General features: G+C 37.3%; 3 protein-coding genes across 28 annotated transcripts in view; 1 reads left to right on the top strand and 2 right to left on the bottom strand.

Annotated features, from left to right (window-relative positions):
- FGL1 (fibrinogen like 1) overlaps positions 1 to 7,104 on the bottom strand; it is a 29,614-nt gene extending 22,510 nt beyond the window's left edge. The window contains exon 1 of the mRNA XM_002923789.4: positions 6,976 to 7,104. The gene's annotated coding sequence lies outside the window, so the exon portion shown is untranslated. The remainder of the gene's footprint in view (positions 1 to 6,975) is intronic.
- A 24,138-nt stretch (positions 7,105 to 31,242) lies between these two features.
- On the top strand, positions 31,243 to 114,457 carry PCM1 (pericentriolar material 1). Of its 26 annotated transcripts, none has more exons than XM_034647730.1 (45): positions 31,243 to 31,593; positions 33,207 to 33,273; positions 36,557 to 36,716; positions 43,088 to 43,174; positions 43,986 to 44,104; positions 45,762 to 46,007; positions 46,997 to 47,266; positions 48,194 to 48,364; positions 48,549 to 48,665; positions 50,146 to 50,334; positions 55,046 to 55,223; positions 55,380 to 55,469; positions 57,978 to 58,087; positions 59,661 to 59,877; positions 62,394 to 62,595; positions 63,538 to 63,711; positions 64,241 to 64,398; positions 64,519 to 64,754; positions 66,072 to 66,226; positions 66,373 to 66,502; positions 67,509 to 67,649; positions 68,137 to 68,327; positions 69,947 to 70,150; positions 71,496 to 71,715; positions 71,819 to 71,964; positions 72,472 to 72,662; positions 74,740 to 74,911; positions 77,975 to 78,333; positions 85,467 to 85,631; positions 87,906 to 87,962; positions 90,469 to 90,641; positions 90,996 to 91,127; positions 95,397 to 95,517; positions 97,088 to 97,246; positions 97,491 to 97,624; positions 99,965 to 100,099; positions 102,999 to 103,196; positions 104,823 to 104,885; positions 105,125 to 105,260; positions 105,558 to 105,718; positions 108,407 to 108,482; positions 109,024 to 109,280; positions 110,948 to 111,040; positions 111,132 to 111,249; positions 114,280 to 114,457. In XM_034647730.1, exons 5-45 carry the CDS (start codon positions 44,009 to 44,011, stop codon positions 114,402 to 114,404), a joined length of 6,666 nt encoding a protein of 2,221 aa, XP_034503621.1. In that variant the 5' UTR covers positions 31,243 to 31,593; positions 33,207 to 33,273; positions 36,557 to 36,716; positions 43,088 to 43,174; positions 43,986 to 44,008; the 3' UTR covers positions 114,405 to 114,457. The 26 variants fall into 26 exon arrangements, with proteins under 26 accessions (XP_034503621.1, XP_034503619.1, XP_034503620.1 ...); XM_034647728.1 differs by lacking the exon at positions 36,557 to 36,716 and adding an exon at positions 43,691 to 43,734 and having other exon boundaries at positions 33,204 to 33,273; XM_034647729.1 differs by having other exon boundaries at positions 33,204 to 33,273.
- Positions 114,458 to 118,811: 4,354 nt separating this feature from the next.
- The window catches only part of ASAH1 (N-acylsphingosine amidohydrolase 1), a 36,375-nt gene continuing 11,007 nt past the window's right edge, over positions 118,812 to 144,179 (bottom strand). Inside the window, exons 2-14 of the mRNA XM_002923787.4 lie at positions 143,330 to 143,376; positions 136,034 to 136,124; positions 135,538 to 135,624; positions 132,944 to 133,022; positions 128,398 to 128,472; positions 127,525 to 127,570; positions 126,821 to 126,965; positions 126,230 to 126,284; positions 126,028 to 126,109; positions 121,770 to 121,901; positions 121,540 to 121,663; positions 121,044 to 121,100; positions 118,812 to 120,202 (exon numbers count right to left, since the gene is read on the bottom strand). Coding sequence (XP_002923833.1) covers positions 120,113 to 120,202; positions 121,044 to 121,100; positions 121,540 to 121,663; positions 121,770 to 121,901; positions 126,028 to 126,109; positions 126,230 to 126,284; positions 126,821 to 126,965; positions 127,525 to 127,570; positions 128,398 to 128,472; positions 132,944 to 133,022; positions 135,538 to 135,624; positions 136,034 to 136,124; positions 143,330 to 143,376 — 1,110 coding nt within the window. The 3' untranslated portion in view covers positions 118,812 to 120,112. The remainder of the gene's footprint in view (positions 120,203 to 121,043; positions 121,101 to 121,539; positions 121,664 to 121,769; positions 121,902 to 126,027; positions 126,110 to 126,229; positions 126,285 to 126,820; positions 126,966 to 127,524; positions 127,571 to 128,397; positions 128,473 to 132,943; positions 133,023 to 135,537; positions 135,625 to 136,033; positions 136,125 to 143,329; positions 143,377 to 144,179) is intronic.

Raw genomic sequence — 144,179 nt, 5'->3', positions numbered from 1 at the left:
AAATTATACGTTTATGTATTACTAATATATATTATACGCTATAGATTTATTGATAAAATTATTAATTAATAAATATTATAAATAAAATAGTAATAGTATAATTAATAGTAAAATAATTCATTGGAAACAAGACTGATCTTTCCTAGGAAAAGCTGAGATGGTGAGTGGTGCTCTCTAAAGATCATCAAAAAGGAAAAGCTCTCTATGCAAGACTTGAGCTTGTCTTAGTTGTTTATAAAATATATGTAGTATTTCCATACTTGAATCATAAATACTTCAAGGGCAGTGTTTTCTGCCACATTGCCCATCTTCTGAATTACCTTTTTGCAAAATAGACGCGGTAATTGTCCTTAGGCTTTAATACTATTGCTAATTCTCTCACTTAACATATTTTCAGTACTATGTAAAATTGTGATAAAATTACGATTTAATTATGTTCAGTTAGCCAAAATATAGTACACCATAACAAAAAAAATTTTTTTAAATAAATAAATAAAGATAAGTGGAGAAAATGGCTGTGTGCATCCTGGAAGAGTATTCTCACCAGAATACAGCCATACTGTTACCCTGATCTTGACTTTCCACCCCGACAACTGCGAGAAAAAAATTTCTACTGTTCGTTAAAAAAAAAATTATGATTTAAAAATTCTAATTTTAGGGTTGCCCGGCTGGCTCATTCAGAAGAGTATGTGGCTCTTGACTTCAGAGTCATGAGTTTGAGCTCCACATTGGGTGTAGAGATTACTTGTATAAATAAATATATTTTTAAATCTCTTTTTAAAAAGAAAAATAAATAAAACTTCATACTGTAAAAAACAGATATAATTGAAAATAGGGATATGAACAGTTATTTGTACACCAATGTCTATAGCAGCATTATTCACAACAGACATAAGGTGTGTGAACAACACTCCAAATGTCCGTGCACAGATGAATGGATGATCAGAAAGAGATATATACACACAATAAAATATTAATCTTGAAGACCTTATGTCAAGTGAAACAAGCCAGACACAAAAGGACAAATGTTGTATGTTTCCCCTCATACAAAGTAACTAGAGTAATTAAATGCCTAGAGATGTATTATGTGTATTACTTTGAAGTGTATGAAATTGCTATTTTTGTAGATCAAAAACATTCAAATGTACATCATTTCTTACGGTTCAACCTAATATATTAAGAAAGGGACAGCTAGGGGGCGCCTGGGTGGCACAGCGGTTAAGCGTCTGCCTTCGGCTCAGGGCGTGATCCCGGCGAGCCCCACATAGGGCTTCTCCGCTGGGAGCCTGCTTCTTCCTCTCCCACTCCCCCTGCTTGTGTTCCCTCTCTCGCTGCCTGTCTCTATCTCTGTCAAATAAATGAATAAAATCTTTAAAAAAAAAAAAAAGAAAGAAAGAAAGGGACAGCTAGGCACTAAAGAAATTGAAAAATACATGCAAATATAATGAAATATTATATGTATGTTTATGGTCTACCCACCACCACTGCCATCTACAATGTAAGTGCCATGAAATGAAGGACTCAATCCTTTTTATTTCTGCTATATCCCAGTGCTTGGTAGAAAGGTATTGTATCAGTTTCACAGGGCTGCTGTAACAAATTGCCACAGGGCAGATGGCTTAATGCAACAGAAGTTGATTCTGTCACATTTCTGGGGGATATGAGTGTGAAATTAAGAAGTCCTATGGCCATGCTTCCTCTGAAAGCCTCTAGGAAAAAATACTTCTTTGCCTCTTCTAGCATCTGGTGGCTGCCAGAAATCGTTGACATCCCTTAGTGTGTGGCAGCAACACTCTACTCTCTGCTTGCACATTCACATGGCTGTCTTCCCTCTGTGTATCCCTGTGTCTAAATTTCCATCTTTGTACAAGGACACCAGCTCATTGGATTGGGGCTCATCCTAATTCAATACAACCTTATCTTAACTTGATTCCATTGACAAAGACCTTATTTCCAAATAGGGTTACATTCACAGGTAATGAGAGTTAGGATCAAATTTACCACTTACGGGGCACAATTCAACTTGGTTCAGGTACTCGACAAAATATTTGGTGAATTGATGCAAAGAAAATTTATGAATTGAAGTTAGAATTTTAGAGCTTCCCAGCATCCATTATTGTAATTTTAGTTATTTATTAGAGACAAAATTCTTTTTTTTTTAAAGATTTTATGTATTTATTTGAGCACGAGAGAGCACAAAAAGGGAGAGCAGCAGAGGGAGAAGGAGAAACAGACTCCCTGCTGAGCAGGGACCCCAATGGGGGGCTCGACCCCAGGACCCTGAGATCATGACCTGAGCCCACGGCAGACGCTTAACCAACTGAGCTACCCAGGTGCCTAAGACCAAATTCTTTTTGTCTGCTGAATTTATTAGATGTCCCTATCAGATTCCCTCCATCATCTCCCCTCCTTCAGCAATGACTGAGAACATTTAATAAACTATGGCTTTTGTAAAGTTTGTATTGATTTGCAAATATGGCATTGTGGTGTGCGCTAGCTTATATTGGTTTTAAAGAGATATTTGAATTTATAAAATCCCAAGAGAAAATAAATAACTGAAAACTTAAAACCTAACATATTTAAAATTAGGCTATCTTAATGGGCTAAAGCTGTTATCAGACCTATTTCATAATAAATTATTAGTTTGACTCAAAGTTTTCAGTTGGTAATAAATATATTTCCCAAGTAGAATTTCAATAGCTCTCCTGCTATTTTTTAAAATCTCATTTGTACCTTTATGTTTATTTATTATGTAATTTTTAAATTTGTCATAAAGTTCAAGTCATAAAAAGTAAAAAATTACCCCTCCACATGATTGAAATTTCTTAACATGTAATCAATAGCAGAGTCATAAACATGTAAATTTTTTAGTGCTACAGGAAATAAGAAGCAAGAATAATTGTTTATAATAAGCAAGCAAAAGAAAATGAAGATGGAGAATAAAAATATTTTTTAAAAACACATAAAGAGATTTTGGAAGTAGAAAGCACTATTCCATGAGGCTATTACACATGGTCAAACTATAATAAAGGAAGTGAGATCATCCACACATCATCAACACTCCAGGAAACAAGGCTCAGAGAGGGTAAATTATTTAGCTAAAGGAAGAAAATTAACTTTCTCTAAGTATATTCACATTAACCTGGGAAATGAGTGTAACAATATGATGTAATACCATTTATTTGTGACTCTGATTCAAATTGTTCTTCTGACTGAAAAGAAACCAATATATTTTACTGGGTTATTGATTGGGATTTTTCCTTTTCTTTCCAGTAGTAAAAATAACGTCTCATTTTTCCTATGTAATAGTAATCAGATTTTCATTGTTTTTATCCACTTCCAGCTATCAGATAAAATATTCAGGAGTCCAGAATTCCAAGTCATGAAATTTTTGTGCCTTCCAGACTTTGCTTTTATGCTGTCTGTTGAAATTAGTATATTTTCTTTGGTTCATCAAGTTCCTTTCTGTATTTGTGGGGTCAAGTACTTTATTTCAGAAATGAATAAATTTTCTTAAAAACTTAGAGAGCTTTAAAACAAATTATGGTCTTACATCTATGTCTGATTCTGGCTTTTGTGTAAGAGACAGTGTATGTTGAAAGAGCCCTGGGAGATGCTGGGAGATTATATAACACGTATACATACTGCTATACATGAGGCTTGGTAGAAAATAAAGGTCCAATAAAATGTTTTGGCAGGCTATGTCTCTTGGTGTCCTGAAATTTCCATCTCATCACGATTAAAATAATCAAATCTGATATTTCCCAGAGAAAGGAGGCACCCTCTAGTCTGGCAGCTAATTCAATAATAAGGCATTTCCAAATGTCATTATAAATATATATTTTAAAGTCATTATATTAATTTGATAATCTTTAGAATAATTCCTGAGAATATCTCAAGTCATCTAAAATTCCTCAGTGCCCAATTGTAATCATTTTTTTAAAAGATTTATTTATGTGTTTGAGAGAGAGAGAGGGAGAGTGCACATACGAGTGAGGCCGGTTGGAGGGGGTGGGGGAGAATAGAGGAAAAGGAAGAGGGAAAGAGAGAATCTTAAGCAGACTCCAGGCTGAGCCCAGAGCCTGACACAGGCTTCCATCCTAGGACCCTGAGATCATCACCTGAGCTGAAATCATAGCCTAAATCCCCCAGGCAACCCCCCACCCATTGTAATTGTAATTCTAAACATGTTCTACAATGTTGAAGAAATGGTTTTTTTGTTTGTTTGGGTTTTTTTTAATGATTTTTTATTATATTATGTTAGTCACCATACAGTACATCCCTGGATTCCGATGTAAAGTTCGATGATTCATTAGTTGCGTATAACACCCAGTGCACCATGCAATACGTGCCCTCCTTACTACCCATCACCAGTCTATCCCATTCCCCCACCCCCTCCCCTCTGAAGCTCTCAGTTTGTTTCTCAGAGTCCATAGTCTCTCATGCTTCATTCCCCCTTCTGATTACCCCCCCTTTCTTTATCCCTTTCTTCCCCTACCGATCCTCCTAGTTCTTATGTTCCATAGATGAGAGAAATCATATGATAATTGTCTTTCTCTGCTTGACTTATTTCACTTAGCATTATCTCCTCCAGTGCCGTCCATGTTGCAGCAAATGTTGAGAATTCGTTCTTTCTGATAGCTGAGTAATATTCCATTGTATATATGGACCACAGCTTCTTAATCCAGTCATCTGTTGAAGGGCATCTCGGCTCCTTCCATGATTTGGCTATTGTGGACAATGCAGCTATGAACATTGGGGTGCATATGGCCCTTCTCTTTACTACGTCTGTATCTTTGGGGTAAACACCCAGTAGTGCAATGGCTGGGTCATAGGGTAGTTCAATTTTTAACTTTTTAAGGGACCTCCACACTGTTTTCCAGAGTGGCTGTACCAACTTGCATTCCCACCAACAATGTAGGAGGGATCCCCTTTCTCCACATCCTCTCCAACAATTGTTGTTTCTTGCCTTGTCTATCTTTGCCATTCTAACTGGCGTAAGGTGGTATCTCAGTGTGGTTTTGATTTGAATTTCCCTGATGGCTAATGATTTTGAACATTTTTTCATGTGTCTGTTAGCCATTTGTATGTCTTCATTGGAAAAGTGTCTGTTCATATCTTCTGCCCATTTTATGATTTGTTTATTTGTTTCTCGTGTATTGAGTTTGAGAAGTTCTTTGTAGATCTTGGATACCAGTCCTTTATCTGTGGTGTCCTTTGCAAATATATTCTCCCATTCCGTGGGCTGTCTCTTAGTTTTTTTGACTGTTTCCTTGGCTGTGCAGAAGCTCTTTATCCTGATAAAGTCCCATAAGTTCATTTTATCTTTTATTTCTCTTGCCTTTGGAGATGTGTCGTGAAAAAGGTTGCTCTGGCCGATGTCATAGAAGTTGTTGCCTATGTTCTCCTCTAGAATTTTGATGGATTCCTGTCTCACATTGAGGTCTTTCATCCATTTGGAGTTTATTTTTGTGTATGGTGTGAGAGAGTGGTCAAGTTTCATTCTTTTGCATGTAGCTGTCCAATTTTCCCAGCACCATTTATTGAAGAGACTCTCCTTTTTCCACCGGAAGTTTCTTCCTGCTTCATCAAAGATTAGTTGCCCAAAGAGCCGAGGGTCCATTTCTGGGTTCTCTATTCTGTTCCATTGGTCTATATGTCTGTTTTTGTGCCAGTACCATGCTGTCTTTGTGATCACAGCTTTGTAGTACAGCTCGAAATCCGGCATTGTGATGCCCCCAGCTTTGTTTTTCCTTTTCAACAGTTCCTTGGCGATTCAGGGCCTTTTCTGTTTCCATACAAATTTAAGGACTATTTGTTCCAGTTCTTTGAAAAATGTCCTCAGTACTTTGATCGGGATAGCATTGAAAGTGTAGATTGCTCTGGGTAGCATGGACATTTTAACTATGTTAATTGAAGAAATGTTTAGGTATTGGCTATTTCAAATACTTTTAGAGTCTGGTCTCCATCATTCATCATTGTAAACCATTATTATTTTGCAAATCTGGCTTCTGATAAAGTCGTATCAGATTATTTAATTCCTCACTATGCAGTTGTACTTCTTTTATAATGTTTTTGTTTCAGGCTGTAGGCTGTTTCAAAACTTTCAATTTTTGTAAAATTAAAATAGTTTTCAAATGGCTATTCTTTGACATACTGTGTTATTTGATATCAATTATTCTAAGTCTTTAAAGTCCAATTTCTTCCCCCACTAAAACCTTTTTAAAGTTAGTTGATAGTGAATTAAATTTAAAGGCAGAAATATTAAGTTTTAAACTGAAATGTTGTATAGCTGATACATAACTTTTAAAAGCAATTACAAAACAAAAATACATATTAATGTAAAAAGTTTTTTAAATGGTGTCTTAAGCAAGCTATCATGAAAGGATACAAGATAAAAGAAATAAGAAAGAGCTATTAAAAGAAACATATTTAGTAAGTTAGCGTTCACGAATGGAAACTACACCCTTATTGTAAGACCGTTACTTGAAAAGTTACCCATTAACACAGACTTAGAGCTCCTTTTAGGCATTTTCTTTCAATTTTTTTCCTTTTTCTGAAAATGGAATATAACAGTATCTTTGTTATTTATTTTAAGCATTTACTCTCAGTGAAAGCCTTAAAAAGCTAAAGAAGTTTGATTCCCAAAAGATAGAAATAAAGAAAAGCATTTCTGAAGATTTTACTTCTGAAATGGAAATTTTAACATTGTCCATTTTATTTTCTATCTTGTATATTAAAACTGCAAATCCTATTATCTACATCAAATTCCCATCCATCATTCAAAATGTGCTAGGAGTGGAAAGGAGATATAATTCTAAGTTTACTTTCTAAGTTGCAGAGGTGGTCTTTTCTCTAATTAACCTGACTTCTCCTAAGGGCCCATGGCTGTTTCCTGAGTTATGCTTAATACCATACCTATGAAATCAACTAGCATTATTACAATTATGTCAAAAGTAGAGAGATGTTAAATACCTTGCCTGAAGTAAAAAATGAGTCAGAGACACAGCTCAGACGGGGTCCTGCCGCAGGGCTTCCCAGGATTCTCTAACTGCATTCAGAATTTGTAATTGCTTGTCTGTTATTTGATTAGAAATAGGGACAATGTTGATTCTGGCTTTACTTCAGAAACAAATAAATGAGGAAATCAGTTTAACTGGAAGAAAAGCTAAAAACAGAGATTCAGTGACAAATCAGAGTACTCAGATTTTTTTTCTCCTATTTGTATGAATTTTTATGAAAGATCTAATAATTTATATTCATGAAAACACACCTCTGATTTTTTAAACCCTTATTTTTGTGCTCATCTGGAGAATTTTTGTGCTTGAACTTTGGTAATGCTTAATACTTGAAGATTAAATAAAACCAAATTTCAGTTAAAGGTTTGCTTTATAGTACTAATGATAATAAAGTTTTACCTATAAAAATGTAGGTTAAAATGTCATTTCAATTACAATATGGAGAGAAGCCTAATTTTTCTTAGTTACAAAAAATGTGACAAACTAATAATTGCCAAGATGAAATGGTCAGTTTAGCTGATCTTTAAGGAAAACAAAAATTCCCTGAGGTGCAAAATTACAAAATTTATCTGTACACATCACTTATACCCTGAACGGGTTGTTCCTTTTGTTTTAAACTCTAGAGGTTTTTCGAATGTGTAACACTCGACTTGTTAGCTCCACTGGTTGAGTAATAGTTTCAGACTGGAAATCCAGGTTCATCCTTTCTTATGATGTAACTGAAGCTTTTGTTTGCTATTCATTCTGTGATCCCTATTTATTAACTCAGATTCCAGTAAAATACGGAAGTTGTGTTTTCTTTCTGTTGTTTGTTGTTTTCTGCACTCAAGTGTTGCCAGTGTTTGACCTTTCCATGAAACATTTTCCTGCCATTCACTCATTCACATTTTAAGTTGATGAAGAAAAAGCTAATCCTGATGATTTACTGGAAAGAAAAACAATTAGGTTGAAGTTGGGGGGAACGCAGAAAACGTGATTCCCAAATATGCCACTTTGACATGTGGATTATTTTGAGCTGAAGATATCAAGGCTCAACAAACTCAAGAAGAGCTGTTTACCTTCCCTTTAACTGCTTAAAAGGATTTAATTAGAGGGTCTCCAGGAGGGAGCTAATACCAAAGAGAACTTTTTGTCAGAAAGATATATCTTGGTGCCCCTGGGTGGCTCAGTTGGTTAAGCATCTGCCTTGTCTCAGGTCATGATCCCAGGCTCCCTGCTCAGCAGGGTGTCTGCTTCTTCCTCTCCCTCTGCTCCCCTACCCTGCTTGTATTGCTCTCTCTCTCTTTCAAATAAATAAATAAATAAATAAAATATTTTAAGAGAAAAGAAAAGACATATCTGCATTGCACAGCAAACATTTGTTTGTCAAACATTTGCTCTACTCAACTTCCTGTGACTTCTGGTCTTCCCCTTTGATGCCCCAAACCATTACCCACTTCTCCTTGGCTCATCATGGCATACAAGCTTCAACTGCCTGACTGCTTTTGGGGTCTCTGTCTTTAGGTCTCATACACACAAAATTTGTTTCTCTCCTGTTAATCTGTCTTCTGTTAATTTAATTATTAGACTAATCAAAGAACATAGAGGGGTTGAAGGGAAAAGTCTTCCTCCCTGACAAAATGATTTACATACATGGGAGTGGAAATTATACATTCATAGTTGTAGAGACTTGTAGAGACTTCAAGCTGCTGGCATTAAAAATCAAAAACAAAAGTATGAGATTATTTGGCTGATTTGATAATTACCTCGGTGGTAAAATGAAATATTTTGAAATACAAACCTATTTTTTTCTTCCTTGTATCCCTTTTGCCTTCTCCCCTGTGCTCACTTCCTCAGAGAAGGGACAGTAATAGCCATAACAATGGCTCTCGCATGTGGCACACTTATGTGCCAGACATGGTAAATATAGAAACTCATTCAGCCACAACAGCCCTATGAGCAGATATTGTTACCATCTCCATTTTACAAATGAGAAAACCAAGGCACAAAGGTTTGAGTAACTTGCCCAAGGTCACACAAGTAGCACGAGGTGGAGCCAGGATTCAAAGATAGGTGGAGAATCTGTGCTCTTCACCATTAAAAATGGATAATGCTGTCTATTGAGGAATTGACCAGACTCATTGCCAAAGAAAAATCTGGAAAGAGCTAATCAGACAGTAAGGACAGAATCTAGGGTCAATGTTCTCTGAAAGCATGACAGACACTGAGCTTCCCAGGAGAAATATTATTCCTTTAGTCCACAGACATATTGATAGAACGTGGGGGAAGAATTGTCTACAGGAAAAGTCAAATTTGTGAACTTGCCCAACTGTACCAAACCTATAAAATGAGAATGGGACCTGAGATCACTGGCTGAAAAAAAGTGTGAGAAAATGCTGTAAGAGGAGCAGGTTGGATTCAGTGTTGGAGGAGATGGACCAGAAACAGAAGAGTTGACATGCATACTCTAAGGCACAGTTTTGTTGTTGTTGTTGTTGTTGTTGTTGTTGTTGTTTAACACAGCTTCACTGAACAGAATAGTGAGATAATTAAGGCTGACATCTCACATTAGCCTGTCTAGAAGTTGGATTTTATGCACTTACCCTAAGTGTGATTCGTTTCCTGGGAACTAACTTACATTCAACAGTTTCTCAAGGGACATATAAAACAGAAAAACTAACACATTAATTTAGAAAAAGAGAATTGTTTTGTTAGATGATCTGTTTAGTAATTTGCACAGAAGTTTCCTCATGGGTGGGCAAAATCAGCCTGGAGAGCAAGTAAAAAACAGCTTGGGTGCACAAAGAACATGAATAAAGGCTATTGGATAATCTTAGGGGCTTTTTTTGTTTGTTTGTTTTTCAAAGTAATTAGATATACTTTCTTTAACTGGCCTGAGAATATTTCCAATGGACAACAGGTACAGTTGCACCAAGATCAGGTCGCTCTGGCTCCTGGACAGGATTAGATGAGCACTGACAAGTTCTCTCCTTCTAATCTGGGAAGACCTTATTCAGAGAACTCTCTCAATTCATACATCAGTTATACCACAATTGTCTTCCAAACACTCTGAACCCTGGATTGTGTCTGCTGGATCGGACACCTGCCCATTATCTATACCTGACCCAGTCCCAGTGGGAAGGTTTAATTCCAGCTCTCCCCATCTTCAGTCCACTCAAGGCTGAAGCAGCAAACATGTCTGTTCTCAGCCCCATTGTGAGCTAGACTCAGAAAACTGATCTTACATCCGTTTGTGTATGCTACCAGCATACATTTCTGATGGTTATATTTTCCAACCTTACTCCCAACTCAGGGAGATGTACCTTTTATAGAACTTTCAAAATCTTGTGCTCTCAATACAATGATCACATCTTAAACTCAAAGCATGCCTTTTACTGAAATATTTAGAGTGGAGCATATTATAAGTATCAAGCAAAGAGGTCATCAAGAACTGTCTTCATTCAGGCAACTAACAGAGCCTCCTCTGGGGAAGGTAATAAAACTTCTTAAAATATTGGTTTAGATATCATCTCAGACAGAGTCCTCAAAGAACACAAAACTTGTTCTCACATAGCATAGGTCTGAGAAATTTCTATAAAAAAGCATTTTAAATTTAGTAAAGCTAAACCAATGTTATAGTGAATCACCCTATTTCTACTGTCTATATAAGTAGTGAAAACTTAAAATTAATGGATGCTAAGTAAATAGCTCCAGAATTAATTAATCCATGTCATGTCAGTATGAATGGTATAGTCAAACAAGTGGAAACAATTTACTAAAAACTGAGAGAACTGCATGGATATTCATGCTCTGTCACGGCTCTCTCAACCTCAATTTTCTCATTTATAAAATAAAGAAAGCTATTAGATCAAATAATCCCTAAAATCCACTCCCATTTTTAAATTCTTCTCTCTCTCTCTTTTAAGATTTGGTTTATTTATTTGAAAGAATGTGTGGGAGCAAGCAGGGGCGGGGTGGGGGCAGCAGAGAGGTTGGAGGGGGAGCAGAGGGACTAGCAGACTCTCGCACAGAGCTCAGAGTCCACTGCAAGGCACGATCCCACAACCCTGAGATCATGACTGAGCCAAAATCAAGAGTCGGAAGCTTAACTGCAACACCCAGTTGCCTCTAAATTCTTCTCTTTTGCTTGTTTGTTATTATCTACATGGAACCGCCCTAGAACATAATGAGGATTAAAGTTTTATATCAAAGTTAGGGGAGTTCCTGGAAAACTAGGCAATATTGATAAATACATGTAATGGATGAGTCAACTATGTTGGAGCTGAGACTTGGATACAGAGTCCAATAAGTTAAGAACCCCTTCACAGCTCCTCTGGTGCTCTAAGCAAGCAGTGACAAAGCTACTGTAAGCTACTGTAAGCTTTGGTGTCCAGTTTGATATAAGCTTTGATTATCAAGTTGGAAAACTCGTATTAGTATTCTTTTTTATCCAGTAAAACTTTATTCTAAGTTGAGTTATAATTGATACACAACATTATATAAGGGAAAACCCATATTATTATGTAAAAAAAATTGTTGCTCTCTTCCTGGCCAGCTCCTAATGTTCTGGGATCATGGTGGTGTCTTTTGAAATGCTGCTGTTGCCGCCAGGTAGATTTTGAAATGGAGGTGGTGGTTGTGGGAAAAGGCTACTTTCTCCTTCTTCTTCCCTAATCTACCCTAGACCTGGTCAGAAGCCCCTTTCTGAAAGCCCAGCACAAGCTTTTAATAGGCTGTGATGTTGGCAAAACTGTTCTGAAAGTTGGAGATAATGGAAGGAAATTATAATGCAGAGAAGGAAAATGTAAACAGGGATAGTAACTATGACTGTTCTCTTCTCCACAGAGGTCCCCCATGAGCCTTCTCCCATCTCATCCACGGACCCAAACTACTCCCATATTGAAGGGGCTATGTAACCTCCCACGTGCAGAAGTATCCTTGACCATGTCCTATCCTTAATTCTTCTCCTTCTTCATAAGAAGGGGGAAAAATTCTGTCTTCCCACCCAATCAAGTCGTAAGCACTGGTGATATAGCTATGCCCACATTAAAGAAAACCATTTATGGGAGTATGCAGAGAAATTTTGCTTTTTACATCAATGAATTTTCCCTTTTAGAATATAATATGGGCTGTACTTTGTATAATAAGAGCTCATTAAGGTGTCACCCACCAAGAAAAAGAAAAGTTTTCTCCCAAAGATCAATATGGATCTGCCTGTACCTAAACGGAAAATTGTTACCAAAACCTTGTTAAATGTGATGGACTGACCACACACTTTTATCTGTGTTCTCTCCCCAAATCCTTTTAAAATGATAGCAAAGAAATAAAAAGGCATAAATCTACAATGTCTATTCAAACAGTAATGATACATGAGAAGATAAGAGATTACAACTTATATGAAGAAGTTTTACAGGAACCACAAAATTCAAGGGTAATTGTAAAGGCTGAAAATGGGGAGAGGGCAGCAGAATTGATGAAATAATATACAAAGTATAGTTGGACCCAATAGCCTTTTCTCACCCCATATAACCCTTTATTAATTTACCACTTACCATTTGCCCATCTTTTATTCCTACAAGAATCTGATTTGGAAAGTCATTTCATTTGTGGATATCAGGAATATTGGGCAGGAGCCATAAACAGAGAAGTTAAGCCTTAATGAGCTAAAATATGGATAGAAATAGTGTGCCCAGGGACTCCTGGGTGGCTGTCATTAAGTGTCTGCCTCAGGTCATGATCCTAGCGTTCTGGGATGGAGCCCCGCATTGGGCTCCCTGCTCAGCAGGAAGCCTGCTTCTCCCTCTCCCACTCCCCCTGCTTGTGTTCCCTCTCTTGCTGCCTCTCTCTCTGTCAAATAAATAAATAAAATCTTAAAAAAAAAAAAAAAAGAAATAGTGTGCCTAACCACCTTTTTCAAGCCAGGTTGCTGTCAGACAGCTTTATATTTCTTGACAGGAGACAAGAATTCTTGGGAGAAATGGAATGGCCACATAGAAAAAAAAAATTAATGATACTAAAATATAGTGGTTCCTTCTCCAGATGTGCCAGCTCTCCCATTAAAATACATTAAAACTCAGCCATCCACAAACTCCACCCATGAACATAAAGCTAGCTTTTGGTAAGCTTTTTTGGCACATCACATAGAGACAACCAAGGATCACCAGACACTGGAAGAATTACTCGAATATGAAAAACAGACACTAAGAACAAGGGTAGGGGGAAGAAGGAACCAAGGAACGGAATATTGAGGGTCTATTATGAGCCAGGCAGTATTCTAGATGCTGGAGAAACTGCAATGAACAAGACAGACAAGTCTCTGCCCTCATTGAGCTTACATACTAGGGGAGATGGGGAAGTAAACATTTAACAAAATAAATAGATTATACAATATGTTAGAAAGTGATGTCTATTATATTCTGTGAAGAAAAATAACTCAGGGGAGAGGACTAAGAAGTGGGTGGGGGAAGGAGATGCAAATTTAAATAGAGTGGGTCAGGGAAGCCTCCACTGAGATGGCTTGAAAGTAAGGCATGGGGATACCTGGAACAGGAGAGGAAGGAAACAGTCCAGGCAGAGACCAGCTAGTACAAAGGGTATGAGGGGGGACTGAGCAATAGGGGTACTATTGCTATAAGGGGAAGTGGGGGTAAAGAACAGGTTTTGTTTTGTTGAGATGGGAGAGGCGCCAAAGAAATTAAATAGTTGAAATTAAAAACCAAAACCAAAACCCAAAATTTAACTGAATGGACTTGAATATATACTTAAGAACACCTTCCAGATAGTAGAATAAAAAGACAAGGATATGAAAAATAGGAGAGCATCAATAAGAAAATTAGAGGTTTGATTTAGGGAGTCAAGCATGCAAACCCAACAGAATTTTCAAAAAGGACACAGGAAACAATGGAGAGCAAATTTTCAGAGAAACAATAGAAAAATAATTCCCAGAAATGAAGGAGATGAAGTTGAAAGAGCCTATTTAGTGTTCAGCACGATGAATTAAAAAAAAAGACAAAAAGCGCCCACTCCTTGGGCACATCATGATGGAATTTTGAACAGTGATCTAGTGAAAAGTTACAAAAAGCTTCCAGAAGGAAGGAAATCACATAAAAAGAACCAAGACTCAGAATAGCACCATGCTTTTCCACAGAAAGAATGCCTTAAGAATTCTGAGGGAATTTATATTTTCTGAATCAGGACCCCACACGCACACGGCCAAGCTAGCAATCAAGTGTGAAGATAGAATAAAGACAATTGAGACAAGAAAGAAGTAAAACAAACAAAAAAACTGCCTTTACATAGCCTTTCTGAGAAAGACTCTGACAATGTGATCTAGAAAAATAAGGGCAAAAATCAATCAAGAGCAGGACAAGGAAAAACAACCAAGAAAAAAGTGGGGGAGGCTTTGTAATGTGTCAGCGTGGCTGGGCTAAACTACATTTCCCAGAACTCCCTTTCCTTTGTTTCCCTAGGGGCGGCCACACTTGAGATTCTCGTGGTAGATTTGAAGGGCAGAAACAAAGGCAGCTGTCTTTGTGGTTCTCCTGTGCTGTTACCTACCTGCTGGCTCATCCTGTTGGCAAAATATTTCGGTCAGGCCTGTAACTGCTCTGCCTTCCCCTGGATCTTCCTCCAGCTCATGACAAAGTGTTCAGCTCCTATGGGACACACACATTACCCAGGTCAGAGGCAGTAAGAACTGATATAAGTTTCAGTCCATTCTCCTGGGCTGCAGCTCTTGCTGCCCTTACAGCCAGTCATCTGTCCTTCCCACTTACCTGTTCTGCATACTTGAAGCTCCAGCAACATATGCAAAAAAACAGGCTTTTAGAGACTGCTTCACCAGCCCCCACAATTGCATAAGGTCATCCCTGATATATTCTAGAGGCTCTGCTTTTCTGATTGAACTCCAGCTGTTACAGGATCCCAGATAGGAAACCCAAATCCCTGAGAAGGAATTTTCCAAATGCAGTTGTTTCCTGGTGAACTCTGTCCCAGAATCCTGTGTTCTTTTGCTCAAATCTGGACTGCTCGCTCCTTAAGCCTGCTACACAAAGCATGTAAAAAGTAATATTGGTAGACATTTGACAGATCCCCAGAAATGTGTACCTTCAGATTGCACAGTAGCCCTCCTTGCATACTAGTTAAGATAAAATGAAAAGCTTATTCATGACTCTTCTTTTCAGAGGTATCTTGTCTACCTGAAATTTTTTTCCTCTGGTATCTAATCAAGTTTAAATTTGTTCCCTAACACAGAAAAGTGCAAAAGACTTTTTCTTATTCAATTTTTTTCCCCTGCAAAGAATCAAAAGAGCTCTGGCTAAGGAATGTTTGTTCTTCTTTCATTGTGTATGCAAGAACTTCAGAATTGCATATATTACATGCCTCGGAAAAATAACATCTTTCTTATTAAAGAAGAATCTCCCCATAAGATCACGTCATTAAAAAAACTGCAACCAAATAAATGTTAATTTCTAATAGAAACCAGATTTTTTACACTTAATACATGAAGAAGAAATTCAACTATATTGTGGAAAATATGTAAGAGAAAAAAGAAAACAGGAGTTCATGTTAAGTAAAGTCACATTTTAAAATATGCCTTTACACGTAGGAGAGATGGACAGTAACACAAGATGTCTTTTTTCATTCTGCTCCACAGTGTGACTTCTCTGCTTTCTTTAATAAATTGGCTGTAAATCTCTTTCACTCATCCACATAAATCCAGCCTCGATGTGTGCTTTTTTTACCCACCAAGTTTTAAATTCTTAAATATTATCTCCTCTTAAAACATTCTCCAGTTAATAGGAAAACATGATAATTCATACTTTCATGACCACATCAAAAAGTGGAATTTCCAGGGTTTTTAACTGTTCTGACAAAATTTCTGGACACTAGCAGAGAACTTAAAAATATACATTTGACCAAAATGTATGAAATTTGTCCTTATTTTTTATTCACTTTTTATTGTTTTTTTCTTAGAAAAAATAAGACCACCTAAAAACAGTGCCCTGAGATATTGCCTCTTGCTTTCACTTCAAAATAACTGTACATCTGCTGAGGAAAAAGAAAAGTTCATTGTGTACAAAAACACACACATTCTGATTCGTTTTTTGGTTAGCCCACACATGGCTCATTACAATGAATTTATTTTTCTGCATGTACATTTGAGACCAGAGCTGGCATATTAAACTTTTAAAATTTTACATTTAAAATATACTTGCATTACTTTACCAATAACTAAGACTACATCAAAAACAAAGGATGGGGACCTGACTCACATGTGCATGACCCAAGAGTATACACTAAAGTGATCCTCTGATTTTGAAGTGCTTTTTTCCTGCTTCCCTTTTAGAGATATTGAGGGAAAATTCTAGAACTTTTAGAGTAGACCCCTTGTCCCTACCTCGAACAATGAAAGGTTATGAAATGTTAAGGGTCAATCTCAGAGTAATTCACTTACGTTGCTTTTTGTTTTGTTTTGTTTTGTGTTTGCTTGCAAGCTAAAGAAATAAACTTTATCCAGCCATCTTGAGCAAAAAAAAAAAAAAATTTTTTTTTATTTATTAGAGGGATGCTGAGGTAAGTAACAGAATCAATAACAGGCTGCTGCCAGCAAGCTGAGGGAAGGCAGTATAAGGACAGCTCTAAAAACCTTAGCAAGAGGAATTCTTCAATTTACTCTGTAGCAGGCAGCTCTTAAAATGTTTTAGTTTCACTGGAAATTTAGACGCTGTGTCTTTCTATACAAAGTCCACATCCCTAGGAGAAAGAATCCAATTAGCCCAGTCACCTATATTCCAGTGTCCACGTAGACATATAGCACCCACACCTCTGGGCTATACCTCTGCTCTCTTACCCACAGATGATGGATTTGGGGGTAAAGATTCTTGTCAAACATGACTGTTGCAATGACTTTCATAAGTAAGGAAGACTCCCAGGATGCACCATTCTTCTACTACCCAATCAGGGAATCTAAAGAATAAAGAAAGGAGGATCCACCCAGTTTAGTAGAAGATTGTCTCGTCCAATGACGATGCCTGACAAGCCTAATATCTCATGTCCCTTGACTATTTTCACCAGTGAATTAACCACATTATATGTGCCCTTTTGTTATTATTGAGAGTATATATATGTATGTGTGCACATATGTATATGTATATATGTGTGTATGTATATTCTTGTCCTCTATTTGCCTATTACAATAATTTCTATGTACCCTCTAGGAAAGACACAGGACTCTCCTGGGAACCTGTCCTTCCCCAGCCCCATCCACCTAGACTACATTCTCTCCTATGTGTTTACTTGCCTTACACTGTACATCACTATATTGTGTACTGGAGTTTCTCTCCACGTAAGAGGGATCGGGGACTTGTTTTCTTATTTCTATACCCATAGCACCCAGCATGTACATACCATACAACAGAAGCTCAGGAACATTTATTATTCATGGAACAATAAAATTCCATATCTGTAGTGGCATATACTATAAATATTCAGACTTGATAATTTGATCAAACTTGGTAACTTACATGCAGTGCTTACTATAGGGCCTAATACAAAGAAGACATGCAAAAAATGTTAGTTTCCCTCTCTCTTGAAACAAGATCAGGACTGTGATTTTATTGATAGAGATTGGGGCAGCAGTAGATACACACAGACAATTAATAGTTTTATAAAGATATTGGTAATTTAGATGGGAAGGAAGAAAGTGATTTTTAATAATCTATAATTACTTGTGAGGTAGAGAAGCAGTGAGTATAGATAGAAACAATACCCTGCTCCTAAAATCATTTCCTAACATTGCCAAATTCATTCATACTTTTAGCAGAACAAGAATTTCCCATTCCAATAAAGAAAGGCAACAGAAACCTCTGCTTTAATCTATCATGAAAGAGCCTGTAGCAGCACAACATTGAAACGTTAGATAAGATTTTAAAAAATAATTGGATTGATTAGAGGGATACTGAAATTCCATCTGAATGAAAGCATCAGGGAGTTACTAAGGCAGCCGGGACTTGAGGGGTCAGATTGTGTAGAGAAGAAAGCTATCCCTACTTGAAACACAACAAATGTAAATTACTCTTCCTGCCTCTTTTTTTTGGGGGGGGGGCCTTACCCCCAGCTGGATGGATCATTATGTGTGGGCTGCCCAAGGAAGAGGAGGGACCTTGGCAGGAGGTGGCTATCCACAGCCAAGGGGATCCCTAAAGGGCCTGACTGTTCACCACACACACCAAGTAACAGGGCACAAATTCTCGCATGAAGGGCAGATCTGAAGATGGTGTTTCACCATTTCCACTACATCTGTGGATGCAATTGCAAGAATTATTCATTGGCTTTGGGGAGGAAAACAGATTCCAGATAACTTAAAGAGCTCCCATTGCTGAACATTTTTGGTGACACAGTGAGAAAGACTATTGGTTGCCTTTTTAAAAAGTCGTGATAAAATATACACAGCATAAAATTTACCATTATAACCATTTTTTTCCCATTTTAACCATTTTTAAGTGTATAGGTCAGTGGCATTACTACATTTAAATGGTGGTAATGACCACCATCCATTTCTAAAATTTTTTCACCTTCCCAAACTGAAAATCTGTCCGCATTAAATATTAACTCCCTTTCCCCTCACCCACAGATGCTGGCAAGCACATTTGACTCTGTCTCTATGAATTTGACTACACTAGCCACATGGCACAAGAGCAATCATTCAGTATATGTCACCTTGTGCTTAATTTTACTTCACACAACGTCTTCCAGGTTCATCGATGTTGTTGCATGTGTGAGAATTTCCTTCCTTTTAAGGATGAATAATATCCCATTATAAGTAGAGACTGCGTTTGGTCTATTCATCCATCTATGGACATTTGAGTTGTTTGCACCTTTTAGCTATTGTTAGTAATGCCTATGAACATTGGTGTACAAATATGTCAGTTGCCCTTTAATTCCTTTTAGTGACTACTAAAAATAAAAGAGAACAAGAGGCCAAAATATGAATATGAACTTCAATCAGTGAGATCCAGCATCAGATTTTGAGTATTTGATCATAAAGGCTAAGTAAAAATTAAAAACTGTTTTGCAAAGCAGGTAATTGTCTTAAAAAGATTTGTCCAGCTTTTAAAAGAATTCAGGTCCACAAGAAAATATCTGAACAATCTCATATTCCCTACACCCCAGCCAGACTGGATATATGCCATTTCCCAAACACAAGCTGTACTTTCTGCTTCTGTGCCTTTGCCCATGGTGCTCATTCAGCCTGCAGAAAGCTTTTCTCAGAAGGTCTGTGATAGTCTACTTTGATCTGCAGGTCCAAACACAGCAAAATGTGAATAATTATTTTCCTGTTCTAAGGTAATTTTATTTAGTATCATTTTATTCCACTACTAAAACCTAGTTCAATTTTTCCCCATATTTCTCAGTTTGTCCTTTAAATATTATATTATACATATTACAGCCAAGGATTCTTGTGCATTCTAGATTATAAGGTTCTTACGGTTATTCACTTACCAATGACCTGTCCTATGTCGTCTGGGATCAGTAAGCAGCCCCAGCTAAGAGCCCTGTCTTGTTACCTGATGAGATTTGCAGTTGACATTTTCTTTTCTTTTATCTCCTGGCTTCTATTCCTCCTTTCCAATAGCAGTTCTATTTCTAGCTGAGGCTTCTCCATAACTTTTGGAGAAAATAATTCAGCACGTCCAAAGCAGGAGCCAAAATGGCTAGATCTTTTCTCACCCCATCAGGGACACTGGTGGGCAGTAGGATGAGGAAGTTCAGTGCTTTCTCCAGAGAACTTGCACCTTTAAGGAGAGACCCAAGGAAGGCCATTCATCCCAGAAAGAGCAGAGGCACCAGCATGGTGGCCAGACGCTTCAGGTTATGACGCAATTTCTCTGCTCCTTGCTTTCTGTTACTTGGCTTTCCATAGCTCCTTTAGTTCCTGTTCATTCTGAAGCCTGATGTCCCAGATATCTTTTGATTCTGCGAGTCCCGCATTCTCCAGTAAATTCCAATAAATTCACTTTTGCCTAAATTAGCCAGCCAGAAACCAGTAAAGAACTCTGATACATTACTACCTCCTCACTCCTATTCATATCTCAACTTCCTGTCCTGCCCTGGCTGATATCTATTTTCATTAAATGTGGATATATATAGATTTTGATATAAGCATATATGTAGATGTCACTTTAGATATAGATGAAGGATTAGACACAGATGTAATGTATCCACCCATCCCGCAAAATGAAGGGTCAGATTCAGAAACAATGGGAGTGAAGGAGAGTGACACATGTTGACAGCTTCTACTGTTTCCACAGATCTCTCCTGAGAAGGTCCTTATGCTAGACTACTCATCCAATGGTATAGCACGACTGGTATGGACAAAGAGAAGCAAAATGCACAACTTCAATTTGGGCAATGATAAAGTAGGATTTGGCTGAAAAAGCCCAAGACCTGGAATTAGAAAGTCTGAGATAATGTTCTAACTCACAATCTATTGAAATTGGGGTTCCCCAGAAGCAAAGAATGACACAAAGATTTGAATGCAAGTAGTTTATTTGAGTGGTGATTCCAGGAAGCATAAGTGAGGGAGTAGTGAAGGGAGTTGGAACAGGGAGAAGGGCCAATAAAGGGTGCCTCGTGAATGAGCTATAGCCTTAGATAACTGGGCCTCTGAGAAACCCACGTCAGAAATTCCCCCTCCAGGGGCGTCTGGGTGGCACAGCGGTTAAGCGTCTGCCTTCAGCTCAGGGCGTGATCCCGGCGTTGTGGGATCGAGCCCCACATCAGGCTCCTCTGCTATGAGCCTGCTTCTTCCTCTCCCACTCCCCCTGCTTGTGTTCCCTCTCTCGGCTGGCTGTCTCTATCTCTGTCAAATAAATAAATAAAATCTTAAAAAAAAAAAAAAAAGAAATTCCCCCTCCTGTGACCAGAGCCCTGGGGTACATATCTTCCAATGCCAGCCTCTCGTTGCTGGGGAGTTGCTTCTGTACTTATTAACTCCTCTTGTTTTAGTCTATTCCTTCCACCTGGGCTCTGAATCCCAGCCCCTCCTTTCTTCTCAAGAACTGCATTTCTTTAATTACCTTCCCCTGGGGTGCCTGGGTGGATTAGTCGTTAAGCGTTAAGCGTCTGCCTTCGGCTCAGGGCGTGATCCAGGAGTTCTGGGATCAAGCCCCAGGTCAGGCTCTTCCTCTGGGAGCCTGCTTCTTCCTCTCCCACTACCCCTGCTTGTGCTCCCTCTCTCACTGGCTGTCTCTCTCTCTGTGTCAAATAAATAAATAAAATCTTAAAAAATAAAATAAAATAATTACCTTCCCCTTTCTCATTTTTAATGTCCCCCCTCCTTCCAGTCTTGCCCCCTTTATGCCCAATAAACTTAATTCTTTTAAACCCTAGAAAACGAAAACTTCCCTTATTCCTGCCTCTACCCACCCTCCATTTTCTCTCTTTCCCTTTCCATGAGGCTTTGTAAAGAGGGCGAGCTACACTCACGGACTCCAGGGTCTCATTTCCTATTAGCTTTTCAGCCAAAGCCAGTGACTCCTGACCCCTTCCTTGGACTGCAACTGCTCATAACAAGGTTGCATGTTTCCTCATAGTAGTTTCTCGCTGATTCTCAGACTGCTCCTTCTTCTTCAAAATTTATCCTTTCATATGCTTTCATAAAACACCTCTCTTAGTTCTCTGGGTGTCCCCCCAGGTTTTCCATCTTTCCTTTGTGGACTATTCTTGCTCTGCTAGTCCACTGAATGTTAGTGTTTACCAATTCCCAAATACTTAACTCCAGCTCTTACATGTCTTTGCAACTCCAGAAAGTGTTTGTCCAATAGCCCACTAGCTTCCACCTGAAGTCATTATGGTGTCTTCCTCTTCTCTCCCCCTCTTCCCTTGGAGAGAACATAAGGAGTTGGTAAAAGCACTATTTATCCATTTACCCAGTTTCAAAGCTTGGCATTATCAGACATCATTCATCTCTCTCATCCCTCATTTCCTTCTTCATAAGTCCTATGGATTCTACCTTCTAAATGCCAAACTCTCTTCAGCAGCCCCATTGCCATTGACACCTAATTTATGTCCTCAAACCCTTAGTGGAACACACTGGTAACTTCTAGTTGATCAATCTATTTCCTGTTTCTTTCCATGCAGACCATCTCCTACACAGTATTAAAAAAATGGTTATCTTTATAAAAACAAACGTGACAACATTCTTCTACTTGAAAAGGCTTGGTGGTGTTCCATAATCAACAAGATAAAATCCAATTTCTTTCCTGCAGTCAACTAGCCTCAGAGTGGATTTTCAGAGGCAGTCATGTAGTCCCTGTGTTTAAAGCCAATCGACTATGGTATGAATGTTTTGAAATCTATGCTAAAATGGAAGTGCAGAATGAGATTCTGAAAACATGGAGGCCCAAGTCAATATTAGCACAAAACCTTCTTTGTAAATGTAATAAGTATAAACATTTATAAATCACTTACTGTGAGCCAGGTACTATCTGAGCTGTGTATTAATTCATTTACTACTCATAACAGCCCTTTGAGATATGTATTATTTTTATTTCCATTTTGTCAACAAGGTAACTGAGACATAAAGAAGGTGACCACTTGCTCAAGGTCACATAGAACAAGATATGACCTGAAGTAGTCTGGCCCTAGAAACATCCTCTTATCCACTTGTTAGAGTGTTTCACTAGCTTTACAAAAGGCAGTGGGGTTGCCCAGCCTTAGAACATGATTACAGCCTGTGCAGGGATTTTGCTAATCAGAGACAAAGAGTGGAAACCCAAGCCAGCAGTGGCTGAGGACAACCTAAACCTGGACTATAACATTGTAAGGAGAATCCTTGTCTCTACATCTTCCCAGTGCCCTACAACTCCTTCATCCAGTACACACACATACACACACACACACACACACACACACAGTCCATGAGAAGCTTCTGAGAGACCAGAAACAGAATCACTACAGCAGAGGACAATGATGGCCCCAGATCATGTGGGAACGTTTTTAAAAATGACAAGACGAGGGCAGTATAACAAAGAACAAGGACAACAACAACAAAAAAACAGGACCTATCTGTAAAAGTGGATAGGGTCTCTGTACCTCTCTCCACTATGGGATTGGACTAAAGATTGGCTCCTAAAAACTAACTTAGCCATCCCCCCCTCCATTCTTATTTATTTATTTATTTATTTATTTATTTATTTATTTATTTATTTATGAGAGAGAATGAGCACGAGTAAGGGGGGCAGGAGGGGCAGAGGGAAAGGGAGAAACAGATTCCCTGCTGAGCAGGAAGCCCACCATGCAACTGATCCTAGGACCCTGAGATCATGACCTGTGCCTAAGGCAGACGCCTAATCAACTGAGTCACCCAGGCGCCCCTTCCGCCACCCATTCTTGATGATTGGGGGTGGAGGTGTCAGGGGAATGGAGATGTTTCTTCCTACAATTTCTGCTATTCAGGAGAGTGAAGAGTCTTATGCAATTGATTTCAGCTTTCAGAGAAGACATAACTCTCTTAGAGCTCCATGCTGAGGAAATGGGTCATATTAATCAGTGTAGCAGAGGAAGAGCATTATTTTAATAGTGGGTCGAGCTGGGATACTCGAGAGGCAACATCAAGAGAACAAAACTGTTCTGTTAATGAAGAATTAATGAAGAATTATTTAGAGTTTCCATGGGTAACGTAAAAGGAAAAGGGTGAAAGGGGAGGAGTGAATGAGAAGAGAATGGGAGTAAGAGGTGAAGAAAGAATGTATCCAAATGACAGGGAGTTGGGTAAAAGGCAGCCAGAGAGAAGTGCCATGTTGTGGCCAAAGATCTTTGAAAAACAGGGGTGTCCAAATAGCTGCAGCGTAAAATTCCTCTTCCTCCTCCCCCATCTTACACCGTTAACTGCGAATTTTCAGTGGAAAGCAGTATACCACACGGAGGTGCCTTTTTTCCATGGTATTTTGAGAAAATAAAGGGAAAAGGTTATGTTCTGCCTTGGGAATGATGTGGGATGGCGAAAATGAACAGCCAGAAGAAGCTAGACTTGAGAGAAATCAAGAATTCAGCAGAAGCAGGAAATAATAGGAAAACATTCGCTCGAAGCATTCTAAAAGATGTCAGCATATGAAATTAAGTTTCCTGCTCTGTATGTGATGGAGATATGGTTACCCCAACAGCATTGAGGACTTGGGAACACTCAGATAGCTGACATTTGAACTATGTAAGTAAAGTGGGTATGTTTCTTATGCCACAAACTTACACGTGGAAGATGAATGTAACTCTTGTTTTTCTGATTGGATTTCAAGACTATATTTGACAGGCTTGGAGAGACGTAATTTCACTCTTGATACATTATGTCAGCTGGTTAGAGTCTCTCTCCTCCCAGGGCGCCATGTGACTTCCTGGGCTTTTGGTGGGTGAGCTTTGCAGAGTGCCACTGCAACCACTTATCCCCACTGCAGCCATGGAACCTTCTAGGCTCTCCTCAGTCATCGACCCCCAGAGTGCACCTTCCTCCTCTTCCTTTTCAGAGATGCAGGGAAAAGTATAAAATTCTTTAAATTTCCCATCACTTCTTCCTCTTTCCACCCACGCAAATTGTGAAGGGTGAGAACTGCTCTGAATGATTTTAATCTTTTATGTCTGAAAGTTGTATCCTTTGTTTCTGGTATTAGTGGCTGTGACAATCCTTCGTGGAGGAACACACAGCTGCAACAAGCCAGAAAAGGTCGGGGGGCGCAGTAGAATATCTTAGAAAAGAGTATAAACTAAAACCTGCAAATGTTGTTTGGTTACATTTGCTTTATATCCTCCCTTTCTTAGTAGTTCAAGCTATTGTTTGTAAAATAACCCTCCAGCAACGTAATGAAACTGCATTTTCTTACATTGCTAATTTCTCCTTTGGTCTTTCATTAATTATCTAAAAACTATCCATGTTGAGGTCTCTACGTCAGGTGGCAACAAACTATGGCCCATGGATTAAATTGGGCCCACTGCCTGTTTTAGTATTTTTAAATAGTTGAAAAAACCCAGAAGATGATTAATATTTTGTGCCATGAGAAAATCATAAACAATTTAAATTTCAGTATCCAAAAATAATATTTTATTGCAACACAGCCATGCTCATCCATTACATATTGCCTAGCTGCTTTCACTCGACAATCATACAACTCAGTAGTTGGGACAGAGACTGTGTAGCCCACAGTACTTGAAATATTTAATATCTGGCCTTGTGCAGAAAACGTTTGTCAATCCCTGCCCTACACCATTCTGTTGGACCTATTGTCAGGGTTTTACATTTTTCCTTTTCTAGATTGGATTGTCCATCCTGCCACCCAACAGCCCCCAGTTTTTAGCCCTGGAAATTATTTAGTGCTTTGGTGGTGAAGAAAGAGCATTCTAACCTCTTTCCTGGTTAATCTGAGTTCACACACATTTTGCCATTTTTTTCCCCTTACCTTAGAATCTCTCTTACAAAAGGAAAAATGCAGTGTGGGAAGCCTTTTTTTTTTTTTATGGTAAAAGAGCAAAAATTATAACATATACAACTGCTGCTTCCCTATAGAACACAATGGATTTAACATAGATCACTGTACCCCAGTGGATTTAATATAGATCACATTGGTTATTTCTTCACTAGCCCATGCTTATTTGCAAGCATATACCAAATCTAGTTGTCACCTGCAGATCTCCTTATTTATGAGAAAAGACATTTTCTGGCTCACAGTTCATCTTTTATAAAGTCATTCCAGATTACTCCCTTATAATCACGACAATTGTTGCGTTTTCATTTCACATAATTTCATTTTTAATAGCAGGTTTTTAAAGTAAAAGCTAAGAATTAATTTTTATACTTTTCATGTTTTTAAGATTTATTTACTTATTTATTTGAGAGAGAGACAGAAAGCAGGGAATGGAGGGAAGGACACAGGGAGAGGGAGAGAGAGAATCTCAAGCAGACTCCCCATTTAGCGCAGAGCCTGACAGGGGGCTTGACCCCAGGACCCTGAGATCATGACCTGAGCTGAAACCAAGAGTCAGATGCTTAACTGACTGAGCCCACCCAGGTGCCCCTAATTTTCATACTGTTTAAATATTTTTCATATGAATTAGAAAACAACATCTACATATCAGCCTATATTTTCATATTTTGGGAGCCCTCCCACCTAATTGCCTGATTTCTCTACTTAATAAACTACATCTGTGTATATTTAATACTTTCAATATCATATAATATAGGAGTGACGGGAAGCTAGGAAATAAAGTATAGATTATTCTCTTTGTAGTTTTTTTTTTTTAATCCCTTTATTTAAGCCCCTCTAACTCAGTATGTCCTGGGAAGCAAGCATTCTACACAGGACTATGCTATTGCAGCTCTGATCTGGTTTACGATGAATAGAGAGAGTGGGGTGAAAATATATAGACCCCCCCAAGAATATATGCAGAAGAATATATAAGAAGCAGTGCATTGCCGTTATAGGAACTGAGCCATGTTAAGACTGCTGAAACGCAAATAGGGTTAGAATTGTCAGAACCACAGGGTACATTTATTGAATGAGTGATTTTTGATAGAAAAGGACATAAACTGGTTGTGGAGGAAAGGGCAGTTCGGAGTGGTATAAACATTAGTTTTATATGTCTAGGGAGCAGCAACTAGGTATTTGGAATCTAGTAAGAATTCTGAACTAGGCAGTAATGAGAGATGTCAAGGTAATTAGATATGGGGAAAATGGAGTAAGGTAAGAAGAGCCTTGAAACGTTACTTATGTATGTAGGTTTGATATAATTAGTTGATAAAATTACATATAGTAATTTATTTAATTATTCAAAAGTTTAGGTTTTTGAGCAAAAGAGGTACATAAGAAAAATCCTCAGTAACATGAGTTTCTCAATGCAAAGATTAGATCAGTGTTTCTCAGGAGTGATTTTGCCCTCACCCCCGACCCTACCCTCCTTGGGTGGGCAGTATTTGACAATGTCAGAAGACACTTTTGGGGAAGTGTCACAACTGGGGAAGCAGGGTGCTACAGGCATCTAATGGGAGGAGGTCAAGCATGCAGATAAATATGTTGTAACACACAGGACAGCCCCCTACAACAAAGAATCATCCAACCCAAAATGTCAGTCATCCCACGACTGAGAAACTCTGGGCTAGATGAAGTGAGAGAAGTAAAGCACTTAAATTTAACCAAAAAATGTAAGAACTAGTTCAGAGTACTTCAACTGATCCCTTGTTTATATAATCAATTCCTTACTCCATCAAGTTACTCACAAAGCTAATATGAAGAATAAAGATAATATCATTTATATTCAACTTTAGAAATATTCCAAAGTTAATTTTACATTCTGCTCTTAAGACTTTGTGTTTCCACCCATCAACATGGATGAATCTCAGAAACAACGCTGAATGAAAAAGCAAGTCGAGCAAGAACATATGATGCCATTTACATAAAGCTTGAAAAGAAGTGAAATCAAACAATACATTATTTTTGGTTATATACACATAATTGTAGGAGGAAAATCAAAGAATGTCAGCACCAAGGTCATACAGGATAGTATTTACGTTTGTAAGGGGGAATGAGCTTGGAAAAAAGCACGAGGCATTCTTAAGTAGATTGATTATATTCTAGGTTTTAGCTTAGGTGGTGGGTTATCGGGTGTTTCTTTTATTATTGTGCTTTATAATTTATACAAATGTCATATTTTCTCTTGGGTATATAAAAATCACATATAAAAACAATCATAAAATTCAGTTATAATAGTACAGTGGGCACTAAAGATTTTTCCTTTAAGTTCTATCACCACCTGCAGGTTAAAACTAGGTACTGCAAAAAACTTATTTCAGAGACCAAATTCCTGACTATCCAAATATGGAAAATGAATTCTGCGAGGCATTTGTGATATAAAGAACTACAAACAGCAGGGTTTCTGCTCTCACTCTACTTAAATACTGTGAAAAAAGAATACAGAACACATTACAGAGATTAATAATATAGCACAAAATGTTCTACTGTACACCCCCCACCCCCATCAGTGTCATATTAAATATACACACAGCATGACAACCAATCAGAATCCAACTCCTTGACTTGACTACCTTAGGCCAGGCCTTAATTACTTCAGGCCAGTTAGCACCTGTTCTCCTCGTCTCCTGCTCTCCCTAGTTCATTCTAAACATTGCTACTAGATTAAAGTCTTAAAATAACTACTTCATTATATCATTTCTTCTTCTGAAGACTCAGTGTAATTTTACACCATCCACAGAAAAGCCCAATCTCTTCAGATCAACATTTAAGATTTTCTACAGTTTGTACAAAACACAGAAACCTGTTCATCAGTCCTGCTTTCTTCTCTTGCCTCCCCGTTCCCCATCCATATGAATCCTCTACTCCACCCAGTCTGGTTTCTGTGTTATCCATCACTAATTCTGGATGTACTATGTGTTTGAAGTGTGCTTCCTTCCATTTAGGCCTCCTCTCCCATGTTTAATATACATATTAAGTTGTTCTTAAATGTGGGAAATTGAGAGGTAGTTTCAACGTGTATCTCTGAGAGACCACTTGTTCCCCATCTACATTTCCACCAGATTGTTGCCCCTAATTTCATCCTACACAGAAACTGGAGCCATCATTATTTCTGAGGCAATATATCAATATTTTTTCTCTGAATTTCTAAAGCACTTACTGTCTGTATCATTTATTTGCCATATTCATACACTACTGATACTAAGTTGATTTGTTTGCTTAAGGTTTATTTTCTGAATTAGATGTTAAGGTTTTAGAGAGCTGGAATAATTTTATAGCTTTTCAGGTTTTTGCTTTCCCTTGTTCTCTGCAAAGATCAGTAATGCTCATATTTGAGTTTGAGGATCTTTTTATTTTTTATTTTATTTTTTTAAAGATTTTATTTATTTATTTGACAGAGAGAGAGACAGCCAGGAAGAGAGGGAACACAAGCAGGGGGAGTGGGAGAGGAAGAAGCAGGCTCCCAGCGGAAGAGCCCGACGTGGGGCTTGATCCCAGAACTCCAGGAGCCACCCAGGAGCCCCCGAGGATCCCTTTTTAATGTAAAAATTTCTCAGACTCTTCCTCCCACTAAACAGACATAATAGTATTGACATTTTTTAGAGGCCATAAATTTAAAAAGCATAATGATCATAATGATTTAAGTAATGTTTTGAATCGTTTGAATTGTTTTAATGACAATAGCCTCTACGTATTTAAAAATAATGTATATATAAACAAAATGATGATTATGGTGATGATAATAAAGATGGCTAATATTTTGGGGGCCCTCCCATATGCTAGTAATTTTTTCCACTCATTCTCTTATTTAATCAAAAAATTCCTCCAATGAGTTCAGTAGACCTCACCTTCACCCGGGCTCTACCACTTGGAGCTATCAGAATTTTGGTGATTTATTTAACCTTTCATTTCTAACATAGAACAAATGTGGGATCAATCTCTTCAGGATAGTCAGGAGAATTAAGAAAATCACAACAGATAAAATACTTAACTTGTGCCTTCTACAAAATAAATACTACTTGAAAAAAAAATTCCCTGCAAGGTAGGCAATATTATTATTCCCTCCCCTTCATTTTATAGATGGGGCAATTGCGACTCAGAACGGTTAAGAAACTTGTTCAGGGTCTTAGCACTATCAAGTGGTGGAATTAGAATGGGGCCTAGGGCACTCTGTGCTTTGGATTCCCACAGCACCTTTTCTTACAAACAGAATTTATTTACATCACATCCTATATCTCCATCGTTCACTAAAATATTAGCCCTGCAAGGGCAAGGACTATGTTTTTGTTACCTATGTTTAATTACCAACGTTAGACACACAGAATGTACTCAAAAATATATGACAGTGTCAAAGATCATTGCAATGAGACTGAATCTGAATATAGTTTCAGGAAGTTTTATTTACCTGAATTATGTATTGAGAGACGATTCTTTTACTTGGTTTTTTGAACAATATCTGTTGGTGATTGAGAACAATTTGTTGTTGCAACCTAAATGCCCATTATTCATTGTACTGTTTGCTTAAAACAAACTCATTTCACAAACTGTCTAAAAATAAAAATAGAATGCCCTTGCACTCAAGTAAAATTGAAGGTGTTTTAACTTTTCAGAGAGGCACAATAAAGGCCTTAAAAGTCATTATCGCGGGTTTTTGTTTTCTTTTCCCAGTGTGTTAGAAGTGTTGAAAAGGAAATAGCAGGCCCCAAATGGAGTCATGTGTGCTAAACCCCACCTCAGCCAACTAAGGCTTAATACCTAACCTAACTGCAGTTTCAAGTAATATAACCTTTAACTAGTCACCCTGGAATTACTTGGTCATCAGTATGTCGGTAATCCATCTGGCAGGGCTTTCCTTTCCACTTGGGAAGGCAACCTTGCCAGAAACAACGCATTCTTTGCTAATAATTTCCTTTTTCCACCCCCTTTCTGTCTTTAAAAACATTTCCCTTTCTACGGCTCCAAGGATCTCCTTTCTATGTGCTTGACGGAATGCTGCTCAATTCATGAATTGTCGAATAAAGCCAATGAGATCTGAGAGTTCACTCCGTTGAAAAAAAAAAATTTTTTTTTTTTTAACCAAGAGAGAACCTGTCAATTTACCATCCTTGACAGAGCTACTGCTGAGATGGGAGCATAAATCAAAACAGAATTCAGGGACTAGTTTCAAGAGAAAATTTCCCCGTACTAAATTTTGATTAAAATCATCTGGTTCTTCCAAAGAAAAAGGACATTAATCCAAGGTGGTGTTCATTATTAACATTTGCCTCCTTTCACTGACTACCTATACGGTTAATTGGTTTAGCCAATTAACTTCCCATGATTAATCTTCACCGAGTAAAATCAGCACTAGATCGCAAAGGCCCTTCTGGTTTCCATCGTTTCGTAACCCGTATGTGGGTGAGCAAAAACCAGAAGAGCGACTTAGGTTTTTCTTCCCTCCCTCCGACAGGGTCTGGAGCCGACAGCCATACAGTAACCCAGATCGAGTCTCCTGTTTTTCCAACTAAGGAGGCGGCTCAATCTACTTCCGCACAGGCCCGGAGCCACCAGCTCTCGGAGCAGCGCGGGGATGTTCACAGCATGCCGGGATGGGTGTTAACCCTCTCGTGACCGACGAGCGGCGCTGATAAACCAGGGTCGAAGCGGCATTCTGGGATATGTAGTCTCCGGTTGTTCGTTTGTCTAAGCACCGCCAGGCTAAAGGGCCCGAGGTGACACCACAGACTCCGGCGGTCACATGACTCCAGCCTAGAGCGTTGATCGCACTGCGGCTCCCGCCCCGGCGAGTTCTCGCCCCCGCGCGGCCGTTGCCGAGGAGACGGCGCAGTCTCACGGCGCGTTGCCCCCTCTGCAGTCCCCCCGCCCCTCTTCTCCCACCACAATGAGATCCTAAGATGGCGGTGGCCGCGGCGGTTGGCGCCGAGTAGCTAAGGCAGAGAAGGCGGCCATTGGGCCCTAGGCAGCCAAAGAACTTGTGGGAGTTCCCTGCTGCGGTCTCTAAGGGAGGACCGCTGCCGGTGGCGGGTCGTAGGGCCTGACCGTTACTCCACCCTTGGCAGGAGCGGCTGCTTCGTTTACAGGTAATGCTGCGCGTCCCCAGCCCTTGGCAACCAAGGGCAGCGCGGCGCAGGGGCGGGAGAACAACGGCTCTGGGACACTTGACCCTGTCGGGCCTGGCCTCAGGCCCACGCCTCTCTGTGGGCTTCTGGTCTTCTTGCTGCCAGCTTCAGGTCCCCTAAGCAGACAGTCCGCCCCTTAACTCGGGCCGAACGACGCGATCTCCGGGTCAGCATCTAGGGACGCGTTAGCGTCTGCAGAACCCCCTTGTTGCCTCCCCTGCCCTCATTTTCTGGCCCCGAGAAGGAGGCCGCCCTGCGTATCGGTTGCTCCAGGGGAATGCCCTTTGCAAGTGGAGGAAGCGGAGCGGGGCTGTGGTTTGGTTGCCAGGGACAGGGCTCTAGTTCTCCATAGCAGGGGGCTTCAGTAGCCTTCGTGTATGTGACTGCGCCCGCTCCCACCCCACTCCCAAATTCCATTCTGTGGGGCTCTCGATGTCCAGAATTTTGGGTGGAGAAGGCCAGGTGAGGAGCGACGCGACTTTTGCGTTGCGCTGCGAGCAGCGGATTTTTGCTCTCTGGGGTATTCTTAGAGCAGAAAGACGGCGAGAGGCGTTCCTGACTTTGGCGAAGAGGTGGCGTATACTTGCGAGAGGAATGATAATTTAACAGCTCTTCCCTTCCCCCTCCCATTGCGCCCCTTCTCCATGTCCTACTGTAGGTCCAGTAAGAAAGGGCCTAAGATGGGGAAAACTAAATGCCAAGGGGGATTCGGGGAAACATTGCTTGCTTTGCAGAAACTGGTGTTTGGGGATTGGACAGTAGGCCCTGATAGGGAGGCGGGTCATCCAAACTTTTCATCCTGCGGCCCACTCTTCAAGAGCTCGCCTTGTCCGTTTTGTTTTGTTGTGTTTTCTTTTTCTTTTTTTTCTTCTCTTTTGACCGGTTTGAGGTTTGTGTCCTGTGCCCTGTGAGTAACGGATCGTATTTTGGCGTTGGAAGAAGCGGGCTTTCTGGGCACCCCTATCACCCCTGCCCCATAACTGCTTTCCAGACTCCGCCTTCTGGTATTCTCTGGTTACTGGAGTGGGTGTTGTAGAGCTTCGGGTGCACCTCCTCTTTTCTTTGCCTCTTACCTTCTTGGTGAGAGTCCTGGAAACCATTACAATACTGAGTTTTTGAACTAAAGGTAAACCTTGTGTGTATATGGTGACAAGTTTATTTTCTTTTAAGTAGCTAGCTTTCGAGTAAAGAAACCTTTTTTTTTTTTAATCATTGGATATACAAAGTTCTTATATAGTTTGAGTGGCAGAAAGTTAATGACAATATGAGGAGTAAACGTTGGCATGGATATTTACATGATAATTAGGGTTAATGATTTTTATTACCTACGAAAGTAACTGTCTTAATGGATCACGTTGTTTGGTAGAATCTTACAAGTTTGGGGGATTTAAACATTTAAGTGTGTCACATTGTTTTCTAAAAGGATTAAAGTAACCAGTCTAAAATATTGATAAATTGGATGTTTCCTTTTCTGTTCATTTTTCTAAATATTTATGTATATATAGTATTTGTTATTCTGTAGTCCATAGTGTAAAGAATTCATTAAAGTGATTTTTTTTTTAAATCACAAGCAGGCAACAGCTTTGAAGTGTGAAGCAGGGAAGGAGCCATTTCTGAGCTGTAAAACTAGTTTTTAAACAGGTAATTTGTCATCATTATATATGTTATGTTCTTTGTGGGGGAGGGTTGTTTGTTTTTTTGTCTTTTGGTTTTTTAGAAGATATTATTTATTTATTTGACAGAGAGAGAGAGGGAGTACAAGCAGGGGGAGTGGCAGGCAAAGGGAGAGAGAGAAGCAGTCTCTCCAATGAGCAGGGAGCCCAATGTGGGGGCCCAGTCCCAGGACCCTGGCATCATGACCTGAGCCGAAGGGAGACGCTTAAGGGACTGAGCCACCCACGCACCCCCATGTTATTTTTCTTTATATCACAGTTGGAAGACTTTATAATGGAGACTGCTATCAGCATACTAATGCATGGTTGAGGGCCCACTCTATTTAGTAAACAGACCATCTGGGTTTGCTGCCCTGTGTGCCTTGCTTTTTGGCATGCCACTTTGGTCTGCTTTCATCCTTTTGCTAGAAAAGAGGCACGTCATTCCTAATTATTAAATACTAGAATAATTTAAGCAATGCCTTTTGAAATGTCTTTGTCTTCACAGAATTTTATAGCCCATTTGAGTTTGAATTTGTCCTATAACAGCTATTAGATTGCCTCTCTTTGCAAATCGGTTTAATCTTAAGTCATTTTCTACAACTTTTCTATTAGTTGACTTTTCAAAATTTTTATTCACAAATTCCTTTACTTTTTGAACTTGCTACATATACTGTTGACTGAAGTTGTGCTTTTTTTCTTTTAGGTGTCTAAAATTAAACATTAGTTTTTATGCACAGTGCATTGTCAAATGCTGGTTGTATACAGTTACTCTCTGACCAGCAAAAAAAGTCAATGAAAATTGATTGAGGGAAAGTTAAGTAATTATTTGCTAAGGACATTTTAGAAATTAAATGACTAAAGGATGATGATCAGAAGAAATTTTTGCTGAAAAGTGTTTTAGAAATAATTTCTTTTTTAAGAAAAGTGCCAGAGTCTGAATTTAATTACACTGTTAAAATTTTAAGACAACCTTGCATTTTCAAAATATAATCTGGTATATCCTTGCTTACCATGAAAGCAGATAAGTCCTAAGTTCCCTTATGAACTAAGCCAACTATCGTGAGAAAATACAGATTGGCAGTTGATTTATATCTTTATTATACTTTTAAGTATTTTCTTTAATCGGAAGACTAATAGGACAAGAAAAATTGAACTCAGGGTAGGTCAAATGTGAGTGTGTATTAGATTCTTAACACTAGAGTGATATAGCAGGCACTCAGTAAAATAAAAAGAATTATAAAACCAGTTACAATTTTCTTTCTAACACGTTAGGGAGGATGGGTGAGATGGAATAAAAATATAGGGCAATTATGTTAACTCACCTTAGAAGACCTTGATTTTCTCATTAGAGTATTTGGCCATTGGTAAAGGAGACAAGTGTATTTGACACTTGGGAAAAATAGAAAGTGTTTGTAATAATCTCACTAGGGAATTCATTTAGAAGCCAGCAGAGTGCATAGCAATACATTCGTCTTACAAATTTAATTGAGTGCCTACAGTGAGTGACTTAATGACTGTAAAGTACTAGAGATATGGCAGTGAGCAAAACAGACAAGGTGCTTTATCTCATGGAGCAAACCTACATTTTGAAAGTGTGTTTGTATGTGTACAGTATAGTATAGTATACCTTAATAGTGAACATAGCCAATGACATTTTATAACTATTTCTCTGCTCTTTGACAGTATGTGAGTAGAAGCAAGGAGAGCAGGTTGTGGGGGTCTTCCAGAGTTGAATTGATAGAATGGGCAAATAGGTGAGGAAGTTAAGATGCTTGCAAGGCATTTTTGGAACGACTTACCTGGGTTTGTGTTTGGGGTTGAGTAAAGAAGCGAGGGATTAATGGATTCCTGGAAAGAAGAATGGCCAAGGGACTTTGCAGCAGGGTCCAGAGCAGTGCAAGAATGACCAAGTGAATGTAGTAGAAAGCAAGGACTTACAATCAGAAGGGATTTCAGAACTTCAGAATCTTGGACAAATTAACAGTCTTGAGTGAAAACGGTTACCAAGAAAAGTGCAAGACTGTCTTGGAGCGGACAGTAGGAAGTGGTGCCACGGTAGGGAGAGTGATATTTTTGATGACTGATTTGTTCAAAAGGGAAAGGTTAAGCATTAGTTAAATGAGATGGTCTGTAAATGTGATCCTTTCCTCATGAACCTGGGGGATGAGGAAGAGTAGTACCCCTTTTAGAAAGGATTGATAAGGAAATAGTTTGGTTTTTTTTTTAAAGATTTTATTTATTTATTTGGCAAAGAGAGACAGCCAGTGAAAGAGGGAACACAAGCAGGGGGAGTGGGAGAGGAAGAAGCAGGCTCCCAGCCGAAGAGCCTGATGTGGGGCTCGATCCCAGAACGCTGGGATCACGCCCTGAGCCGAAGGCAGACGCTTAATACCTGCGCCACCCAGGCGCCCCAGGAAATAGTGCTTTTAGAGGGATTTGGGATTTTATTGAAACCGAGGAAGTAGGAGGAATATTGGGAAACAGATGGAGGATGTAGGAAGTTTGTTTGTAATGGTCCAGTGGAAGGGGATGATAGGAAGAGCTGATAACAGTGAGTATGGGACTGGCAGCAAAGACTGAGATTCCAAGTTAGCGTGGTAGCAGGGCCTACAGATATATTTGGACGTTATATGTAACCCATGACAAGGAAGCAATAGGTTTTGAATATAAACTGTAGCGGGGGAGAGGTCTTAGCAAGCAGAATTTAACTGACCTCAGTGTTCTCACTTCTTTGAGCAAGGGCTTATTTTTGTTGATATGAAATGCTCTACACAGAATAACTATATTGTAAGGTAGACCTAATGCAATAGTTGGTACATAGTGAGGTCGAATAAAATTTTTGTTGACTGAAATAGTGTTATGTTTTGTTGCAGTTTTTTTTATCCCCTTCCCCTCAATGTCTTAATAGTTTCTATTTTTTTAATTTGAAGAGGGTAATTACGGAGATATCTTAAGGTCCAAAAATTTATTGAAATTTTTAGAAAGTCTGGGGGCGCATGAGTAGCGCAGTCGTTAAGCGTCTGCCTTCGGCTCAGGGCGTGATCCCGGCGTTCTGGGATCGAGCCCAACGTCGGGCTCCTCCGCTGGGAGCCTGCTTCTTCCTCTCCCACTCCCCGAGCTTGTGTTCCCTCTCTCGCTGGCTGTCTCTCGGTCACATAAATAAATAAAATCTTTAAAAAAAAAAAAAAGAAAAAAAAATTTTTAGAAAGTCTGAAATTGAAAGTGCTATGGAAAAGATCCTGTGTGGTTTTTTATTTTTTTATTTTTAGGTACTTGACCATCTTAAGTACAGAGAAGAAATCGAGAAGTTCCTCAAATGAAATTGACTAAACAACTCATAAAAACAAATACTCATTTTCTTCTCAGTTTCTATTAAAAGTGCTTAGTACATTTGGACACTGTATGAAGACTTTCAAAACAGTGTACCAGGTATTTTTATAATTAGTAAAGGAAATACCCTAATTAATGCAACCTTTAGAAAACTTGCACATATATATATAAAGTACCACCTTTGATTATTTTGTGACTCTTAGTAAATATTTAGAAAAAAACTATATTTCCTACATTATTTTATTAGGATGAGTATTTCTAAAACCTTCATTTATAGTTGTCTAGGTAGTATTTCCGGCGATGGTTAGGAGTAATTTAATACCATTTCAGAGATAATATCTGAATTTAAATATTTTAGAAAAATAGTACTTTTTCTTGATTAGTTTTTTCTTAGTTATTTCAGAGATTAACCTTGGTGAGTCATAGGTTATTTCTGTGGCAGTTAATACCGTAATTGTGTGTGTGTGTGTGTGTGTGTGTGTAAATACTTTTCTATGGTAAAATCCTGTGACAGGGTTTTCTTCAAAAAGATCAGTCACTGAAAGTTTATAAATTGCCATAGTATTTTTGCATTTTGTATCTTTGTGAGATAAGGGAGCCAGATAGGGCTGTCAAAAACAGCTAAATGAAACTTTTAATTAGTTTCAACTTAGTTTAGTAGGTCATAGCATGGGTAAAAGTGCTTGTTTAAAGTAGAAGAATTTTACTTTTATCCCTGTTCTTCCCAAACCATCATCCATAATTTGTGCTGATTGTTTCCCAGTGGCTTCAGCTTTTCCATTTTATTGTCTTTCTATTAAGCCTGCCTGGCAAAATCCCCCACCTTGGATGGATTCAGTAGAGTATTCGACCAGGGCTGATGAGCACTGCTGGGAAAAAAATTCACATTGTAGATTCGTGATATCTGTGAACGTTCCCTGCTCTCACCTGGGTCCTTAGTGCTGTCTACAGTCATTCTCCTTTACTCTTCTCACGTCTCTCAGACACTACTGTCTCACCCTCACATTTAAGGATCAGTCCTTTCTACTTCACAACACTTACAGACTCCCTCAGCTTCTTACCCACAGATCTGCTAACTAGCCTCTATCTACTTCCATCCTTCCCTCCTTTCCCTTTGTTCAACGAAAGAGATGTTCTTTTGTCTAAAGCTAGTCACTTTTCTTACCACCCTGGGTCCCAGTTGCTACCGCTTTTTCAGAGACCACACACTATTCCTTTCTTTTCTGCGTCTTCAAGATCTTCTCTACTACCTCTTGGCCAACAAATTTTAAACATGCTTTTAACAAAACTTTTCACATGCCCGTCTCTGCCTGCTTCCCTTCATAGACTATTCCTTGAAAAAATTACCTAATGACTTCTTTTATTTTTGCCTCTCCCCATCAATAAATGGCATTCCAGTTATGGGATTGACCCTCCCCACCCTGCTGTAATTGCTCGTACTAAGGTTATCAGTAACTTCCTTGTTGCTAAATCCTAGTGGACACTTCTTAGTACTTTTTTAATGTGGTAAAGTAACATTTGGCATTCTTACTGATATCCTCCTTTATACGCTTTTGCCTTTTCCAGCACACTCCCCTGGTTTCCCTTCTGTCTTTTTCTGCTTTTTTCAGTGTTCTTTTCCTGTCTCTTAAATATCCGTGTTGGTCCAGTCTCCGTCTTACTCTCTTCCTCCTCTCGCTGTGCCTTCTGTGCCACTTCAAGTACTTCCCTGAGCAGATGACTAGCAAATCTCTCTCCAGCCTAGATTGCACGGCAAACCCGGCATTGCTAAAACTGAATTCATCATCTTTTCTCAACAAAAATCTGTTCCTTCTCCAGGTATCATACACCCAGTTGTTCAAGCTCAAAACCTAGGACTTACCCTTGAACAGCTTTCTCACTGCCTCATCTTCCATGTTGTAATAGTCACCAAGTCTATTGGAAGCCTACTTGAATTGGTCTTCTTCTCTATATACCTAGTATTTTATTATTAGAACTCTTTCCATATAATAGTTTAAAATAATAATAATAATAATAAAAACTATATGAATAATAACAATGTGTCTACAGAATAAAATTTAGAAGGCAGGCACCTGTTTCTAAAGGTGACTTGGAGGTGGAGGAGGAAAATACTTGCCTGTGTTTTCTACATTTTATAGGGGGAGATTTTTACCTTCTTAGATAAATCAGCTATTAACTATGTTGAGAATTGATCTACATGCAATTATTTCTTTAGCTTCATAGTAATAGTTGTATAGGAATGTGCCTTTTAAACACATTTGGTATCATTATTAAGTTATTAAATATTCTATTCTCATATGAGTGTTTATCTCATCACAATGTAACTATAGACAAAGTTGTTTATTCTGTAAATTCAATAGACTTTATATAGTAAGTGGTCTTTAAAAAGATTTTTTAAAATTGGACCTATTTTTCCCAAACTAATTTTAGTATTTAGTTTAAAATTGTTTTAAAGGGGCGCCTGGGTAGCACAGTCGTTAAGCATCTGCCTTCGGCTCAGGGCGTGATCCCGGCGTTCCGTGATCGAGTCCCACATCAGGCTCCTCTGCTGGGAGCCTGTTTCTCCCTCTCCCACTCCCCCTGCTGTGTTCCCTCTCTCGCTGGCTGTCTCTTTGTCGCATAAATAAATAAAATCTTTTTTAAAAAAATAAATAAATAAATAAAATTGTTTAAAAAACTTACCTTAATAGTGTTCAAAGTTATGTAGCCTATAAATAGGTTCTTAGAAGAAGCTCTTCATTTTAGAGGGAATTCATCATAATATAAAGATAAAATGTAAAACATTATCTCTCCAAATATATTTTTAATTTATCTTAAAGTAAATTTTATTACTCTACTAATAGAAAGCATAGCATACACTATTTTAGGAAAAAATTGCTATGTAAGAGTTTTTACTTGAATACCTTCATAACTTTTCCATTCTAATTTATGTTTTACAGTTAGCTTCTAGAACTTTTGAAGATGGTATTGCCTCTACTGCATATGTAGTTTTTGGAGCGCCTGTTCTTTAATATTATAAATTATATTGGTACTTCTAGGAAATAGGTGCAAAATGATTCGTCTAAATGTCATTTCAGCTCATTGGACATACCTCTCTGTGGGTATCAGTTATTTTGTAAAGTTCTTAAATATATTTCTAGTGTAAAAAACAATGCAAGGTATTGCTAAAAATATATGAGAAGATGGGAAAAATGATCACATTCGTACCCCCACAACCAACAGTTGCTTTCATGCAAGCACTTTAGTATATATTCTTAGTTGTTGTTGTTTTTTTTAAAGATGTTATTTATTTATTTGACAGAGAGAGACAGTGAAAGAGGGAACACAAGCAAGGGGAGTGTGAGAGGGAGAAGCAGGCTCCCACCGAGCTGGGAGCGCGATGTAGGCTCGGTCTGGGGTCATGACCTGAGCCCTGAGTAGACGCTTAACAGCTGAGCTGCCCAGGCACCCCTCCTAGTTTTTTTTAATCTGTGTGCATGTTTTCATATTGCTTTTTTTCCTCTTTTATATTCGATATTATAAACACAGACAATATCATCGTTCAGCCTTCATAATTATATATGTTTTGAAGGGTACTCTNTTTTAAAGATGTTATTTATTTATTTGACAGAGAGAGACAGTGAAAGAGGGAACACAAGCAAGGGGAGTGTGAGAGGGAGAAGCAGGCTCCCACCGAGCTGGGAGCGCGATGTAGGCTCGGTCTGGGGTCATGACCTGAGCCCTGAGTAGACGCTTAACAGCTGAGCTGCCCAGGCACCCCTCCTAGTTTTTTTTAATCTGTGTGCATGTTTTCATATTGCTTTTTTTCCTCTTTTATATTCGATATTATAAACACAGACAATATCATCGTTCAGCCTTCATAATTATATATGTTTTGAAGGGTACTCTTTCCTAATAGCATCCAGCCTATGGTTTAACATTTAGTTTGTTTTCAATTTATCACAGTTGTAACATAATAAACTATTTCCTGCATTGTAGTTCCCCATTCCCTCGTTTCTTGTATTAGCTCTGGAGAGAGAGAATTACTGGGTCAAAACTCAATTTCAGGGGCGCCTGGGTGGCACAGCGGTTAAGCGGCTGCCTTCGGCTCAGGGCGTGATCCCGGCGTTCTGGGATCGAGCCCCACATCAGGCTCCTCCGCTGTGAGCCTTGCTTCTTCCTCTCCCACTCCCCCTGCTGTGTTCCCTCTCTCGCTGGCTGTCTATCTCTGTCAAATAAATAAATAAAATCTTTAAAAAAAAAAAAACCTCAATTTCAGTTCTTGATATGGTATTGCCAGAGTGCTTTCCAGAAAGGTTATGCCAGTTTATGCTTTCACCATAGTGACTGAGAGTTCCAGTTTCCCTTTGCTGTCATCAGAATTAGGAAAGATGTGTAATATAGGAAATTTAATAGTCCCTCATTTTAATTTGCTGCTGAACTTTATTGTTAACATTTTTATCATTTTATGTTTATGGACTTCCTTTTAAATTACCTGTTTATACTTACTTTTCTTGGGTTTTTAATGTTTTATTTTTCTTGTTTTTCCCCATAAATTCTTTATATAGTAAATATATTGACTGTATACTTCATATTTCTTTCAGATTTTCCTCCTGATTTGTCATTTACTATTTATTCTCCATAAACTTGGGATTTACTTTCATGTGAATAAAATCTGTTAAACTTTTTCCCTTTTATTTCTGCTTTCCATATTTGTAAGATCTCGATTTTTAAAGCCTACCCTGTTTTCCTGCTTGTCTGTCTGTTGTTTGATTTTTTTTTTTAATCTTCCTGATCTGTTTTTAATCTAGTTACTATCTTGGTGTTATGGTACAAGGCAGTCTTTTTCAATTGGGAGAGAATTAAGCTCTAAGGCATCTATTGTTTACTGTGAATTAATTCCCCTTCTATGTCTGAAATGGTACTGGGTATGTACCATCCTTGGGAGAATTGAAAATATTGTTACTCAGAACATTTTGCTGAGTTCTGTATTTGAGATGAAGGATTCTAGTTGAGAAATGCTGTTAAATCTCTAAATAATCTTTTTCAAAATTATTAACAAATTGTCCCTTCAAGTGAATAATCCTACATCATCATACATCATAGTATTTTTGTGAGGATTAAATGATAGAATGCCTGCAAAATATTTGGCATGGTGCCTGGCATATAGTAAACAAAATAGAGGTCAGCTGTGATTAATTTTCCTCATTACATTTTTCTTTTGGGTATATTTCAGGATTTTGTGGGGGGTGATATTTAATCATGTAGGTACTCAATATGACTGAATATCTCTTGGGACTAGTTTTCTTACTCTCCTAACCTCTATTGCTACTTCTGCTTTTATTTTTCAGATATTTAAATTTTTTATAAATATTTTACTTATTTATTAGAGGGAGAGCACAAGCTTGGGGGGGAGTGGGAGAGAGAGAAGCAGACTCCCCTGCTGAGCAGGGAGCCTGGCATGGGGCTTGATCCCAAGATCAACTGACCGAGCCACTCAGGTGCCCCAGATATTTAAGATATTTAAGTTTTTTATACTGACTTGTTTTGTCAGGTTCTAAGAAGAATCCCGTTGGGAATTCATTAAGTCTATATTTAGAAAAAAAAATGGTATGTTTAAAATTTGTCTTCCCATGAGGGAAGATAGTTTGTTTTTCTACTTAGAAAATTTTCTCTTACATTGTTTTATAGTTTACTGGTGCTTCTTTACTTAGGGCAAAATCTACATTATTCCTAGATGTTTTCTTTTTTTGTCACTATTATAAGTGGCATCATTTTTCTCTAGTATATTTTCTGTGTGGTTGTTGGTGATACTTTGAAGTTCTTTGTTTTTTAATGCATATTTTTAAGAATACCACCTTTTGTATTCTCAGTGTTAATATTTCTGTTTCATGTGTTTCCATTTTGTAGAATTTTAAAAACAGTGCTAAATAACTGATGTGTGACATTCTTGTTTTGGTCTTTATTTTAATAGGGATGTTCTTTATTTCTTATTTTAATATTGTTGGCTGTTGGTTTAAAGAATATACTTCTTTCAGCTCCTTGGAAAATTATTAAAGTAATATGTGCTCATTGATAAAAAATAACAAATAGTATAACAGTACATGTAACTGTAAGGAAGTATCAGTGCATTTGTACCTTTTAAGATTTTCTCAAATTTAGTGTTGAATTTTATCACCGTTTTTTGAGATGATAAAATTTAACTCCTCCGTAATCTATTAATATATTATTCTAATAGATATTCTAGCATTAAAACATCTCTGCGATAATTCCTACTTTGTCATGGATGATAATGCTTTTAATTTTTTGCTCTAGTGAATGGGATAAGTTGGGATTTTACAGTCAAAGTAACTTGGATATGTATTCCTTTTTGACATTTTTAGCTGAGTGACCTTGGAGAAATTAATTTCTTTTAATGTTAGTGTTATTTGTAAAATCAGACCTATTATAACCCTACTGTCTAATGGCTTTCTCTGCCCCTTGAATTCTAGATAAAGTTATCTGCCCATCTCTTTCGCTCAGTCCTTCTCCAACTTGCGCAGTTCCACACCCAGTGGAAAGCCAGAGTCCTCCACAAGGTTATGTAGAAATCTCATTTTCTGCTGATCATCTCTGCTTCTGAACATCTGCATCTACCATTGCTCTTTCTTTTCTCGTCTCTTTGACCCAGGTATGAAATTCAGTACCTTCCTGGATATTCACAAAATCCTCATTTTTTTTTTTTTTTTTAGTGGGGAAAATTTGCAACTTTGGTAGACTAGTCAAGATTTAGGGAAAACTGAGGTAGCAGCAATATAATTTAAAGTAAAGCAATAGGCATCATGCTTCTTAAATGTTTTAAGCCGCTGTATTGGCTCTTATTGCCCATTCACCCACCTAGGCCTGCTTCTCTCTCTGTCTTCTTTTTCTCTTGCTTACCACTATATTCCTGCTGAAACCAAACTTTTCTCCATGCAGAGCATTTCTACCCTCTTTGAAACTTTGACACAAAACAAATTCCCAGGTCTTTGGGAATATTAGTTTTTTTTTCCTAAGAGTAGTTTTGGTTCTAGACATTAATAACTTTTTTCCTGCCTCATTGCTCTGCCTTTTAGGACTGTGTTCAATTAATTAAATAAAATAGCCTGAAAGCATGCAGGTCAGTACACATTTTGGATATTTTGAAATTTTCCTTCCCCTTCCCATCACTCCAGCTACTTAACTCATGTTAATTGTAATATGTGTATGGCAGCTAAATTTGTCTATGATGTGTGGTTGACACTACCTCTTTTTATTTCATAAAATCAACTTTTCTGAGATTCTTTTATGTCACTAAGCTTCATGGAATGATTTAAAAATTAGGAGTTTGTTTTTATGTGTTAAAAATGTTAGTTTTCATTTGTTTTGCAGAAAAATTAATTGGTAAAACCAGGATGGCCACAGGAGGAGGTCCTTTTGAAGAAGGCGTGAATGATGAGGATTTACCAAACTGGAGCAATGAGGGTGTTGATGACCGACTAAACAATATGGTATGATAACTTATTATTGATGGTGTATCATTAACTACTAATGATAAAATGAAACTTTCCCCTGACTTAGCCAAATCAAATTCGCTGAGACTCTTTGTAAACACATTTTTTTCTTGCTGGGCAAGACATTAAATGACCCTGGCTATTTGTTACATTATTTGAAGACAGTTTTGTTTGCAGGTAACAGATATCAACCTGAATTAGCTTAAGCCAAAAAGATTTATTACAAGTGTATAAAGATGTTTTTTGGAAAACAAGTTAAACGCATTAAAACACTATAGCTGGGTTTTAGGAGGGGACTAGAAAAAGGAACTAGAAAATTGTCAAGAATTGCTTTTTCACTGCTCTGACTCTTTGCTTCTGAGTGCCTTTGCTTAACACAACTTTCTTTTCACAGACCAGCTTTCTCTCTCCTCTGGTTCATGTGGTAATACGTGGCTGACCCTTTATTCTAAAGCTTTCAGTTTTTGCCTCAGTTATATATTGGGTAGTTATCTTTTAGTTCTGATTTGAAATTTTAAAATATGATTATCCCAGTTTGGATTAGATATGCATCTCTTTTCCAATCATCTGTGGCCAGGAAGGGGTAGAGTACGGATTGAGGTGGAGGGAGTTGTGTTATAAATGAGGAGAATATCCCAAAAGGTTTTACTGTAGTAAAACTAAATGATTCTTGGGGCGCCTGGGTGGCTCAGTCATTGTGACTGCCTTCAGCTCAAGCCATTATCCCAGGGTCCTGGGATCAAGCCTCGCATCGGGCTTCCTGGGAGCCTGCTTCTTCCTCTCCCATCCCCCTGCTTGTGTTTCCTCTCTCGCTGGCTGTCTCTCTCCCTCTCTCTCTGTCAAATAAATAAATAAAATCTTTAAAAAAAAAACAAAACAGCTAAACGATTCTTCCAATATGATTAAGGTAGGACTTTATAGAACTTTTTGTTGAATGACTTTGGTTATGTGGGTATAACTAAGTAAATGAAAATATTTTCACATTAAAACATGAATCATTTTTGTCATTTCATGTCAGGTCTTATCATGTAGTACATCATTGCCTGTGAAAAGTAAGAATAGTTATGTTTATTGCTTACTATATCCTAGGCACTGTGCTAGATGTTTTATGAATGTTATTTTTAATCATATTTTAAAGGTGACACTATTTTAGAGATTAGGAAACTGAGACTATGGGAAGTTAAGTAAATTGCCTGGGTCACACAGTGAACATTTCTTCAGATAACAATAATTACTTTAGAATCTAGGTTGATTCCGGATTTGTCTTATACACACTGATTTTAAAGGAGGCCAGTAAAGGTATCTATAATTTATTTTACTAACCAATTTATAAATGGTAGGGAACCATTTTTAAAAATGCTTTTGAAAATATTCAGACTGACTCTAGGGTTGGAGTTTGGCATTTATGTTTGTTTAAAGATCTATGATGGCAAGTAGTCTATTTTCTGAAGGACTGTCTGTGAAATTTAGGCTAGATATAATGGCATGGGGGAACACATTAGTAGAAGTAAATTATTTTCTCTAAGGCTATTTGTTTATGTGAAAAATGTTTTGTTATTTTTAACTTTAAGGCTGACTAAAAATTTTTAAGCATATCAAATTACTTTCCTGGTTTGATAGAGGCAGATTAACTTTTGCCTTTACTTTTTTAAAGGATTGGGGTGGCCAACAGAAGAAAGCAAATAAATCATCAGAAAAGAATAAGAAAAAGTTTGGTGTGGAAAGTGATAAAAGGGTAACTAATGATATTTCTCCGGAGTCATCACCAGGAGTTGGAAGGCGAAGAACAAAGACTCCACATTCATTTCCACACAGTAGATATGTGACTCAGATGTCTGTTCCAGAGCAGGCAGAATTAGAGAAACTTAAACAGCGGATAAACTTCAGTGATTTAGATCAGGTTTGTGAATTATTTTAAAAATCAAGTTATAACTATGGGAAATATTTAGAATGGGTTAAATAATTTGTCTTAAGAATAAAAAGTGAGCTCTTTATTTCCTTTTTCTTAGTTCCTGTGTATATGGAAAGAATTTAGTGGTGGTGGTATTACGTTCTTTGGAGGGCAGCAAAGACTTTATTTCTAAACTTGCCAAGGACAGGTGTTTTGTGACTTTATTACTAATACTCTATGACTCATGTAAATTATTTCATCATGAAACTAAATTTTACATGTTCATAACTGAATAAGATTGCTATTAAGCAAAAGGGAAGATCCAGTTTAGAATATTTATCATTGGCTAAGTGGGGATGTTCTGGATTACCTCAAGTTTAAAATAAAACTGTGGTTGGTATTTTAATCACTGAAGTAAAATTTGGAACTAAAAGTAATGAACTCTTAACAAATGTTTTATTGTCACATCAGTACTTTAGAGAGATAAATAGTTTACCAAATATGCATAAAGGTATGTTCAAGTCTGGTGTGATGATGGTGGTGATCGCATGTCATTTAGTCATCTGTTTATAATTACTGAAAGTTTACTATATACCAGGCACTGAGCTGAGCACTTTTCAGGCAGTGTTTCATCTAGACCCATCCTAATGCTGATGTTTATATTAATTAAGATCTACTCATTGGGTCCAAAGCCCATACAGAATTCGGTGAAGAAGTATGATTAGCAATGTGAGTTATAAATAGGGTTTGTAGTCCTAGTACTTCATTTATACTGATCTTGCTCATATTCATCAGTTGAATTATGTCTGACAAAATGAGGAATAAGGAGGCATTGATCAAATTTTGATATTTTAGTAAAAGACTTTTGTAGATTTGAATCTTATGGACAGAGCTGTTTATGTATACTTAATATGGTAAAACTGATCAAGAACATTGGAATTTTTTTAAATTATTGTAAAATTAATGTTTGTGGGATTTGGTTTCTTTTTCATATGTAGAGAAGCATCGGAAGTGATTCTCAAGGTAGAGCAACAGCTGCTAACAACAAACGTCAGCTTAGTGAAAACCGAAAGCCCTTCAACTTTTTGCCTATGCAGATTAATACTAACAAAGGCAAAGATGCTGCTATAAGTCCTCCAAAGAGAGAAATGATTGGATCAGCACAATGTAAAGAGTTGTTTGCGTCTGCTTTAAGTAATGACCTTTTGCAAAACTGTCAAGTCTCTGAAGAAGATGGAAGAGGAGAGCCTGCAATGGAGAGCAGCCAGGTGAAAAATGTTTCTTTTGCTCTTTGCTTTCATGAGCTTCAAAGTAGAAATATTGAGATTAAGAAAGTTTTATTGGGTTATGCACATAGGACTTTTAGCTAAGTACTTCTGGACTCTCCTTATTAATCTCTCAGATTTATTCAATATAGTGTAAATTTCTTTTTACCCAAAATGATTGTAGAAATGGAATATTGTAAATTAAGGCTTCTGTTTACCTGCCAAAGGCTGTGTGCCAATTTTTTAGTAAAGAGGAGTTTGAAACAATGGGATTAGTAGATTGTAAGAATTTTTTTAAATGGTTATATAATTCTTTTGAAAAGTACTTTCAAAAGTATATTACTTTTACTTAGAAGGAAATAATATATAAACATTAGAAAAACTTTACAGAAATAATAGTTTAAAAGCATGCAGTTTTGTTAAGTTAAATTTTTCAGGTAATGTAAATTAAAACTAATTTTGAATTTTTTTTGTTTTTTTCTTAAATTAAAAAAAAATTTTTTTTAAGATTTTATTTATTTATTTGACAGAAACAGCGAGAGAGGGAACACAAGCAGGGGGAGTGGGAGAGGGAGAGGCAGGCTCCCACCAAGCAGGGAGGCCGATGCGGGGCTCGATCCCAGGACCCTGGGATCATGACCTGAGCCGAAGGCAGACGCTTAATGGCCGAGCCACCAGGCACCCCTAATTTTGAATTTTTAAATTCACAGTAATTGGAGTTGTTAGTATTGCCAGTTATGTTTTGGTTAAATTCTAAATTTGATTCAGAACTTTTGCATGTGTGAATTCAGATGATAAACCTAGGTAACTCTTTGGTTACTATATTTGAAATAAAAAATATGTAGAAGTGTTGCTGTGGAATGCATTATGCTCACTCTTACATACTGTTTATTTTCATGCTTTTTTTTTCCCCAAATGTTTTTCATGCAGATTGTAAGCAGGCTTGTTCAGATTCGTGATTACATTACTAAAGCTAGTTCCATGCGGGAAGATCTTGTAGAGAAAAATGAAAGATCTGCTAATGTTGAGCGCCTTACACATCTAATAGATCACCTTAAAGAACAAGAAAAGTCATATATGAAATTTCTCCAAAAAATCCTTGTAAGTTTTGGACTTTTTAAATAATGTGTTGAGTTATTTTTCTGGTATATTAGTGTACATATGCTGATGACATTCTGATTCCACCCCAGAGGAGTTATATATTTTCAAAAAATCGTGCCATCCATTATAACATTTTATTGCCCTTTTTAATAGTTGTATGATTTATACCACTAAAATATTTCAGGCTAGAGAAAATGAGGAGGAGGATGTTCGGACTATAGATTCAGCTGTGGGATCTGGTTCTGTAGCTGAGAGCACATCGCTAAACATAGATGTGCAGTCTGAGGCTTCAGATACCACGGTAAGCGGCTTTTTGGTAATTAAAGTGCTGGAAATGAAGATTTAAGCTTTCCTCCCATTTTTCAAGATGATATTTTTTATAGGCATTCCTTAATGAAAAGTATATTTCAGGGAAGAAACCCTCAAATTGTTAATGCTGTATATATTGTTTTAAAACATGGAAGTATAAAAGTTTTACTTACATTAAACACTTTCCATGGTTGATTTAAAAATCTGATTTGTGATATGCTTGCAGAAACACAGTTTTTCTATTGGTTTCATTAAGCACAGCTTTACTCATTTCAAGAAACATTGGGAAAGTTAAAATTTATCATGAGTATAAGAGCTAGAAGTACAAAATATCATTACTAAGTATATTGTCTCGGAAAAATCTCCCAAGATTTTGCTCTTGAGGACTCATTTGAAGGCTACTAGGATTTTTTTATACTTCGGGCTAGCTTTGAACTATAGCAAAACCAGACGACTAAAGCATGGAAACGGAATTGGAACCAGGGTATCATTTACATTATGATTTATTCATGGTGAGAAAAATAAAATTTCTAACTCTGCAAAATGAAATTTATCAAAATACTGTCTTTTGGAAAAATAATCAGAAATTTACAGAATTTTGAGGAAAGCTTTGTAAAATAAACTTAGTTCGTAGGAGGTAGTGTTCTTCAAAACTAGTATGCTTTTAAGCATTTTTAACAGGTGCACTTATAACCATGCATTAGTAAACTTGAAAACCTGTTACCAGTAAAGCTTTTCTTATGAAATATAACCATGTATGTCCATCTTTTGTTTCTGAGATATGTTCCAAAATACCACTCAGCATGAGAAATTTGAGGGTTTGTTTCCATTTAGTGTTGACCTGCATAGTTTCTTACCTGCCTCCTTTCTGTTCCCTGCCCTTTCTAGAAATTTGAAGAGGAAATTTGAATTTTTCTCCTACATTATTTTCACCAGGAGATAGATATTCAGAGGGCTTGATGCAAACAACTGTTGAAAATAGATTCTGTTGTGGGGAAATTGTTTTTCTGATTACAGTGGTGCTGGGAATAATTTTTTTCCTCACATTTCATTCTTGCAGAAATGGAGGAGTTGGGGAATGTGGGTAAAGGAATTCTGTTGGGGAGGGGCAGGAAATGGTACAGTTAATTATTTTTATTTATATACTAGCGTATATAGTGTTCACTGTGATGAGAATATTTTTTATAACATAAAATGACAAAGTTGATATTAATAACAGCAGAATAAATGTTAAAATATGCTCCAGTTGTTATATAGTTTGGAAATTGCCTATGATATGATACTTGATTATAGTAAGCATTAGTCTAGTCTACAGAGATTTAAAAGTCTTAAGTTTATTGCCACTTGGGGGAGGGTGGATTGATTTTGAAAGAGATGGATTGGTAAATTTTTTGTATTTATTCACGAGGCTGGCTTGTATGTTAAACAGGAGTTTGTATTAAGAAATTAATATGCTACACTATTTAATAAAGGAGGCATCTTTTAGTCTGAGAATTCGGCCGTGCATTGAGGACAAACTAGGGAATTCAGCTTCACAAGAACAGGTTTCAGACATTGACGTTACCACAAGTCCAAAAGGGAAAGGTGACAGAGCTCCTCAGAATGACAGGGAACTGAGGCCTAATAGGAAATGTAGCCGAAAACGTGGATTTCCCTCAAAGGTATATTTCACAATATTAATTTGGGAAGTCTCTATATGAGCACCTCTTTTGTTCACATTTCCTCTTCCTTATTTGCCTTTCTGTTGTTACTATTACTCTTAAATATATATGCTATTAACACGGATAATTATACTGTAATTTGCCTTAGTAAAATGGTCTCCCTTAGTGTTTTTATTTATTCTTCTCTGTTTTCTTATACTCCTTTCCATGGATTATATGTGGCAGCAGTATTTAATTTGCATTAACAAAGGACTTAATCCATTTTCTTTTTTTTGCTGTTGAGAACTCAAAATAGAACTTTCTTAAACCTTAACCATTAGTTGCCTTTTGTTTCTTGATATTTGTATTCATGGATGAACATGGTACTTTTAAATTTTGTCTTAATTCTTGCAGTCATTCATTAAAGAAAAAGAAAATGTAGTAAGCTATTAGCTTTCCTGTCTAAGAATGCAGTATTTTTTATAGTGCTTTTTTTTTTCATTTTGTGGTTTATATTTTATTGGAAACCCCTTCCATTTTTTTTTTAAATACTTAAGCAAAAAAAATGTTGCTTGGTAATGTTTCTGCTGGTTTTTTTCCTCCAGTGTTTACTCTAAATTTTCCACGATTTGCATAAAGCACTCAGGAAAGGTTTAAAGACAACTCTTAGTGTATTTACACTTAAAACAAGTTTCAATAAAAGCATTTATAAGAAAGTGCTCATATCCATTTGGAAGAGTCAAATACTATTTTAATAAATGTAGATTAGGGGCGCCTGGGTGGCTCAGTCCTTAAGCGCCTTTGGCTCAGGGCGTGACCCCAGCGTTCTTGGATGGAGCCCCGCATCAGGCTCCCCCTCTGGGAGCCTGCTTCTTCCTCTCCCACTCCCCCTTCTTGTGTTCTCTCTCTCGCTGGCTGTCTCTCTCTCTGTCAAATAAGTAAATCTTTTTAAAAAATAAATAAATATAGATTAGACTAATTTCTTCTGTTTTATTAGTAGCTTATATTAACTAGGATTGTTTTTATTTTGTTATGCACTTTTTTTTTTGTGGCTGTTTAAAAATGACAAAACCTCTAAGTATTTTGGCAGTGTTTTTTTTTTTCCTGGCTCCCATAAGAATTTGAGGATGCAGTTTGAAATCAGCTAAGATGATCTTACTATGACGTATTAAAGCAAAAGGTGCCCAATACAACAGAAGAGTAAATTAACTAGCTGATTATTTTGAAACTAGTAGCATTGGAGAAGAGAAAGTGTGAGACATGATAAATATTCTTTGGAACTTATGGTTCTCTTTAAGTCTTCTGAACAGTGAGTGACAAACAGAAAAATCTGCCAGTTTTTTTTCCTAAGGTGATATATTTACTTTTAGAAACCATTTTTCTGTTTCTCAGTTTCCTTGAATAATAGCCTTATAAATGAATATTGCTCTCTATTGAACTTTCTTCTTGGAGTTTATTCCAGTTGATTCTTTTTAATCTTTTGATTCTTAGGGCCATCCTAGGGGTAGTTCTATCAGTACTCTAGTCATAATATTATTTGATTAGAAAAAACTCCTCATTCTCACCAACTGACTTTATTTTTCCTCTGCTGTGCAGAATTGCGTTCTCCCCACCTCACCTTCATTCCCTACTTATCATCCTTTCAAAATGTCATATTCTGTTAGGAGAGTAGGAAAAAAGTTGAGATTCAGAGCTTAAGCAGCCTTGTGAGTTGCAGCTTGAAAGGAAGTGGTTGATATTCTCCAGCTACATACAAGGACAGAATCCATTTTATGGAATATTTTATAGACATGATGACACTTTGCATGCTTGTTTAAAAAGAAGCCTTCCACCCGTGCCCTCATTATTTTCCCATACTCCTCTTTCCTGCACATTCACTTGCAGCTTTTAGAGACTTCATTAAGCTTTTTAAAATATCACCTACTCTTTTTTTTGCTGTTATTTTCATCATTTCTAGTTATTTCATGCAGGCTAACTTTGTCACCCAGACCAGACTCTGTTTCCTTAGACATGGTATCTTAGACTTTTGTATTTAAAACTATGTAAGCACATAATTTTGGGGCAGGCAGTATGGTGTGGTAAATACCAGCCTTGATCTTAGGAACCTGACTTGCCCTGTGATATTGGATAAATCACAGCTTTATCTTGTCTGGGCTTATATTATAGTTCCTCACCTTTCACATGAAAAAAAAAAATGGAGTACATATTATCTAAAGTACTTTTCAGCTACAAAAATAAATTTGGATCCATGAAAAATTATTGGAGGAACCTTATATGACTAGAAGAAAGGAAGACAGTTTTCTGAAATTGGACTGTTAACCTCTGTGCAGTTTTGGAGTTCATGTCTAAGTTATTTTTTCTATCTGTAAACTAAAAATGTACTTGTTGGTGGAGGTGATTCAAAAAGTTTAGGTGAAAATAGTGTTTGAAAGGTGAATATATTCTTCACTTCCCTTTCGGATTCCTATTCCATGCGCCATCCACATGGCATGTTATAATCCCTAGGTATTTTTATTTCCATTTTCTCATTTTCCCTTTCTTTATATTTGACTTTAGTCCCTTCCTGCCTCCCTCAGCTCAGATTTTCTGAGTATTAGTTTGAAATGTTAATTATATGGATACAGAAGTTACTAAGCAGTAATAAACTCTACTAATTGCAAAATTGTTGGGAATTCATTTTTGGATTAGTGAAAAATCTGAAGATAATTGTGTTTAATAAATAGTTCAGAATTCTTTATAATTTGAGTATCAGAGTTTTGGAAATAAATGTGACTAACAAGGGGCATCTGGGTGGCTCATTTGGTTAAGCTCCTCCCTGCCTTCTGCTCAGGTCACGATCCCTGGGGTCCTGGGATCAGTGCCCCCAACCCCCCCCCACCCCCGCTCTCTATTGCGCTCTCTTTCTCTCAAATAAGTGAATAAAATCTAAAAGAAAATGTGACTAACAAAGATTAAAGTTCCTTTTAAAAATTTGCTTCTTAAATGGTAAAAACCCAGAATGTTATTTAGTAAACCCTTTAAAATTAGGTAGCTTTAAGGTTACCTTGAAGTCTGAACTACATATTTTTGAGAGATGGGAGTATTATAAATTGACATAAGCCAGAACTAAGAAGATGAATTTTGACAGGAATGAATGTAAATGTTAGCAACTTAACTCCGCTTATATAGGCCAGGAGAGAACTAAGTACACAGTAGTTAATTTGAAAAGGGCTTTAGTTTTTTGGAAATTAAAGACAACAGAGAATCTTTAGTAAGTACTAATTTGACCAAGATCATTGCTTTTCTTCCATGTTCATGAAGTCTAGTCAGTCAAAACAGGATAGAGGCAGCATTGACTGAGTTCTCTGATTTGTACATCAAATATTCCTACCATAGTCTTTCTACTTCCTTATTTGATCTTTCTTCTTTCCAGTATTTAATTTAGAGCCATATACTTACTCACTTGGGAAGGTAAAGAGAAGGCATTTTTGCAAAGTATGGATAAGGGATGTCACGCAGTAGGGACTCCCTCTGGAACCATCTGTGTTTCCATAATTCCTGCAGGATCACATGTACATAGAGAAGGTAGATCAGTACATTTTTACTTTGAAATGAAATTATTAAACTTCTTTATTCTCCTCAATAACTTTTGTAGTTGGGATTATTCAGTTAAAATATACATAACCCCAACCAAAATTCGGTAGCAGTGCAAGTTTAAAATTGACTAAATGTTCCTAAGTTAATAGAAATTTTCTATGTAAATATTAGGTAAAACCTTTAAACTTTTAAAATATAAGATTTTTTAAAAGGCAGATCCATGATGAAAAATTCCAATATGGTATATATACATTTTATATGTAATTTGGCTTATACTTTATTTTTTCCGAGTTGTATTTAAATTGGTCTCTGCTTGATTGACTTTTATTTTTTCTTGTTGGGGTAAATTTCACTGATTTTAAGATTAATATTTAACATTTTATAATTTTTTTAAAGTGGCATCTGTTTAATCTTGTTCCTCTACTTTTAGGCAAAATAGTAGCTTTTGGAGATAATTTCAAAGTAATGTTCTAAGACTCAGCTAAATAAGCATAATTTAAAAGAAAACATAATAGTGATATCTTTGATACAAAATATAAGGTTTTCTGTTTTATGCTTACAAAATGAGATGCAAGTAAACGAAAGCCGTTTACATCAAATTATCAAATAAAAGTGTTTTTACAATTTTTGTCCTTGGTTAGAAAATAGCGGGTTTGTTTTTTTTTATTAGTGTTTTCTTTTTTAACATCATTTCTAGAAGTGGGGCAGAAATTTTTTTAGTCCTCTTCAAGGATATTTTTAGGACATTAACCTGGTATGATCTGTTTTTCCTTTTCTGTAAGGTCTGGATCCCTTGTGTAGTGTGTGTGTGTGTGTGTGTGTGTGTGTGTGTGTGTGTGTGTGTAGCTCTTTTTGACCTTCTGACCTTCTTTTTTGTATGCCCCCTTTTTTTTTCCTTTGTTAATTCCTCTTCATGCTAAACCATTGCTTATGATCTTTTACTGAAATTACCTAACTACCTAACTCAACATGGCAGGCTATCTCTGTGTCATCATTTTATTCCTGCTCTTTTTTTCTTCAAGTCTACTGAAACTGTATTTACCATTATATATTTAATACTAATTTATCATCTGTGTCTGTACTGTGCCATTGGTAGTTGAAACAGGAACATGAATTTTAGTAATCAGATATAAGTATTGTTGGTCTTATTTTCTAGGCTGGAGATCCTCAGCCGGAGCCTATGGAAGAGATAGAAAATTTGAAGAAACAACATGACTTACTAAAAAGGATGTTACAGCAGCAGGAGCAACTGAGAGCTCTGCAGGGACGACAGGCTGCTCTTCTTGCTCTGCAGCACAAAGCAGAGCAAGCTATTGCTGTGATGGATGATTCTGGTATGCCCCAGTGTAGCATGTTGTTATTATAAGTAAGGCTCAATTAATAATGGTATTGCAAGGTGGATGCTGGTTATTATAGATCTTAATTGTTGACTAGTTTAGAAACCTACATATGAGGCTTACCCTGTCCTGTGCTTTTCTCTGGTTATGCAGAAAAGGTTGCAGGGACAACTCCTGGCCATCATACTGTACCGGGCAGCCAGCCAGCTCGCTCTCCTTTTCATCAGAGAGTACCCTTAAGAGGTAAAAGAGACAGGCTGTAGTTCTGTTTTTGTACCTCACACTGATAGGGCTCTTCATGTTTTTTCCCCCACTTTTTGTACTTTATTCACCTGGGATTGCCATACTTCTCTTGCCTACCAAGGAAGGTCAAAACCTGAAGGGAGACAGTGCATAAATTCCTAGAGCTTCTTTAGCTTCTAATGTTGGTAGTAGCTCCATTCTTTCAGTTAGGTGCCCAGTTGTATACACTAGTTCCTTTGAACCGTATTTGTATTCTATATATAGTCTTCCTGAGACTCAGAAACGTTTCTTTCGTTTTTCCTTCTTCCTTCATAGCCATGTATCATTTAGGTGGAAATTGTATTGAATTCTTCAGTATTGAGTCTAATTTTGTAGTTTTTTTCATCATTTTCAAACCTGTTTAATTTCTCATTGAGCTGAAAACAACTTGTTACCTATTAGAACTCAGTAAAACTAGGTATATTTTCTAGTCTGTCATCCTAGTCTAATAATAATTTATTTCCTGTGGGCTCTCTATTTTAGGTCCTCACTGAGGTTACCTTGTTATTACTCAATTTATGCTGCTGTCCACACCTAGCCCAGTGGCTTAGCCCTCTGATCACTGTTATACATAATTTAATTTTGCATTTTCATATGGAACTGTGTGACTTCCAAGTAACTTACTCTTTTGTAATAATTACATAATTGTATATTTTTATATATAATATATATAGTAATAATTAAATTTTCAGCCCATTTTTCCCTTGTAAAGTCCAGAATTCATTAGCTTTTACATTTATATTTAGGAAATAGATAATTCAGAATAAAACAAAATATATAAACAGTGACATACTAGTTAATGGCTAATGACTTTTCAGTATTTTTAATATTTTTCAAGTTCTGGATTTCAGAGATTTGCCTGTGGTGGTGATGTTATTTCGGAAACTTATGTTTACATCATCTCATTTGATTATCAGAGAATTGTAGGTCAGTTGCCAGAGCTTTTTCTCTTATTCTCATTTGGGAGAGAAGGAGCTCTAACACAGAGTTTGTGACTTGCCTGTACTTACATGACATATTAGTAAAATCAGATTTCTTGAATTCTAGGTCAGAGATCTTTTTCTGAATATATGAACTTTTTTCTTCTTTAAAATATACTATAATGAGGCAGACACTGAGTAGAATGAATAAGAGTTTAAGATTAAATTTATTTTTTATATTATTTCAAAAAGAATTTCAGGTTAGTAATTTTAAAACATATTCTCTTGTATTTATGAGTTTCTGATGAAAAACCAGAAGGATAGTATTTAATCTTCTGGTATGTAAACGAGGCAAAATAATAGTTGTGGGGAAAGTTGTTCTTTACTGAACTAGCAGTGTGTGTTAGTAATCTGTAATTTCTTTCTTTTTAAAATAGAGTTTGCACTGATACTTGGGATTCTAAATAGCCCTGAAATTCTGATTTCTCTTTGAAAAAGCTAGTATTTTGCTTTAAAGCAGAAACAATTTATAGCCAGTGTCTCTTTTAGAGCTGGGAAGGATAAGCACAAAGCGGTTGGGTAGTAGAGCAGGAGCCCCTTATCAAAATTTCATCAGAATAGTGCCTCAGGGGGGCGCCTGGGTGGCAGCGTTGTTAAGTGTCTGCCCACTGCCAAGGCTCAGGGTGTGATCCTGGCGTTATGGGATCGAGCCCCACATCAGGTTCCTCCACTATGAGCCTGCTTCTTCCTCTCCCACTCCCCCTGCTTGTGTTCCCTCTCTCGCTGTCTCTATCTCTGTCAAATAAATAAATAAATCTTTAAAATAAATAGATAAGATTAAAAAAAAAAGAATAGTGCCTCAGGAATACTGTCATAAGAATATAAAAACCACGGTCTTACAGTGTGCGTTGTATCACAAGCAACTACTTTAGTAGCTGGACTGTTGGATTTAGCCCACTGTGTAAAATAAAGTTTCATGGAACATATCCATGCCAGTTTGTTTATGTATCATTTGTGGTTGCTTTTTCCCTGCAATGGCAGAGCTGGATAGTTGAGACAACTGTATTTCCACAAAGCCTAACATATGTACTGTCTGAATCTTTATGAAAAATTTGTCAGCCCCTGTATTAGAGCATTGATTCTTTTGGGGGAAGGTGTGGGGATTGAGACCTGTCAGTATCAGCTGTGCTTTTTCAGATTAACCACTTTCCCTGCCACTCCCCCAACCCAACCTGATAGGCCTGTCCTCTCTTTCACTGAGTCATTATTCTTCATTGGAATGTAGCAATATCCCTCCTTGAATGATGGGACAGAAAAAGATGAACTGCTATACTAGAGTTTTCTGTGTCCCTGTTTTCAGGTTAGATGGAAATTTCTATTAAAATGATTGTTTAGGAGATAAATCTGAGGGTTAACTAGTTTTAAATTATGTTAGGTAGGATTTTTTAAAATTCTCCCCCCTCCCCCGAATTTATTTTTAGCTTCTCAGAAATTGAAAAGGCATATTAATTTGTTTGCTTTAATGAATAGTTGTTAATTTTCTTTCCAGTTGTAACAGAAACTACAGGTAGCCTATCTGGAGTTAGTATTACCTCTGAACTAAATGAAGAATTGAATGATTTAATTCAGCGTTTTCATAATCAGCTTCGTGATTCTCAGGTAATTTAAATTTTTTAGTATAGTTGAGTTTAAAATCATATTAATTAAACCAGTGGTTCCCAAACTTCACTATTGCATAAACATCAGCTGGCATTTTCTTTAAAAAAAAAATATAGTTTTCTGATCAGTGGGATCCCCTCACTCCCAAAGTATGTATGGTTCATATAGTTGAGGTGGGCTTTCCCACTGTGTGATTCCACTGCTGGTATTCTGGGGACTATACTTGGAGAAACACTAAATTAGAGGAAAATCTATGTTGAATGCAGTGATAGGTGAAACTTTCTTCTTGTATGCTACTAGATAATACGTTCTTTTTTTCTCTCAAAGATTCTTTATGGTCATAACTTTTAAAGCTTAAGTTATATTTGAATCTATGTCCTTAAATATTTTACTAACAATTTTGGAGAAAGTTCCTAAGTTTAATTTCAGAGTTAATAAGTGTTACAATTTGATGACCTTTGTAAATAATGATTTAAATGCAAATTTCAATCTATGGGCCTTGAGTAAGAAAGGGTGAATTTTTACCTCTTCACTGGAAATGAGTATGAAGATTCAATGTCCCCTGTCTGTTGACCAGGTAAAAATAAATGAAAATGGTCTACCACTTTGTAGAATTATTTAGCAATATCTAGCACATTTTTTTGGTGACCCTGCAAATGCCCCATCTTAGAGAAATTCTTCACATGGTCACAAGGAGATATATATACAAGAATGTTCATGGCAGGTTTTGTTAATAGCAAAAATCTAGAAACAATCTAAATGTCCATAAACAGGAAAATGGATTAATAAACTATGATATACACATAGAGTGAAATCTTACATCCAGTTACAGTAAATGAGCCAGAGTTAATAAATGAAAAACATGAGTTTAAGAAGGATACCACTTGGCTGATGTTTAAAAATGCATGAAGGATGTATATCTTGTGTAGGTACAATAAAATATAAACATATATGATGATGGTAGACACCTAATTCCAGATTGTGTTTATCTCTGGAGGGAGTAATGAGATTGGGGGTTGGTATGTATAGCGCTTTAGTTATATCTGTAATGTTATATTTCTCTTTAAAAAAAAAAAGAATTGATGCTAATGTGGCAAAATGTTGAAATTTAAGCTCAGTGATGTTTATTCATTTTATGATTTCATAAGCCTTAGTGGATTTTTGAATTTTTTTTAATGGAGGATCATAGGAAAGAAGTGGTTAGGAAAAACTGACAGATTAAGAAGTTAAAGTTTATGATGGTGATTCTAAAAAGATGGCAAGAGAGAGAATGAGATTTTTGAAACTTTATATAAGGTATGATATTTCTAGCACTTAATTTGGATCCAGATGGTAATTCAGTCCAGTGAATTCAAGACCACTGCATAGTAATGTGTGTCCATAAAACCATATAGATGTTATAGTGGCACATCAGAAAATAATATGTAATTTGGAAATTGGAGAGGCATATGCTTACCCACCAGCACACTCTAGGCAAATATTTATCACTTTTTATAAAGAGTATTTATGTGTTTTAAAATGAGAATGAAACCTTTCATTGCCTTGGTGCTCTTCTTTTTTTATTTTAAATAAGCCTCCAACTGTTCCAGACAATAGAAGACAAGCAGAAAGTCTTTCATTAACTAGGGAGGTTTCCCAGAGCAGGAATCCATCAGTTTCAGAACACTTACCTGATGAGAAAGTACAACTTTTTAGCAAAATGAGAGTATTACAGGAAAAGAAACAAAAAATGGACAAACTCCTTGGAGAACTTCATACACTTCGAGATCAACATCTGAACAATTCATCATGTAAGTAAAGCTGGCTCGGCAATATTAGGTAGAGGACACATGAGTATATGTGCTGGCATGCAGTAGTTAATTTAGTAAATATCTGGTGAATGAATGAACTCATAGTTCCTCAAGAAAATTACAATATTTGAGGGGAGATAGGACTTGCATGGGAAAGTTCTTAAGCAGCAAGGCAATATATGATGATAACCAAATAGATGGTATAGATCTGTTCTATAATTCACTAAAAGGAAAAAATAAACTTGGGCCTTGAAAAATTGGTAGGATTTTAATTCAGGGTAAAGAAAAAGAGAAGGTAAACTATTAGATACTTGAACATATATTACTGGATTTTTTAGCATATTCAAATTTTCCCTTAAAGGAAAGCTAATCCAAATTGGTACTTTGATCTAAAAACTATCAAACCGATTTAGAAAGTATTTATTAAAAAAAAAAAAAGACATGAAAAACATATAGTACATATGGTTTAGTGCAGAAAATTTACAACTTAACACAGTTTATAACTTGTAGACCATGTAAACTGCAAAAAGTTTATAACTTTTGTGACACCTGGGTGGCTTATTTGGTTGGGTGTCTGCCTTTGGCTCAGTTGTGATCCCGGGGTCCTGGGATTGAGTCCCAAGTTGGGCTCCTTGCTCAGTGGGGAGCCTGCTTCTCCCTCTGCATCCTGCTCCCCATGCTTGTGCTCTCTCTCTGACAAATAAAAAATTTTTAAAAAGTTTATAACTTTTTTGAAATATATAAATAGTCATCTTAGGAGGAATAGGAAAAGCATGGTCATACTAGTTACACTTTAGGAGCCACCTTTTCTGCTGCACATATGTTTTACTTCTGTCTAACTGAGATCCAGTTACTAGTCCTCATTTGCTGTCTTCACACCTTCTCAAGCCTCGTCCTTGCCTCTTACCCAAACAGTTAGTAATAGGAGCTCTAGCATGGGAAACTTATCAGTAGGGTCAACCCTAGCTAGTCATAATTCTTCAACATTCCAAGTGCTGTCTTATTAAAGAAAAGACAAGGAATAGAAAAAACATCTCTGGAGTCCCGGTTCCTTATTCTTACCCATCTTCTGTTTCTCTGCTGTCCGCCCCCCAAAAAACACCTTAATATCTTTTCCTGAAACATCCTCCTTTCTTTTCCCAGACCTCTGCTAGTCTCTCCTCCTCTAGAGTATAATCTAATCCCAATGCTTTTTATTTTTTTTAAAGATTTTATTTACTTATTAGAGAGCAAAAGTACAAGCAAGGGGAAGGGGCAGATGGAGAGGGAGAAGCAGGCTCCCCACTGAGCAGGGAGTCCAATGCAGGGCTTGATCCCAGGACGCTGGTATCATGACCTGAGCTGAAGGCAAATGCTTAACCGACTGAGCCACCCAGGTGCCCCCCACCCCCAGCCCAATGCTTATCTTCTACAGATGGACACAGCTAAGAAAAACTTAAAATTTGAAAGTTGTACTGAAGGCCTGGTGGTCAGTTTTATATGCATGATAAAGTAGCACTCTGCCTACTGATGACTCTGGGAAACAGTGGGGAACAGTCGGAAAGCAGCAGCAAACGGTAGAACAGTCAAGGAATGGAGCAAAGACACCACTGGAAACCAGTTGTAGCAATTCATAATGTGAGCAACGTATAATGGTTGTCCCTGTGAGAAAGAGATAAATGATAGTAGTTTTAAAGCGATGGAGGGAGAGAAGTGCAAAGATTCTTAATCTTCATTCATTGCCCTTGAAGGCATAAGGTATCTTTGTCTGATCTGTGTGGACAGAAAAGTAATTAATGTGTAGTTCAAGAACTATAGAAGATAAGCCATCATCTAATCAGAAGATTTTGTTGAGTTGTATTTCATGGTATGAATGTACTATAGTCACTTTAAGTTTATCTTTTGGAACAAGGAAGATCCATCTTGGAGACCAGATAAAGTTACTCTGAGCTGTGGATTTGGAATATTCTTTGGGGCCTAATCCCCTAGGGTTGTAAAGATTTGTAGATGGTGTACTGAACATCATACACATTTGCCCTGTTTTTGTTTTTTAAAGATTTTATTTATTTGACAGAACACAAGCAGGGGGTGCAGCAGAGGGAGAGGGACAAGCAGACTCCCCACTGAGCAGGGAGCCCAATGTGGGGCTTGATCCCAGGACCCTGGGATCATGACCTGAGCCAAAGGTAGCCACTTAACCGACTGAGCCACCCAGGTGCCCCACATTTGCCCTATTTAACTTAACCTATAATCAGGTTTATCAGAAGGGTATACTGGTTACTTGTTAAGGTAGAATATAATAGTTTTTGTCAATTTCCACCTTGTCTTTATTTTTTCCTTTCTGTTTTAAGTCTGTTTGGTTGAATAAGTGGCCTGGCTATTAATATCCTTAAGTTTCTGAAATTTAAAGCTGCAGAATTTAAGATGTTAATGACTTCTACTTTTTATTTTTATATGTAAGCAAACTAAGTGTTTGATGCTGTATTTGTTTATTTATGGTAACTGGCTTTTTTTTTTTTTTTTTTTTTTTTTTGTAGTCGTGCCTTCTTCAGCCTCTCCACAAAGAAGTGTGGATCAGAGAAGTACAACTTCAGGTCCCTCTGCTCCTGTAGGCTTAGCACCAGTTGTCAATGGAGAATCCAATAGCTTCACGTCATCTGTTCCTTATCCTGCTGCTTCTCTAATTTCTCAGAATGAGAGTGAAAATGAGGGACATCTAAATCCAACTGAGAAACTCCAGTAAAATATTTTTACAAACATTGTTTACATAGAATAGAATTGAATAATGGGGATAAATTACGGTTTTTTTCTTTGATTGTTGAAAATTCTGGAAAAACTGAACTTACGTAATATAATATTCTTAAACGAAGAGGTGGTAGAAGTGTGTGTGTGTGTGTGAGTGTGTGTGTGAGTGTGAGTGAGTGAGATCTCTGCATTTTTTTGAGTTGTCCAGGAGAAATGTGACATTGTAATACAGGTAATTTTTGTGAGCTAATGCATTCCCATTTTCCAGCTAAACGATTAGAAATAGCTGGGATTGCATTAAGAGATTTTTATATTCAAATGATTCTAAATTCATAGCCCAGGCCCTAGAATCATAAAGCCCTGAGATTGTATCTCACAAGGCTGTGTGACCATGGACAAATAACTTGTCCTCGCTAAGCTTCTGTTTCTTCATCTACAAAATAGGAATAATAATATATCTGTTCATAAAGGTATTTTACAGATTAAAAAACATTGGCATAGTTTCTGGCACTAAATAGAAACTCAACAAACTTAATATTTTGGGTAAACATATTGTACACTTTATAGATCTCTATGTGTTACAGATCAGGAACCTTCTGTAAATGCCTAATAGTGTCTGCATTCCTGATTTGCCTGAGAGGTAGTATTTAAGTTGAATATTCAGTACTTCACTATTTATTAAGAAACCAAGTCTGCTTCAAGTGAACACTTGAAACATTTTTGTTAAAAATGCTTTTGTCTCTAATAGGACATAAGAAAATTGAGTGATGAGATATTGAGTGAGCTATTCTCAAATTAAATTCATTACTTTATAGTCACACCTGGGGATATCTGACTAGACCTGAATTTTGTCTGTGCTGGCTGCTTTCATATGGAAATACTGCATGCTTTATTTTGCTAAAATGGGTATTGTATATACATTTTGTTGTTTTTCAGGAAGTTAAATGAAGTTCGAAAGAGATTGAATGAACTAAGAGAATTAGTTCATTATTATGAACAAACATCAGATATGATGACAGATGCTGTAAATGAAAACACAAAAGATGAAGAAACTGAAGAGTCAGACTACGATTCTGAACATGAAAACTCTGAACCGGTTACTAACATTCGGTAAGAACTTGAAGTTTATTTCTCTAACATGTACCTTCCAACTGAATGCTTCTAATATGGAACAGAAAAACCTCAGTAGAGTGCTACTTGCTTTTTACTTAAGCTTTTCTCCTGTAAATCTGCTTAAGTCTCCTATTTTGGCCAGTGTAATCTTACTTGCCCTGTAAAGAAAAACAAATACAGAAGCAGTGAGTACAGTACTTTAGTAAATTTGCTGTTTGTTAGAGCAAATGCAAGTAAATCATAAGAAGTATCTAACTTAACATTTTCCTATCTCCTTATTTTTAGGTATAACTTTGATTTTTGGGGTGTTTTCTTCTTAAATTTCCAAATGGCAGAAGTTTTTGAAAAGCAAAAGCCAGTTATTCAGAGTATGAATTTAAATGGAGAAATAGCCAGTGATGTTCATAGTTCGGAATTATTTTATCAGCAGTTCTAAAACTTTGATTTTTCTTTCTCTTTCTTTCTTTCTTTCTTTCTTTTTTTTTTTTTTACTTTAAATAACCTCAGGCTGTTTTCTTTCTTTTAGAAATCCACAAGTAGCTGCCACTTGGAACGAAGTAAATAGTAATTCTAATGCACAGTGTGTTTCTAATAATAGAGAGGGGAGATCAGTTAATTCTAACTGTGAAAATAACAACAGATCTGCTGCCAACATAAGGCCACTGAACATGCCTCCTTCTTTAGGTAGGATTGACTGTTGATGGATAATTTTGCCATATTGTTTTTTTGAAGTGGATTTTCTTTCATTCATACTCTTCTTAAATTTATTAGATTGTTGGTTTCATTGATACATGCTTTCAACAGATTGTCACTATAATAGAGAAGGAGAACAGGGGATTCATGGCACGCAAGGTGAAGATGATGAAGAAGAAGAGGAAGAAGCCGAAGATGAGGGAGTCAGTGGAGCTTCCTTAACTAGTCATAGGAGCAGTCTGGTTGATGAGGCTCCAGAAGATGCTGAATTTGAACAGAAGATCAATAGACTTATGGCTGCAAAACAGAAACTAAGACAGTTGCAAGATCTTGTTGCTATGGTACAGGTAAATACTGCTTGATTTTTTTCAAAAGACTCTGTGTTAAAACATAATTCTTGAGTCACTTTTAGCATTGGAGTTGATATTCAGTTGTTCAGGTACCTTCTCACTGCCTTCTGAAACATCAGGCAGATTTGTATTTTTTTTCTTGTACTTTAATTTTTCCACTTTTTATTGTGTGAGAAGACCTCATAATGCAGCTTCTCTGTTCTTGAATCCCAACCCAGTTTCTTTTCAATCTTCTTGTCCATACTAGGAATGAATTAGGCTAATTTTTAGATGAATAAGAATACCAAATAACACCATCTACAAACTTAAAATTGCCTGGCCAGTTTTATAATTGAGTCAGCTACAACTCTTTAAGGTTTTATTAGAATGATATTTCCAAAGGTTAAAGTTTCAGTTGAGGTCTTCAGGGAAAGCATGAGTAAATATAAAATTATATAGAGTTAAATGTTTTTTAAAAAACGCAGTAGTTCACCCCAACAACGTCCCCCGCCCCCCCCCTCACTAAGTACATTCATTTTAACAGAAGATGTGGACCTACCCTTAGGAAGCTAAGAACTTTAGTTGTTTTTTCAGAAGTCATGATAGATGTGAGATATTTTCATTTGTTTTTGTATTATGAGCCATTGGCACTGGTTTGGCAAACTAAAGACCAAAGTGAGAGAATAGAAAATTGTAAGCAAGTGACAGTGGACGGGACATTGATTATTTGAAATTGTTAGTGTAAAAGTTACGTTTTAAAGGGCACTTGGGTGGCTTGGTCGGTTAAGCACCTGACTCTTGGTTTTGGCTCAGGTTGTGATCTCAGGGTTGGGCTGCGCTCAGTACAGTTTGCCTGAGATTCTCTCCATCTCCCTTCTCCCCTCCGCCTACTCGTGTTTTCTTTCTCTCTTCCTTTCAAATAAATAAGTAAAGAAAGAAAGAAAGAAAATCTTTTTAAAAAATTACATTCTAAGAAAAATTATCTAGTATCAGGAGTTCCCATCTCTGATGGTGTGTTTCTGATCTTTTTTGTATATCTCTACAAAGCTATTCTTTGATAGCTCAGTATCTGGTCAAGATAAGAAAAGACAACTTATCATTAGTCATTAGTGGGTCATTGGCAGCTCAGATTATAAATGTACTTTTTTGTTGTTTTAGTACTTCATTTGCTGCCATTGGTAGAGGATGAGCTTCAGTGTTCTCTAAAAATCATGTACTTAATCTACTGCTTTAATTTTTATGTTATGTAAATTTTACAGGATAATGGTATTTAAAGTATGAATTGGATGATGTCTTTAGAGCACAAGATTATTTTAATTTAATGATGCTTTTTAGGATGATGATGCAGCAGATCATGCAGTTATCTCTACCAATACTTCGAATTTGGATGATTTCTACCCAGCAGAAGAAGACAACAAACAAAATGCAAATAACACTAGAGGAAATGCCAATAAAACACAGAAAGATGCCGGAATAAATGAGAAGGCAAGGTATGTTAAGCTCATGGGTTTCATTTAATAGAAATTCAGTGCTTATAGAGAAGGTACTTCCTGGACTAGGTTCTATATTAGGTCATGCTTAATGCTGTCATCAGATTTAACTGGAGTCTGCAAATGTAATGTCAATTTAATTATAGAGAGAAATTTTATGAGGCTAAACTACAGCAGCAACAGAGAGAACTCAAACAATTGCAGGAAGAAAGAAAGAAACTGATTGAGATTCAAGAGAAAATTCAAGCATTGCAGAAGGCATGTCCTGACTTACAGGTAAGTAGGAACTTTCTTCTTTCCATTTGTATAAAAAAATGTTTAAAACCTAATGTCATTGGAAAAACAAAACAAAACAAAACTAATGTCATTGGAAAGTACTCTTGCCTTTTCTAGTACTGAGGTGACACAATTATACCAATATTATGATTAATAAAATGGATGAACTAGTGAAAGGGGTTAGGTATGTACTTTTACACTACGAAAAATAGCACATAGGATTTGACTGTGATTACTTCTATCTTTTCACTTGTTGGGCTAGCTACTTTAGATACAGAACATGAGTATTTATAACTATTATATTAAAATATTCTGCTTTCAGCTTTGCATTTAAGGGAATAGCATTTCCATCTTTTATTGGCCCATAATTACATAATAAAGCCCTTAAACCATCATGAATTATCTAAGGAAATTAATTAAAATATTTACAGTTTGCTTATTAAACTTGGAGTCTAAACAGAATGAGTAGTCTTTGACCATGTCAGGTAATCAGGAGTAGGAGTAAAGCTAATACAGGAAGTGAACACCAGTTCTTTATGAGATTTTTCTTAAAATGTTTTGGGTAGCTTTATTCCCCAGTCAGGTTTTGTTTTCAAAGAAAGGGAAACCCATCAAATGCTGTTTCTCTGTAATGGTTTTTTTCGTTTTTTTTCCCCTAGACTCTTAACCTTTTCTACTTTATCTAATCCTTTTCCCTTCTCCCTAGTCTAGTGTCTGGAGGAATATACATGAGAGTTGGGTTGAGTATATGAAATTTTCCACAGTAGCATTTTATCCCTCTTTTCTCTTGTTCCTGAGGCTTGGCTGCTACTCATCCACTTTACCCTGTGTTTTCATCTTTGTTTTCTTATATCAGGCTTTCTTTAGATCATGATGGCAATTGAGGTCTGATATAACAAATTAAATATGGTACTAGAGCCCCAAAGAAATGGTAAAATAACTGCTTTTATGAAATTAACATAATCGCTTTAATTCCTCATAATGGCTTTTACTAATCCTTTTTTAGCTGTCAGCCACTAGTGCGGGTAATTGTCCCACAAAAAAATATATCCCAGCTGTTACTTCAACCCCAGCTGTTAATGGAAATGAAACCAGTACAAGCAAATCTGGTTTTGAGCCTGAAGATTCTTCAGTAGTAGATAACGAGGTATTGTATATTGTACCTGTCTTTCCCGAGTCTTATGTCACATCTTAAAGAAGGAAAACTGAATATCTGTGAAACATGTTTTTAAATGCAGCCTGTTTTGTGTCTTTTAGTTGGGAAGAAGTTGGGATCTTTTCAAAATAATTTCAAAATTATGCAAATATTTGGCAGAATTGTATTTAAGGGATAGTTGCAGTGGACAGTAATCATTTCCGTTAGACCTGTTCTTTTGCCTTTTATTTATATGTGATTTGTAGAAAACATTATAATTTTCTCTAAATAGAAGATGAAGTATATTTAGCCACTACTTGCTTTCATTAAGAATTAATGCCTAATTTTTTCTTACTCATCACGAAAATACTATTTTAACCATGGGATATCTTAGTGTAAAAAGGATTGAGTAAGAATAGAAGTCTTTGTATTTTAATCATTAAGGCTAAAACAAATCCAAATATTTATACTAACTTGACTCTGTCTTTTAAAATAATAGCTGTGGTCAGAAATGCGAAGACATGAGATGTTAAGGGAAGAGCTACGACAGAGAAGAAAGCAGCTTGAAGCGCTCATGGCTGAACATCAGAGGAGGCAAGGTCTGGCTGAAACTACATCTCCTGTGGCTGTGTCACTGAGAAGTGATGGGTCTGAGAACCTGTGTACGCCTCAACAGAGTAGAACAGAAAAGTAAGAGAGGTGTTTAAATCTTCTAACATCACCTAAGGCATGTAGGGTGGGCAGCTTCATTTCCCCTCTCAGCTCAAATCTGCTGTTTCATTGAGGCTACTGTTTAAGCATCACCTTCGTGACTCAGTTTAACTAAATCCAGCTATTTTTTATTCTAACTTCGCAAGGCACTGGATCAAATGGTGATACAGATTTTCTTGAGTGTATAATCCTTATTTTCTTAGTTAAGTTTTAAGCTTATTAAAGTGAAACGCTCATTACTTTGTAGAACTTACCTATCAGGCCAGAAATAAGCATATTTTTACCTAAATGAGGAGTCTCCCATTTGTATATTTCCTAAGGATTAGGAAATTTAGTTTTGGGGTGCCTTGGGTGGCTCAGTCGGTTAAGCATCTGACTCTTAATACCAGCTCAGGTCATGATCTCTCCCTCTACCCTCCTCACCCCTCATATCCTCTTTGCATGCTTGCACTCTCTCTCTCTCTCTCAAAAATAAAAAAAATAAAAAAGTAATGCTTTTAAAAAAATTTAGTTTTTAGGATTTACATTTGGAATTTCCATATTTAGATTATTTCTAAAAAATTGGCCATCTGTAAGGTCCATTAATTACTTATCTATATGGGAGTATTCAGAGCCAGCATTTTGAAATTCAAATTCATTGTGACCTTACCTTTTGATAGCCTCAGATAGCATTTCTGGAATGTTACACAAAACTTCTCTTCCTCATAGAAGAACTTGTTCTGTTTTGAAGGCCCAAATGCACTTTTTTTTTTTTTTTTAAAGATTTTATTTATTTATTTGACAGAGATAGAGACCGCCAGCGAGAGAGGGAACACAAGCAGGTGGAGTGGGAGAGGAAGAAGCAGGCTCATCGGAGGAGCCTGACGTGGGGCTCGATCCCATAACGCCGGGATCACGCCCTGAGCCGAAGGCAGACGCTTAACTGCTGTGCCACCCAGGCGCCCCAGCCAAATGCACTTTCTTTATCAAATTATATCTATAGTATTTTTTTCTGTTCTGAGTACCACACATCTGAGCTTTAGAAAAGTTCTTTGGATAGTTTTGATGAGCATCTAGGTTTGGGAACCATGGCTCTAGAATTGTGCTTTCTGGTGTGGCAGCTGTTACATTACCTATATGTACGTACTTATTTAAATTAAAATTAAATAAAATTAATAACTCATTTTCTCAGTCACACCAGCCATATTTTAAGTGCTCATTAGCCATGTGTACCTAGTGGTTACTGTATTGAATACATTCGTATAGATCATTATTACTATTGCAGAAAGTTCTTTTGGGCAGCTCTGATCTAGAAAACTGTTGCTCAGGGATGAGTTAAAAATTGAGGGGGTTTAGTTTAGGAAAAAACTCTAAGGGATACAAGTACTATTTTAATTTATTTGAAGAATTGTTTTGTGGAAGGCAGAGTAAACATTCCAAAAATCAGTGGAGAGAGTACTACCCATCTTGGTACTATAATTCAGTGAAATTTTATAAACAGGTAAACATGTTTCATATGCATACATATGTACATGGTACAATGTCTGGCACATAATAGATGATAAAGTATTTAGCTGACCTCCAAAATGATCTCTTATTTTTTGTCTCTTAATCTCTAGAACAATGGCAACTTGGGGAGGTTCTACCCAGTGTGCCCTGGATGAAGAAGGAGATGAAGATGGTTACCTTTCTGAAGGAGTTGTTCGGACAGATGAGGAGGAGGAAGAAGAAGAGCAAGATGCCAGTTCCGATGATAACTTTTCTGTGTATCCTCCTAACAGTGCGAATCATAACTCTTACAACGTAAAAGAAACTAAGAATAGGTTCGTTTCACTGTTTTAACTTTTTGTTTGATTTCTGAAGTCTCAGGCCTTTGTGACACTAAGCACTTTCCTGATTCTCCGAACCAACTGGGTATCATAATTCAGTTGTGACATTAACTACTTGGAATTAGGGCACATGCCATGAGTTAATCGCTCAGTTTCACAAGATTGCCCTCACTTGCCATTGAAAGTCCCAAGTCTCCATGTGCTCACACTTCTGTCTGACTTTGCTAAAAATTTGGGGGTTCCCACAAGCCCTCCTCAGGTTTCATAATTTGCTGGAACAACTCACAAATTCTGCCTATTATAAAGGATGCAACTCACCAGTGGCCAAATGGAAGAGATGCATAGGGCAAGGACTGGGTGGAGGAAGGGGTGCAGAGCTTTCATGTTCTCTCTGGGTGTGCCACCCTCCTAGCACTTCAGTGTGTTCACCAACTCAGAAGCTCTCCTAACCAGCTTGGTAAGGAGTTTTTGTGGAAGTTTCATTCCCTAGGCACAACTGATTAAATCATTGGCCATTGACATTAAATTCACTCTAGCCCCTCCCCCTCTTGAAGTTGGAGGTGGGGCTGGAAGTTCCAGCCCTATAAACGCCTGGTTGATTTTTCTAGTGACCAGTCCCCCTCATGAAGCTCTTTAGGTCCTGCCAAGTTATTAGCATAAACTTAGCTGTGGTTGAAAGGAGTCCATTATGAATAACAAAAGACACTTCTGCCTCTCAGAGATGACAAGAGTTTGGGGAGCTCTATGCTGGGAACTTGGGACAAAGACCAAATATATTTTGTATCGTATCATAAGAGTTTTGTCAAGGTAGATCCCAAATAGACTGGATCAAGAGTCCTAAGCTTTGATCTCGGCTCCTGTTTTGGGGAGTTAAGCAGAACTGAAAATCATAGATACTGAAAAAGACCTAGCAACAAAATATTCATTATATTGTTATTTCTAACAGTGAAATATGTTTCATGAATAAAAGATGGTAAAGTAGTTTCACTTGATGATAGAATGTCATGTGGCTAAGTTTAAAGCATGAAGAATGGAAAAATGCTCACGATATAATAAAATATTTTCATTTTGTAGAATACAGAATTACATGGGTACTTTTGTGTAAGACATAAGCAAAAAAAAAAAAAGAAAAGAAAAGAAAATTTAAGAATGATAATTGCCCAAGGCTAGAAATCTGGAATTCCCTTCCCTTCCACTTCCCCCTCATTTCCATACTTTTAAAGTCCTTTGAACTTAAACTTTGATCTTAAGAAAATATTGGTGTATGAACCATGGTATCAGGATTTACTGCCAGATTTTAAAAACCAGATGATGACCTAATGTTTTAAACCTGTGTTAGGTGGAAGAACAATCGTCCTTTTTCAGCAGATGGCAATTATCGTCCTTTAGCCAAGACAAGACAGCAGAATATCAGCATGCAGCGTCAGGAAAACCTTCGTTGGGTGTCAGAACTCTCTTACGTAGAGGAGAAAGAGCAGTGGCAAGAACAAATTAATCAGCTAAAGAAACAACTTGATTTCAGTGTGAATATTTGTCAGACTTTGATGCAAGACCAGCAGGTAAAGTTTACTATGAAAGTAAATTTTTTATACCTTGTTTTTGAAGCAGTGCACATTTTTCTCAAGTCATCAGTAACTATTATGACAATTTGTCTTTCTGTAGACGCTGTCTTGTCTGCTACAAACTCTTCTCACGGGTCCTTACAGTGTTATGCCTAGCAATGTTGCATCCCCTCAGGTCCACCTTATAATGCACCAGTTGAACCAGTGCTATACTCAGCTAACATGGCAACAGAATAATGTGCAAAGGTAATCTGTTTCTTAGAAGCAGTAAAACTGTATAGTAAATGCTAAAACTAAGCATGTTTTTAATAGTTATCTTCTGGGAGAAAAGGGCATGAGCAAAATTGAATATTGAAACATTCTCTATACCCAAGAATTTTATAAACAGTGATTTGCCTGATGTTCCCTATTAATGCTATAGACTTTAGTTTTTTAAAATTTTCAGTGTTCAGCTTCACACTTAGGTGAACTGTATGGTATGTAAATTATATCTCAATAAAGCTTTTAACAACAAAAGTTTCTTATAGTTATGCTTCCTATCTAGTCAAAGTAGAAAGTGCAGTTCTTGTTCCAAAGGCCAAGTTATTGAAGTAAGCCTGCAGGACAAGCAGATGTTTGTTGTAGTAAATATCAAAACAGTTCATCTCTTCTGCATGCTCTTGAATCACTTTTTACATGTATTTTTTCTGAAAGTATTGTAAACGAAGTTAATATAACTGATTTGTAGGTTACTGATTTCTTAAATATTTATAGGTTGAAACAAATGCTAAATGAACTTATGCGCCAACAAAATCAGCACCCAGAAAAACCTGGAAGCAAGGAAAGAGGCAGCAGCACATCACACCCTTCTTCTCCCAGTTTATTTTGTCCTTTCAGCTTTCCATCACAGCCTATAAATCTGTTTAACCTACCCGGGTTTACTAATTTTTCATCATTTGCACCAGGTAAGTGACTGAAAACTTAAGAGGAAAATAAATAAATGCAAAGTGCTTGAGAATACTGTCAGTTGCATGGAGTTTTATCAGTCTCTTCCAGAATGGTAGATCTATGCAAAGAAAGTACGAACTCTTCTATATTGATTCTTTATGGTGAAAACTTAAGTTTGAAATGGTTGCTAATGAAATTAAGTCAACTACTTACGAATGATTGCTTAGTCTTATACCTTTGAATTATTCAGCAACTATTTATTAAGGAAAAGGGGAATTAACTTATCCCATGGCTGCTGCACACCAGGCACTGTGTAAAACATGAGGAGAGTAAAGATGAATAAAACAATGCTCTTCTTGTCTTGGTAGGGAGATACGTTACTAGACTAAACCTTAGCTTAGGCTTAGATTTAATGTTATTTAGCTTTGGCTTTTATTCAGGCTTTTTTTCTACACCCATTATGTCTCAGTTACCATATAAATGGGATTCAAATGAGTAAAACATGCGTAAAGTAATTTAGAGTCTAATGGGGAAGCTAAGCATGTCAGTAGGTGCTTAGTGCAGTGCCCTGGGTGCGGGAACAGTGGTACAAATGAGGTGAGTGGCCTTTCCTTAGGGCAAGAGATTGTCAGGAAGTCCTCCCCCCGTCCCCCCTCCCGCCAGAAAGCATATTATTTAAAGAATGAACAGAATTTATTTCCAGTGATATTAGAGGAGAAAGGACTTTCTAATCAATCAGTGGGACCGCTTAGAGTTACAGAGCAATGAAACAGTATATCATGTAGGGAATGTAGAGGTCATTAAGTATGGCTAGTGTTCAGGGCCTTAGCAGGGGAAGAGTAATTGATGTGGCCGGAGAGCAGCAGAGACCTTTTGTGCAGTGCAAAGAAGCTTAGACTTTCTTTTGCCTCCCAGAAGGACCATTGAAGGTTTTTGAGGGGGATAACGTGAGAGTTCTATTTTAGGAATATCACACTAGTAATAGTGTTGCAGAGATTCGAGAGAGGAGCTGAGAGTATTGCTGGTGAATAGGAAACCAAAGGCTGTTGTAGTTACATCAGAGAAAGAACGATAGCTTGATCTAAGGCATTGGCAAGAGGGGTACAGAAGTAGGAGTAATTCAAAAGACTTTCTAGAGGTAGAATAAATTAGGTGATCAGTTAGATGAGGTGAGTCATGAAGGAGATGGAGTTGAAGGTGTTTGCCAGGGAATACAGGAGAAGAAGGGTTGGGAGGGCTGGAGGGCTTTGTGAATGTAAATCAATAAAAATAGCAGTGTATTTTCTTAGCAGGATTATAAAAACAATGGCATTAACAAATTTAACAAGTGTTTTAGTTTTTGAGCACTGATGAATATTGGCAGCAAACATTTTTTGAGTAGATTTCTAGATAACAGATAATATTAAAAATTGCACATGCAGTTCCTTTACCCTAATATGCTCCATGCCTGTGCCAGCCCTGGGTGAAGACTGTTCATTCTTCACAAATTAATTCTGTGAAGCCTTTTCTCACCGCCCACCCCACCCCCTGCCACCCAAGTTGTTAGTAGCCCCTTGCAAATACATCTGATACGGTACTGTATGGTAAGAACTTAGTTATATTCTATTTTCCCAGTTAAAGTTGAGTGGAGAGAATATAAGCTTTGGAGTTGTGCAGACCTGAGTTTGAACTGAGATCTGACCTGCTCTTCCATTTACTAGCTGTTTAATCTTTGAGCCAGTTTTCTCCCCGGTAGAATTAATATAATACCTATGTCATAGTGTTGTTTTGAGCTTTGAACGAAATAACAGATAAATAAATAATCCTCATCCCTTCAGAGCTAAAAGTTAGAAGTAATAGTACTTGACATTCATCAAATCACTGGGTACCGGACTCTCGTAGGCATTTACCTGTTTTTCCTTTAATCATCAATGCCAAAAATCCAGTGGGATGAACGGTAAACAGTGATTGAACAAATGAATGATAGTTTATTTTAACAGTTACTTGTTTTGGTGTATTTGAGTGGCACATTTAATTAAAACGGTCTTTTAATTTCATATTAAGGCCTTTAGGTACTTCTTTATTGTTGTCTTACCCCTTGCTTTTATTTATTAGGTATGAATTTCAGCCCTTTATTTCCTTCTAATTTTGGAGATTTTTCTCAGAATATTTCTACACCCACTGAACAACAGCAACCATTAGCCCAGAATTCTTCAGGGAAAACAGAATATATGGCTTTTCCAAAACCTTTTGAAAGCAGTTCTTCTATTGGAGCAGAAAAACAAAGGTACTTGATTGTGAACGTAATCCATTATTTTCTTAAATGTCACATTTGTGATTATATCTAATTATACGTTACTTGAAAATACAATTAGGAAGGGTGCTTGTTATTGTTTGGCTTGTTAGCATTGCAAATATTAAACTGATATCTTACCAGGTGTCTCTCAGGCATACACCTGCCACTAATCCTGATACAAGAAGTGTTCAGTGTTTTGATCAGAGTGGAAGGATAAGACCTGACCCGTATAGTGTAGCGTCTTTTGCCTTGATTTGATACCTGTGCTTAAGTTCACTTTAGGGCTGGAAACTAATATTAACTACTAGGTGAGAGTTTTAAAGTGATGGCTCCTTGAGTCACAGTTCCTGATTAGAGTAAGTTCTTAAAGCCTATCTAAATGTAATGTTGAGCACTATTAGATTATTGATAGATGCTGTCAGTCATAGTCAGGATTTCTTTCTCTGTTTCTCAATGTTAACATATTTTTTTCCTCAGTGTTACTATCTTTTAATATGGTAGTCTTCCCAAATGAAATTTTCGACTCAAATAGTGTAAAAGACTAGTTGGATTGAGTCAGGTCAATCATTCTGTATTTTTATAGCTACGTAAATAATGTTTGTAATGATTGTTGTAATCCAGAAAATGATTTTGATAGCCAGCTGGTAAAACTATAGTCTTTTTATTGTTATTTACTTTAGAAAAAATTTTTGGACGAATGAAAAATTAGAGGTCACTTCAGCGTAGTACTTCTGTAAGAACTACTCCTTAATTTTGTCTTTTGTAGCCATTTACAAATATAAAATTCATATTACTTTTCTCTTTAGTTTTGTGATTGGGCATGTCTTGAAGCACTTAAATAATCATCTTGGCACTATTTAATTATTAAATCATGGATTTTTTTTTTTTCTTTTTTACTTGATTAAACAAAATCTCTTAGAATTCAACTTTGTATTTGACTCTAGGAATCCTGTGGTTGACCTCCTGGACTTGTTCTTTGATCTACTAACCATTTCTTCCAATTAAACATCCTATTGCTCTTTAAAAGTACTCCATTGTCAGAGCCAAATGGTGTTTAAGGCACAGTTGCCATTCAGAAATGATGGTTGAATGAATTTCCATCATAAGCAATAAATATTTGTTCAAAGCTTTAGTGAACAATAGCTTTGCTGTTGGAAGCTCCCTACTTCACTATTATCCATATTTTATATATAATTAATAGTAAAAAAGGGTTGATCTGGATACATAATATTATTTGAGACATTTGACCTACTTCAGATTAGACCTCATCTCCTCCCCAAAATGTCAACTGTTATAGGTATGTTCCCTGAATTAAATAGCTGGAGATAACAGAAGGTCAGAGGAAACATTGTAGTCTTGAGCTGGGGTCAGAAAACTTTTCCTATTGGAAAGGGCTTGATGATAAAAATTGCAGACCATATAGTGCCTGTCATAACCATTTATTTCTGCCATTTTTGCACAAAAGCAGCCATAAACAATATGTGAACAAGCAGCTGTGTTCCAATAACACTTTATCTATGGGTACTGAATGTGACTTTCATATAATTTATGTCACAAACTATTTTTCTTCCTTTGATTTTTTTTCAACCATGTAAGAATATAAGAATATTTTACTTTTTTATAGGAATCATTTTAGGGGCGCCTGGGTGATTCAGTCAGTTGAGTGTCTGACTTTTGATTTCGGCTTGGGTCATGATCTCGTGGTGGTGGGATCAAACGAGCCTTGAATCGGGCTCTGTGCTGAGTCTGCTTGAGATTCTTTCTCTCCCCCTCCCTCTGCCCCTCCCCCCTTTTCTAAAATAAATAAATAAATAAAGTCTCCTCTCTGCCCCCCCAAGAAAGAATTCATTTTAGCTCTCAGGCCATACAGAAATAGATAGCAGGCTGAATTTGGCCTGCAGACTATAGGTTTGCTAATCTTGTCTTAATTTGAACCCTGTAGGTCAGTGTCTCCTAAGTCATGTTCTTTGGAACACTATTATTCATGTCAAATTCTGTGATAAAAATTTTGGACATCTTGCTCACTATATTCCCTTCTAAGACATTTGTATAGCATATTGGCATGTTTAAAGTTTTGAGGAATCTTGCAGACATGTTTAACTTTGTCTGTTGTTTCCCAAACTTAGATGATCAATAAATACCTGTTAACATATTAAGAGATGTCGATGTTTAGCAGATAAAATTTGGAAAATGACACCGGACCAACAGAACTAAACTATACTTAATGTGTGAAGGAATAAATTACGAGTTACAGGGACAAATTGTTTCACCAAATTTTCACCAAATTCCAATTCTATTTGAACAGCTTTAAGTGACAGATCTGTGTATATCCCTAAACCCTCTACTACGTATAATTCTTTCTCAGCTACTCCTACAAGTGTTTTGTTTTTTCCCTTTATGTTCCATCCTTTTTTTAAATTTTTCTTTCCCACTCTTTTTCATCATGAGTGCTAGATCTTTTGTTTGCAACTTTTGCCAGTGAAAATGGTTTGCTGAGAAGGGTCTGATATTAAAGTTTAAAGAGGCTCCTGGATGGCTTAGTTGGGTAAGCATCCGACTCTTTATTTTGGCTCACGTCGTCATCTCAGGGTTGTTAGATCAAGCCCCATTTCGGGCTCCACGCTGGGAGTGAAACCTGCTTAAGATTCTCTGGGGTGCCTGTGTGGCTCAGTCAGTTAAGCATCAGACTTCAGTTCAGGTCGTGATCTCAGGGCCCTGAGATTAAGAACTGTGTCAGGCTCCACGCTCAGTGTGGAGCCTGCTTGTCGCTCTTTCCCTTCCCCCGTTTGTACTCTCTTTCTCTCAAATAAATAAAATCCTAAAAAAAAATATTCTCTCTGTCCCTCTCCTCCTCTCTGTTTCTCTCAAGAAGTTTGAAGTAATTAAGTACATTAGCCCATATAATACTTACATATTTAATGTATATTTCTGTGAAAATGCTTTTATAGCTTCTTGATGTTTTTATTTGCCTAAATCTATTAACTATATCTGCAGTTTCCCGGTAAACGTAGAACTCTGTCATCATGTCTATAAAAATTTATTTTCCTTAATAAGGAATCAAAAACAGCCCGAAGAGGAGGTAGAAAACAGTAGGACACCGTGGTTATATGACCAAGAAGGTGATGTAGAAAAGCCATTTATCAAGACTGGATTTCCAGTGTCTGTAGAGAAAACTACAAATAATAATCACAAAAATCAATTAGATACCAGCCGGAGAAGACGCCAGTTTGATGAAGAGTCATTAGAAAGCTTTAGCAGTATGCCTGATCCACTGGATCCAACAACAGTAACCAAAGCATTCAAGACAAGGAAAGCATCTGCACAGGCCAGCCTGGCATCTAAAGATAAAACTCCCAAATCAAAGAGTAAGAAAAGGCATTCTACTCAGCTGAAAAGCAGAGTTAAAAATATTGGTAAGTGTTAAAATTTGTTGAATATTGATCAGTGTAAATGTTGGTAACTTTATTCTGGCATGTTGACATAACTTCATTTCATTGTGACTAAATGGATAAGCACTCTTCTAGACCTAGTTGAGTAAAGTTATTTTTAGTCACCTTTATAATTTTTTAATATAAAACTTATCAAATAGGGTTTAATGTTGTAGATATTTTAAGACATATTTATTCTTTTCTGTGGTTCTTTAAACTTCTTATATTTCCTGTGTATGTGGTTACTGTGAGGTTAGAAGATGTTTTCCAAATCTTACAGGTTACTAAAAATTGCCAAAGTGTGCAATTTTTACTGTTACTCTTTTTTAATATTGTATCTTCTATCAAGTCCCACCACGCTGGTCTGTTTGTCATGTCCTGTTGCCTTCCCCAGCTACTCTCATCTTCCTTCCTGCCTCATCCTGCCTCCAAATCTTTCATGGTGACTACAGTTTGGAATGCCTTCCAATATGCTCTCAATTCACCTACATTTAAGACAAATAAATATTCTATTTTCTAAGAAATCATGGCTATTCCTACTGCATAAAATAGCACTGGTCTAACTCAGTGCCTTTCAGACTTCAATGGGCATATTTTCATATTAAAACATCTGGAATTTGCACAATGAAAAACAATGTGTATTCATTCGGTTGGTGTAAGGTGGGACCCAAGGATGCATTTTTAATAAGCTCCCAGATGATGCTGATGCTGCTTGTCCATGGTTCACGCTTTGGATAGCAAGGGTTTAGTTGACTAATTTGCTTTTGCTACATATTAGCTTGACTCAGCATATATTAGATTCTGCTATCAAGTCTTTGATTTTGTGTGTGTGTGTCTTAAAGTAGGGCTCTCACTGACAGATGGCTTGAATGCCTGTCGAACAAATGTGTATGTTTCTGGCAGGTATTTTTTACTTATAAATAGAAGAGAGCACACAGATCAGAATGTCAATCTTTGCCTTGAAGCAAAAAAGCTGAATTTTATATACAGAATCATAATTCTTCAGAATAAAGGGGTTTCAAAAATAAATAGACCAATTATTTCTAGGTTTAGGTAGATATGGCTTATTAGTTGGCTTACGGGTCTCCTAAGACCCTGCTACTTAAAGTGAAGTTCACAAACCAAGATTGACAAGACACAGAAACTTAGATATATAGACCTTTGGGTTCCTAACCAGACAGAATCAATCTGCCTTTAAACAAGATTCCCAAGGAGAAACATTAAAGTTTAAAAAGCATTGCCCTAGCACACTCAAATTAACTGGCTGAATGAGAAAATGCTAGAAAATAAGTATTAGTGTTTCTTCATTTATTCATATGACAAAAAGCATTTCAGTGGGGGCAAGGCAATAGAGAATAAGAAGTTCGATGAGCTACCCAAGGGGCCACTCTCTATACATGGCCATGGTTCATTATCTACTTAAATGTTCTCTGGTGGCACCAAGAGAAATCTTGGAGGAAGCAGAGTAGTTGGTTTTTCTTTCATTTGAATCACTGACTAATTTGCTACATAAAATCAGCTCCTCCCAAACCTATATAACTGATGAAATATTTCCAAAGATGATAACGTGTGCTGAGAAAACTATCATCCCTGTTCAAATTTGCTTGTTTCACCATCAAATCAGATTCTTCAGATAGGAAGAGCTGTAGGAACCAAGGACATGAAGGATATATGAAGAATTGAAATGAAATAAAGCGGCAGGTATTCTTCCTCACATCCACAGCTTTCATCAGATTTTTAAGTGTTTCAAAAATGGCTAAGATGAATGCAGCAGATGTTTACAAGTGAATTTTTTACCACAGGGTTTCCTAAGACCTTCTTTTCCTTGCATATATTGGGAGCTTCCGAGAGAGAGTTAGCTATATGTGGTGATTTTTCAAACTTTTCTGGTTATAAGTCTTAAATACTTTGTTCTTCAGCACCAAGTACAATCTCCTTGAACCCAGAGCAACCTCTCAAAGCCACAGCCAAAAAGCATCCCTTACAAACTTGAAGGAGCATCTTTTAACTTTAATATTCCAGCTTCTAGTTAATAAAACTATTTTTACCTAGCACTAGACTTGGTAAATTCTTCAAAATTCAAAGAACATCTGTGGTTTTTTTTTTAGATGGCATGCAGTTAACACTATAAAAAGAACTTTGATAGGATATCCAATGACAAAATTCAATAAAACATGGGTTGATATTTTCCCTTATTAACCAAAGTTAATTTTCTTAAGGACTAAGAGCAAACTTGCTTTAAAAGTGGTTTCATCTATGATATTCAAAGACTGCGGTGTAGTTACAGGCCCAAATTTCTCTGAATGAATCAACCAATTCACCAATGTAGGTGAATTGAGAGAATATTGGAAGGCATTCCAAACTGTAGTCACCATGAAAGAAAGTTTGGAGGCAGGATGAGGCAGGAAGGAAGATGAGAGTAGCTGGGGAAGGCAATAGGATATGACAAATAGACCAGCGTGGTGGGACTTCAGTTGCTGTTTGAGAGAGGCAGCACAGCCAATCATGCTGTCCCAGACTTACTAGACTGAACTGTTTGTATATGTTTTTGCACTTGTGGAGTTTTCAGAAGTGGCATTGCTCAATCTTCATTTAACATTGTTTCTATTGGTGGTAATGTATGTTTAATCTTTAGAAGGTCTTTATATGTAAAAGTACGTATCACTGCATGTGAAGTAAGTTTTTATAAATTATGTGATAGTGATAATCATCTTTTAAACTTCCATTCCAATTCAGACTTCCTGAGTTGAGTATGTTTCCTTGCCTTTCTGTGTGCTTCAGGTATCAGACTGTAATTCGGCTATACTCTACCAGGTCCACTTCCTTTTTGATATTATTAGAGAGCAGTGGGATCATATAATCTAGATTTTCCTCCTCCTCTTGGAAAATGGAATAGAACTGTTAATGTACCGTAACCACCCCTAAGTCTTTTCATTTCTTTTCTCTATCCTTTCCTCTTGTTTACGAATGAAGATTGAGATGAAATGGATGTCAAGCATTAGGAGGGGCAAGACCGGACAGATGTGGCCCGGAAAGAAGCAATCTTTGTTAGATTCAGAGAGATTATTATTTATATAGGCAGAGAAATAAGAACGTAGCTGGAAGTCCCAGCTCCCTGTGTTCTTGGTTCCATAGGCCACAAGGGGAACACTGAAACAAAGAAGCCAGGTGACAGTTATAGCAGGAGTGGTGGGACCCCAGTTGTTGAGGAGCCAATGCTGTGCTGCAGCTACAAACCACTTTACAGTCTGGAGGTGTGTCCTTAGAGTGTGAGAAGGAAAGGTCTCCTATTTTATCAGAACCCAGGAGGAGATAAGAACCTCTTCATGACAGCTTTACAGGAGGAGGGGGAGGCGAGTGAAAAATGGCCACGTAGCAGTTCCTCACAAGCCTCCCATGTTCTTGTGTTCTGTGCTCCAGGAGGATCATCAGGCTTTCTGTCAAGACTTAGACTCAGCTGCAGTTCAGTCCTTACGTTTGTGGCCTGTATGGATATGTGCAAGGTCTCCAGGGTGCCACCAGAGGACATGGCTGAGCCATGTCCCTAAAGTGGAGACACAACTAGAAGTACTATTTTTTCTAAATATCTCGTCAGTTGTGCTGAGAAAAACAGATTGTGCGCAAGGCAAAGAGTGATGTGTGGGATGGGTCACGCCCTTAGGCTAATGACCATCATGTAATGGTGGTGGTGTTACACTAGCTGGCCTAGCCAGTGTAACTCGGAGGTATCGTTAACCTTCATTAATTCTCTATTTTGTCTGTTACTTTTGGCAGTTGTATGCCCTTATTGCTGGACCTCTTTATGTGAAAGTCAAAAATAACCCAAGAGGGCTCTTTTTCCAGTAAGTTTTGTGCAGAATGGATCAGAGTGGCTAGACTTTAGTCTGAGAGACCAACAAAGAAATCAAGAACCCAAGTATAAGATGATAACTTGAATGACGGCCTTAAAAATAAAAAGGAAAGATTAACTCCAGATTGGATATTACAGAGAATAAATCAGTAGTATATAGGGAACTTACGTGTTATTAGCAGAGCAGCAGCTGTGGTCTGGAGAATGTAAGTAGCAAGGCTTTAGGTTCTGTTGGCTCTTTTAGTGAATGTCAGGGGCAAAGATCAGAACTCCACAGCTCTTGGAGAAGACTTGGTTGGAGGACCAACATCCATGCACGTCCTATTCGTGACACCTCCCTTCCTTCCAAGAATAGCACTCTTTGTCACTTCAGGGTAATAATGGGAAAGGGTGTCGCTGAACAAGTAGGCGGCGTCCTCCCTCCCTTGCATCTGGGAGAGCATTTGCCTTTGCAGCTGAGGAGACTGAATAGAGAAGCTTCTTCTTACTGTCTCAATGGGAGACTGACGACTTGTTAGCAAAAACATTGCTTCACCATTGGAGTGAGACTTCCGAGTACTGTCAGCATGCCAGGGAAGCTACCCAGCAGTTGGGTCCAGCCTTAAGGGTAGATATGAGTCCTGACTAGCCCAGTGAATGTAAAAATGCATGTAAAAGGGACCAGCAGCCAGACAGAAGACAGAAGCAGAACACTAGAACAGGTAAAATCGAATAAAAGCTATCATTGAAGGAAATACAAAATCATAAAAAACAGATTGAACTGTAACAAATTCTGTAGAACTAGAAAAAATGATTTTCACATTTAACGTTTCGACTCTTCAAAAAAGAGGATGACTGGTATTAAGTCCCAAATTACCAGCCTAGAAAACTGAGGGAAAGGATTATGCCATTGTACAGAGCAGAAAGTACTAAGCTAAAATCAAGAGGAAAATGATTAGAGGCTTAATGACAAATCTTGCAGATATGATATATAGGGAGTACTAAAGGAAGAAAAAACAGGAGGAAAGGCACTAATTAAATAGATAATAGTAAAGGGGAATCTTTAATGAAGAAAAGACTGGAAACTGCGGATCAAAACAGCTAACTGTTGTCCAGCCAGCCAGGAGGCAAGGGGGGAAAGTATACACATACCCCTATGTATATTCTGATAAAATTCCTTAATTACAAGGAAAAAGTAAAATCTAGTAAGCTTCCAGACTGCAAGAACAAGTTAATACAATGAGAAAGAACCAAACTGACATCAGACAACACAAGAAGTAGAAGAAAGTGAAATAATGTCCGTACACAGACAAAAAAAAGTGCTGCAACTCAAGAATCCTATATTCAAACTAGAGCCTTCACTTGTCAAGGTGAAAAGATCTTGGTGCATCTTATCTGAGGAAAACAACGGAAACAACATATGAATCAGATTAGGCACCTTTATAGGGAAAGGTAAAAAGGAGAGGTAACAATTCAGTAAAGAAAACAATAGATCAATCTCAGTTATTAATATAAATTCAAAAGTCAAATATTAGCCAATTTAATCTGCCAGTATATCAAAAAGAATATCAGACTGTTGTCAATAGGGTTTATTACAGAAATGTCACCATTGTTCATTATCAGGAAATCTGTCAACATAATTTTCATGTCAACAAATTGAAGGACAGAGGTCATATAATCATAGTGGTAGATGAGATAAAATTTGATAAAATCCTAATAAAATGTACAAGTAAAATGCACCCAAGAAGGCAGTTATTTAATATTCCATATAATGAAAGCTCTTAGCTAATGCCAGTCATGAACACCATTGTAAGTAAAAATACTCCAAATATAATCTATATCAAAAATAGAAATTAAACAGGGCTTCCCTCTCTACCACCATCATTATCTAGCATTGTTTAGAAAACATTATGACAAATTAAATAATTGGCATAAATATTGAAAAAGGAGGGAAACAAATTTTATTTTTTCTGAGAGAGCCTAGCAAACACTGGAAAATAGCTACTAAAGTTAATGTAAATTAGTAAAGCAGCTGATTATAAAATAAGTATGCAAATATTTTTCTCTATCATAGTAACACTCAGTAGAATGGAAGTCTTCCCATAGTAGTATCCAAAGCTACTGGGGGCGAAATCATTAGGAATAAATTTAACAAGGAAAGTACTAGATGTATAAAAAATTGTAACTATTTTTGAAGAACACAAAACAAGATTGGACAAATGTAAAAAACATAACCATGTTTTAGAAGAGATTGTATAAAATTATTAAATACCAGTTCTCGAATTAATAAGTGCTTTTAATGTGATTCCATTTTGAATCCCTGTGGACTGTTTTTGAAATTGGAAAAAAAAAATCTCAAAGCTTATGTGGAAGGACAAATGTCTAAGAATAGCCAAGAAAAGGGGCGCCTGGGTGGCTCAGTTGTTAAGCTTCTGCCTTCGGCTCAGGGCATGATCCCAGAGTCCTCCTCTGGGAGCCTGCTTCTTCCTCTCCCACTCCCCCTGCTTGTGTTCCCTCTGTCGCTGGCTCTCTCTCTGTCAAATGAATAAATAAAATCTTAAAAAAAAAAAAAAAAAAAGAATAGCCAAGAAAAGAAACTACTTACATAGGACTTACCAGATGTTTAAGCATTCTGTGAAACTTCTATGGCTAAAAGAATGAAGATGGCATTGGAATAAACAGAATGCCCAGAAATAAACCTCATAAATAATGGAGATTTAATATATTGACCAAGGTTGCATTTTATTTCATTGGGAATAGGGTAGGTATAACCAAGTATCCAAGTGAAACAAAATAAAGTTGAATTCCTAACTTGTGCCATCTAGCAAGGAAAATTTAGTAGAATATATGGATAACCTATGAGTGGATAAGACCTTTACTAGATATTACACACAAGTTATAAGAAGGCAGACATATCTGACTAATGCCCATTACTCTTCTCTCTTGTTATAGACATTTTATGTAGATTGGATGTGATTCTTTCTTGTATTTCCTAATATTGAAAAATGGTTAACTTGGAGACTAGTAGAGAATTTGGGTCACATAAGGCCTACAGTATAGTTTGAGTTGGGATGTACTCATGAAGGTGGTGTCAAAGGACGATGAAATGTTAGAATATATTACTGTTACCCCATGCTTCCAAAGGTTATCACAAGACATTGTATTTACTGTTTTCTATTTATACAGTATTCTAAATTGAGTTACCTGTACTATTTCACTATGGAAATCAATTTCCCTTTCACTTTGAGTTAGTTGCAACTGGTAACAGTTGTCACTTTTTTTACTCAAGGGTATGAAAGTGCCAGTATGTCTAGCACATGTGAACCTTGCAAAAGTAAGAACAGACATTTAGCCCAGACTGAAGAGCCTGTTCAAGCAAAAGTATTCAGCAGAAAGAATCATGAGCAGCTGGAAAAAATAATAAAATATAGTAGGTCTACAGAAATATCTTCAGGTATGTCCTTTTTTGGTTTGCTTTAATCTAAGGACTTCTTCATCTTAGATTTGAAAAACAATTGGTCTGTCACACTTTTCTGTCATGTGCAAGGTTTTATATAAGTAGAGATTACAGTATACATTCCTTGATATCAAGAAACGTAAACTGGAAATATTTTTTAATATTGTGATAGTAGCTTTTGACATTTTTTGATGAAATTTTAAACAAAAAAGTTTAGTTGACATTATTGGCAGCTGACTTGAAATTCTGCAATTCTTCTCTGAATAAGAATTTGATGTAAAATCATATCATTCCCTGCTTAAAATCTCTGGCTTTACCATGCTTACAGGGGAGAGTCCAAGTGCCTTAATGTAACATCTGGCCAGCAGAGATTTGGCTCCTTGCATCTCTAAACTCTTTCTCCCCACCCTCTGCCCTTGAAGTTGCCTCTTTCCTTGGCACTGGACTGAAGTTTTCGCATAGCTATCCTGCTGTTTTTCACCTCAGCAGGTCTTTTCTGCCCCCAGTCCTTTTTGCTCTTTGTAAGCCTTTTTCTCTACTGGAGTCTTAAATAAAATGTTAATTCTGCAACTCTGAAATTGCATCAAATTAAAGCTTAGATAATTTTTCCTTTCTCCTTTTTCGTTTCTGTTGTAGCCTGTGTAAATCTCTTCTGTTGCCCATATCACATTATCTAGTATTTACTTGTTTAAGTGTCTTTGTCACCTTTTTGAGTCCCTTGGCAGCAAATAATACCTTTTCATATTTGTGCCTTAAACGTTCCCATGGTATTGCACACATGGTAGGCACTTACTAAGTGTTGAATGAATGAATGAATGAAGGGAGTTGTATGTGTTTGCCACTGTTTGAAGTACTGGTACTTTCTTGTTTTATAAAGAACAAGTACATCTCAAAGAAACATGGAGAGGGAGGCAGTAAATAAAGACCCTCAATTCTTGGGTGTCAGTAAGATCCTTGGTGAAAAGTCAGAGTAGCAGCTACCATTTGTATTATGCTCTACTATTTACAGATTAAACCAATTACTGATCTCATTTGAGCCTCATAATGCTATGAATTGGTTTTATTTCCATCTTGCAGATGAGGAAACATGGTCAGAGAGTATCCCTGTTTTTTTCCCAGCATCATAAAGAGCTAGTAACAGAAACTGATACAGTTTTTCTGGAAAGCTTGAGAAGTCATGGCCGTATCTCAGTAATTGTACTTATCTATGCTAAGGAAACAAAAATGAAAAAAAATATTGGGACTTAGTGTCATCTGAGCTATGATTCCAAATATGTTTAAACAAAAAATCAGAATGAATAAAGGCTAAAAGAAAATGCATCAAAATGTTAATAGTGTTTTTATCATCTTTAAACTCTTCTATATTTTCTGAACCTTTCATAATGAGTATTTATTGCTTTTATAATCAGAAAAGAAACATCACATTTGTTTGTATTTTGAACTGACTTCCTCGAGGTCATACTGCTAAGAAATGGCAGAGTGGAAGTTTTAATCCTGGCCTTCTCTTAAGTCTAGGATCCTTTTGACAAAACTATCAATTTTCTTGACGCGAGCCCAGCATTTTACCAAAATTTTATAATTTTATCTCCTTTCACTGTCTTTATCAAAGAGTGAGATCTTCAAAGAGTAAACAGTTGATGGAGATTGGGGAAGGACACTAAACTGAAAGGCTTATTAATTAATTGGATTATCAAGTTACCTAATAATGGATAGTTGGTCATAGGACTTCAGATCTTATTACTGTTACTTAGAAAAATACAATGATTGAATTTTGGTGCACTAAAAAATGTTTGAATTGTGTAAATATACCGTGTATATTTACATATTCACTTTCTAAAAAGACTTATTTTTAGTTTTAATCGTTACTCAAATTCTTTATAGCATAGACTAGTAGTTTTTGTTATATGATTACTAGAGTGTAGCATGTATGGCTGCTAGTATTGAATTTTACAGTCTTCTCCTCCCTCAAGAGTTGTGGGAGCATCACCTTGACACGTATATTTCTAAGGGTGAATGGCGGAAATTTATTATGATAGTCGTCATCAGTCACGTTAAGCTTCTGCATAAGTTTATAGCAAATCTTTTGATATTTTCCCTAATAAGATTATTTTTAAATTATAAACCATACCTTGTGATAACATTTCAGTTCAGGCAAACAATTTTAAAGAAATTTGCTTTTTTTTTTTTTAATTCACTTATTCATATTATGGACCCTGTCTTTACTATTCATACACATTTTATGTTCATCCTTATGTCTGCCCTTTCCTACAGCACATGCTAGGAGAATACTACAGCAGTCTAACAGAAATGCATGCAATGAAGCGCCAGGTAACAATCTGCTTAGTTTTGGTGTCCACTTTTTGTTAATTTTTTCCATTAGTCTTAAATATCCTTAGTTTTATTGCTCTGATTTTTTTTTTTTAGATGTAGCTTAGTGTATATATGTCATTTGGCTTGTAAAAGTGAAAGAGAATTCATATTCATAAAATTCTGAAGGCTTTCATTTGTAATTCTTGGGTGGTAAAATTAGCTGCTTTTCTTGTTTTAATTTTTAGTTATTGTATGTAACATAACCAGCACATTCATAAGGATAATAAAAAATCTTTTTATAATTGATTGTTTTATTTGAAGTTATTCATTTTGTAATTCTTAAATGCTTAAAAGCATTAATATTTTTGAAACAAAAATAGTTATTTTTTCCTAGCTTTGATTTACAGTGTTAAGTATTGTGTGTAACTTCTGTTGTCCTTGCTTATTTTTCATTACTAGTCAACATCTGCCAAAAAAGATAAGCCAATGAACCATTAAATAAAATCAGTGACATGCAAAGACCATGATAAATAAAAATACATGGAAAATTACAAAGATTCCAAAATACTGTTTTTGTCTTTACACTGTGTATTTTCTTTAAACATGGTTCTGTGCGATTTAAAATTATAAATATTTTTTAATGCCTCCTGTACTATAAAGAAGTGAAAAGTAGAAGCTTGTTATGAATCTCTAGGAGAATCTAAAGAAAAAAATAAGGATGTGGCGCAGACAAAGTTTGAATTATATCTGTGACGCTTCCTAAAGAAAAGAACTCTGAAAAATAGAGAGGATAAAAATAAGATAAATTCAGAGAAACCTGACTGAGATCAAAGATTTTTCTAGTCTACCCTAATGCATTTTAGTTCAGGGGGAGAAACTGGCGAAAACTTTCCATCTATCTATTGCAGGGCTCGGTGGGTGGGCAGTAAAGCATGTGTTCAGCATCATTCATTATTCAGGAATAATTTAATTTTTAATGATACATAATTTAGAGTGATAATTTAATCACATATAGAGGTATGACAGATGTCATTAAATATCCTTTGTTCTTTGAAATAATAAACATTTTCTAATTTAACTGGTCAAACTATAGTATATAAATTGGAAGTTTATCTGGGTTTTTCCTTTAAGTAGAGATTTCCGACAGAGATAGTTTTGGTTCCTGCTTATAATATCACATTTGAACATTTTAAAACTAGTAAGAGAACTTTAGTATTTTATTTAATACTCATAAATGGGGCAAGATAGGGAAATTGCATATTTAATATTATAACTTACTTGTAGAAATTATGGCCTTAAGGTGTTAATATACAAGATGTAAGTTAGTAGGAAGTTTTTTCATTAGGCCTCATATCCTTTGCATATTCTTACCCTCTCTTACAAAAAGTGAGTTAAATCTTTATGATCTTTGTATAATTATTTAAAAGCGCAGTATATTAAAAACTCAACATTTTAAATTCTCTTTTTTAGAATCTTGTCACAGGTATTTGTGGAACCTGAATATTGAACTATCCATGGTTCTACTATTGCTCTGAAAAGGGTACAGAGTTTGATAGCTAGAAGAACTACTTAGAGAATTTTTTTAAGATGTTATTTATTTTAGGGAGTAAGAGTGTGCACACACGTGTGAGAGCCGGGGGTGGGATGGGGTGGGGATTTGGGGGAGAGGGAGAGAATTTCAAGCAGACTCCACTCTGAGCGTGGAGCCCTATGTGGGGCTCAGTCTCATATCCCCGAGATCATGACCTGAGCCTAAATCAGGAGTCAGATGCTTAACTGATTGAGCCACCCAGGTGTCCCCAGAGATTTTTTTAAATAGAGAACTCAAAATGGGAACAGTTTCTAATTTGCACCCTTAAAAATAAAGGTATGACTGTATTCCTTTAAGAGTAATAACTTTGTGTTATCAACAAATACATATAGCAGAATTATTGAATGATGCCTAGATTCTGTAAAACTGAAAACGTGCATTGGGTCATGCCTGGTCCAACTTATACTGAGTGTGTCAGTAAGACCTAGCAAAATGGACCTATCTTGTTTTACATTCAAAAATTCAATTTTCCATCAATACAGCATGATAGCTGAGATTTGAGAATTAGTAGACCTAACTAGATAGACCTTAAAATATAGCTTTTATTGCCAGCATTCAGTTTATTCTAAACATTAAATGAATTTCCTTTTCTGTAACAAAGTTCATATTTTTTATTTCTTTCAAGTGCTGAAGGATTTCTGCTGATTATTCCTGTGAAATTTGTAAAATTTTCCAGATAATTTTTTTGAGAAATAAGTATGGTCTGAGTAATGCTAGGTATTTCTCTAATATATAGTATATATCTTGATATTTTTGAGATTATTTTTATCTTGGTAATTTTTAAGATTCTTTTTCTACTTTAAAAGTCCTAAAATAGAATTAAGTCTGTTTTGATTTTTAAGTAATTTAAACCTGAGTAATGATACAAGCTAATAGAAATTGTCAGGAATGTATTTTATCATTGTTAACTTCCTGATCTTTATTATCTTCCAGAAACTGGGAGTGATTTTTCCATGTTTGAAGCTTTGCGGGATACTATTTATTCTGAAGTAGCTACATTAATTTCTCAAAATGAATCTCGTCCACATTTTCTTATTGAACTCTTCCATGAACTTCAGCTACTTAATACAGACTACTTGAGACAAAGGGCTTTATATGCATTGCAGGTATCTGGTACCTAACATTCTTTTTCCTACCCTGTCTGGTACCTTTTTTCTTCGTGATTGTATCTGGTTGCTTTCTTAGACTGAAGTACATCTTGTTCCATGTGTGTTATGATCTGTTTTTCATGTGCTTTTTTGCCATTTTATTTAAAACTCCTGGTATAGCTTCAGTAGCCTTTAGATAAAGTCTTTCTCTGAGCAGTTTTTTAGTGTTTTATCTTTAATGTTATTTCTTCCTCAAAATTAACCTATGAGGTGAGGAGCATTCATTTGCTTTTCTGTCTGCTTTTGCGTTTAAATTGGTGATAAAAAAAAATAAATGTTTTACATAAGTAACTATCTTATTTCCTTATTTAGGACATAGTATCCAGACATATTTCTGAGAACCATGAAAAAGAAGGAGAAAATGTAAAGTCAGTAAATTCTGGTACTTGGATAGCATCAAACTCAGAACTTACCCCCAGTGAAAGCCTTGCTACCACTGATGATGTAAGCTGATAATGATTAGTGAACGTAGATAAAACTTCAGTATGCAGTAAACAGAAGTTAAATAAGTACTTGTAAATTGTGAATATACCTGATGCTTGGTTTTGAGCTTTCTTAAAAAGCTAAGTGTAACACATTTTGAGGTGAGGTATAAAACTCAATTAAAATATGTCAGCAAACACTGGAAATTATGTATAAATGATAGATTTTAAGGTGTAAAACTGTATTTATATTTCTAGTGCGCATCATAGGAATTGACTCACAACAGACATTTAGTAAAATTTGTTGTGTTTATTCAAGACATTTGGTAAACCAGACTGCAGTCAGATCACAGAGCCCTAAAATAAATAAATACAAGATAAATCAGGTCTTTGGGTTAGAAGAGAAGCCTGGACAAAAAGAAAGTCATCCAGGAAAAAAAATGTAACTTAATGTATTCACGTTTATGAAGAAAATTTTGAATAAAGTAAAGGAACTTAGGGAGTAGAAAAGAGTGGTGCGGAAAACGGTGCATTTTCAGTAATCTGTGTTTTCCAGATAGTCCCCACGTAGCACATAAACCAGTGAGTGACTGGATGGCAAACTGCTAGGATAGTGAGGAGGTAATGTGCTAGGTATTTGGAATTCACTTACTTAAAGGTTTGGACCCTGATTCTATTATAAAAGGTATTATGGGGTCCTCGGATAGCAAATACATCTCTTTTCTCTGCCAACTCTAGTACGTGGATTTTCACGGATAAGAGTGCCATAACTGATTAGCATGTATCTGCTTTGTGTAGAGAGCTGGAAGCGGTGTTGCTGTGTTTCTGCCCATGGCTGATATAGTAGCATTGTAACTTTTTTTTGAAAAGATAGTATTTCCTCAAAAGATTTCTTGGTGTTTTTTTTTCCCCCACATATAGTAATTTCCTTATAACTGTTGAGGACTTTTCCTGAATTCTTGCTCTTTAACTTATGCTCATTTTTAAAACAGTACTTCCCCAAGTCATCTTTTCTGCTTAAAACCTTAGGCTCCAGCTCTTCTATCACAAACTAAAAAGGATATGGTTTTAATTCACTTTACAATGTCAAATATAAATTAATGTAAGTAATTGTTTCTTGGGATTGTTATTATAAATTGAAAATTGCATACTCCATTTTGTGGAAAATGGAGAGAGTGGTCCAGCTTTATAGATAAAGTAGGGGATATGCAGTTACATTAAAGTTTATTAGGCACTGAAATAACTTGCTGAGAGCATGAATGGTTTCTCTGCCTCCTGTAACTGCATTGCCTCCGTTTTTATCCAGATTTCATATAGGTGGCATTACTTCGTTAATTTAAAATATTTGAGCACATTGGCTTTTACCATCAATAGCAAATTGAAAATTGGAAATTGAGCTACAATATATGATAAAGTTAACCTGACAAGATTTTAAAGATTTTTCTTTACAACTGCTGCAGACTTAAATAAAATTTAAAGATACCGACCTGCTTAATAAGTAGTTGTCTTAGTTGGGGTGGGTACAACAAAATACTGTAGACTGGATGGTTAAACAACAGCCTTTTATTTCTCACAGTTCTGGAGGCGGGGAAGTCCAAGATCATGGTGCCGGCAGATTTGGTACTTGGTTAAGGCCCTCTTCCTGGTTTGCAGATGGCCACCTTCTCCATGTGTCCTCACATGGCTCTGGTGTCTCTTTTTTTAAAAGGGCACTAATGCCACCATGGGGGCTCCACCATCATTACCTCATCTAAAACCTTGACTACCTCCCAAAGGCCCCACCTCCTTATACATTGGGAGTTAAGGCTTCAACACATGAATTTCAGGGGGGAACACAGAGATTCAATCCATAACCATATAGACTTGGCACAAATAACTCTACTTAGTATTATTTTTAAATAACTAAATCAGTTCTTTAAATTTTCAGCCAAAACTTAAATTCATCATTAATGTTAACATCCTCCCTCTATTAATGCTATTTAATCATCATCAGCACAACATGTAGTGTTCCCACCCACAGATCTAGAGCAGTCCTGTCCAGTAGAACTTGCTACAGTGATGGAAATGTTTATATGTGCATTGTCTAATATGGTAGCCATTAGCCACATGGGGCTGTCAAGCACTTGAAATGTGGCTGATGGGACCAAGGACCTAAATTATAAGTTTTAGTATAAATAGGCTAGCAGTTTCCATATTGGACAGATACAGACTAGCATTCTCCATGTTTCTAGGCCAAGGTCTTTTTTTTTTTTTAAGATTTTATTTATTTATTTGAGAGACAGCAAGAAAGATCACAGAGGGAGAAGGAGGGGGAGAAGCAGAGTCCCCACTCAGCATAGAGTCCTATGCAGGGCTCAATCCCAGGACCCTGAGATCATGACCTAGAGCCGAAGGCAGGCACTTAACCAGCTGGGCCACCCAGGCGTCTCTAGGCCAGGGTCTTTTGAGCTCCATTTATGGAGCTTGCATTGGCACATTTCAGAGTAAGAGCCTTCGTGGCCAGGAAGGAAGTAAAAGTTGTCATCTGGGAATTACAAGTCAAAGGGGGGATGAAGAATTGAAGTTTAGGAAGAGGAAGAAACACTTTTTATCTTCTATTCCACATGCCATAAAATGACAAAAGCACATCTACCTTCCAGTTTTAATTGAAGGAGCAACGAAATGGTTCCATTTTCTAAAACATGTTCTGTAATGCCTGAATTTCTTTTAATCAGAGACAGAACTTTCGTTTCATAATTGGAAGAGAAAAATTTTAAAGATTTAGCTAGGAGAAAGAACACAATTGTGAAATGAGTTTTAGAATGTGAAACTCCCCTTAATCACAGTATACACAAAAATTATTTTGAAATTAAAGTCCTAAAAAGGCTAAAACTATAAAACTTCTAAAAGAAAATCTTCATGATTTAACATAAGCAAAGATTTCTTAGGGTACGAGAAGCTTTAGAACTATAAAAGAGAAGATTGATAAGTTAGACTTGATTAAAAATAAAATCTTTCTGCTTTTCAAAAGACACCGTTGGGAGAACATAATCTTAGTACACATATCTGACAATGACTATATAAATGACAAATCCAGACTACATAAAGAACTTGACAATTCGCTTATTTATAAGACCAACAACTCGGTAAGACAGGGGCAAGAGATTTGAACAGGCGCTACATGAAAGAAAATCTGTTAACTGGCCAATGTGCAAATTAAAACCATATGAGAAATTTCCTCACGTGCACTAGAAAAGACTGAAATTAAAAAGATGGACAGTAAGAAGTGTTGGTGTGAATGTAGAGTGATCGGAACTTTCACACTCCTTATGGAATTATAAAAACTTTGGAAAGCAGTTTGGCCGTTTCTTTAAAAAAGTTAAACATAAACTTGGCATGTGACCAAGGAATTTTTCTTCTAGGTATTCATCCAAGAGAAATGAAAACATATGTCCACAAAAACACTTGTATTCTAATGTTCATAGCGTCTTTAGTCATGATAGCCTCAAACTGGAACATCAGCAGATAAATGGATAAACAAAATATGGTATATCCTTACAATGGAATACTGTTCAGCCATTCAGAAATAATGAACTTCTGAAACACATGACAACATGGATTAATTTCAGAAACCTGTTGAGCAAAAGAAAAGAAGCCAGACACCGAAGAGAATATACTGAATGGTTCCATTTATATATCAATTCTAGAGCCAGCAAAACTGATTTGTGGTGATAGAAATCTTATGAGTGGGGTGTAGTGGAGACCGACTGCAGAGGGATACAAAGGAACTTTATGGGCTGATGGAAATGGTCTTTATCTTCAGGGAAGGTGGTTACATGGGTATATATATATATTTTTAGAACTCATCAGACTGTACACTTAATGGATACACTGTTGTATATAAATTATATTTCAATAAAGTTCATTTAAAAAATACGAATGATGCTGTCATGTTTTTCTTCTGATAAAACCAGATATAGTAAGGTCCTGGGCATTGTTAGGTTTTAGAGATAGGTTAACTTACCTGAGGGTGTAGAAATAATTTAAAATGTCTGCTTTCCCAAGTTAGAATTTTAATGAGTAGCTGCTTCTGTGTATTTTCATTTTTTAATGACATATGTTCTGTAAGATTACTTAATATTTTAATGTTCTCTGTGACTGTTCAACCTTTAATAACTTTGGTTATATCCCAGTTTTAAGTATATAATTTTATGCAAATACTTAGCTTCTATGGTAAATTTTTAGTATTTGTCAGAAAATTTTTAAGAGAAATATTAGTGATTTTTATTTGTTTTTTTAAACCATAACTTAGGAAACTTTTGAGAAGAACTTTGAGAGAGAAACACATAAAATCAGTGAGCAAAATGATGCTGATAATGCTAGTGTCATGTCTGTATCTTCAAATCTTGAGCCTTTTGCAACAGATGATCTAGGTAAGCAGAATTTTTTATAATCTTAGAGCATGACTTTAATACAGTCTTTGAATTACATTGATTAAGAAACAAAAGTCCAAAAAAGGCAAGATGTGGTGGAAAGACTGTGGACTTAAAAGTCTCTCAGTGTCTAAGCCAGGAATCTCCTGTTAACTCTTTAGCCTTTGGCAGATCATCTCGTCATTCGGACTGCATGTTCTAAGGAAACGGGAGTCTTACCTACCTTGCTCTGTGTTCTTTGAAAAATACATAGAATTTTTGGGGCTCCTGGGTGGCACAGCGGTTAAGTGTCTGCCTTCAGCTCAGGGCGTGATCCCGGCATTCTGGGATCCAGCCCCACATCAGGCTCCTCTGCTATGAGCCTGCTTCTTCCTCTCCCACTCCCCCTGCTTGTGTTCCCTCTCTCGCTGGCTGTCTCTATCTCTGTCAAATAAATAAATAAAATCTTAAAAAAAAAAAAAAAAAGAATTTTCTACATGTATAATAGAGCTGAAGAAATGTTAATTTCCTTCCGGTAAGGGAAAGATGATCCTTTAAGGTTTTCTACTTAGTGGGAAAAATTCAGAGGTGTCAGGGCCTCATCCAATCACATTTTCAGTAACAATATTCACTTCATAATTTGCAATAACTGAAATTTCTTAGCATAATAATCTAGTGAGAAACCCAGGTAACTCTGAGTGTGCATAACGCATTGCACTTTTTTTTTCATCAGTAAAACAAGCTTGGAGGGTTGTATAACTCAAAGGGAAGAAGAAAACCCAGAGTCCCAGACTTGGAAAGGAGACTAGGGAAAAGAAAAATGTACCAATTCGTTTTCCTGGCTGTAGCCTATCAAGAGATTGAATCATTCAGACCTCCAGAGCATTTAGTTGGTAAAATCTAAGTCCTATTATTCTAGTGTTTGTTCTTATGATGAGAACAAGATTTAGATAATTCCAAATGGCTCCCTACAAAGAAAAGGGCCAAGCCTTGCCCTGTTATTAGGTACACACCTTTTACCAAAGCAGTAAGTCTTCCTTTTGCCTTATCCTATTAACGGACCCTAAGCCTAGCTCCCTTCTGAGTAAATACCTGTCAAGTCTGAACTGATCTCATCCCATTTTAGAGAAAAATTTCCCTTTCCCCTTTAGTTTATTCTCCCTTTCTGAGTTACTAAATGGCTTTGAGTCCTATCTGTTTTGTTTCATTTACTGATTTTTTTTCCTCAAAATCCTTCACTAGCTTTGTCTGAAGTGGACAAAGGAAAACTGGGAAATCTCTTGGGCCTTTTCCTTACTTTATTTACTTCTGTTCAGTTGGATCCTTTTCATCAGAATTTGGGACATCCTGGGATTTATTTTCTTTGTACTGTTCACGTGAAGCAACATGATGACTAGTGAAATCAATATGGACTTCAGAGTCTAAGAGAGTAATACATGCGAAGTCACCAAACTAGTAGTGTCTGGAGCTTGTTAAAGCTACTTTTCCTTACCTACAGTTAGACATTATTTTTTTTTATTAATACGTTGTGAGGAATACATGATAAAGTTTGCTTTTATATTTTCTCAAAATGTTTCTGTTTCATATGTAGGTAACACTGTGATTCACTTAGATCAGGCATTAGCCAGAATGCGGGAATACGAGCGTATGAAGACTGAGGCCGAAAGTAGCACAAATATGAGATGCACCTGCAGGATTCTTGAGGCTGAGGATGGTGCCGCTGCCCCAAGTACGGTTGCTAACTTAGAAGGTGTGTTCTTGGCAGAGTACAAGTACAGAAACTACAGTTTTCTATGTAAAGAAAATGTATATGCCCACCTGATAATAGTTTTAGTACCACTTTCTTTTAGTTATTAAGGTGCTAAAACTACATAAATGCTCCTTTGTATTAGAGTAAAATCATCAGATTTTAATATTTAGAGTTCCGAATAAATGCGTATATATAACGTCACAGGCTTTATTTTGCTAATGAATCATTTTCTTTTTAAAAAAAGAAGCTCCTGTTGAAAATCATGGTTCACAGCAACCTGTAAGCGAAGTTTCTACTGTCCCATGTCCTAGAATTGATACTCAGCAGCTGGACCGGCAAATTAAAGCCATTATGAAAGAAGTCATTCCTTTTTTAAAGGTAAGCAATAATTTTTTAAAACAAATACTTTCCCCATGTTTTGTTGTTTAATTCTTACAAAAGACTTCATTGTAGTAAATTCAGAAAATAACAGGTAAACAAAAGAGAGCTAAAAACACATCAGTTTCGTCAGTTATTCTGTAAATTTATCTCCCGTTATTTGTTAAATATGTACTCGCCTCCTGGAAAAGAGTATTTCTATTCCTATAAGTTGTAAGAACATGCATATGTTCATGTAGATAGATGCATAGATTTATTTGAGAGTTTGAAACCATTCCTTCAGGTGAGTTGACTTAAACTATGCAAGCAGTTATTTGCTTTCATCTTAGGTATAGATAAGTGTTGCCTCTTTTGTTTTACATTTTAGTTTTATCATGAGTGATCCATTAAATATTTGTAAGCATGTCTTTTTTTGATAAAATTAGGTATATGGCCAGCCATATTTACTTAATATGTTGAGTTACTTTCTAAGGTTTAAAAAATCTGAATGCTTTAGCTTTATGCTTAGGGCATGCAATCATCTACAGTTAGGAAATTTTACTGCTTTTACCATTTTGTGTCTGATTTAATTGGTAACCCCTCGTAAATATTCACTTAACTAAATTTAGCGTTTCAAAAAGTTTTTGAGGCTAACAAAATGAGTAGAACTAATGATCTGATTTTAACTATTTTGTTATGTCTCATTTTGCTTCAAATCTTGACTTTCTTGGTAGGATTATAGAACTTCTTTGTTAACGTCAGCATTATATCCAGTCACCTAAGCTAGACTTCTTGACTCTCATACCCTCTATCACCAGTGAGTCAAAAATTGATTTTTCCACTTAAGAGCAGTCACTTTTCCTTCCTTCTCTCCAATAACATAACCTTAATTTAGATCCCCATGTTTTGCCTAGACAGCCTGTCATAATAGGCGTGAAATGAACGTTTACTAAGCAGACTCCCTAGGCTTCAAGAGATTTCACTACTGGACCTGGTTTACTTCTCCAGCTTCATCTCTCCCCACTCTCCATCTGGTCCCCTCACTCACTCACTTCAAATTACTCTACATTTCCTGTTCCTACCATTGCATTTTCATATATCAGCCCTTTGTGCAAGTTGTCATTATTGAAAATATAAAATTCCTTCACTCTTTTCTGCTTGGCAGAAATATCCATTCTTCAGAGATAATTGTTGTTTCTAATATGCTACCATAGCTCCTTACAGAATCTAGTGTGTGCTGCTTTTATTATGTCTGTATATTCAACAAGTAATGAGTGTCTCCCATCAGCTGGCCACTGTCCTAGGTGATAAATAAGACGCAGCCCTTGGAGTTAAGTATCATCTGTTGGACAGTGCATAGCATGTAGTGATTGATTATTCATATATCTGACTTTCTCCTCTGGTATTTGATCCCTTGAAGACAAGGGACTGTTGTCCTTTTTTTTTTTTTTTTTTTTTTTAACTGCCTGCCCTGTTACAAGATTTTTTTTAAAATGACCTTAATTCCTTCAGTTTAAGGAACCTTAGAAATCATCTAGTTTAGCCACCTCATTTTAAACATTTCTATAGAAAAAAACAAAACCAGAACATGAACTTACCCGAGTAAAGGTTGGAAGACCTGCCCAAATGAGTTTAGTGGCAGAAGAGAGATGAGAACCTTGAGGTACTTGATGCAGATGTTTTATGGACTCACCTCCAAAAATGCACCGTGATTTGGATTATTAGGTAGCTTGCACATGCTTCTAAAGGAAGATGAAGGAGAAGAGGAGACTTGCCCAAAAAGGCTTGTTAGGAAAGTTAGTGGTTCTCAACTGGGGGTAATTTTGACCCTAAAAGCATTTTGTAATATGTATAGACAGTTTTAGTTCTCAGGACTTAGGAGAGTAGAGGGTGCTATTGGCCTCTAGTGGGTAGAGGCCAGAGTGCTGCTGAGCCTCTGCACTGCACACAGTGTCCGGAATGCCCAGCGAGGCTGCAAAAGCAGAGTTAGAAGATACATGGAGAAGTGGGGAGCAGGTGATTGTAAGAGTGTGGTTGAAATGCACTGAACTGTAGATGGGAAGACCGGCAATATGGAGACTAGGGCATGAGTAGTTCTCCTTCAGATACAGGAAGGAAGTAATGAAAAGTATTGAATCAGCCTGTTTCTTTTACTGGCTGTTCCCTGCTGTAGTGGGTCAAAATGTACAAACCCCTTAACACATGTAGTGCAGGAGTTTGGCTCTTCTTACGAATAGATACTTCTAAATGTATATCTGAACATTGAGAAGCATCTATGCAAGAAAAAAAAAGTCTCATGTGAATTAATATTTTTTAAACAATAGGTAAGTTTATATCCTAACCAGCTAGCATTTTTCTCAGGAACACATGGATGAAGTATGCTCCTCTCAACTTCTAACTTCAGTAAGACGTATGGTTTTGACTCTCACCCAGCAAAATGATGAGAGCAAAGAATTTGTAAAGTTCTTTCATAAACAACTGGGAAGTATATTACAGGTAAGAGTTTATACTCTGTGACTTACCAATATACCCTCTAGTTGGATTTTTTTTTTTTTTGCCATTTTCTGGCAATATGCAATTTATTCAAGCAAATGTCCATTCTCGTATCCATTGGGGATGACATTTCAATACCTTTTTAGGTTATTCCTTTACCTGGTTTTAAAAAAAAATTGTATTATGGGACACGTGGGTAGCTCAGTTGGTTAAGTCTCTGCCTTCAGCTCAGGTCATGACCTCAGGGTCCTGGGATCAAGCCCCACATCAGGCTCCCTGCTCAGTGAGGAGCCTGCTTCTCCCTCTCACTCTCCTGCACACACACACACACACACACGCACATACACACACAGTCTCTCTCCCTCTTTCTCCCTCTCTCTCAAATAAATAAAATCTTTAAAAAAAATTGTATTAGGGCCTGTGTCTTCCTTTGACTCAATCATCTGTAAGGCCTACCCAAACTATAATAAAATTTTGTTTTGATTTTTCTGCTACCCAGTGAGAACATTTCAAGGTTGTTGTTTAGGAAGTATTCTGTGATATTTTCTAAAATAATTTTTTTCCAGTGTGGGAAATTTTAGAAAATAGAAACCATGTGTTGATTGTAGAGACTTCCTAGGCTATAATAGTAACTTAATGTTAAGGTTGTGATTCTCAACTGGGGGCAGTTTTTCAATGCCCGCAGACATTTGTCACACAGGCAGAAAGTGGCTGGTACTAATGTCTTGTGGAATATTAATATTGCTAAGGTTGCGAATCCCTTTGTTAAGTAAGGCTACCTTAATATAATAAACATCTTTACAGTTCAATACACTGATATGTTTTCCCATTGAGATAGTTCAGTGATGTGTATTATTACTCCAAACTAGGAAATATGTTTTTCTTTTCATCTTTATTACAAAAATTTCCCATAAAACTGTTCCTTTCTTCCTATTCCTGTTTAAATTGGTTTTAGAGAAAATATTATCACTTTGTCTATTAATAACTTTTTTTTTTTTAAAATTTTATTTATTTATTCGACAGAGACAGCCAGCGAGAGAGGGAACGCAAGCGGGGGGAGTGGGAGAGGAAGAAGCAGGCTCATAGCGGAGGAGCCTGATGTGGGGCTCGATCCCATAACGCCGGGATCACGCCCTGAGCCAAAGGCAGACGCTTAACCGCTGTGCCACCCAGGCGCCCCTATTAATAACTTTTTTAAAACCTGAGGTTTGATACAAATTACCATCACTGTAATTTTCCATTTTGTTTTTATTAAGGCAAAAGTATAAATTCAATAATAGGTTTTAAGTCATGCTGGCTCTATTTAATCTAATTGCTAACACATAATCTATAAGGAATATAAGACATTTCTGTTGTTAGCAGTTTAAAAATGTTTAGGATAATTTTAAGTAGTTAGTTTGTTCCTACAGAAAGAAAGAACTCCATTCTAGAGTCAGGCTCAAAGAGAAATCGTTTATAATTAAATATTTTTGCTTATCAAGATCCATGCAGTCCTTCCTCAGTTTTGTCTGCTGTTACATAATTGAGATGGATGCCAAAGTATTAATTTGGAAATAAGATTTTCTTCTAAGAAAATCTGGCTGCTTTTCTTTTATCCCATTCCTGATTTTTTTTTTCCACAAAGGGACCTAGAGAAGAATAAAGATTAGTTTATAGTAAGTCTTGCTCAGACTACTGAAAATTTTTCATGAGGTAGAGTTTAAAATACTGTCTTCTACTTTTTTCTCTAAGAAACCTATTCAGTGAATTTTTTTTTTCACGAGGCAGCCACATTTATACTTCTTCCACAATTATGCTAGATAAGGTGTTTTTTGGAGGGAGGAGACATAGAACGTAGTTGTTTGCCTGTCTTCTAAATGGCATAGTCCGTATTTTTAGGAAGAAAAAGAAATGCAGTTTTATAAAAAATGTCTAGAATATAGCTGACTTACTCATTTGATAATGCTGTATTTCAACTTGAATAGAACTTAAGTTTGCTTTTATTTTATTTTTTTTTAAAGATTTTATTTATTTACTTGACAGAGATAGAGACAGCCAGCGAGAGAGGGAACACAAGCAGGGGGAGTGGGAGAGGAAGAAGCAGGCTCACAGCACAGGAGCCTGATGTGGGGCTCGATCCCATAACGCGGGGATCACGCCCTGAGCTGAAGGCAGACGCTTAACCGCTGTGCCACCCAGGCGCCCCTTAAGTTTGCTTTTAAACTTGATTCTGAAGAAAAAGTTTAAATTAGAATGACTGCCTGGACTACATAAAATGGGGGGGAACTTGAAAAGTACTCTGATGTTAACATTAAGAAACAGAGAACTTCGTATTTTCCTCTCTGGGCAATTCAGCTTCTCACTGTGGTAATATGTATCCCCTGGCTTACTCAGGTGTGGCCTTGTGGCCACCAGTTCTACTAATTAGGGACTAAATCTATGGATGATCCCATGTTCTGTTATTTTCTTTTTGTATACACTTTAGAGGAGACTAGCATGGTTCCTACTTAAGTTAATATCACTAGAGAGTATTACTGTCTTGGGCACCTGGTTGGCCCACTCTTGGTTTCCGCTCAGGTCATGGTCTCAGGGTCCTAAGATCAAGCCTCATGTAGGGCTCCATGCACGGTGGGGAGTCTGCTTGAGATTCTCTCCTTCTCCCTCTGCCCCTCCCCCGGCTCGTGCATTCTTGTTCTCTCTCTCTCTCTCTCTCTCTCTCAAAATAAATAAATAAATCTTTTTTAAAAAGAATAGGACTCTCTTCATAGTAATCTTAGCCATTAGTATTAGCTTTTCTCATACTATAAAAAGTAATAAAATTGTTTTTCCCTAGGTGAGTAATTTAAACTTAATCCTCTGTATTGCTCTACTCACAATTGAAGTTTACTATAATCTTAAAATTACTTGGTTTATCATTGAATAGGATTCACTGGCAAAATTTGCTGGCAGAAAACTGAAAGACTGTGGAGAAGATCTTCTTGTAGAGATATCTGAAGTGTTGTTTAATGAATTGGCTTTCTTTAAGCTCATGCAAGATTTGGATAATAATAGTATAACTGTTAAACAGAGGTGCAAAAGGAAAATAGAAGCAGCTGGAGTGATACAGTCTTATGCCAAAGAGGTAAATGACATTCGTTTTGATTTTACGAATAGTTACAATTAGCACAAAAATATAGTTCTTGATCATTATTAACTAAAACCATACTTGATCTCCACCAACATATTTTCTAAGTAATAGCAGTTAATCAGATTACCTAAATCAGTACATATGCTAGCCACATACTGAGTCTCAGATGTGACAGCAGGGGCTAAAAGATCAGTAATGCAGACAGGAATTGGTGACAGGAATTCTCAGCTGTCTTACATTATTGTCACTCAAGTCTCCAGAGAAGAGAGAAGGACTGGGATCTGGTCCTTGACCAGCTGTCTGCAGTAGCTATTCCAACCCCAGGAGATCTCAGACCTACCAGATGTATCTATCACCCCAGCCAACACGCATGCTCGTTTACAAGTTAGGACTTCGGTTGCACATCTCTGTAGCTTCTTACACCTTATTAAATTAGTTTGATCACATTTGAAATGGATGGGATTTTTCCCAACTTGAGGCATATCAGAAGGTTTCTCCCTTAGACCTCTCCCTCCTTTTGACTGTCTAATCATGAGAAGGAAAGCGTGTCAAGACCCAAAACAGTAAGAGGTAACCCTTCTCCCTGAAATCTAAAGTAGAAAAAGTCAAGCCATCCATTTCACAATTTTCTTAATATTTTTCACTCTAGACATAGATAAGTTTCAGATCATTTCAGCCACTGCTAAGAGCTTGAAGAAAATTAAACAGTGTAAAACCATAATAAATGATTGGAAAGACTACTTTAAGATAGGCAGTCTCTTGAAGCTGTTTGAGTGGGTGAAGTATGAACTAAGTCAAGAAAGAGAAGAAGGAGTTTATAATGAAGATGAAAGGGAAGAACATTCCAGGCAGAGAGAACTGTAAGTTCAAAGACTCTGAGGGAGGATTGAGCAGTTTGGAGAGCCAGGGTAGCAGGAACACTTCACATGAGGTGAGAGTGTAGGAGATGAGGTCACCTTGATAGGTAAGGCCTAACTATGGGGCCTTAGCAATGGTGGTAAGGACCTTCCATTTGATTTTATTCTAAGCATGATGGAAACCCATGGGAAATTTTGAAATAGAGGAGGGACATAATCTCATGTACAATTAAAAAGATTTGTCTAGATAGGAATTGTAGGAGAGAAGAGATAGAAGCAGAGACCAGTTGTAAGGCTGTTGCAGGAGCACAGGTAGGAAATGATGTGACTTAGCTCCAAGTGCTCACCAGCGGATCCATTTTGACGGTTGAGTCAGTGAGGCATTCTTATGGTTTAGATGTGGATAATACAAGTAGAGCACAGGTTGCTTCCTGGTGTCTGACTTGTGCCTGGGGTACATGAAGGGCCATTTACTGAGATTGGGAAGACTTAAGGAGGCTGGGGTTTGGGGAGGGAGTCAAACATTTTTGTTCTGGAATTAGTGAATTTGAGATGCTCATTATTCAGGGAGATGTCTGGTAGGCAGTGCTGATTTTTGTTTGGCTTATTTAAAAGATTTCAGTGAACGAGTTGAATTTACATTTCTAAGAAAGCATTCAGCTCTTTGGATTGTGGTCAAAAACTGTAGCATTTGTTAAAGTTACTGAGTATCTAAGTATAATTCTGAAAGGTCACCCCTAAATTTTGTTTAATTTGCTTATAGGCCAAAAGGATTCTTGAAGGAGATCATGGCTCACCTGCTGGACAAATTGATGATGAAGACAAAGTAAGCGGCTAATTAATTTGTGCCTAAAAACAATGCTTTTGAGACAAAAGATTAAATAACTTTAATAACTTTAATGTTTGAGAGAAAACTTGATCATCAAATGTCCTTTCTTCTGACAAAACTTTATTTTCTCTTAAAAACAACTTTTTGTATTTTTTATTAGATCATGACGAATTTTTTTGATAGGCCTACTATATACCTTTTAAAACGTATTTTAAGGAATTTATATTTGTGGCTAGGACAAGGATGAAACTGAAACAGTTAAGCAGGCTCAGACATCTGAGATGTATGATGGTGACGGTCCCAAAAATGTGAGATCAGATGTTTCTGATCAAGAGGAAGATGAAGAAAGTGAAGAATGTCCGGTGTCTATTAGTAAGTGTAAAGGCTCCTTACTGGGTTTATACGTTAGCTCTTTATAGGTCACTTATCCAAACAGTTGGGTGGAGTTTAATGAATGTACAGTTAGGTGTCCAGCAACTCTGAACGGTCTGGTGTGGCCCTGACCAGATGCCCTGTCCTTCTGCACCACAGTGTTTTACTGCTTACTGTTGGGAGGATTTCAGATAGCGTATATAAAGGACTCGGGCAATGCAGGAATGCAGTACATGGTAGCTACTAGTAAGATTTAGTGCTGAAAATTTACTAAAAACTGTGTATTAATCAACTTAGACTTGTCCAAAGCTGAAACGCAGGCTTTGACTAATTATGGAAGTGGAGAAGATGAGAATGAGGATGAAGAAATAGAAGAATTTGAAGAAGGACCTGTGGATGTCCAGACTTCACTTCAGGCTAACACCGAAGCTGCAGAAGAAACTGAACACGATGATCAGGTAGTCCAGTCCGGACTCACTGGACACCTTCCCCAGTCTTAACTGCTGACGGCAGATCCTTTTTAAGGATGTTAGAATTTACAGCCTCCCTCTTCTTGTTTTCATGAATGAATAAATCTTTTTAACATCCTCATTGAAATCTCAGTCAAACACTAGTTTATTTTTATATTTAGCAATGCTTATATTTAAAGCACTTTAATCTTTTTTTCTTTTTTCTTTTTTCTTTTTTTTTTTTTTTTGCTGGGGGGGTGGCAGTAACGAGTGTTAAAAACTGTGATTTTACCTAGAAGATCTGAGTTTTTCATGTATCTTCATGTATTTCCTAGTCATACATAGAAACAGTATATAACAAAATCATTCCCTTTCCTGCCTCCACCTCATCCTGTCCCACGGGCAGCACTCTGTATGGTTTCTTTGGCTATTTAGCTCTGTATTTCTGAATAGTATGTGTATATATTTATTTATTCACGTATGTATTAGACATTCTCTGTTAACTTCCTGTTATAGTAGGTGAAGACTTTTAGATCACTTATGAGTCCTCATTTAATTATGTTAATCCTGTCCTCCTCGTTCAGTTGTGTCTTTTGCTTAAATCCACATTTAACCATAGATGTAACCAACTACATAAATATTACCGACTGGACTAAGCAAATACTGTTTATTGCTTAGTCTTATACATTTTTTTATTTGAAATTAATAATTGTCTCCATTTTTTATTTGCCTGATTTTCTTTGACCACATCCCCAAGTCTTTGTTCTGCCCAGCAGCAGCTGCATAAACTTCTCAGTGGACTTTTCTGCGTGTCCCAGTTTGTCATTTTGTCCTTCGCACTCTGTCCTGGCTTTGGCTCTTCGTCAGACCTGCTCACTAGCTAGCAGCCTAGGAATCCCCTTTGTCATTCTTTTTTCCATCTGTTTTGGAATCCAGTCTTGTCCTTCTTTTGCCTCATTTTGGTAGAGCAAAATCCTAGTACCTCTCTGAGAAAGAGTGCATAAAACATAAATATTTTGAGACTTTATAGGTCTAAGAAAATCTTAAATTCTTCCATGTTGAAACATCATTTCAGTGCCTCCTTTGTCTTCCAGTTTTCAGTTCTGATTCTTTGTGTTCTTTTTTCTTTCCCACACTACAGTTCTCTCCCTTGGAGTTCTGAAGTTTTACAGTGATACACATTGTTGTGCATCTTTTGTCATTTACTATACTGGGTACCCGGTGGGTCTTTAAGCAATCAATAGCCATGTGCTTTATTTTGGTGAATTTTCTTTTTTTGTATTGCTTCCCTGCCATTTTTTCTTTTCATTCCTCTTGGAATTAATATTATCAGACATTATTAGCCCTCATGGGTTGATTTTCTAATTTACACTCCTCCTTTTATCGTCTCCTTGCTTTTTGTTTTACTTTCTGAGAGATTTCTTTGACTTTAGTACTTATATGAATGTCATAGTTTTAATTTCTAAATACTTTTATTTTCTGATTACTTTTTTATAGCATGCCGTTAGTTCAAAGCAGCACTGCCTTCTCTTACCCACCTGGAGGCTTTCTGCAAACGTCTGTGGTACCTTCAGTGTTTATACTAAAAAATGATACACCAGAAAGCTGGTTGGGGTTGTTCTGGGCTTCACTGTAGCGCATTTGGGTAGATAGCTTTTTGACCGAAAATCCCAAATGTTAATACCTATTGGTCTTTTCTCTGGGGTGGTTTGTTTCTCCAAAGCAGGGTCTTCCGTTCTCCTCTTGCCTGGGAGGAGCTGTATATATCTCCTTGGCTGCCTGTGTTCAGGAGCTAGATGTGGAAATGTGTTAAGGGTCCCATTACTATACAGACTTGTGCTGAAGCCTTCTGTTTTCAGCATGACATTTTATCCTGTCCTCATTTGTGCTTTTTTTTTTTTTTAAGATTTTATTTATTTATTCGACGGAGAGAGACAGCCAGCGAGAGAGGGAACACAAGCAGGGGGAGTGGGAGAGGAAGAAGCAGGCTCTCAGAGGAGGAGCCTGATGCGGGGCTCGATCCTAGAACGCTGGGATCACGCCCTGAGCCAAAGGCAGACGCTTAACGACTGCACCACCCAGGTGCCCTTCATTTGTGCTTACTGCACCCCACCCTTACCCCTGGCAGCCCCCGTGTCTGAGGCTCACTAGTTCAATTTATCCAAAATATTATCTCCCACTTTCTGTTAAAATTGGGGGAGGGAACCTTGATGTTTGCATTTTCTTTTAATAGCTTCAGAGAACCACCAGCACCACCCTCTTTTCATCCACCCCTGTATTCCTCTTCTAAGCTTGAGGTGAATCTGATTTTGTTCTCTCCTGCTGAAGGCACTTGGCTTTATCTTTCTCCCCTCCTGATCAGTTGTTCTTCCATACATTTAACATCTACATATAAATGCGTATCTTTTAGTTTCATTCAAGATAGAGTCTGATTTGAGAAAAAATTTTTTTAAATAGTGGAATCCATAATACCCTAGTTCTCTATTATTTTGAGGTTAGGAAGAAAATGAAATATTTTACTTAGCCATCTTAAAGTTGCAATTACTGCCTCCTTCTTAGAACACTTTCAGAAGATATTTTTAAATTCCCTTGTATGAAGGTCTCAGGTTGGACAGACACCATACGCTCCTAACCATCTCCTATATAATGGCCATATATTTTGGGCCTTGCTATTAAGACATCACTTTTTCCTTCTAGGTACCACAACATGACTTTGAAAAATCAGGAGAAAGCAAAAATGTCCCATCAGAACAAGAACCCACTACTAGTAAAGGCAAGAAATCTAAAGTGTTCAATTTTAAGGTTATTTAAAGTGCCCTTTATGTGCTTAAAAGCTAAAAAAAAAAAAAAAAAAAAAAATTTAAATTCTTAGCTAATGTAAGTTTGAAGGTATTTTGGACCTGATGTATGTCTTTTTTCTTGCCCTAAATCCTTTGTAGAAAACACCAGGGCTTTGTTTCTGCAAACAGCTGCTCAAGAAAAGTTGTCAAATAATTAAACACACAGAAAAAATCTTCAAAGAAAACATCTTTAGATACAAACATGGGGGATTTTTTCAAATACCCATTTCTGGGTATTGCTCATGAATATCATTAGAAATTGAGTGGATTTCAGGAATCCAATTTTTAAAACATCCCCAGATGAATTTGATCAACTAATTTTAGGAATCATTGATAAGGAAAATTTGTAGTTGTCTCTTCTTTTAAGTCTTAAATGTCTTGATTACTCATTCATACATACTGTCTATTTGGTATAATAGTGAAATTTAAGAACTGTTGCATTACACTAATGTTAAGACTTTCTTTTGATGACAGATGACCAAGATAGCATTCCTGTGAAACCCTGTTACCTCAATATCTTGGAAAACGAGCAACCTTTAAATAGTGCTGTCCAAAAGGACGCGCTTACGACCATTGATTCATCTAAACAGCCAAACCCTTTGCCTTTACCTTTAACTGAAATCGAAACCTTGGTGCCTACAGTCAAAGAAGTTAAATCTGCTCAGGAAACTCCTGAGAGCTCTCTGGCTGGGAGTCCTGATACTGAATCTCCGGTGTTAGTGAATGACTATGTATGTATCACCTGCGTTTCATTTCTGTGTGTATTTCTTCCTTTTCAGGGTAACATTTTCAGTCTGTAAACACAGACTGTGTTTAGGTTTGTTTGTGTTTAGGTTTAGAAACTGCCAAAAGATATTTCTTACTCGAACTTAGTTTAAACGTGAACAGAAGGGTGGTAGTGAATTAAGATGATCATATATCAAAACCTAAAAGCTGTTTACTTTTTTCATAAGTCTGTGACCCAAATTTTGAGTTTTAAGTGGCAGCCTTGAGAGAGTTCAAGTTCAGATCTGAATAGATGATATATGAATTACCGTTAATCTCTTAGAGTACCCATGCTTGATATCTCAATAGTTTTAGAACATTTCATAAATCTTTGATAAACCTAAAAGTTTACAGTTTGACAGCAGTAGACTCCTTCCGGTAAATGACAGAAATATATGGTAACAAATCTGTACTTAGGATATAGGTAGGTAAGTTGGGTTTTTACTCTGTATGTTTTTGTTTCCATTTAATTTTATAGCATGTAGGTTATTTTTTGGATCTTGGATTGTGTTTTATATACTTTCTCTTATCGGCAAAAATTGAGGAATTTTTAACAATGTACTTTTAGTTCTAAGAAATGTGTTTTGTTTGGGTTTTTTTGTTTTTTTTTAATTAACATCAGTTTTCTTCCTAAAGATACAGTTACAATTACAATTTCCTAATTTCTCAGAAAGGAAGCCTATAATATTTCAAAAAACATTACTAGAAAGAGTAACTTAACTGTTTTGATGGCTTCACCAACAGCGAAATTAGCATTTACGACTCTGAAAGTTACCTGTTAGACTTATTCTTACTATAATTTAATGAGTACATAGAGTTGTTCTAGAAGGCAGTCATTTGAAATTAACTTAAAGTTTGATTATAGAGGGACTTGAATTTGAAATTTAGGCAGGTCTTACTGAAGGTCTGCGCAAGGAAATCAAATGGCCAAAGTCATGGTTTTTGAAGATGAATCTGATGACCGATGACTGTTGTCAAGGATGCTACCTTAGGAGGCCTCCCTTACCTTAGGAACCAAGTACAAGCTTAATGAAAGAGAGATGGGTGAGAAATGTTGAAAGAAGAGGAAAAATCTAAGGTTTCCGCTTGGGTAATTGGTAAAATGATACTATTAAAAATCAGAAAGGAGACCTAGGAGAATAAAAGAATTCAAGTTTCAGAGAAACACTGAAGTGATCACAGAAGTGAGTTATTAGATTCATACCTCATCTTTCTCAGCTTCCACAGAGTTGACACTGAAAGTCTGCATGTAAATGTTTACTTGTATTCTGCTGCATACACTCTGATGTGTTCTGTAAACATCAAGAAACCAGAGTTGTTTTTCTAATTGTTTTAGCCCTCAGTGTAATTGCTGTTTCTTCCTTTAACTTGTATAACCTGGCTGGTGGTTTTTTCAAATGGGGATAGAAACGCTCGACAGGATGGCCCACAGCTGCAAGTACATGGTCCTTTCTGTGCCCTCCAGCTTTGCTTTATTCATAGAGCTGAAAACACAGAAAAAACCAAATAGGATAGAATTACTGTTGTTTACTGGTACATAAGCATCCATTTTATCTGTTGGCATGGATGACTTTAAAGGCTTAGATCCAGAGATAGAGTGGATTGCCTTCATTAAATATAATTTATCTTACAGGAAGCAGAATCTGGTAACATAAGTCAAAAATCTGATGAAGAAGACTTTGTGAAAGTTGAAGATTTACCACTTAAACTGACAATATATTCAGAGGTATTTTGCTCTCTTTAATTAAACTTGTCTTTATATGACAAATACTACTGGGATGAAAACTGATTTTTAATATTTTTTTTTCATTCCAAAGGCAGATCTAAGGAAGAAAATGGTAGAAGAAGAACAGAAAAACCATTTATCTGGTGAAATACTATGTGAGATGCAGACTGAGGAATTAGCTGGGAATTCTCAGACACTAAAGGAACCTGGTAAGAGTTACCACTTTCAACCATATTATATTGAAAAATTAATGAACCTTGGTACCATCGGTTTGTTTTTTAAATCCACTAGAAGATTTAAGCCAGATATTGGAAGAGAAGCATAATTCTGTAAAGAGTCTAGATCTTGTTGCCTAATTTATAAAGTGGTATTATCAGATAATTTTTTTCTATTTTTAATATCTTGAGTTTTAGCAAGGTAATAGCGCAGTTTTAAAAAGGAAAGGTACAAAAGAATTCATAATAAACTGGCAGGAGCCCATTTCTTTTAACTGTTGGTTTTTAGTTATCTCTGTATCTCTAAATAATATTCTTATAATTTTTCTTAATTTAAAAAATTAAAAAAATTTAGACATCCTTGTCTTCCCTATGAAAAGTGAGCATTTGGACTTATCTCTCTTTCTTTCATTATTATTTTTGGTTTTGCTGTTTGTTACCTTTGTTATTTTAAATATATGTTTTCTAGTGCCATCAACTTTGGTCATTACTCAGCTGCTGCTCCCTTTTCCTTCTGCTTTCTCTATTCAGTTTTACTCATCTTCTTACATTAAGGTTATAAAAGCAAACACACATTTTTGTAACTATAATAGTTAAAATTTCTTTACTTTTTCTGAAGACCATTCTGTGTAAACGTGACTTAGTGCAGAGCCAAGTGGTAATCCCAGATTTCCTTCTTTATGGATCTAATAGCACAGCCCCTGGGCCACTCAGAGGAGAATGTGTCTTGCATCAAAATCAAAGGATTTTTTGTTATTCTTTACCAATTTTTATTTTTCCTAGAAATGGGGTGAAGAGAGGGCGGACTGAATATCAAACCTTCAGCTAATTTCCCGGTATTGAGCCCAGTACTGCTTGTGAGAATCTCACCCACGCCCCTCCTCTTGTGTCCAGGCTGAGCCCTCCCCCCCTTCCTTGCACCTCCAACTATTTTGAGCACTCCAGGGATTTGTGTTGTCCCGGGGCCTGCTCTCCCTCTAGCCACTCTTATTGGGTGGATTTTTAGTCAGTTTTACAGTTTGTTTTTTTCCTGGTAGAGTTTTAAGAGACAGGAAGTGTCCACTTAGTCTACCATCTTCAAACAGAAACCCTCACCTATTTTTAAACTAAATTAGTATTTCCTTTATAATAACTTTATGCTAAAAGTTTAATATAAGAGAATAATAAAATCTAGTAAGTAATGTCTTAATTCAGTAATTTATAGCACATTAATTATTCTGTTTTTCAGAAACAGTGGGAGCCCAAAGCGTGTGAGATGTCTTCAGAGGCTCATCTAACTCGCTTTACATAGTCAATGCATTATGAACATGGCACTAAATAAACATCTGTTTTGATCTGTATAAAAATGTAAATTAGCTTGACACTGCATTCTTGATAGGTGTGCTAATTTCTGCCCGTGGCAGTTTAAAACATCAGAAACTGAATTCTGGACAGATTGAAGCCTTGATACACTGTGGGTTGTTTGTTTTTCTTTCTTTCCTTGGGGGAAGGGGGGGGGTCTTCTTTTTTTTTTTTTTTCCTCCCCTTGTGATGTTTGGTATCGTTAAATTTAAGATGTAGTTTTAAATAAAGTTTGGACTTATCTGTAAAGTACCTTTTTTGGAAATTATGTTGAATTCTATACAGTAAGTCACTGCTTTATATGATTAGGATATTTAGAGAAGAGCACGAGTTAGAGAAATACAGAAGTTAATCTAAAGACTAGCCATCAGGCCAGACGTCCAAATAATGTCAGGTTTATTGCTGTTGCGTATAGATACCTGCATGTCTTATTCCTGTGCAAGAATAGGGCAAATTATAAAGGTATCCAGGATATTGGTGAAGTTATTATAGAATATGTTCAAATTGGGTAAGTTTAGAACACTTAGAACTTACATAATTATTAGATAAATATTTTTCAGAATTCAATTCCTATGTATGTTCCCACGGTCTTTAAAAAAAAAAAATAGTGTTATATAATTAGGGAGTGTTTCTGCACAAACAAGTAACACTGTGATTAATTTTACATGGAAAACCAAACCCTTTCAAGTAGGGATTATAGAACTAATTTTTATGTACCAGATTAAGGCTCTGTATGCCTTCAGACAAACCTGCCTTCTGAGATAGTTTAAGACCAAAGCCATAGCACTTGATTCTGTGTGTGGTGAGAGAGAAGCAGATTCTCAGATGAAGTATTAAGTAGTGAACTGATCTATGGGATTTCTTCATCACCAAGTAAATCCGTTTTTCAAAGGTGAATTACCTTTAGATCAAAGACTTGTCATATACCCAAGTAAGGCTTCACAGAGCCAATTAATAGTTAAATCAGTCTTACAGGTTTTGTTGAATAAAATGTGTAGAATTAGTTTCAATTAGTGGTATTTGAAATTTATTAACAATTTACTGAAATACCCCACAAGAAAAGAAGTTGGTTGGTATTTCTTTAAAATTCTTAGTTGCATTATACTTCAGTGTAAAATTATAATGACCAATCAGGGAGTGTTAAATGAGGATTTCCCTATGAGGACATTCACTGTATTGCTAATTACTTTAAATTATGTGAGGTATAGATCTCCAACATTAGTTAAAAAAAAAAGCCTATTCAGAGAACTCTCATTCAGAATAAGGAATTATCCAGTTGGGGCTTGACTCCTTACTCCTGGGAAACTGAATCAATAAATTAGATTATATGTATACTCAAGTTCTATACTTGTATGTTTTCTAGACTCTCAACAGAAAGGGGAGAATTTCATGTTGACACACAAGCCGAGCCTTACACATATTACGGCCATGTGTCTCTACATGCAGATTACAGTTCGGTCCAATGGAAGACCTGTACTTCTGAGTTCTTTTCCCAGCCCCTGTGGACCTTATCTCGCTGACTTGTGTTATAACTGCTGTCATCTGCTGCTGTTTTCTATTTTAGAAGATAATTCTGCTTTAAAATACCTGGGGCTGAAGATCAGATAACTTGTTTTACACTTTCCTTAGTTAACTACTGCTCAAAGGTTAAGCATTAAATGTTCCTGTTCATTAATTTTTAAGGTGAAACTCGGGTTATAGATAACAGAGAGAGAAAAGGCGACAATGAGAGAGAACCTGTGCAGGTCGAGAGAATGCTTCCAATAATGAGCTCGCCAGACGGGGCAGGTACTCTGTGTATTTTGTGACATTCACTCTTGGTACATGCATTTTCACTGTGAATAAATGTCTAGCCTCCATACAACCATGAACTGCATTTTCATTTAAACTGACAGAATCATTTATGCCTTAGAAATTATTCCAGAATTATGGCTTATTTGACAATTTTAAATGTAAAAAAACAAAAAACCAAACCAACCAGACAAAAAAACTGAAGACATAAAAAATAGTGACATAACTAGCCGGGGAGGAGACTTACCAAATTCGAGACCACTTTTCTTCACTGTAGCTGTATTCTCTTATTTCTTAATTATATCTGTTTCATATACTATGTAGAGAATATTTGTATATCTACTCAAAGGTAGCCTGGCATGATTCTTTATTGTCCAGTTTTACTGCATACAGTTTATTCTTAACCTGTAAGAAGTAACTGGCTCTGGACATCTCATTTTCACTGCGCAGACACGGCTGCCCACTTGCCTGGTCTGGAAGAGCTGTCATTACTTGTTCTTGCTGTACAGCTCTAAATGCTGCTTTAATATTGTCCGTCTATATACATCCCGTTGCTTCCTCAGAGTCACTGGTATCTCTGCTTGGCTCATTTTCCATTAAGGAACAGAGGGCAATACTATGCCTTTAAATAACTTTGATTCATATATAGTTTTAATTATCAGTTCATCTGCCCAGACTCAGGACTACCCTGGGCCAGCAATTTTCAGAAAGTTATTGATTTGCATATTTTGAAAATGAATCGCATTATAAAGCTTGAGTTTGAGTTCTCACCTACATACCTAATTAATGTTCAGAGAGTCCCCAACCTACTGGTGGTTGGAATTATGATTATTCAACTTGATGATGGTGTGAAAGTACAGGTATACATTGGAGATATTTACAGGTCCGGTTCTGGACCACTGAAATAAAATGAGTCAAGTAAATTTTTTTGGTCTCCCAGGACATATAAAAGTTTATGTTTACACCATACTGTAGTCTACTGACTACAGGGTCCTGGGATCGAGCCCCGCATTGGGCTCCCTGCTCAGCGGGGAGCCTGCTGCTTCCTCTTCGTTCCCTCTGCTTGTGCTCGCTCTCCCTGTCAAATAAATAAAATGTTTAAAAATGAAAAAAAAATGCTAACCATCATGTGAGCTTTCAGCAAGTTATCATTTTGCTGGTGGAGGGTCTTGCCTGGATGTTGATGGCTGCCAACTGATCAAGGGTGACGGTTGCTGAAGACTGGGTTGGCCATGGCAATTTCTTAAGACAACAGTTGGGGCGCCTGGGTGGCACAGCAGTTAAGCGTCTGCCTTCGGCTCAGGGCGTGATCCCGGCATTCTGGGATCGAGCCCCACATCGGGCTCCTCTGCTGTGAGCCTGCTTCTTCCTCTCCCACTCCCCCTGCTTGTGTTCCCTCTCTCGCTGGCTGTCTCTATCTCTGTCAAATAAATAAATAAAATCTTTAAAAAAAAAAAAAAAGACAACAGTGAAATTTGCCCACATCAGTGGACTTCCTTTCTCTCTAGCATACTCTGCTGTTTGATAGCATTTTACCCACAGAACTTCTTCCAAAATTGGAGTCAGTCCACTCAGGCCCTGCTGCTGCTTTATCAGTTAAGTTTATGTAATATTCTCAGTCTTCTTGTCATTTCAACAGTCTTCACAGCATCTTCCCCAGGAGTAGATTCCATCTAAAGAAACCACTTTCTCTGCTCAGACATAAGAAGCACCTCCTCATCCATTCAGGGTTTATGAGATGGCAGTAGTTCAGTCACATCTTCAGGCTCCACTTCTTTTTTTTTTTTTTTAAGATTTTATTTTTAAGCAATCTCTACACCCAGCATGAGGCTTGAACTTAAAACCCCAAGATCAAGAACTGCATGCTGTACTGCCTGAGCCAGCCAGGCACTCCTTCAGGCTCCACTTGTGATTCTAGTTCTCTTATTATTGCCACATTACCTGTAGTTACTTCTTCCATTGAAGTCTTGAACCACTCAGTCATCCATGAGGGCTGGAATCAACATCTTTCAAACTCATGTTAACACATATTTTGACCTCTTCCCATGAATCACAAATGTTCATGGCGTCTAGAATGGTGAATCCTTTCCAGAAGGTTTAATTTACATTACCCAGATCCATCTCAGGAATCACTATGACAGCTATAGCCTTACAAATATATTTCATAAATAGTAAGAAAGACTTTATAAAGTAAAAAATACTCCTTGATCATGTGCTGCAGAGGGGATGTTGTGTTCGCAGGCATGAAGACAGCGGGAGTCATGTCCATCTCCATCAGAGCTCTTCAATAACCAGGTACATTGTTAATGAGCAGTCATGTTTTGAAAGAAGTCTTTTTTTTCCTGAGCTGTAGGTCTCAACCATGGACTTAAAATACTCAGTAAACCATGTCGTAAACCGCTGTGCTTTGTGTACAGAATGGTCATTGAGCACTGCCTTCAACCTAAAGTCACCAGCTGCATTAGCTCCTAACAGAGACAGCCTAACCTCTGAAGCCAGGCATTGACTTCTCTCTAGCTATGAAAGTCCTAGATGGCATCTTCCAAGAGAGCCGTTTCATCTGCACTGAAAATCTTCTGTTTAGTGCAGCTGCCTGCGTCGATGATGCGAGCTAGGTCTTCTGGTCGACTTGCCGCAGCTTCTGCGTCGGCACGTGCTGCTTCACCCTGTGCTTTGAAGTTAGAGACGGCTTCTCTCCTCAAACCTCATGACCCAACCTCGGCTAACTTCCACCTTTTCTTCAGCTTCCCCACCTCTCTCAGCCTTCACAGGATTAAAGCTCTGGAGTAGGCTTTAGCTTAAGGAAATGTGGCTGGCTTGATCTTCTATCCAGACCACTAGAATTCTCTCCACATCAGCAATAAGGCTGTTTTGCTTTCTTACCATTCGTGTGCTCACTAGAATAGCACTTGCAGTGTCCTTCAAAAACTTTTTCTTTGCATTCACAACTTGGCCTGTTTGGCAAAAGAGCCCTAGTTGTCAGCCTTTCTTGGCCTTCTATGTGCCTTCCTTATTAAGCATAGTCATTTTTAGCTTTTGGTTTAAAATGAGAGACATGGCAACCTACTGAGTGGGAGAAGGTATCTGCCAAAGACACATTCAATAAAGAGTTCATATCCAAAACATATCAAAAACTCCTAAAACAATAGCAAAAGAAAAAAATCTATTAAAAATGGGTGGAAGATCTGAATAGACATTTTCCAACAAAGACATCCAGATGGCCAACAGATACATGAAAAGACGCTCAACATGAGTCATCAGGGAAATGCAAGTCAAGATTACAGTGAGATACCGCCTCACACCTGTCAGAAGGGCTAGTATCAAAAAGATAACATACGTGTAGGTGAGGACGTGGAGAAAAGGGAACCCTCACGTACTGCTGGGAATGCAAACTGGTACAGTCACTGTGGACAACAGTACAGAGCTTCCTTAAAAAATTAAAAACAAATACTACACACACAGTCCAGTAATGCCACTACTGGCTGTTTACCCAAAGAAAATGAAAACACTAATTCAAAAAGATACATGTACCCCTATGTTTGTATCAGCATTATTTATAATAGCCAACACATGGGAGCAACACTGTCCATCAATAAATGGGCATTTAAACACTTAGAAGCCACAGTATGGTTATTAATTAGCTGATTTCAATATTGTGTGTCAGGGAATAGGGAGGCCCAAGAAGAGGAAGAGAGATGGGGAAATGGGTAGTGGGTAGATCACCATATCAAATACAGTAACAATGAAAAAGTCGGAAATTTTGGGAGAATTACTAAAATGTGACACAGGCACAAAGCGAGCAAATGCTGTTGCAAAAAGGTGTTTGTCGCAAGGTTGCCACAAACCTATTCGTAACGGTATCTGTTGAAGCACGATAAAGCGAAGTGCCATCAAACTAGGTACACCTGCAATCTCATTAATGTCCTCTCCAAATTAAAACAGCAGTTAATACCGCTCTCCAGTGGGAACCACTGCCAACATTTTGGTAAACACCCTCCCCGTCATCTTTCTATATTCTAGATGTGTATCTGATTATGCATAAGTACGTCTATAAATAGGCTTATACTCTGTATCCTATTTTATAACTGCTTTTTTACCACTAAGCAGTACTACCTAAAATCTTAATGCCAGTTGTTATTTCCTTCATATTTTTTGACGTAGTCCTGAGGAACTATCTAAAACAATTAGCATCTCACCTATTTATCACGAATATCAAAGGCTACAACTTTAGAAAAAACACAAGTTTATCTCACTTCATTTTTATAAGAGGAACAAAATCCGAAGTTGTGGTATTTTTTAAGATTTTATTTATATTTTTAAGTAATCACACCCAAAATTGAGCTCTAACTCATGACTCCAAGATCAAGAATTGCATGTTCCTCCGACTGAACCAGCCAGGTGCACCCGAGTTGTGTTTTTTTTTTTTTTAATCCTATTTCAACACAAATCCTCTTGTAATTCCTCTTGGTTCACTAAGACAGTATTAGCATCACTGGAGTACTGTGGGAGCACATCCACCTGCACACTGACACCACTGGGTTTAGAGGTGGAAGGATTAGTCTTGTAAGATAGTGACCATTTAGACATAAGTTGAAGAACCCACCTACCTGACCCTTGTAATTTAATTCAGATGCTGTGTTCAGCTTCAATTTCTCCATGATAAACCCCGCCCTCAAACCAGCATGTGGGTATACACCGAATCAGCATACGTGGCTGCTGACGCTACTTCCAGTGACTGTTTATTGAGCGTCATGAATACAAGTAACATTATACAAAATAAAGTGGATACAGTCTCGCCCAACTGGCATGCATTTCACAGTTAATTGTTAAAAGTCTGAAAGGTTAACAAGTTCTATTAGCACTTTCCATAAACAACTGGTTTCTGAAAAACATTTTTAGTAACTTAAGTTTTTTAAAAATACATAGTGATCAGAAAGACAAACTAAACATTTATTAAGTGAACGATATTTATGTGAGTTTATGGGTTCACCTCTCAACTTCCACAAGGCTTTGGCCTATTTGCTATTAATCCACAGAACCTGGGACTCCATGTTTGAAGTTAACAACTGCCTGGAGTTACTGGGAGGTAGAGTAATCATGAAAGAGGGAATGTGTCAATTCTGTGTATGAAAGGCTGCCTTGCCCACTGAATACTTCATGAACCCAAAAAAATACTTCTATTCAGGGTCAAAGGCTCAAGCATTATTGCCTGTTAAGAGAAATACATAGCTGAATGTCTCTCTCATCCCCCTCCAATCAAAATTAGTGAAATTACATTGCTGTCACAGACAGCAAAGACCATGGTGTGCTAATTTTAATAGTAGTTTGAACCAGAAGGAAAAGAAAATCATACAAATATGTGGATTAAAGTGAAAAACAACAATATACAGATGTGCTGGATTCAATACCCACCGAGAATCTTGCTTTATTCTATGGAGGCGGGTCCCATAATAGATTCACTGCCCATCCCTGTCCCCAAATGTCGAAGTGAAACTGCAAATTCTAAATGATTGATTTTTGTACATAAAGAAGTTACCTATAAATAGAACAATCAGCTGTTATGGCAGAAACAGTCCTTGAACTGTAAACATAAGACAAGCTCATGCCTCAACAAGAGACTGCCCTGAGTCTTGGTCTTTGGAAGGAGATCAGATGTCTGCACTAGTTGGACGCGTGTGAGTTTCCATCTTCATGCCACACAGCATTCTAGGAGCCAGGTGTGTGCTCACCAGCCTATGCAAGGGTCTGGGCAATCCCGCAGGTAAGTTTCATATTGACTTTTGGTAACATCCATCAAGGTTGTGAATACAGTCAGCTGAAAGAAAAGTTACTTTTACTTTAAGGATGTTTCCAATTCTGAGATGTCCAGACTTACATAAATTTCTATACATGTCAAATTTCTTTATGAAGTTACTTAATATAATAAATTTTATATAAACAAAGACATTAAATATACAAATGCAAATAGTTACTAAGTTAATAACTACAATTATAGTTCACCCTTTAGGAATATAAGTAAAAAAAGGATAATTAAAACAACTAACTTCAATAGAGCCATTATTCCAGGTCATGAATATAAACAGGCTCAGGAGAGAAGCCCCTCAGCTCCTTACGAGATCTTATTCCTGAGTAGTACGCTGCTTCATCACAATGCTTTAACACTCAGCTCTCCTCAACAGTATAAACAGTAGTCACGCAAAGCCCTCTAGTGTAGACTGTGGACTACAAAAGCAGCTCAGCTGTGGCTGTCCTTTTCCTTACCGAATTTCTGATACTGGGGGGAAACTATGCAGGCACAAAGCTCTGTCTATAAACACATTTCAGACTTTGTTGACTTTTAAGTGTTAGTTGTAGTGTACAGCATGAAATTTCTGACAGTGGAAGTCAAAAGTAAAAGGCTACATTTAATTCAAATGTCATGGAAGTAAAATTGGAAACAGTACTTTGACCAATTTGGACATCAAACCACACTAATCAGTTTGTCATATCCCAAGAGTTACTGTTTTAGTCACATAAAAACATTTTTAAAAATCAACCTTAAGCAGAACATGACTTGGGGTCCCAGCTCTGACTGATTCAACATAACAGAGAATGATAAAAACACAGGACCAAATTACTTCCCTAAAAGTCTATATATTATATATTTTAAAAAATACCTTGTTGAGGACAGGTTTTGTTGATAGGACATCATATATGGTTGCAAATGAGATATTCTAAAACACAAAAATAATTTAGTTCATATAAGTTAAATGCAGATGTCAGTAGCCTTATCCATACAAATGGGTCATTAGAAACAAAGACATTCTTCAGTCAACCTCCCCACAATCTCCCTAAAAGAATTTCCCTTGGTCACTGCTAGAAAGAGAGTTAATGGTATTAATATATCACTTATTCTCTCTCTCTTCCTGCCCTCTTAATTCTTTCCTGGTTGTCATTCAGCTTCACAGGGTGGTGTCCAGCATTGGAGTCGAAAGGGCAAGTACAATACAATTTTGATCTTTCGATTCAAAACAAAACAAAAACTCAATACAGATTGTCCAGAGATACTCACCAGAAAGCTAAAAAATTCTTCAAAGGCCAAAGAAAAATGCCACAACTAAGATACTCTTTAAAGGTCACCATTTCTTTCTACGTATCACATTGTGAATGTACCTCTTGGGTTGTCTGGTTTAGACACATCTTTGCAGGTGTTCTGCGATCATCAAGAAAGAAAGGGCTTTTCCAACGGTCATAATTTGTTTGTACCACATACCATCTGTCCTGCTTGGGGTTGAGTCTAGATACAAAAGGAGAAAGTCTGCTTAGGCTTCCTGCCTTAAAACCGTAAATACGTCAGTCTAGGCTTTAGTTTCTACTTACTCCGTGTGAACAACTGTACTTACTCATACACATCCAAAGATTGTTTTCTATCTCGTGTGATCACACAACCCTCCCCAGTCTTGTTGCCTCCCAGGATAAAGTATGCTGGGGCCAGTATCTTGGTCTTGGTCAATATGTTCTTGGCTTCTTCATAACTACATAGAAACATTAAAAAAAATACATTTTTGGGTGACTTGGAGTGAAAAATTTTTAGTTGTAGACACTAAGAGAACACAAGTATCTGAGAAACATGTTCTTTTAAAAAAGGACGGTGAGCAATGGCTCAGGGAGGAACAATCCCCAACACCATGTGGTGAAACACTGAGATCTGAAATATTCCCTCTAATCTGAAGGACAAACCAAACGGCTTCAAGAGATTATCTTCCACCCTAGTTGTCTAAGCCTTTTACTCAACAATAGAAGAAGAAGAAATAATAATTAATGTTTCTAGGACTTAGGGAATAGATAGTAACCTTGAAAATTAGGGCTACTAGAAATTGAAGTGGATTTTCAGAAAGGCCACTAAATCTTACTCCCTTGAACTCATTAAAAATAGGAATGATACCCATTTATTCTAGGTCACTTGGATGTACTGCTGGCTATTACAAGATTTCCGCACCAGCACAGAATATAACTTCCAGGTTAACAGGTATTAACGGTTTAAATGAAGATTTTATTGTACAAATTTTCTTCAGTGTATGGGTGTATGTACAAATTTTCTTGTACATCAAGAAAAACTAATAGGTACCCTTCATACTGGCACTATTCTTAGCATTTTTTAAATAAACAGTTTATTTCTTTGCTTTAAATAGACACATACACACCATGAATTCCATATGAATGTCAAAAGTTAACCTAAGAGGGGCGCCTGGGTGGCACAGCGGTTAAGCGTCTGCCTTCGGCTCAGGGCGTGATCCCCGCGTTATGGGATCGAGCCCCACATCAGGCTCCTCTGCTGAGAGCCTGCTTCTTCCTCTCCCACTCCCCCTGCTTGTGTTCCCTCTCTCGCTGGCTGTCTCTATCTCTGTCGAATAAATAAATAAAATCTTAAAAAAAAAAAAAAAAGTTAACCTAAGAAACTGAAAGAATTCTTCAGTGGAAGATTAACTAGGAAATATTTTTCTATTTTAATATGGATAATTAAATAGACTACAATACACTAAAAGGATCACACACCATAATCAAGTGGTATTTATTCCAGGGGTGCAAAAATGGATCAACATCCACAAGTCAATGTAATATACCACATCAACAAAATGAAGAACAAAAAGCATACAGTCATCTGAATAGATTCAGAAAAAGCATTTGACAGAATTCAACATCCTTTCATGATAAAAACTCTCAACAAAGTGGGTATAGAGAACATGTCTTAACATAATAAAGGCCACATATGACAAGCCCACAACTAACATCATAGTCAATGAATGGTGAAAAGCTGAAAGCTCTTCCTCTAGTATTAGGAACAAGACGAAGATGTCTACTCTCACCACTTTTATTCAATATAAGTACTGGCAGCCCTAGCCAGAGCAATTAGGCAAGAAAAAGAAATAGAAGGCCTCCAAATCAGAAAGGAAGAAGTAAAACTGTCACTATTAGCAGATGACATGATACTCTATATGGAAAATTCTAAAGACTCCACTAAAAAAACTGAGAATAAATGAATGCAGTAAAATTTCAGGATACCAAATCAATATACACAACTCAGTTGCATTTCTACACATAATAATGAACTACCAGAAAGAGAAATTAAGGACACAATCCCATTTACAACTGCATTAGAAAGAATAAAATACCTAGGAATAAATTTAACCAAGGAGGTGAAAGACCTGTACACTGAAAACTATGAGACACTGATAAGAGGAATGGAAGAAGACACAATGTGTTCATGGATTGAAAGAATTAATATTGTTAAAATGTCCATACAACCCAAAGCAATCTATAGATTCAATGCAAATTCCAGCAGCATTTTTCACAGAAATAGAACAATCCTAAAATTTTAATGGAACCACAAAAGATCCCAAATAGCCAAAGCAATCTTGAGAAAGAAAGAACAATGCTAGAGGCATTACACTTCCTGATTTCAAAATATATTACAAAGTGATAGTAATCAAGACAGTATGATATTGGCATAAAAACAGACACACAGATCAGACAGCCCAGAAACAAACCCATTTACATATGGTTAACCAATTTACAAGAACAGAGCCAAGAAGATACAATTGGGAAAGGGCAGTAACATGCAAAAGAATGATATTAACCCACTATCTTACAACATACACGAAACTCAACTAGAAATGAATTAAAGATCTGAACATAAGACCTAAAGCCATAAAACTCCTAGAAGAAAATATAAGGTATAAGGTCCTTGACATTAGTCTTGGTGATAAGTTTTTGGGTTTGACACCAAAAGCAAAGGCAACAAAAACAAGTGGAACGATATCAAACTAAAAAGCTTCCACACAGTAAGAAAACCATCAACAAAATGAAAAGACAACCCCATGAAAGGAAGAAAGTTTATGCAAACCATATATCTGATAAAGAGTTAATAAGAACTAGTTCTTTTATGATTCCTGGACCCAACACTAACACTGGGGGGTGGGAGGGCGTTTCCCACATCCAACCCTGCAGGTGTCCAAGAACTGAGCTCAATTCTGACACTATCTACCCTGAGATAGCATCGGATTCCACTGGTTAAGGATTCAGACTTACCAGATTGCATTCCATCCCCCACTTCAGAGGCCAGTCCTAAACCCCATTATGCCAGTTTTAAGCATTACCTGTGTTTCTAGCTGGCTTGTTGAGAATGGAGGCTCCAACAAGCTCCTCTTTAGCTTCAGTGAATTCCCTAAAGTGGCTCATAGTACTCAAGGAAACATGTTTACCAGTTTATTAAAGGATATGATAAAGGATATGAAGCAACAGAGATGCATATAAAGAGATGCATAGGGCAAGGATGTGAGAAGGACATAGAGCTTCCATGCGCTTAAAACATGCCACTCTACCCAGATTTCTGTGTGTTCCCTTACCCAGCTCTTCAAACCCTTTTCTTTTTGGGTTTTATGGAAGTTCATTACATCAGCATGACTGATTAAATAACTGGCCTCATTACCATAACAAAAGACACCTTTATCATTCTCAACACTTAGGAAATTATAAGGCTTTTTGGAGTTGTGAACCAGAAGTGGAAACAAACAGCAAATCTATATTTCTTGTAAAAAAAAAAAAATCATAATATCACACTCAGAAAACTCAGTAACAAAAAAAAAAAAATCTGATTTAAAAATGGGTAGAGGATCTGAGTAGGCATTTTTCCCAAGATGATATACAGATGGCCAACAAGTACACGAAAATGTGCTCAGCATCACTAACCACCAGGGGAACACAAATCAAAACCACAATGAGTTATCACCTCATTCCTGCTGGAATAGCTATTATCAAAAAGTTAAATGACAAGTGCACTGCTGATGGGAATATAAACTGGTGCAGCCTCTGTGAAAAAACAGTATGGAGGTTCCTCAAAAAATAAAGTACCATATGATCCAGCAATTCCACTTCTGGTAATATATCCAAAGGAAAAAAAACCACTAACTTTAAAAGTTAGTGTTGATTGCAACCTTAGTAACAACAGCCAAGATATGGAAACAACCCAAGTGACCATCGACAGATGAGTGGATAAAGAAGATGTGTGTGTGTGTATGTACACACACACACACACACACACACACACACACACCCAATGGAATATTACTCAGCTGTTAAAAAGGAAGGAAATCTTGCCATTTGTGACAACATCAATGGACCACAGTGAGGTAAGTCAGAGAAAGACTAATACCTCATGATATGACTTACATGCAAAATCTAAGAAAACTAAACTTATAAACACAGAGAACAGAGTGTTGGCTGCTAGAGGTGGGGAATGGAGGGGTGGGAGAAATGGGTGAAGGGGATCAATAGGTACAAACTTCCAGTTCTTAATTCTGAAGATATAATGTATGGCGTGGTGACAATAGTTAACAATACTATATAACTAATATACAGTTGCTAAGAGAGGAAATCTTAAAAGTTCTCAACACAAAGTAAATAGTTTCTATAACTGTATGCAGTGATGGATGTTAGCTAGACTTACTGTGGTGATCATTTCACAATATATACAAACCCCAAAACATTTTGTTGTACACCTAAAACTAAGATAATGTTTTATGTCACTTATATCTCCAACAAAAAATAAAATAATTTAAACATGAATATTAAATGTGATAATAAAGCAATTGGACAGATTACCTTGTGCTATTTTCCAGAACTGATCTAGTGATAAACCCTATCCACATAGCATCTTTCTTTCCCAGAATCCATTCTATGACACCTGAAAGAAATCAAACACGGCGTCACAGACCTGCAATTAAGTTAGATTATGAACCAGAAGACACAGTCCGGCCTTCCTCTCAAAACATCTATGAAATTCCCACTGAAGAACTCGACTCACCCATATAACCGCCATTGATACTGAAACGTTCATTTAACGTAAGACTAAGCAGTCCCTGGAAACAAGACAAAGCAATGAGGTCAGAAACGTCAAGCACCCTGTTTGAGGCCCTCTCATATTTACGCTGCTATGCCAAACCCTGGAGGGGAGAGTGCAAAGCTGAGTCAAAACTATACTATCACGCTCTATGCACAGTTTTTAGCCGTTCAAAGCATCTTCATTTGTGGTGTGTGACATGAGCAGGTGGGATGTGCTTGGCCACACTTCTCTGAGAAGGAAAATGAGAGGCAGAGAATAAATGCCTAACTTGTCTGAGCGGCAGACTAAAGACCAGATGCCAGATTTGTATTATATCCTCAGCCCTCCACATCCAGCCACACGTCTTTTCCTCAGAAGAGGCTCAGAAACAAACCTTCGTTCCTTTCCTACCCTTCTGTACCACATGAGCTCACACCTATGAAGGTGACAAGAAATGCAAAGGGATGAACTGGGGCTTCACATTCTTTTTAGGTCCTTAGACCCCACCTTTCACAGGCAGTAAAAGCAGGACAGGGAGCTACCTGTAAAATCATGTAACAGTAGATTCCTTACCGGCTTGAATCCTGTTAACATGCCCACGTAGCCAGCAAAGCTTGACGCCTTGAAGACGGTTTTATTGTTTCTTTGGAAGTCCAAGTTCACTGTCAAAGGTTTCAGTTGCTCAGTTACGACCCAGGTATTATTGTTTATATTCCACCTACAAAAGACAAATTTCAGGGACATTAAAAACAACGATGATCACAATGATGAATATATAATGATGATGGCCAGGCATTATAGCAGGTGCGTTATCTCCCTCATCCATTAATGAGTAAGCCTCACAAGAACTTTGTGACATGAGTGGTTTTACTCTCTCTTTCCCACATGATAAACCTAGAGGCTCAGAGGAGCTACAGAACCCAATACAACACAACCTACTAAACAGCAAACCCCAGATTCAAATATAGGTCTCTAATTACAAAGCCCTGTTACATTTTTTTCAGGAATGCTAAGAAGACGTAAAATAGAACGCTGTTCTTCATTTCTAAGCAATAAACTCGACATGCATCTGAGGCCTTCCATCATGTTCCAGATTTCTGTGTACTAGGTTCAACTCAGTTACAGACTCCCAAGTAATGTGCCCATCTTGTCTCAAAACTAAGGAATCCAGTATCTTCACTTCTGGTCATATTGGGCATGATTTGGGATTTACTTTTCATCAGTGTAATACAACATACTCTTCCCGAGGATTGATAGCCACTGTGTTCTTTACTTACCCAAGAAATACTCCAAAATCCATGTTTCGCCCATGTAGTAGATGACCTAATTTAAAGTAAGGAGACATGAGGCAGCAGTTATGATAGCATAATCGATTCTAACTCAAAGCTGGACACTTAATTCTGGTTTACTGATATTCACAACTGTTCAACCCAACAGTAAGAATTAAGCAGCATCCTAATATCATAAGAAGATCCTTTTCTTATACAAGAAAAGGATCAGTGGTCCTTCTTTGGTCCACTCACAGCTACCTGGACATAGCTATCGTAGCCTCACCTAATGTGACTTGCAACACACCTCCCTTCAGGAATTGTTACCTACAGCTGAACACTTCAAGGGTCAGGTACAGGCAGACTTTCTACTGAGAGGAGAGGTCAAAATTAACAATAAATCAGGGCAAATCATCCTGTGCCTTGCATTCTGGGGACCTGCCAGAAAAAAACATGGCAAAGTGAGGCTGGTCTACATAGAGTCCCTTGGCTGGGAAATGATGGGACAAGATTTGTCCTGGGCTTCAAGGAAAGGCTGGGATCATTATGCATATAATCAAGTACCCCTGTGAGTACTTATACTAAATCATGAAAAATAGTATAAGGTAGACTAGGTGGAAGGGTAAGAATGTTTATAGTCCTGAATCATTTCTTCCAATTTTTTTCCATCCCTGAATTAAACTTTAATAGCCATTATGGTAGTTCCAAAATAAGGACAGTTTTAAATTCACTTTTAAAAATTTGCTAAGATCTTTAAACTATATGCTACATACAGAGAATTTGAAGAGTAAGCGTGAATACTACAAGTTCTAATTCTATTTATTTAGATGTTTCTTTTACTTTGTACTTTGCACTGCCCACCCTCCCTCAGCACACATTTACCTTCTTTGTCTTCTGTTATTATTGAAGTACAAATGGTAAAAAATTCATAGAACACATTGAATGAAATAATCTCTCCTGTGAGAAAAGATAGGACATTTCTTCGTAAATATAAAGAACTATGACATTGTTAGGAAATTCTTTTTGAAGAAAAAGTTTATCAATCGCCATATGTGGGTTTTTGCTATGGCATACGTGTCTGCAGACCAGTCTGAGCACACCTGATAGCTGGTCAGGTGGAAATGTCTCACCAGCCTGTGCTCTATAGACACCAAACAAGCCGCCAAAGGGTCAGCTATTTGGGCAAGTTGAACACCCAGGCACAATGGAATTGTACTGTAACATGATGTCCAAATTTTTCATCAGTATGCTTCATTTTAATTTGGTTTGGGGGTGCTAACATATGACAACTTTTTAAAAAAGATTTATTTGAGAGAGAACGTGGTTGAGTTGGGGGAGGGGTACAGGGATAGAACCTCAAGCAGACTCCCTCCAGAACATGAAGCCTCAGGCAGGGGGCTTGATCCCACAACCCATGAAATCACGATCTGAACCAAAATCATGAATGACGCTTATCTGACTGAGCCATCCAGGTTCCCCTCGAGTATGATAATACATCTGGCTCTTTGTTATATACTGAACATGTATTTAGCTCACATTTTTAGAGGTGACAATATTTCTAAGGTGAGAAAGGAGATCCAGGAACTACTAATAAATTAGTGCAGAGCTACCAAGAAAATCCATTTTAAAAAATTTTGATTTTTGAATATTTTTCCAAAACTGTATAATAATACCACTAAGCATTTAATTAACAGGCATACGTCATGGGCAAAAAAGGCACAGCATATAGGGAACAGAGCCAGTGGTACCGTAAGAGTGTTCTACCCTCATGGCAAGCATAGCACAAGGTACAGTGATGTGCTGAAACACCACATTGTGCACCCGAAACTAATGTAACTCTGTGTATCAACTATATGCAAACAAAACAATTTATTTCAATTAAATAAAGATACACAGCACACTTTATCACATTCATGTTAACATGTTAAGCTTAACAATCTTTTCCCATCCTAATCTAATGTTTATTTGTCTTGCATTTTGGTGGTTCTGCTCTTTATTACAAATCATGTGTTAATCTTTTCAATTCGGTTTTCTCTCGAGATATTTATATGTGGTTTTTATTTGCTAGGGCTCTTTACATAATAAAGGAATTAAAGACTTGTTTTTCATATAGGCTGCAAGAATACATTTCCAGTATGTTGACCATCTTTTCACATCACTTTTTTAAGATGTCATTTATTTATTTGAGAGAAAGAGAGAGAACATGAGTGGGAGAAGGGGCAGAGGAAGAGGGACAACAAGCAGACTCTCTGCTGAGCGGGGAGCACAACATGGAGCTTGATCCCAGGACCCTGAGATCATGACCCAAGCTGAAGTCAGATGTGTAACTGACTGAGTCACCCAGGCCCCCCTACATCATTTTTTTAAAGAAGCAAAAAACAATAAAAAACCTAGCCACCACTGTTGATAAATATTACTGATTTTCAGAAATTTTGAATCATCTCTCTTGTTAAAAAAAACAAGGTACTGCTGGCTACTTAAAATAACTCTATCACTTTGGTAACTCAAAAATAAAATTTGGGTGGCAGGAAAAGTCTTTTTCATTAAATTAAATTGGAATTCATTAAAATTAAGAATTTCTACTCACTAAAAGACACCAGTAAGGGAGTAAAAATGCAAGCCACAGACCTGAAGCCACAGAGAAGATATTCAGAATGCATATATCTGACAAAAGACTTGTAGCCAGAATATATAAAGAATTCCTTAAAATAATCTACACTACCCAAAGCAATCTACACATTCAATGCAATCTCCATCAAAATACCAATAGCATTTTTCACAGAACTAGAACAAACAATCTTAAAATCTGTACAGAACCACAAAACACCGTGGAGAGCCAAAGCAGTCTTGAAAAAGAAAAGCAAAGCCAGAGACATCACCATTCTGACTTCAAGTTATATTACAAAGCTGCAGTGCTCAAAACAGCGAGAGAGGAAAAAATGAAACAAGATGAAACCAGAGAGGCAGAAAAACCATAAGAGACTCTTAACCTTAGGAAACAAACTGAGGGTTGCCGGAGGGGAGGAGGGTGGAGGGATGGGCTAATCAGGTGATGGAAATTGAGGAGGGCACGTGATGTAATGAGCACTGGGTGTTATATAAGACTGATGAATCACTGCCCTACCTCTGAAACGAATAATATATGTTAATTGAATTTAAATTAAAAAACAAATTAAAAAAACAGCATAGTACTGGAACAAAAATAGACACGTAGATCAATGCAACAGAAGAGAAAGCCCACAAATAAACCCACAATTATACGGTCGATTAATTTTCAACAAAGCAGGAAAGAATATCCAATGGGAACAAGACAGTCTCTTCTACAAACAGTGTTGGGAAAACTGGACAGTTACATGCAAATGAATGAAAGTGGACCACTTGCTTATATTATACACAAAAATAAACTCTAAATGGATTAAAGATCTAAACATGAGACAAGAAACCATAAAAACCCTAGAAGAGAGCACAGGGAGTAATTTCTAAAATTGGCCATAGGGACATTTTCCTACATATGTCTCCTGAGGCAAGGGAAACAAAAGCAAAAATAAACTACTGGGACTGCATCAAGTAAAAAGCTTCTGCGCAGCAAAGGAAATAACAAAACTAAAAGGCAACCTACAGAATGGGAGAAGATATCTGCAAATGACATATCCAATAAACTGTTAGTATCCAGAATATATAAAGAACACCCAAAAAAAAAAAAATCCAATTACAAAATGGGCAAAAGACATAAACAGACATTTTTCCAAAGAAGATATACAGACGGCCAGCAGACACATGAAAAGAGGGTATCATCACTTACCATCAGGGAAATGCAAATCAAAACTACAATGAGGTATCACCTCACCCCCGTCAGAATGGCTAAAATCAACAACACACGGAGCAACGGGTGTTGGTGAGGACGTGGAGAAAAAGTGCACCGTTGGTGGGAATGCAAACTGGTGCAGCCACTGCGGAAAACAGTGTGGAGGTTCCTCAAAAAGTTAAAAAGAGAACTACCCTACAATCTATAATCACACTACTGGGCATTTAGCCAAAAAATACAAAAACACTGAATCAAAAGGATACACGCACCCCTAATGTTTATAGCAGCATTATTTACAATAACCAAATTATGGAAGAAGCCGAAGTGTCCACTGAATGATGACTGGATATAGAAGATACAGGGTGTGTGTGTGTGTGTGTGTGTGTGTGTCCACACACACAATGGAACATTACCCAGCCATAAAAAAGAATGAAATCTTGCCCTTTGCAATAATATGGATGGAGCTAGAGTGTGTTATGCTAAGTGAAATAAGTCAGTCAGAGAAAGACAAATACCATATGATTTCACTCATATGTGGAACTTAAGAAACAAAACAAATGAGCAAAGGGGAAAACAGAGAGAGAGAGAAATCAAAAAACCGACTCTTAACTACAGAGAACAAACTGATAGTTACCAGAGGGGAGGTGGGTGGATTAAGGAGGGCGCTTGTTGTGTTCATATGGAATTGCTGAATCGCTACACCCTACACCTGAAACTAACACAGCACTATGTTAACTAAGTGGAATTAAAATAAAAACTTGAAAAAAAGAGAATGTTTTAAAACCAACGAAAAATGGACAAAAGACTGTAACAAACATTTCACCTTTAGAAGGAAGGAAGGAAAGAGAGAGAGACTATCTTTTTTAACCGTTTTTTTTAAAGAAGCAAAAACAACCAAAACACTAACCAATGAAAGGGAAGGTCCACAGTTCTACAACCGTCTAGTCATCAAGAGAAAGCAAACGACGCAATAACGACGTTCTACACACTCAACCAAATGGCTCAAATGAAAAATACTGATGCTACCAGGTGGAGAAGTAGCCAGCAGAGGAAACTAAAGCTCTTGTACTAGCTGCTTCGGTGGATACAGTTGCTCCGGAAAACTGCTTGGCAGAATGTACCAGGCTAAAAGACAGCTACCCCATAACCCAGTATATATCCAACAGAAATGAGCGCACATGTCCATCAAAGACAGGTACGAGAATATTCATAACTGCTTTATTCCTGATATCTGAAACCACCAAACATCCTATTCATACGGTAGCATACTACCTCTGGATGGGTACTCTAGATAGACAGATAGATTTTGGTACTCTGGATAAGTACAATAAAGCTGACACAACAGTTCACACCGGGTACAGGAAGTTCATGTACGGTGAAGTCAGAATAAGCGGTTAACTTGGGGATGCAGTACTAGCTGTGAGATGGCGTGATGGAGAATTCTGGATTGCTGGAATTCTCTGTGTCTTGATCTGCGTTGTGATTACATGCATTCATGCATTTTAAAAACTACTGAGCTGTATACTTGAGATCTATGCACTTTACTGTATGTAGATCATACCTCAATAGAAAAATTTTAAAGTGCTTTATTAAATCTTATAAAAGCTACAAAGTGAACTTTACCTAAAGGTATCCCAGTAACAGCTGCAATCCCCTTCATTTCCTCCTCAAAAGGACCAGGGAAGTTGCCAAGTAGGCCAGGCTGGAAAACAAATAATTTATCAATCATTCGACCTGCTTTGAGATTTGGTTCTTTTACATATAATATGTTCTAGATGCTCCTTCCATGGTAAGTGATAAAAGTGATTTATAAAGCACTTTTACGTCCTGTATTTCTAAGAGACTCTACCTAGTGCTCAACACTGGACCCCCCATTCTTTAACTCTTGCTTTTATTCCCTTAAACTCAACTGTTCTCAGGTATTATGCCAAGACCTATCTACGCCTGTTTTTTCCTGCCTTGTATTTCACCCTGTTCTCCAAAAACAAAAGAGGGAACTTGAATAACTGCCCTTGGATGACCTAACCTGGCCCACGAACACATCACAACAAGTACTCCTTATCTCCACCCAAACTCACCGTCTCACCTTGGCACCGCACTCTCATTACTATATATAACTCATACAGGCAATTCTGTCTTCTAGTCATTCACAAAACCTTCTGTCTTGGTTAATGGGCTTCTCAGGCTAAGACGCATTATCACAGTCTGTTAGCCAACAATGGACACAGGAGCAAAATCCCGGTGGACATATACTTGTATTGTCAAATGCAACTTTCCACTAAAAGTGAGATTACAATTTAAGCTCACAGTGTCTCGCTAATAAAATAACAAGCTTAAAATTTGCAAGTCTCATTTGTCACGGACTTGGTATTCATGTCATGTGACCTAAGCCTATTTTCTTTTCCCCCTTAGGAATTCAAAGCATTACACAAGTGGTATATTCCTGCCAATTTAACCAACAAAGATGACTTACTGAACATGTATTAACCACTTATCATATCCAGGCACTGTGCTTTATATACAGTATTTCACTTAATCCTCACAATGACCATATAAAATATGCATTATTAGCTTATTCTCCCTGATGAGAAACCTGACGTTTCACAGCTTAAGAAACACGTCAAAGGATACAGTTATTAGGTGACTGAGCCAATCCTAAAATCCAATGTTTAAGGGGGAAAAACCCAATGTTGTCTGAATCCAATCCTGGGCATGTACCATCCCTGCTGGCATAGTAGGGGGACGGAAGGGGCCTCTTGTCTGCTGCTCTGCCAACCTTCGTATGTGGGGAGGTCTGGTTAGCACACATGGAGGAGACCCTTAATCAAAGACTCTGAAAGCCTAAATATGAGGGAGAACAGAGTTGGCAGCTGGCAGGTGCCAGTGTCACAGGGATGATACGCCTTGAGCATGCAGTCTCTAGGACTCAGTGGTGCTTAACTAGGGGTGGTTTTATCCTCAGGGGAGATCTGATGATGTCTAGAGGCATTTTTGGTTCTCACAAATGAAGGGGTGCACCTGGCACATAGAGGCCAGGGATGCTGTTAAACATCCAGCAATGCACAGACAGCCCCCACAACAAAATATTATCCCATCCCAAATGTCGTAAATGCGGAAACATGTGCCCCTAGGCCCTTGGTGACCTCTCCAATCCTTTGTACCCTGCAGAACACTGAGGGTCTCAGGGCAATGACCGAAACAGGGTGAAGAGGATCTCTCGAGGGCTCTAAGGGCCAGGCCCTAGATTTTCCATTGGTTCCACCTAAATTTAAAAGGAGCTGAAGAAATGGAGTCTTCCTGCATGACTAGGAGGAAAATGAACTGATTTGGTGAGTAACAGCTACAAGAAACACTCAACCCAAGTGAATTTCAACGGTCACAGCTACTGAGGGACTCCATTACGTACAGAGCTAGGCTGAATATGTTTTTTAGTCATATGTAGAAAAATCTCTGGGTGTCCTGAGATACAGAGGACAAGTACTTAAAAAAAAAAAAAAGCAAATTTTCAATAGTGAACTTGTAAATGTAAGTACAGTTGACCCTTGAACAATGAGGGGGGTTAGGAGTGACCACCTTTTGTATAGTTGAAAATCTCCGTATGATGTGTGACTCTCCCAAAACCACTAACAGTTTACTGTTGACCAGAAACCTTACCAATAATACCAACAGTTACTTAACACACATTTTCTATGTTATATGTATTTTATACTGTATTCTTAAAATTTAAAAAGCTAGAGAAAAGAAAATGTCAAAAAAATCATAAGGAAGAGAAAATACATTTACGGTACTTTGCTCTATTTGTTAAAAAAAAAATCCATGTGTGGGTGGACCTTTCCAGTTTACACCTGTGCTGTTTAAAGGGTCAACTGCATGTCTAAGGGGAAGGACAGGCCATGCTCCCAGACGAAATATATATGTGCTCACTGTTCTGTAACTAGTCCATACTTTAAAAAAAAAAAAAAAATTAAGGGGCAGTTAATTGCCAAATTTCGCCATGCTATTTTGTGTCCTGTTATTCATACATTACCAAACCCCAGAATTTTAAGTCCCTCTAAATTTTGATAGTGGTCTAGAATAAATGCAAACTTGCCCAAAAGCTCCTTAGGAGAAGCTGTCAAATATGCCTTTCAATAAATACCAGAGCCTTTACTGAACTCTGTGTATATATGTGGATGTGTGTATGTTTAAAATTTATTGTGGGAAATGATATTTCTTACCAACTTTTGATCCACTATCTGCATAATTTTTCCACTTGGCACAAACGCATTTACTAGATCCCTCAGGGAATTCACTATAATCCGTAGCTGAAAAATAAATAAATTGTTTAATTTATAAGAGACATAAAAAATGTTGACATTTAAGATTAATATTGGTAAAATGAAAACAGAGACCTTTTGATTTATCCATACATAGTTAAACAGAGTGCTATTTGAAAATATTTTCATCTAATATATACACACAATACATCTTTAACAGGCTATTTTATTAATTAATCAGAAAAAGGCAGATGATAGAAAGAAACAAAGGCAAAGGCAAGTAAAAAGACCAGGAAGCTACAGAAAAATGGCATAATTTCTTCTATTATTGTTAATAGGAGAAAAATATCAAAATCATATCCTTAAAATACTTGGTGTGTAATTTCATGAAATGCTCTTTTAAAAATGCAATAATGTTCATTAATGTCAGAAATAAAAGATTTAACAATCAGCATACCGCTGGTGCCTTGTCAGCCATCAATTCATGCCATCTTTTGTAGGGCGGTAAGTCGAGATTTATGGTGTACCATGGAACTGGACCCCTATAGCTGTAATGAGGAGAGGTATAGCACCGTGAAACGTCAAAAGCAGTTTTTTGATGGGGGTTAGACAGTTACGGCGAGGTGTGTTTGTCAGAGGCATATTCTTAACAATAACACAGAAGTTGGTACTCAAACCAAAGTCTGCAGAAAAGCTCATTTTCCCAGCTAGTGTTTCTGCCCTATGCTGTATACACAATCACACATAATTTCAGAAATCTCAGGATAGAGTTATACATTCTGGAAGGTTAAGGTGAATTGGTGGTATGTGAAAGAAGCAATTTTGGCTCAAGAGCCTCATGTCATCTGAATCTCAGTGGTAGTAAGTATCTGCCTTTTTTGCCCTCCTAAATCTCTGGCTCTGGGCACCTCTCTGGTTGGTTTCCCAGTCTCAGAATTCCCTCTTAGACAGTCACACTACTGCCAAATCATTGTCTCCAGCATTGGCTTCAGTAAGGTCACCTTTTAAGCCCCCAGAAGGGGCAGCACGTATTAGCTTCCCATGACCGGCTTCAAGAACCTTCTCTACTCACTCAGTCATGAGACTCTTCCTACCATGCTCCCTCTCTCTCCTCATGCTTCTGTTCTCCTGTTCTCTACCACTGTTCTCTGTAACTACAGAAACATTATCTTCCGGCTCTTGTTACTAAGCCTCTAAGGGTGTGCCATTTAGTGATTTATCAGCTTAGAACTATGCCTAAAAATAGCCAGCATCTGCTCCATTATTATTTCTCTGCTCCAGAGAAACATAAGGTGCATGCTGGTGTGAGCTACAGGAGCTGATCTCTATATTAAAAACTATGATACTTAATTCCTAGAAAAAAGCTTAACATAAAAACAAATTAATTCAGTTTCTGACTGATCATAATTTCACACACAAAATTTGGTCCCATAATTCAAAAAAATAATTCTTGTTATTAATACAGGCAGGTGCTACTAATGGCCTCCCTCCCTGCCAGCACGCACTTAGATTTCTATGTCTAGGAGCAATGGTAAAGCAGTGGCCACCGGAGCTCTGCACATCGGTGGTACTATCCTAAGACAGATTTTCTGAACTCCTACCAGCTGCTCTTCCCCTTAGAATATCCAACAAAACCCAAACCTATATCCATCTTAATCTCCTTATTCATCTTCAGTCAAGAGCCTTGGGCAGGCTCAAGGATTCCAAAGAAGAAATGGAGAGGAAATAAACTTAGTACAGCAAAGGATTAGATTCAGTGGGCATGGGGAGACCCCAAAACCTCTCTATAATAACACCTCCACCTTTGAAAGAACTGTGAAACTGATTAACAAAATCATTTTAATAACTAAAGCTTAGCCATGAGTCCACATTTTACTTCTCATTAAACATTTTTCTAAAATATCTCTGTATGTAACAACTGTACCTCAATTTCCTGGAGGAATAAATAGTATCTACCTTATTGAGGGCAGTGAAGATTACATGAAATACACAAAAAATACTCAGCAGTATCGGTATTCAGTCAAGAGTCATTACTATAGAATATTTTCCTACTTTACTGCCAACAACAAACATCACTACTTTATGTTGGAGACGTAGCATCTGCTGTGCCCAGGTCATCACAGTCACTATTAAGAACTGACTGAACCCACCTGGCTCCACAGGTGGCTCAGAAACTAGTCCAAGTAACACAACACACGCACACACAAATAAGAAGGCAGATGCTAAGCGCCAGGGAGCAGTAGAAAATAAATGCTAATGGACTCTGGATAGATTCAGGGGTGCTCCAGCTATCAGTCCCTTGATCTCCAGCCCTGATGTGACTGGTCAGGCTGGATAAACAGGTGTTTCTCTCCTCCCTCACAGATGCCTGTGCATATCTCCGGAATCGACGCACTTGATCAAAAATAATGTACAGGAGGATTTTGTTGTCGTTCAAAGGTACATGAACACCATGCCCCCCTCCCACATCCTGAGATGCATGTATAGTTCAGAGGAAAGGATCAGAGCAGAATGGAAGACTTTTCTTTAGAGAACAGGCTAGGGGAGTAGGAAGGAATCCAGGAGAAATACCAGGATGGAGATATTTACATTGTATGGGTAGAAAAATAGGAGTAAATGTGTTTATCTGTACATGTGGGTTTCGTACACATGTCTTTGTACACATGTATACACATACATACACTCAGCAGCCTGGAGCCGGTTAAAAGCCCAAGCAGGGAAGGTTTGCAGGGTAATCAATTCATAGACACATGTAAGGCACCCGTGAAAGGGAGTAGGGGAAAAAAGCCTTAAACATGGAGTGTATTCATTATGTGTTAAATGAATTGGGGCAGTGAGACCAGTCAAGAGATGCACGTAATCAATAAGGCACTGGAGACCAAGATGTTGTCAGTGTTTACACAAAGGAAGACCTGCAGAGAGCAAGCCGTTAGAGAGAGGGCTGGAAGGCACACTGGCTTTAGGATAACATAGAAACTGATTACTTCCTGTCAAATATTTGCCTCTTTCCACAGAAAAGTGAGTAAATCAAAAGAATTTCGTGTATTACAGCGGCACTGTATCTGGGGCAGAAGCTATTTAGAATCCATCATTTAGGCAAGTGCAGTGCGATAGATATATTTGGAATGCTACAAAAATCAAGAACGTCATCTTGATATTTCTGGTTTCTGAAAATTAATAAAAGAAAACGTCATTTAGACTGCAGTCGGGGGCGGGCAGGGTAGCTCTCCTGCCCAACTGCAGACCCAACAAGGAGGAAAGCCCTCCGAGTTGGTACTACTTTACCATCCCAGCCCGGGAAGAAAGGTGGCCCCAGCAACAGCCTGGCCAGTGAGAAGCCACTATCCTTCCAACTCCCAGTTTACTCCAGTGGACTTACTTTAATAGCCTTCTCAACTTCCCTTTTTCCTTTAGAAAACAGCGCTCCTCTTCTTTGTTCTGCAGACTTGCCTATGGTTTTGCCCTAGCTTGCTTGTCCCTCACTACAATTCTCTGCTATTCCTAAATAAACCCATATTGCTGGTAAAATAATTGGCAGCTTTATTTTTAAGGTTAACATTACCTGGTGATCCGAAGTGGAATCCAGAGAAAACCCCCAGCAACTCCAAGGCTGGTGAGCAAACAGGTGACAATTAACCACAGAGCCACCTGGGCTCCCTGCTTTCTTGACAATCCTGGGGCTGGAGGGTAAGTTTTCCCTGGGATTCAAGCTCCTCTCTCTTCATGTTCAAGCTTTCCAGGCTTTATTCGGGATCTGTCTTAAGGCCTTGTTTTTTTGTGTCTGTGTTTTTGTTTTGTTGACTCCTTTACAGAATCAGAGTGTTCCTGTTGTAACTGTACCGACTCCTGTGTAGAACCGGACTGTTCTGAACTGACTCACTTTGGGATCGGACTATGCCCGCTGGATATGCACTAGCTGTTGGTATGACTCCAACTTGGAACCGGATTGTTCCTACTGGAAGCATACTGGCCTTTCGTCTGATGCCTTTTGGAAACAGGCTGTTCCTATTGAAACTGTGCTACTGAGCATGTTTTCTCTTTAGAGAAAAACATCTAAGAAATGGGATCCCAGACATCAAAATGCTTTGAGGGTACCCGAGCCCTACTGGGACTTCAGCCTGTCTGTGTTTAAAAACTACGGTCCCTCTGCATGTACATTTATAACTAAATACGCTAGTTAAGCAAAAGTAATTTAGAACTTCACTGGCCCTTATGGGGAACTTTGGATCTCCCCAAACTTGGTTGACCCAAAAGTAAATTAGAAAGCACAGCCACTAAAAAACAAACAAAAAACCTAAATGGGATGCCTGTTTTAGATGATACCTTGAGGCTTCTGAAAAGGATTCAGTATCTTTGTAAGATATTATTTCTAAATTACCTGACACAACAAATGAAAGAAGTCAAAATGGTTTCTGAGACCTCTTTTTCCCCTCTTCCTTTTGTTTCCAGACACCGGGCAGGGGCCATTTTCCTTTATTCTCTCTGCTGAACTTCCTTTTTCCTCTGAAATGCTCCCTGCTCCTTCTCCTGAACCTGCTAAAACCTGCCTCTTTAAAGCTGAGTCCGCTGAGGGTCTTCAGAAACACCGAGTTTCTTATGCTCCCTGTACTAAGGGAGCTAGGCAAGCCATAAAGAGTTTTCTAAAATGACTGGCGACCTCCCCACCCCCAGCCCATAGGCTTGCTATATTTAACTATGCAGTACATTTTTTAGTATTCTCGCTGATGAGAATAGCCAATATCTTTTTCCCTTCACTTGGGACGAACAGCAATACAGCCAGATGGTAATATCTCTCCAGGGTTTCACAGAGTCCCTCTTACTTTTCACAAACCTTAAAAGCTGATTTGGATGACAGAAAGTTTTGGGAAGGCTCTACTTTGTTAAAATATGTAGATGACTTCTCAAACTTCTTCAGAGGAGAACATCTTCCTGTAAAATTTGTAGCCTTAAAGGAAAATAAAGTCTCCAAAGTGGGGGAGGGGAGAAGCAGTTTGCTCAAATTCAAGTTTGATACTTAGGACATCTGATCTCCAAACAAGGACTACAATCAGATCCAGATGATATCCCTTATGATCGTTGACATGACTTTTTTACCCCTAACGACAATTTGTAAGAAACTCTTCTAAGCAAGGCAAGCCTTTCCGTGACTTCCTGAGAGTTCCTACTTAAAGGATGTAAATGGTAAATACTGCGTGGGGTATGCTATCGCGGCCCCTTTCTGAAATCACTGAGGCAGTATCTTTACCTTTGGCTATTTGCACCCAACAGGCTGAAATATATGCCCTTGCTCAAACTAGTCCCTTAGCCAAGGCCAAAAGCACGAACATTTATACCGACAGTCAGTACACCTGTGGGCAGTTCATCCCTTTGGAATATTATGGAAACAATGAGACGTCCTTACCCCCAGTGGGAATAAGATTAAAAATGACTCTTATGTCCAAAATGTACTAGATGTCATACTTTTGCCAGCTGCTCTATTAATAAGGCTCTTGGGCGTACCAGAGTTGACTCCCTGGAGGCCAAACAAAACCACCTCACTGGTATTTCCACCAAAAATGCTGCTCTCAAGGAGACCAATAGCCAAACCTCTGTCACGGTCCAAACGGATGTCCTCCCAGATAATTATTTAGAAAAATTGGAAAGAGATACCCAACAACTGACTCTAGAGAGGGAGAAACGATATTGAAAATCTAATAATTGTTGGCTTGATAAAAAGAGACTCTGGTTTGGACCAAACAGTCTGGCCCTACCAGAAATTCTAAACTTCCCATTACTTACATGCATTTAACTAACAAAGTGTTAGTGCATACCTGTATTGTATGCTTACAAATGCACTGTGTGTGCTCTTGGCAATACTCACTATTCTTTCCATCGTCTCTTTAAGCAGAGACTTCCAGGAGGCATAGATGAGTCTATGTTTGCCTTCAGAGGGAAAACCTCTCTCCTAAGTTGGAATCAGTGCCAATAAATATTTCAGGTGGCTACTTTCAGACCGAGAGTCCTAGTTTAGAGCCGTCATACGATTTGAAGTTCTGTTACTTCTTCTGCTTTGTATAATTATTTTAAGTTTTGCATTTTGTTTCCAATCAAACTTTAAAAAAAAAAAAACAAGGTACCTAATAAGATGATGCTGGTTCAATGCTCTGAGAAAATCGCCAACACTTATGACCTTGAGAAGATACAGACTTTAGATGGGAAGTGCCTGAGCGTTCTCCATTAACCTTCCTTGTTAACTCAAACGTGGCTTTAAGTGGTTTCCAACTGTTGTGCACCTTCCTCCTTGCATAGAACATGACAAGCAGGAAAGGTCCTTCCTGGCACTGAGGGGAAAAACCACTAAATATGGAAAACCTGACTCTTGATCACTGATGCTTTCAAAGAAAGATTTTTTTTTTAAAAGATTTTATTTATTTATTTGACAGAAATAGAGACAGCCAGTGAGAGAGGGAACACAAGCAGGGGGAGTGGGAGAGGAAGAAACAGGCTCATAGCGGAGGAGCCTGATGTGGGGCTCGATCCCATAACGCTGGGATCACGCCCTGAGCCGAAGGCAGACGCCCAACCGCTGTGCCACCCAGGCGCCCCAGAAAGATTTTTTTATAATTAATTTCTTGAAGATTTTTTTTTTTTAAAGAAAGTTCCACCCCCAACATGGGGCTTGAACTTACAACCCTGCAGAAAGAAAGGAGCCTTGCAAGTTGATAGTACTTCAGATACTACTTTACTACCCCGTGAGGAAGGAGAAAGGCTTTCCCCCCTGCCCTGGCAACATCCCAGCCAATGAGACACTGCCATAACTCAGCCAATGAAAAGCCACTACGCTTCAAACGCCATTTACTCCAATAGACTTTTTTGTTTGAACAGCCTTCCGAACTTCCCCCTTTCTTCTATAAAAGAGAGTTCTCCTCTTTTGTTCTGCAGGCTTCCCTATGGTTTTGCTGTAGCTAGCTTGCCCTGGATTGCAATTCTCTGCTCTTTCCAAGTAAACCCATGTTTGCTGGTAAAATAACCAGCAGTTTTATTTCTAAGGTTAACAGGTTAAAGCTCTCCTTTCCCCGGCCGCAGCAGGCTACTTTCAGAGAGAAGGAAAGCAGGGCAAAAAAGATTACCCTTCCATATACCTTTCTCTTCTTTTCCACATTCTGTACTCTCTAGGCTGGTGGGCTATTCTTACACTTTTCTCATAAATTCATTTAGCCACAAAAGATTTGAAAAGGCCATATACCTATATTAAAAATATTAACATTAAATGTACTAAAATATGACACTGGCCCTTCCCTTATGTTTTTTAATCCTGTTTTGTCCTTGACAGCTTTGATTATCATGCCGGGGGGTTATTTCTTGAAGGTTTTACATGTAAGACCCTACCCTTTCTTCCAATATAATCTGGTGGTTTATATTCAGTTACCACAGAAAGTCATGGTTCAGCTCTGCATTTGTCAGAATGAAAAAATCCTCGGCAGTTGACAGAATTTGCTGGAGAATGCAAATTCTTTTTCTCTCTGATTTTGATAGACTAGAAATGGGCATTTCAGTCATGGCGTATTTCAGTATCTGTCCAGGGTCTTAGCAAATACATAATATATGCAAACCTGAAAAAAAAAATCTGTCTCAGAAGAAAAAAAAAATTTGTCTCAAGATAGAAGAGATGACTTAAATTTTTCTTCATCATTGTTACTATTATGAGATAATTACATAGGGAAAATTCTCCACAAAGACCAAAGTCAGTTTTGAACATCTGATGTTTACTCACGTTGGTCCAGAAGGAGGATAGGTTGATTTTCTGCAGTTTTCTGTCCACTAAAAAAACAAAGAAAATTAAGTTTCAGAAAATAATAAACTGAACAGGCAATTTGCAAAAACAGGTAAAAACTGTGTAGACAAAATCAAGCATGATTTGCCCTTTTAGATAATTTCGATACTGCTTAAAAGTCTTTTCCTCCCACCAAAAAACTTCTAAAATCTCAAACTTAAGGGCATTTTCAGCCCTAATTCAATTTGTACTAGTGCTGTAATTTGGATTCTATACTGCAAACATACTGAATAAAGAAGAAATGTTAAGAAAGCAGATGGAAACGTTTATGTCAGAAAGCCTGATTTATCACTAACAGTAAACTAAATCTTGATAGAATATGATGTCAGTTGAATTCAGGAGCCAACTCCATTGCAACAGAGATCTGCATCCCAAACTAGATTTTCAGGACACACTGTACAGGGCCCTTCATAATCTGGCCATATTTCACCTCCCCAGCCTCCTTTCCTGCCACTCCTCCTCCTATCATGCACGGCCACATGCAAACACATCCTCTGATCTCCGACCCTTCCCTGCCCGTGCACGGGCTGTTGCAGTGGCCTAAAATGCCTTTTCTGTAGGTGATGAACTTTGGACTTTAATTTCTAAGACCCGGTTCAAATACTGTCTTTTTGTGAAGTCTTTTTGTGAAGTCATTCCCTCCCCTCCATCCTCCCCGCAGCACCTGTGTACATCTCTATTACCACAATTATGACCCTGCATTATAATTATGTGTTTCTCCCTTCACTACCCGATCCTGTGCTCCTGGAGGTGCGGATGGCTCCCAACACTGAGGCCACTCAGTGAATGA

Source organism: Ailuropoda melanoleuca, chromosome 18 (genome assembly GCF_002007445.2).
Source record: "Ailuropoda melanoleuca isolate Jingjing chromosome 18, ASM200744v2, whole genome shotgun sequence".
NCBI lineage: Eukaryota > Metazoa > Chordata > Mammalia > Carnivora > Ursidae > Ailuropoda > Ailuropoda melanoleuca.
This window is presented reverse-complemented; position numbering and strand designations above follow the sequence as displayed.

What these genes read in the sequence shown, in the direction of transcription:
- PCM1 (XM_034647723.1), top strand. Translation starts at nt 44,009, where the DNA reads ATGGCCACAGGAGGAGGTCCTTTTGAAGAAGGCGTGAATGATGAGGAT. An exon ending in ATTGGAGCAGAAAAACAAAG is followed by an intron (nt 74,912 to 77,974) that starts GTACTTGATTGT and finishes TTCCTTAATAAG; the next exon opens with GAATCAAAAACAGCCCGAAG. An exon ending in AACTGGGAAGTATATTACAG is followed by an intron (nt 100,100 to 102,998) that starts GTAAGAGTTTAT and finishes ATCATTGAATAG; the next exon opens with GATTCACTGGCAAAATTTGC.